Source organism: Thalassophryne amazonica, chromosome 17, assembly GCF_902500255.1.
Source record: "Thalassophryne amazonica chromosome 17, fThaAma1.1, whole genome shotgun sequence".
In the NCBI taxonomy this organism is placed as follows: Eukaryota; Metazoa; Chordata; class Actinopteri; order Batrachoidiformes; family Batrachoididae; genus Thalassophryne; species Thalassophryne amazonica.
In genome coordinates, this window is record NC_047119.1 from 45,258,336 (window position 1) to 45,402,514 (window position 144,179).

The window sequence follows — 144,179 nt, forward strand, 5'->3', positions numbered from 1 at the left end:
TTAAATAATAGTGCACAAAAAGTACACATCAGAAATGATGGATGTTGACCATCCTCATATCTTTTGGAAATGTCCAATACTCTTAGAATTTTTGAAAACTATTTGTAATGTCCCGTGCCAAGTTTTGGGATATACAATTCCACTGAAGCCTGAACTTCTTTATTTGAGTAATTTTGGGGATGGCACTGTTCATAAATGTGATGAATATTTGGTAAAGATTAATAGCAGCTAAGAAATGTATAACGTGGTGAAATGGATAGCTACAATAGAGGACATATTCTTAATGGAAATAACAGACTGACACTATGGGAACCAAAATTGGCCCAAAAAAATGGAAAAACTGACATTGTATAAGCAAAATAATAATTTGCTACCCAGACATGTTGATGTTGTTTTGTGTAATTGTATTACAAAGTTTAATAAAATAAATAAAAGTGAGCAAAAAATGAAGACTCAAGAATTCCGACATCTCACAAACACGTGAACGCATCATGACGTAAAGCTGAGCCCCCCCCCCTCTTAATGAATGAATACGTTCACGTGATCCTATCAGCCCATGAGCAGTCTACACCTGCGGCAACAAGAGGTTGTTGTTGCGCTGCGCGGACAGAAAGCGTCGCGGAAGGTTCGCGCTCTGCTATGACGCTCAAAAACGGCTCTGTGTCTCTGGAGAAACGCCTGGACCTGGCGTCGTTGTTCTGTATGATTAGCAGGCACGGCCCCGCCGTGGCGGTGGTTGTCATCGCCATGGTCTCCGTGGTGGCGGCTTTCCTCATCTACCGGAACGTCAGGAGCAAGCGGAGAAAGGCCAAAGCCGCGGACGGAGCGAGCTGCGCGGCGCAGGAATCCGCGGAGGAGCCGCTGAAGAGTGCGGAGACAGCGGGCAACTCTGCGCCCTCTACAGGTAGCACACATCACTGCAAGGCCGTGGCTGTGCTTCTGTTAGCACGCTGTTTATAGAAGTGCGTTTGAAACTTGAATTTCATTTGTACTTGTTTTAATATTTGTTCACAAACTACTAATACGTGGTTTTAAAGTAGTTTTAAGCGAAAGATTTATTTAATGCGTTTTCTCCTTGCTCCTTTTAGCGTGTAACTAGTTAAAAAAAGTCAAATAGTTTTTTTAGCACTGTGCATTTTTTTCAGTTGTCAATATTGTCTGCGTGTCTTATATTCCACTCGTTAATTTATCAACCATATGACTGAACTCTCAAATTTATGAAGCGTTTAAAATTTCATCATGAGTGAAAATGTATATCAGAATTGTTGACTACTAAGAATGTAGTATTACTAGTTTTTCCTGTGCATAATGTATATAAAATCATTTTTGGCCACATTATCTGATTAATAATAAACAGCTGATTGTAGCTGGCGGCTATAAAATAAGGGCTGTGGCTGTCGGTCTCCGTCATTGGTCACTGTAGATCACGTGATCATGAGGCTGTGCGCTTGCACATGTATTTGCTAAACTACATTAACCACAACCACTAATTCTAACCATAACAAGGTGGCGCTACGTACGAACGTTATTATGAATAGTCACTTCCTAAATTAAATTACTAATATAATTTTAACAATTGCTTACAGAATGATTATTAAATTCCTTCATAAAAAATCATGGGAAATTGCTGCTTAAATTTCAATTTTTCATTTATATAGCGCCAAATCACAACAGAGTTGCCTCAAAGCGCTTCACACAGGTAAGGTCTAACCTTACCAACCCCCAGAGCAACAGTGGTAAGGAAAAACTCCCTCTGAGGACGAAACCTCAAGCAGACCAGACTCAAAGGGGTGACCCTCTGCTTGGGCCATACTACAAAACATAAATTACAGAACAATTCACGGACGAATATACAAGAAATGCTATTGGCGCACAGGACAGGAGGATCGCCAACACGAACACGACTCCCATCTCTGGATGGAGCTGCACCTTAAACAGAGAGAAAAAACAGAATCAGGCATCACAAAGAGAAAAAAATACTGTATAATTTGTCAGCATTAAACAACAAGAAAAACAGAAATACTAAGGTGATCACCGGCCACTAGCCCTAAACTTCACTAAAAGACCCAGAATTTAGGTAAAGTTGAGGCCGCAGCCCGCTCCAATTACTAATAAAATGAACTAAGAGTAAAAAGCGTAAAACAAAACTGTACCACTATGCTAGCCATATGAAAGGGAAAATAAGTGCGTCTTAAGTCTGGACTTGAAAGTCTCCACAGAATCTGTTTTATTGACGCAGGGAGATCATTCCACAGAACAGGGGCATGATAAGAGAAAGCTCTGTGACCCACAGACTTCTTATTCACCTTAGGGACACAAAGTAGTCCTGCACCCTGAGAACGTAAAGCCCGGGCCGGTACGTAAGGTTTAATTAGGTCAGCTAGGTAGGAGGTTGCCAGTCCATGAATAATTATATAGGTTAGTAGCAGAACCTTAAAATCTGATCTCACTGGGACAGGAAGCCAGTGAAGGGATGCCAAAATGGGTGTAATGTGGTTGTACTTTCTGCTTCGTGTCAAAAGTCTGGCTGCAGCATTTTGAACCAATTGGAGACCCCTAATGCTAGACTGCGGTAAACCAGAAAATAGAACATTGCAGTAGTCCAATCTAGAAGAGATAAATGCATGGATCAGGGTCTCAGCATCAGCCATAGACAGGATGGGACGAATCTTCACTATATTTCACAGGTGGAAGAAAGCAGTCCTAGTAATATTTCTAATGTGGAGGCCAAAGGACAACGAAGGATCAAAAATTACCCCAAGGTTTCTCACTTTGTCAGTGTGATGTATGACACACGAGCCGAGGCTGAGCGTTAACTGGTCAAATTGATGCCGATGTCTCACTGGACCAAGAACCATCATTTCAGTCTTATCAGAGTTTAAAAGTAGGAAGTTTCTAGACATCCAACTTCTCACTGCTGCAGGGCAATCTAAGGATTTTATGTGAACGAGATTACCAGCAGTTATCGGCATGTATAACTGAGTATCATCTGCATAGCAGTGAAAGGTAATCCCAAAACACCTCAATATGTGGCCAAGGGGTGCTATATAAAGGGAGAAAAGCAGGGGGCCTAAGACAGACCCCTGTGGAACCCCAAATTTCATGTCACTAAGGTTAGAGGTAATGTTACTGTACAAAACACAGTGAGAACGACTGGTCAAGTATGATGTCAGCCATGCAAGGGCACTCCCAGTAATCCCAAAATGATTTTCCAGCCTATCAAGTAGAATATGATGATCCACTGTATCAAATGCAGCACTGAGATCTAACAGCAACAGAACCGTAGTGGTGTCCGAATCCATTGTAAGCAGAAGATCATTCACCACTTTAGTGAGAGCCGTCTCTGTGGAATATTTTCTAAAAGCAGACTGCAGTGGCTCAGAGATTATTCTCAGTAAGATAGTCTACGAGCTGCCGTGACACCACTTTTTCCAGAATTTTAGAGAAAAATGATAGATTTGATATCGGCCGATAGTTTGTCAATACACTAGGGTCAAGATTAGGTTTCTTAAGTAATGGTTTAATCACTGCAGATTTGAAACATTTAGGAACAGATCCAGAAGTTAAAGAAAGATTAATAATTTCCAGCACAGTCGGCCCAAGAGATCATTGTAAATCATTGCATTTACCAATGAATAGAAAAAGAAAAATGGTCTTAAAAGTCTAACTGCATCAAATAAGCTGCATATCAAGTGAAATCCACACAAATTATGAATTTCTTGTGAAATGTTAAATGTAAATAAGATGTGATGCGGTGGGAGTATGAAATGAGATGAAGCCACTTAAACCTGGGTCAACAGTTTATTAAAAAACAAATATTGCATTACTGTAATCAACTTTTACAGCCTCTTTCAAAATAAACCATGTTTTACAGTGAAAACAAGGGAGCAGCTGAACGGTCTTAGTTTTCTGCAGGAGAACTGCACAGTTGAAACTTGATGCTTTTTTTTCTCTCTCTCTTTTTACTGCCAGAAAATGGTAAAATAAAACTTAAACTTATAGAAAATGATCAAACTGACAATAACTAAAAAAATATCAAACCTCAGAAAGCTTTCCCACATCCTGTGCTTCTGTAAGACATTAATAATTCCAACTCTGTGCAACATATCCAGAAGCTGTTGTGATTAGAGTGTTAGGTATGGGAAGTTGAAACCTAGTGCTGTTGAAACTGCAGATAAAATCTGACTTCTAAGTTCTCCCACCCCCTCCAGTAAAAGGCTAATCCAAAAAAGAAACAAATAAGCCATTGAGTCATTTTGCCACAATGTGACAGATGTCAGTTTATAGCCTCATTCTGATTCCAAAAGTGGCGGCCAGTTTTAAAAGCACAAACTTCAGCTTTTTCTGTGAAGGTTATTGGTGAAAGTAATAAATTAGTCTGCTGTAAAGCCTCTGATTTGCCACATTGCAAGACTGGACTGGAATACTTTTCATAACATGGAAACAAAGGGAATTGCAAAAAACTTTCTTTGATTAACTATTATTATTATTTGGTCTTCATGTTTTAGCTGCATAAAAGAAAATTAGCTGAATGGTCAAAATCTTAAAAAGACAAACACCCAACAAGTCATTTCATCAGCAGATGAAAAATCTCATTTTGTTTTTGTGAAAGGTCACTGAAGGCAAAGTTAAGTTTAGTTTTCAACTTCACAAACTGCAAAATAATCAAATAAACAAGATTTGGCTTTCAAGGATACCGTTCTGGCTGCAACTACACAGATGAGGTCTGGAGCCAGACATGGACTTGGACGCTAAATGGGTTTAAGTTTAAACAAACAAAACAAACTCTTTCCTCACTGATAAAGATCAATACTGAACTCGGAGGACTTGCCAGAACACACAAAACTAAAGTCCAGCAAGCAGCAGAGTCACCGGGTTAATCTGAAACCAGGCCTGAACCCACTGAAGGTCTGACAGGAAACCAGCTTCAGACACAACGCTCAGTCTGTCCACGTCAGTCAACAGATCTGTCCCCATGGTTACCATGGCGTGCACTAGAAATGTTTAGTTTTCTAACGTATTGGGTAATTTTTCAAAGGTAAAACACATGGGCAGGGCCTGAGCATAAACCCTTAATTTTAAATTTGCATGAATGATTATTTTTATTACAGGTGTGATTGATGCTTCAGAAGACGTGGAGCTGAAAGTTAGACGGCGCCGTGCTGCTGCCTCCAAATGTCCATTGCCTCCTCAGGGCAACATCCAGGATCCAGACTTAAGCCCGTTGCAATCGCGTGAGCAGACAACTCTACCAGACACCGGTGAAGTGGTTGTGTCGCGTGTGGAGGATGTCGGGCAGCGTCACGCTTCAAGCAAGGAGGAAATTGACGGTGGCAACCAGGGTGTCAAAGATGTGACTGAGAACCAGGAGTCTGTCAGTGAGCGCCACCAAGAGGCAGATAAGGTAAGCTCCTGTTCACACAGCTGCAGGTGAGACTGGATGATTTATGCCACAATAGCAAATTCTTAGGCAGAGAGCTTGGTCATTAAATCTTAGCTAATGTGACTGACGTTACAAACTGGAATTCTTCCTCGAGTGGGCATCTGCACCCACTTTTTAAACTGCTGGTCTCAAACCTGCTTTGTTGCTATGGTGGCTTAGAGCAGCAAGCAGTTGACTCTGCAGCAAATGGACTTGTTCAACACATTTCACCACTTCACACAGTGAAGACTACACTTTGAGAAATTGAGCAACAAGAAGTCCACTTGCTGCATAGTGAACTTTTTAGATATCCGTAACCTTCAACACTGAGTATCCAAACAACCTTTAAATTCCGAGGTTATGGTGAGCTATTTTAGTCATGACTGTTGGGGTCATCACTGTTTTGTCTGTACGACGCCTGAAGCAGGTACTCGGTTAGTGGTTCAACTGTCCAGTTCCTGTGCCGTTTTTAAAGCTCTGTCACATCTACGTTCTTACTCGTCTTCCTGTAGGTGTTGGAAGCACCTGGATCATCTTTTGTCTTTGAGACAAACCTGCAGTGTGCTACGATCAGTGTGCTCAAGCAAACCCATTCACTAAACTATGATGGACAACAAGATGAAGCCACAATGGAGAGAAATTTAGACAAGCCTGTCCTTCATGTTGAAGACTTATCGATCTCTTATTCCCAGAGTGATTCTGTGGAGACAGATTACCTCCCAGAGAGTAAAGCTGACACTGGCTACTGCAGCCATGAAGGTTTCACTCCAGAAGCAGACGATGAGTTGGTAGACGACCAGCGTAACAAGGTTAAAATTGAAATATTGGAACCCTATCCAGTTGAAGATCTTACTGTTGAAATGCTACAACAGTATGAAGAGATTTGTGTTCTCTCTGTGGCTCAGCAGATAAATGCAAAATTCCTAATGACTGCGTGTGCGAACACTCCGGATCAGTGGAGCAATCAAAGTACACAAGGTGACAGCCTGGACGATGTCCTGGAAGATGCACATCTGGACGCTACTGATGATTATGAAACAGTTTCAGTGGCTGAATCCCATCACACTATCTTGGCTCCTTCTGTGCCTTTGGATGTGACTGATGTTGCTGCTGGTCATGATGCTGAACTGCTGGCAGAACAATCCTCTTCCCCTGACCTACTGTTCATCTGTGAAGATCAGCAAAGTGCTGACTTGCTACAAAAACAGCCTGTTGATGTGATGACTGTTACCTCAGTTTGTGCAATTGGTAGCTACCGTGATGGTCCACCTGAAGAAATGTCTCATCCTGATGCATCATCTGCAAATGCCTTTGATTTGAGTGTTGCCATAGTAGAATGTGATGATGCTGCACCAGTCATGGATAATGACTATGACGTGGGCCGGCAGGAGGAGGCTGAAGACGACTATGACGTGGGCCGGCAGGAGGAGGCTGAAGACGACTATGACGTGGGCCGGCAGGAGGAGGCTGAAGACGACTATGACGTGGGCCGGCAGGAGGAGGCTGAAGACGACTATGACGTGGGCCGGCAGGAGGAGGCTGAAGACGACTATGACGTGGGCCGGCAGGAGGAGGCTGAAGACGACTATGACGTGGGCCGGCAGGAGGAGGCTGAAGACGACTATGACGTGGGCCGGCAGGAGGATGTGGTTGTCATTTTATCACGTGGTTTTGACACTTCAGTTGTAACACCTGGCTCAGAATGGCAAGATGCCTCCTGTCCTCATTCACAACAAGTTAAGGCACAAAGCAGCCGTGCGGATGATTGGAGTAAATCAGATGTTCCGGTACAGTCACACTTCTACCAAGTTTCCCACTATGAGGATTTTGCCAAAAATGAGGATTTCTTTGGTCATGAGGTTGAGGACACTTACAACAGAGCACTTGACCAGTCAGAATGTGATGATGCTACACCAGTCATGGATGATGACTATGTAGGCCAACAGGAGCAGGTTGAGGATATGGTTGTCATTTTATCACGTGGTTTTGACACTTCAGTTGTAACACCTGGCTCAGAATGGCAAGATGCCTCCTGTCCTTGTTCACAACAAGCTGAGGCACAGAGCAGCTGTGTGGATGATTTGAGGAAATCGGACGTTCCGACACGATCACACTTCTACCAAGTTTCCCACTATGAGGATTTTGCCAAAAATGAAGATTTCTTTGGTCATGTGGTTGAGGACACTTACAACAGAGCACTTGACCAGTTTGCGCTGCACATCACCACAAATATCATGAGCTTAAATATGCCAAAACCATCAAGTGCTTGTGAGGCGGCGGAGGTGGTGAGTTACAAAAATACTGAGATCAGCATCATGGAGGCAACTATGGACACTAACGAGTGGATCACAGATGGTAGCAGCCAAATTCTACCCTGGATGAAAGTTTCTGTGACGGAGTCTCTCCGAAAAACTGAACACCAACACAAGTCACCTGAGACTCCAAAAAATGTTCCACCTTCATGCCAAGTCACACACGCCAGCACGTTCAGCTTGGGGAAAGTGCCGGCAGTCCGTCCTTTACACGGGTATGTCAATGTGACCTTCCGCATCCACTACATCACCTACTCACCGTTCCAGATGTTGGCCGTCACTGGGAACCAGCCGGAGCTGGGCAGCTGGCAGGATTCCATCCTGCTGGAGCCCATCGCTGATGGGTACTGGGTCGGCACCGTCAGCCTTCCTGCAGAGAAATGCGTGGAGTACAAATTTGTGGTGGTGGACAAAGGAGAGATCTGTCGCTGGGAGGAGTGCAGCAACAGGTTCTTGGACACAGCCTGTGGAGACAACCTGCTGGTACACAAGTGGTGGGGCTTCCTGTAAGAGGTGAGGAGGGAGCTTTAAGATAACTGATAGAGGGGAAAAATGTTTCGGAAGCACTGGTTGTGGTGTGAAGGATGTGGTTTTAAATGTCGGATTGTCGTTAAAGTGACACTAGTTGTCTTGTGAAATGTTGCCCTTCCCCCAATAATCTGAGCTTTCACCCCGTGCCTGTCTTTGAGGGACAATGTGGACTGATGGCTAAAATGGGGGCGCTGTTGCACTGAAATAATCAAAGAATTCTTCCTTAATTACCCATAATGCACTGTATTGCATGCGTGCAAAATGATTGTGGTTTTGCACTGCGCTCAATCGTCTGAGCAAAAATAAAGTTAATGAAACATTGACATTTGCAGAATTTTAGGCTCATCCTATTCCTGAAAGATCTCTTGAAAATGTGAATCCAAACACAAACCGTATCTCCTCCAGTAAATTTGTGTACATGCTGTGGAACATTGCACTACGGGTAATGACAAAACACCCCCCGAAAAGCTCATTCACGTTTTTAGCATGAAGCTTCATACTATTTTGTTCAGTGTTTGTCTTCAATCAAATGTCATTCTTTTTTTTTTTTTTCCCCAAGTTGTGATCCGTCTTAATTTACACACTAACTCTTTGTGGGCAAAAGCTCAAATCCATAAAACGATGCAATTCAGATAGTAAAATGCTGTAAAACAGTGTTTCTTGTAATATGCAATTTGCACTCTTTAAATATATATAAATATGTCCCTTGTGTTTTTGGACACTTAATTCTCTTCCTGTCTGGTCCTTAATGATCTTTATCATCTTTCATGCAGTTTGTTTTTACCGCAGCAATAAGTGTTGGTGGATTATCGGGTATCCTTGTTTAATCTGTGGGGACTCTGCATGCAGACTCTGTGCCTTTTCTGGATGTAATGTTCTGTTTCATCTTTGTAGGAAATTACTTTGCTGGCTTTTTTCATGTACAAATATTGTTTAAACACTAAAATTGATTAATCTTCAAAGTGATGCCGTAAATTTAAATTGTTTAATGCGGTGCAGGTTGTAAAATTTCATCATAATACAGATTATGTTTAAAAAAAAAAAAAAAAAAAAAAAAGCACTTCAGATGTCTTGTAATGTTTAGTGGATTTAATAAATAAAGGCTGATATATGGTGAAAATCTTCTTTAAATCTCTAGAAATGTTCATGGTAACATTTTTGACACAAAGATCACAAGAAGGGACATTAAATGGCAAATGTTTGAAGAATTCACACACACACCTGCTCCATTTTTAAAGAGAAGCCCCCACAAACCTCTTGTTCAAGGTGAATTTTTAAACAAAGTGCAACTAACTCATGCAGAACATGTCGGTTTGGGGTGTGTGTGTGAGAACAGGCACCAAGGGATTTGTAGTTCTGCGGACCACTTGATTGTTGTCCACTGAACCTCCAGACAGTAAAACCTTTGACATCTGGTCACACACCTCCAACTTACACGTTGGACTTGTCGCAACGTCAAAGTGACTCTACTTACCTCAGTAGTGACACTGATGTCTGCTTTTGAGATTGAGACGTGTGGAAATCAGTCATAATGTGGCTGGACTGAGGTGTTTTCCTGCAGCTATACCACTGCAGGAAAATGAAGGTCCAACTCCTTTGGGTCTTGGTGCTTCTCTTGGTTGCAGTATGGTTATGAGACTTGGACTCTAGTGACCTAAACTGATTGGCTGTCTTTGGTACCAGGTCTCTTTGGAAGATCCTTTAGTTTAACTGGAATGACTGGTCAAACTAGCAATTTCTTGGTGCTCCTGGGATGAGGAGGATCAGTTACTTTATGAGGGGAACGTCACCTACGACATGTCGGCCAGCAGGCGCTTTGATCTGGCCACGATCCAACACGCAGACACCTCGGTGTCGCTGCAGCAGGTCGATGGATCCTTTCAGGTTGGCTGATTGTCTTCCTGCTCAGGTGCTTACCATCCAGGGTGGTTCCACACAGCACCAACCGGACACTTACAGAATTTTAATCGTAAAGATCTGTGCTGTAATAAATATAGTTTTTGGTGTCCAGGGGGACTGATGGATTCTGATAATTCACTGAAGTACGAGGGGAAGACCTGGCACGGTTCTGTTCTGGGCAGAGACTGTGTAACTAGCAGTGGGGTTTTGTACCCAGGGGCGTCAGACTGGGGGGGTAAAGGGTACTATGTGCCCAGAGCATGGGGGGGGGGACCAAAAACTGGCATTAAATACATTTTTGTGTTGCATGTTAATGTCCATACAATTCATGTTGAATTGAAAAAGAATATAATGTAGAAATGTTGTAAACATAATTCTGCTCTAACAATAAAATTGAAAGATCTTTGGGGGCTCTTTCACCCCTGCAGTTGTACAATCGAAGCAGTGATTCACAGATCAAAGCAGTGCTGTAGGCATCTAAACCTGATGGAAATCTCTTTGTGGTGTGTCGGTGATGTATGTATGTGCAAAATAAAACAAAACACTACTCCAGGTATGTTTTTGATGAGAATATAACAACTGTTACAAGGTCAAATGATGTTGTGTGATAAAGGCCTTTTAATAACTCGCTTAAAGAAATAAAACTCACATTTAAGTAAAAAAACAAAACAAATTGAAAAAATAATCGTTAGTTGCAGCCCTAGTGTTTAGGCTGAAATAAAATGTCTTTCCTAAAAAAAAAAAAGTCCGTATTTCAAAAAAGAAGAGAAAAAAGGACAGGGAAAGAAAACTAAATGAGGGAAAGCACCTGCTAACCAAATTCTTTGAAAAGAGGGGTGAGCTTGAAAGCTAGCTATATTGAGTTGGGGGGTCTGGGGGACCAAATTGCAGGTGTAATTTGGTGCATTTCCTGTGCATTTTAAAAGGGTTCTGGCTCCCAGGTGTGATCTAAGGTATACATGATTTAGACCTGGTTTGACCATCCATCCATTTTCTTCCGCTTTATCTGGAGTCGGGTCGCGGGGGCAGCAGCTCAAGCAAAGCCGCCCAGACCTCCCGATCCACACACACCTCCCCCAGCTCCTCCGGGGGAACCCAAGGCGTTCCCAAGCCAGCCAAGAGATGTAATCCTTCCAGCGTGTCCTGGGTCTTCCCCGGGGCCTCCTCCCAATGGGACGTGCCCAGAACACCTCTCCAGCGAGGCGTCCAGGGGGCATCCGGAAAAGATGCCCGAGCCACCTCAACTGCCTCCTTTCAACGTGGAGGAGCAGCGGCTCGACTCTGAGCTCCTCCCGAGTGACCGAGCTCCTCACCCTATCTCTAAGGGAGCGCCGAGCCACCCTGCGGAGGAAACTCCTCTCGGCCGCTTGTACCCGCAATCTCGTTCTTTCGGACCATAGGTGAGGATCGGAACATAGATCGATCGGTAAAGAGAGCTTTGCCCCCCTACTCAGCTCTCTCTTCACCACGACGGTCCGATACAGCGACCGCATCACTGCAGACGCTGCAGCGATGCGTCTATCGATGTCACGCTCCATCCGTCCCTCACTCGTGAACACGACCCCGAGATACTTAAACTCCTCCACTTGAGGCAAGGACACTCCACCGACCTGAAGAGGGCAAAGCACCTTTTTTCCGGTCGAGAACCATGGCCTCGGATTTGGAGGTGCTGATTTTCATCCCGGATGCCTCACACTCGGCTGCAAAACCGCCCAGTGCACGCTGAAGGTCCTGATTGACTACGCATTAGAATTTGGTGTTTGCATTAATAAAAAAAGAACAGTGGTGGTGTGTGTGTGGGGTGGGGGGGGGGGGGGTGTCTTCAATATGGCTAGTACCTAGGGCCCAGAATTTGATGCTACGCCCCTGTTTGTACCAGCTCATCGTCAGCTGAAGGAGATTTTGGTTTATTGGGGGAATGCTGCTCTACCGGGACGTGCTCACACCTGCTGTGTGTGTGTACAGATATGCCTGAAAATGACTGAGCAGCTCGTTCTTTAGAGTCAGAAGAATCCAGAATGAGTTGACTGGATTTGATCCTTGTGAGGAATGAGCAAGTCTGTGGAACGCTAACAACTGACAAACTGAGCATGACTCGCTCACTATCTGTGACGTTACAGCTGCAAAACCCGCCCCCACAATGCAACTGAAAATCTCAATCTTCACCGGATAAGCAAAGGAAAACCAGGCTTCAGGGACCGATGTGACCTGGTTTAAATGTCCCATTGACCCAGAGGACTCAGCCCAGCTGCTGGTTGCGTGATTTCTGGACTCTTGTGTGTCTGCGTCAGAGAATGTTAGCGGACATGCCCGGTGCACGTGATGTGTCAAACAAAACACTGTCTGATGTTGACATCAAAAACAAACAGTGGTGCGTGCAAAGGTTCCTGGCCCAGGCTGATCTGATAATCACAAAGATTAAGAATAACGATACTTATGTCTGCCCATCTGAGCTCGAATTTCTGACCTGGATCCATTATTGCAGATCGAAGATGTTTTTTAATACTAAATTGTGTGATGTTTTCCAGATTGAGTGCACAGTTGTGCTGACATCTAGATGTTTGTAGTGAGTGGACAACTTATCTTCACTTGACACAAATAGACCTGCAGATAAAACAGGCATGGACGCTGAAATCCTGGGCCTATGTGCTGTAAGGCAGAGGCTCATGGCCCAAGCAGGTTTTTCAGTAGCATTTTAAGGGGACTAGATGAGACCTATGATCCAGTCTCTTTGTACAATAGCAAACACACACCCAAAAAATGTATGGTGGCCATCCCACGTTTGTGGCTGTAGCCAGGTAGGGGTCAAACTTGAAAAATGCCCCAAACATGTTGAGAGGTGTACCACATTTGTCTGATCATAAAGATTCCAAAAAGGTATACTTTGCTACCTATGACTGAATGTTATGGGGTATAAAAGAAAAAAAATGGTGACCAGACAGTTTCAGTTTGTACAGGGGTCAAAAGTCAAAGTTGCTCCAATTTTGGTTGAAAAACTGATTCCGTTTTGTTCATCTGGGCCCGTCCGCCAGCAGCAGACACCCCCCTCCAGAATGGAGTGAATTTTGCGGTCTTAAACATAATATCATACTGATTTACTACAGAGTGAGCGGCTACAGTAATAATAGTTAAATAAGTGAACTCTCTACTTTCAGCAGCTTAACTTAATGGAGTTTATTTCATCTTTTTCTATATTCTAGTTCAGTTGGATTTGTAACTTGTGATATGTCTATAAGTCTGTGAGTTATAGTTTTGACTTCTGGTTGTCATTTGTTTTAGATTTGATTTTCATTTAATTTTTGAATTATACAGAATAGAGGATCATGGGTTGGGGAGGAGGGAGGGTGTTACGGGTAATTATGAGATTGTTTGTTCTTTTTATAAAAATATAAACTATTTTTGTACCTTAAGTCTGTGACCTACATTTGAAAATAAAAATTGTAAAATTGATTCCATCAATTGGTTTACAGAATAAAAAAAAAAAAACCAACAACAACAAAAAAACACCATCCGTCATGCTTAAGTTATGTTGCGGCGTAACGCCTCATAGCATCGAATGAATGTTCACCTTTTACTTTGGAGACCAAGATTACAACACGGTGAAAACCTTTCCATTTCGCAATCATATTAGCTCAAACAGTAATTTGCATCAGTTTTTACCGCAATTGCAGCAACTTTAACTTTTGACCCTTGTACAAACTGAAACTGAGCTTCATAACCATTTTTGCTGTTTTCTCCTTAACTCCAGAACATTCAGTTTATAGACGGTCCAAACTACACCTTGTTTGGACTCTGCATTTAGAAAGTCTTCAAAGTCCATCATATTTTCCACTTTTTAGGTTGAAGCCTTACTCCAAAATAGAGTAAATTAATTTCTTTTTCCTCTCAAAATTCTACTCCCAGCACCCCACAATAGGCACTGTGATTCACATCATCACAGAAATTCAACATTTTTTGCAAATTACATAAAAATAAACTAAGAAATTACACGTGCATAAGTATTCATAGCCTTTGCTTTACACTTCGTTGATGCGCCTTTGGCAGCAATTACAGCCTCAAGTCTTCTTGGATATGATGCCACAAGCTTGGTGCACTCATCTTTGGGCAGTTTTGCTCATTCCTCTTTGCAGCACCTCTCAAGCTCTACCAGGTTGGATGGGGAGTGTCAGTGCACAGCCATTTTCAGATCTCTCCAGAGATGTTCAATCAGATTCAGGTCTGGGCTCTGGCTGGGCCACTCAAGGACATTCAGAGTTGTCCTGAAGCCACCCCTTTGATATTTTGGCTGTGTGTTTAGGGTCATTGTCCTGCTAAAAAACAAACTGTTGCCCCAGTCTGAGGTCAAGAGTGCATAGAGCAGGTTTTCATCCAGGATGTCTCTGTACATTGCTGCATTCATCTTTCCCTCAATCCTGACTAGTCTCCCAGTTCCTGCTGCTGTAAAACCCCACAGCATGATGCTGCCGCCACCACCAGGCTTCACTGTAGGGATTAGAGCCCGACCGATATTGATTTTTTTGAGGCCGATGCCGATAATATTTGGATGAAAAAAATGCAGATAATCTTTAAATCGCTGGTTTGCCGATAGCTGATAAATCAGCCCATATTATTATTATTTTTATGAATAAAATGTTCTTTTTTGGACCCTTAACAAAAAAGGTATGAGCTAAAAGCTGAAGCTTTGTCCTCATATTGATTATATAACAGAAAAGAATTTTCAAGTTCAAAAAATGCAAAATGCAATTGGAGCAGTTAGGGGGCTATTCAAACAGGCCAACTAGTAAGATATCACTCCTGAAAACGATCTTTGCCATATCACATGAGATAAGTCTGCCCTCCAATTGGATTTTGGAAAACCATGTGACGGAGAACCAATTCCGATTGGACACTCACATTGCACACGTCATCACACATCTTCTGTGAGGATTACCAAGATGGGCGACGGTGGATCAAAAGTCCGGAGTTAACTTTTCAGCAAAAAAAAAAGTCAGTTTCTATCTCATATCATTAGAAAGTTATTTACCAATTAGTAAAGCTTGGTCCCAGCCGTCGTATACGACGGCGTTGGCCCCAGAGGGTTAATGGCGAACGGCAGTAATTCCCAGAACCCTACCGGACGACCAGTGAATCTGAATGTTTCAACCTCTTAGCAGTAAATGAAAGTTTTTCATGCTAGAAATAAGGTCTACACAACGTGGGGTTAATAAAAAGCATGACCGACACAGTGAAACACATTTGACACATTACTACATAAACTGAGTTAATCAAACTGAGTTGAACTGAAACGGGAGAAATGTGGGGTGAATGTAATCGCAAAGTTATTACAAACAACATGCTTATAAACTTACTTGTATGCTTTTGTCAGCTGATCAGTGCAGTGTGACGGCGAACTACGGGGGCCGGTGATGAACGGGTGATTCTTTAACTACGTGCACTATTGGCCTTGTAAATGTAATTTCCACCACACCATTGCCTTACAATATAAAGCACCTTGGGGCAACTGTTTGTTGTGATTTGGCGCTATATACATGTGCTCTAATGTCACTGTTTATCTCCATAGAAACTACCCAAACAATCTTTCATACAAACTGTTTAGGGACATTACAGTGTTGTGGTGGAAATTATGGCAATAGTGTGGGACAACTACATTTTGTTTAAAAAAAAATCACAACAGTTGTATGACACTGAATACCCCAATTATGTTTGATTATTTTACTGATATTTATTCAGAGATATTTTAAAACATTAGAAAAAACGTTTCTTTACCATTCATTTTTATCATTGAAGATCAAAAGTCTGGGTGTGGGACAAGCACAAAACGGCAATATTTGCATATAATGATGCTGAAAAAAGGTGAAAAAGTCATAGACTACTAGAACAAATTTCTTAACACACTTTCATTGTAAAGATAACTATAAAAGTGTGAAATTTCCCCTTTTTTTCTGTTTTTCATACAATATGATCAAAGGACATAAGCGCCCGTAGTCTAAGAATCACCCGAACACGTTTAAGCAGGGGTGTAAGCATCTCTGAGTTGAATGAAGTCAGAGCTCCATCTACTGGACAAATGGTGCAAGGACATATTACATTGCAGACAAACATTTCGGTAACTGTTCTGTTTGAGAAATTATCGGCGTTTTATCGGCAAAATTCGGCTGATAGTGAGTACTTTGAAAAGGGCTTATATCGGGCCGATAATATTGGCCGGTCGATATATCGGTCGGGATCTAGTAGGATGAAGCCTGACGGTTTCCTCCAAACATGACACCTGACATTCACACCAAAGAGTTCAATCTTCGTCTCATCAGACAATTTTATTTCTCATGGTCTGAGAGTACTTCAGGTGTCTTTGGCAAACTCAGGTGGGCTGCCATGTCCCTTTTACTCCAGGAGTGGCTTCCGTCGGACACTTTACCATACAGGTCTGATTGTTGGGTTGCTGCAGAGATGGTTGTCCTTCTGGAGGGTTCTTCTCTCTCCACAGAAGAATGCCGGAGCTCTGATAGAGTGCCCATCGGGTTCTTAATCACCTCCCTGACTAAAGCCCTTCTCTCCAATCACTCAGTTTAGACAGGCAGGCAACACTATGAAGAGTCCTGGTGGATCCAGATGTCTTCCTTTTACGGATGATGGAGGCCACTGTATTCATTGGGACCTTCAAAGCAGCAGAAATTTTTCTGTACGCTTCCCCAGATTTGTGCCTTGAGACAATCCTGTCACATCTCTGCAGACAGTTCCTTTGACTTCATGTTTGGTTTGTGCTCCAACATACACTGTCAACTGTGGGACCTTATATGTAGACAGGTGTGTCTTTACAAATCATGTCCAATCAACTGAATTTACTCCAGGTGGGCTCCAACTAAGCTGTAAAAACATCTCAAGGATGATCAGTGGAAACAGGATGCACCTGAGCTCAGTCTTATGTGCTTATATACTTATGTGCATACATAAGTATGTACAAAAAAAAAAAAGATTTTTTTGTTGTTAATAAGTTTAAACACATTGTCATTATGGGGTACTGGGTGTAGAATTTTGAGGAAAAATGAATTCATCCATTTTTGGAATAAGGCTGTAACATAAAAAAATGGAAAAAATTGTAGTGCTGTGAATACTTTCTAGATGCAGCATGTTTTGTACTTTTTTCAATATGATAGAGCAGTCCTCAATTTTGACCCCTACATGGTTAAGATGCCAACCCGGGGATGGCCACCATACAACTGAGGCGTGATGATAATTGTTGTGGCAACCTTTTAAATGGTACAGATTAGGTTCATGATTAGCTAGTGTTCTTTAGTTTATTCGTGAACCATCTCCTGTGACTGACTCTGAGCCACAGGAGATCCATCTGAGTGACCAGTGGCGTTCGTTCTTCAGGGGCACGCTTCCACAGGAACTTCCTGGAGGTCCCAGGTCCCCCCGCAGATCCCGAACCCACTCCAGATGAAGAAATCATCACCATCCAGGAATCACACATCACACTTCAAATGGTTGAACCATTGTCCAGCCATCTGACTTGTTTTTTAAGAAGTCACATGTTGGATCACTATGTGTGTTGTGTTGCCACACTTGTTAAATTGCATCATTCTGTTTTCTGTGCAGTTTTTGAAATTGGACATGAAGCTTTGTGCACCTAATGTACAACATGACTTTATTAGACGAGAAACTTTAACCAGGACCAGTGCAGCCTACAGAACCTGAACTGAGGACGAGCTCCGGGTCTGACGTGCAAGTTTGCTGCTTACATCGAGACCTTCTGAGTAGTGGTCAGACAAACTGCACACACAGAGCTAGAGCTGAGGTTGCGTGCTCATCACTCAGACGGGTTTGGTGTCTCCTGCTCTTCCAGTTTTAGCTCCATCCTTTTATCTGCATCTCTTCCACACTTTTATTTACCTTAGTGAAACTTTTTACGTGTCTCAGGACTGTTCTGTTGGCGTGTTTGGGCGTGGTTGGGGTAAAGTGTGTGCGTGTGTGTGCATGCGCGCTTTAAGGTTGAAGGTAATTCTTTATTTAGACTCATCTGACACCGCTTACAGACTGTACAGCGCTCACAGCATGTCAGTCCAAACGGTTAAGCTCCCATTTAATTGGCGGTGATACTAAAGTCTTAATGCTGAGTTCAGCAGCCTCACTCGGGTCTCTCTCACACACACAAGTTCAAACTGACATCTGGAATGTTGGAAATCCTGTGCAGATCTGAGTCTTTGAATGGGTCAGAAAACGCGTCCCAGTCGGACGGCCGTGTGTGAAATAGTTCCTACTAAAGCCTGTCGTCTCGTCTTACTGAAACTGAGCTGTCGGATCTCTGCCTGACCTTTGACTTGAAGCGTCTGTAATGATATGTGTGTGTGTATTTCTCTTCATATCCTCACACTGCAGTGAATGTGCCAGTTGTGTAAGTGAACAGACACACAGAAGACAAATGTGGACTATATTTATCGGAAAAGCTCCAAAAAAAAGAAGTCACCTTATAGAATGACAAAATGCAGCTTGTGCCCCCCCCCAATTGAAAGGGGTTTCAGCTGTCGAGGAATCAGACTCCTGCAGGAGTTCAGGCTGTTCTTTTACTTATTTTTTTTCTCAGCCACTTCAAATCTTTTGTTGTTCAGGAAATAATGATCTGCATAATAAGCTTTTTTGGGGAGGGGTGGGGGGGTGGCACACCTTTAAAAACAAACATTTCTCTTCATACTTCACGGGTGAAGTACGGTCACATCAACCACTGTAACGTCACCAGTCATCAAACAAAATGTGAAACTCTTAAAGAGTTGGAGTTTAATCGAATAAACAATCTAATCCAGATCTCAAAACCAAGTTTTTAAAAAGTCAAATAATCAATGAATTTGGATTTCAAGAGGTGCGGCTTTTTGTAGATGTCTGAGTTTGTAATCTTTGTAGTTGGGTTAAAAGTCATTTAAAAGGTTAAGTGGGAACACTGCCCCCTGCTGGTCTGATAGTAAAACAAAATGACTCAGTTTAACAATTTATTTTCTGTTTAAGAACATCAAACTAATTAATTACAAACAAAATAAACCATGAAATGGCTTTGTAAACAAAGCGTGTAAATCAAAGACTTTGAACTGGTTTCTCTTTAGTCCAAGTGACAAAATATCTGAATAAAAATAATTAAGGACACAACTACATTCTCAAGTAAGTCCCTCTGGGTTTGGATCAGGTGCAGGCACTTGACAAAAACAGGAAAAGTGGAGTGTTGACAGACAGAGAGAAACATACGTGTCCTGTTAGAAATGACATTCTTTGTTTTCCTTCTTGATGAGTGCAAGAACATGTAAAAGTCACATTAGAGGTGAGCCCCGCTAACTCGTGCACGAGCAAGTCGCAGTTTGGCTTTATTCACGGTCAAGTTGTGGACCCCAAAAATTTAGACTACCTATAAAAGTCCATTTTGATTTGACCCTTTTGGGAGGGCAGACGAGTCAAAGCTTTTGGATGTGACTCTTTAGATCCTTACTGCTGGTTCAGATTGGGTCAGAATTTATACACGCACCCGCCTCACGTAGATCCCGAACCCACTCCAGATGAAGAAATCATCACCATCCAGGAACGAATGGCACTTCAAATTTTTTTTTTTTGTCAACTTCAGATAACTCTGTTTCAGATAACTCGCGGTGCGATTTTGTGGACCCCAACTAGCGCAAGTTAACGAGCCTCACCTGTATTCATGAAGGAAAGGCTGATGTTCAGACTCCACGCTGCTGTTTGAAAAACTCAACATCAAACATCTTTCAGCCATAAACGTCAGTCAGTCAACATTTAGGAACTTTTTTGTTTTACGTTCCCCCATTTTTAAATGTTGGGGAGTGTCAGAATAAAGGACTGCATACATATAGGCCCGTTATTAGATAAAAGAGAGAATCATCACTTTTACAGCCAGTGTCGTGGGAGGATGTGTTTCAAGTCTCTGTGCTTCAGTTGAGATTTTTTTTTCTTTCTAAAATGAAATCCGTTGTTCGGGGTGTTTTGGTGGCTCACCTCACTTATGCACAGCAGTGACTATTTATGCAGTCCTTTTTTTGTTTTGTCACATTAATAAACATCTAAAAGTCTAGGGCTGAATACTTATTACCCCCCCCAATCTTGAAACTAAGTGTAATGAACTTTCATAAGACTGTCAAATGTTTACATTGTGTGTGTTTTTTATTTATTTATTTTAAATTGTTGAAAATTAACATCTGCAGACTGAGACATTTTTCCTACTGGCAGTGTGCACGTGAGTGTATTTGTCCGGATCAAGTAACGGTTGCACCCCCCCGCAGAGCTTCACCTTCTGTCTAGGGGTTCTGTTGGATCTCGGGCTCCTCGGTAATGGTTCTGAAGACCTGCGGCTGACTCTGAGCCACAGGAGAGTCCGTATGAGTGAACAGCGGCGTTCGGTTCTTCAGGGGCCGCTTCCGCAGGAAGTTCCTGGAGGTCACCAGGTCACCGTAGCCCTGGCTGTGAGAGAAGGCGTAGCCCGAACGCCGGGTGCTGATGCGCCTGACGGTGGGGCGGCGTGGCACCGCGGCAGGCAAAGCCTCCATCCGCATTTTATAACGCACCTAGAAAAAAGAGAGACGTGTTCTGATTTAACGACGTGTCAATCATTAAACAATGTAGAGATTTTTTTTTCTGCCTCTGTGCCGAATAAAAACCTGTACGGCCAGTTTAATAGGCACCTCACACAAAAATGATTGTCATCTTTCTGACAATCTGCAGGAACAATAAATTAAAATTTAATCTCAATTTTCTTTTATATTGTTTATTATAAAGTTTGCACAAGAACTAAAAGCAAATAAATCATCACTTTTCCAGCCAGCTCTGTAAGATTCATCTTAAAATAATTACGACCGCCAAAGACATAATAAAATCATCTGCGTTTATTTATATGTCCGTCTGTCTGTTAGCAAAAAAAAAACTACTGCATGAATTTTGACACAATTTTCACCACAGATAGATATTAGGCCATGGAAGACTCCATTAAATTCGGAGGAGATTCGGATCAGGATCCGGATTCTGGATCAAGTTTCACTTTATATAGGCTCTGAAGGATTACATCAAAACTGCTTCACAGATTCTCACCACCTTTGTACCACAGATAGATATTCGGGCATGGAAGACTCCACTGGATTTTGGAGGTGATCTGGATCCAACTTGGCACACATCAGAAATCTGTGGTTGCTCTTGTTACGTATAATTTGGGTGTGATTTCAGCTCCTCCTTTATTGTTGGTGGTTCACGTGATGTTTTTAATTTGGTGTCTTTAACATTGTTTTTATTTTTCTATTGAGATGTTTTCAAGTTTTCTGACTGAAAGTACTCTATAAATAGATTTTGTTGTTATAAATGTATAAAGTTGTCACAAACCGAGCGTGTCTAAAGCAGATCGGTGACGGGTGTGATCCAATACGCCCCTGTTTGCTGAGAACAGTTTGAAGGTTGTCCTCAGTCAAAACCCAAATCAGTTCTGCTGCTCCAGCGCTCTCTAACTAGACCAGAGCTGAACCTCCCTGCAGCAGACTGGCTGGTTTCACGGTGCGTGTGGCGTGCTGTCTCACCTTGTCGTTGACGGTGGGGCGGAGCAGAATTAAAACGAAGCGACAAGCCACCACAGGCAGGAGACAGAGGATGGACGTCAGGATAATAGTCAGCCACAGGTTCGGCTGGTTCAGAGAGTTTCTTGCAGTACCTGGTGAATTAATTTATATTTTAAAAATAAAAGTGATATTTCATGAAAATCACTTCTTTTTTAGTTTTGTTTTTGGCAAAAAATAAGCCCTTTTTATTTTTTTCAAAAACTATATGGATTTGATTCATATGTTTTTACGTCAGCCAAGCTTGAACCTTCGTGCGCATGCGTGAGTTTTTACACGCCTGTCGGTTGCGTCATTCGCCTGTGAGCAGGCTTTGAGTGAGCACTGGTCCACCCCTTCTCATCGTTGTTTCATTGCGAGGAAATGGCAGAATGATTTGGGCTTTGTTTCCATCAGAATTTTTTCAGAAACTGTTAGAGACAGGCAGCTGGAAATCATTTGAAAAATTTATCTGGCTTTCTGTGAAACTTTTACGGGCTTCACAGAGAATAAGGAGTGTTACTACAGCTTTAGGACAAGTTGGGACATGCCTATCTCGGCTTTCAATGCTTACCAGCCCAGTGAGTATAAGAGAAATTGTGGAGAGCTGGGCATGTCCCAACTTGTCCCCTGGCACTCCGAAACGGAGGTGTTCCTTTGTCTCGCTCGATCAGCGAATCGGTTGTGACGCGCGAAGCCTCCGCGCGGCTTTCCATGACAAAATCTCTTGTTAAAAGTGAAGTCTGCCGGAAAATGGCTGATGTCCAGCTCTTGTGATAACCAGAGAAATTGCACACGACAGTCCCGGCTCCACACAGCCATCCGTTTAGAAATGATGTGGTGGTTTCTGCCTCTCGATGGCGGCTCGGAGCACGGCGCGCCGTGCGCCATTGTGGGGCGTCCTTAAAGCTGTAGCAACACTCCTTATTCTCTGTGAAGCCCGTAAAATTTTCACCGAAAGCCAGATAAATTTTTCGAATGGTTTCCAGCTGCTTGTCTCTAACAGTTTCTGAAAAAATTCTGATGGAAAAAAAAGCCCAAATCATTCCGCCATTTCCTCGCAATGAAACGACGAGAAGGGTGGACCACTCCTCCCACAAGGCGTGCTCACAGGCGAATGACGCAACCGACAGGCGTGAAAAAACTCATGCATGTGCACGAAGGTTCAAGCTTGGCTGACGTAAAAACATATGAATCAAATCCATATAGTTTTTGAAAAAAATAAAAAGGTACGATACTTTTCTCACAGACCTCGTACATACATATATATATACGAGGTCTATTAGAAAAGTATCCGACCTTATTATTTTTTTCAAAAACCATATGGATTTGAATCACGTGTGATTACATCTGACATGCCTTAACCCTCGTGGGCATGTGAGAGTTTTTTCACACCTGTCGGTTACGTCATTCGCCTGTGGGCAGTCTTTGAGTGAGGAGTCGCCCACCTTCTCGTCGATTTTTTCATTGTTTAGGAATGGCTCAGAGACTGCTGCTTTGTTTGATCAAAATTTTTTCAAAACTGTAAGGCACAACTGAGTGGACACCATTCGATAAATTCAGCTGGTTTTCGGTAAAAATTTTAACGGCTGATGAGAGATTTTGGTCTGGTACTGTCGCCGTAAGGATGGCCCACGGCGCCTGACGGCGATCTGCACTTCGAGGTGGCAGCGTCTCGCCATTTCAAGTTGAAAACTTCCACATTTCAGGCTCTGTTGACCCAGTAAGTCGTCAGAGAACAGAGAACTTTCAGAAGTCGGCATGAGGAGTTTATTCGGACATTCCACTGTTAACGGACATTTTGTAATGAAAGAACATGTGGGCAAAGTCGCATGTTGGGCCGGACCCGACCGCGGGGGGTCGCGACAGGAAAAACACCTCCGTTGGAAACCTTAACGGGCAAGTTGGAACATGCCCAAGCTGTTAAACAATTTCTCAGTTACTCACTTGTTGAAAGCCATCAAAAGCCGCCTGAATTTTACAAATGGTTTTCAACACGGAGGTGTTTTTCCTGTCGCGGCGCACACGTCTTTCATTAAAAAATGTCCTTAAACAGTGGAATGTCCGCATAAAGTCCTCATGCCGGCCTCTTCTGAATCTTCTCTGTTCTCTCATGACGTCCTGGGTGAATTAAGCCTTAAATTAGGATGTTTTCAGCTCGAAACAGGCCGACGACGGCGCCTGGAAGCGCTGCATGACGTCCCGCTCCGTGGGAAGTCCTTACAGCGACAGAAACACCGCATAATCTCTCATCAGCCGTTAAACTTTTCACCGAAAACCAGCTAAATTTCTCGAATAGTGTCCACTCGGATATTCCTCACAGGTCCAGAAAATTTTTTTTGATAAAGCAACGCGCGCCGTCTCAAGCAGCGTGTGAAACAAAGGAATTCAGACGAGAGGGCGAGACCACATCTCACTCAAGGCCTGCCCACAGGGAAATGACGTCACCGACACGCGTGAAAAAACTCACGCATGCGCACGAGGGTTCAAGCATGATTGGTGTAATCGCACGTCATTGAAATCCATATAGTTAAAAAAAAAAAAAAGGGTCGGTTTATTATCTAATAGACCTCGTATATATATATATATATATACATACATATGTGTGTGTGTGTGTGTGTGTGAGAGAGACACTTGAGGCCACTTGGAAACATTTTATATGTATAGATTCCATTTTTGTAATTTTTTTTCCAAAATGTTATCAAAGATATACAGCTTCTTTGTTGTTTTATAATTTGCAACAGAACTGTTATACTGCACAAAATACATTTTTGAGTTCTACCCAAGTGTGACCAGGATTGTGTTGTTTCCATAGAGGGTGCAGCACTTGTAGGTGCAGTGACAACTGAGGTCCAGTGATGAAGGTTTTCCAGAAATTCACAGAAATCCGGGCTTTTACTTACTTTGTGTTTTGCTGGTGAGATTTTTTTTTAAACGGAGAATATGTCTACCTTTATATACATTTCTCAGCCAAATGGAAAGTCAGAAGTCCTTAATGCATAAAGAATGCATAAAGGTGTGGCGCGCGCGTGGTTCTATGTGTGACGAAAGACGCCTGAACACGCCTCTCTATGAAGGCCAAACCACCTAATGGGTGAAGCTACTGACAGCTGCTAAAAGGGCTAATGCTGTTATCATACAACATTAAATCCGATGAGAGTTTCACTCATAGTGCAGCAGATAACTGACACAATCATGCAAATGGTGATACAAGCACCAAAGTTGGCACAAATACTCCTGAGACATTACTCTTTGAAAAAAAAAAAACGACTGGCTACTTGAGTTTTCAATAGGCGGCCAGGTAGGGGTCAATTGAAGAATTACACAGGGGTCAAAATTAAAAATGCTCAAATCATTTTGAAAACTAAACCACATTATTTGTCTGATAGTAAAGATTCCAAAAATGTATAGTTTGGACTATCTAGTATCTATGACTGAATGATCAGGAGTTATGGGGTAAAAACAGAAAACAAAAATTTTGACAAAGGTCATTTTCAGTTTGTACAGGGATCAAAAGTTAAAGTTCCTTCAATTTTGGTAAAAAGCGATGCAAATTATTGGCTGAGCTAATAGGATTAATAAATGGAATAGTTTTGATTGTGTTGAATGTTTGGTCTCCAAAGTAAAGGTCAAACAAGGTCAACGTCCATTGGATTCTATGACATGTGACATATGTTACCCCGTCACATGATAACTAAGCATGATACATGGTCCAAACTATTCCTTTTTAAAACCCTGTTAACTCAACTAATAATATGCATCATTTTTTACCAGACTTGGAGCAACTTTAACTTTTGACCCCTGTAGAAACTGACACTGACCTTTGTCACCATTTTTTCTGTTTTTACCCCATAACTCCTGATCATTCAGTCATAGATATTCCAAACTATACCTTTTTGGAATCTTTATGATCAGACACATAATGTGGTGTAGTTTTCAAAATGATTTGAGCATCTTTAATTTTGACCCCTGCGTAATTCTTCAACTGACCTCTACCTGGGCGTCTATTGAAAATTCAAGTGGCCATTCGGTTTTTTCAAAAGAGTAATGTCTAAGGAGTATTTGTGCCAACTCTAGTGCTTGTATCACCATTTGCATGATTTTGCTTGAAATATTCTCTTAGCTGCTGCACTATCATCGTGTCAACTGCAACAGAGGTGTCTAATCCTTTAGGACATTTGCGCTCTACGAGCACGGTGCTCTAGTTTGGAGTATTTTATGACAAACACCTGGAATAACCTGGTTTGTTGTGCGTTGAAACCAAGATTCAAGGGTTAATGTCATGTGCCGCCACATGTCCACACAGCAGCCAATGAGAGACGCCGTTACAGATTTTACCATGAACTGCGTGCCATGCTGAAACTACTAAACAAATCGAAACATTGTTCTGCTGTGGGAGATAATTTCATCAGAAAATGGGGCTGGGTTGAGCAAAAGGACAAGAATGGCGACCCGACTTTTAAATCATTGTTTATACAAAAAAAGCGAAGACTCCGGGAAGTCTTTGATCTTGTTTCAAAATATGTCTGGGAAGAATTTACTTCAAATTGTCTCCATGCAAACTCTAGCCTGCTAAATCTGCATTTTATGGTTCTTCTGGATGTAGACTTTCTGATGTTTTGGGGTGAAAAAAAAATCAGAAACATAATGGCAGATTTCACAATTGTGAAAAGCGGGCACAGCCTGTCTTGTGATGACGGTGTGAAGAACAGGTTTAGATGGCAGTGGTTAGAGGAAAAAGACAAGAATGGTGATTTTTTTTTTTTTTTTTTTTTTGTCTTCCTATGTCAGGAAAACAAACCAGGGAGGTAAGAAGATATATTTTTTTTTTTTTATTTGATTATCACTTGCATTATGCATAAGACAACAAATGTTGGCAATAATGTACTTTTTACAATATTTGTTACATTAGGGTCTAGCCAGATAAGCAATGATTTTCCTGGAGCCCTCACCTCTATTTTTAAATGAAAAGGTGAATAAATGAATTTGGTACCTTTTAATATAAGCAATATTTGGATTTTAAAAAAGAAATGGGCAAAAGCCAAGGAAAAGAAAGATGAACGCAGACTGGAACAGGGATTGTCCCAGAAAAAACAACTGAAAACACAGACATCTAGGTGGCCAAGAATTTGAAAAGAAAGATTATCAACAGCTCCAAAGCTCCTGACAAAACAAGGAAAACTCAGAAGTAAGTGAAGGTTTAACAAGCTGATGCATTAATGTGCCAAAAATACTTCCATTTGATTTGATACTGAGAATTATTATTTTTGAGTTCTTTGAATTGTCATTTCCTTTACTGTGTACTTTTCTGAGCCACAATGTATGTTTTTGGGATTAAAGAGAGGCAGCACAATACCAGTTGTGTGAAAAGATGGGTGGAAAAATTTACCTGACCCAACAAAAAAGTTTTCTTTTTTTGTTTTTTTTTTGGGTGGGTAAATGGACTTGAAAATGCATCAGAATGCATCTGAGATTTTACATTTTTCTGAGAGAGAACCCTCAGACTCCCCGCCAGGAGTGTTGGCACTTCCAAAAAATTTTCAGGATTTTTTTTTTCTCATTTTTTCCCATGGCCCACTTTCATCACTGGAGGTCACAGTGAGTAAAAATATGATGGAAAAGCACAAAAAAAAAAAAAAGCCCCAAACCTTTTGGGGTTCAGAGTGTTAAAAAGTGGACCATAGAAATAAATTCCAGAGTGGCATTAATACAGTTGTATGTAAAATTTTGGGCACCCCTGATGATTTCCATGATTTTCCTTTATAAATCATTGGTTGTTTGTGTTGTGAAAGTGTAGTGACACGGACCACAACAGGGGGCGCAAATGAACGGTCAATAGAGGAGCCAAAAAATAACAATTTAATGTTGTGAAGCTGCACAACGAATACACAGACAATCTCAGAATATGATTACAGTCAATCCACAAAGGTGACGTGTGGGCAGGCTCGAGGATAGAAGACGTCTGTCCTGAGAAGAGCCGGAACCACACGATTTCCCCCGCCACCGAACCTGGTGAATACTGGAGCCGCCAAGTCCCGAATTCCCAGGTGATCACCGTCCCCGACTGTCGGATCTGGTACTGCTGGCGAAGAACAAAGACAGTCAAGTGTGGGTGTGTGTACACCCAGTAACAATAACGGTGGGAATGCCACCTCCACCTCTCACTCAATATGCTGATGAATTTACAGTGATCCCTCAGAGGAAAAGAGTGCCGTCCTGCACTCACTCAGCCTCCACAGGAAGAGGGACCGGTACTCCTGCAAACACTCACAATATACAGCTTATAAGTAAACACAAATGGCTGAGGATATTACCTCCATTGAAGTACGATATCTCGGCGATGAGGTGGAGATGACGTCTGGGTTTTATGGAGTGGGATGATGAAGAATGAGTGACAGCTGTCAGGACATAATGAGTAACAGCTGTCACTCCCGGCTGTGTCCGTGGCGGCAGCGCCCTCTCCTGCCTGAAGCCCGCACTTCAGGCAGGGCGCCCTCTGGTGGTGGGCCAGCAGTACCTCCTCTTCTGGCGGCCCACACAACAGTTTGGATCAGCAATTTCAGTTAAATATATCATATAGCAGACAAACAGTGATATTTGAAAAGTAAAATGAAGTTTATAGGATTTACAGAAAGTGCGAAATAATTATTTAAACAAAATTAGGCAGGTGCATAAATTTGGGCACCCCAATAGAAAAAATACATCAATATTTAGTAGATCCTCCTTTTGCAGAAATAACAGCCTCAAAATGCTTCCTATAGCTTCCAGTGAGAGTCTGGATTCTGGTTGAAGGTATTTTGGACCATTCTTCTTTACAAAACATCTCAGGTTTGTTGGTTTCCGAGCATGGACAGCCCGTTGAATATCACACCACAGATTTTCAATAATATTCAGGTCTGGGGACTGAGATGGCCATTCCAGAATGTTGTACTTGTTACTCTGCATGAATGCCTTAGTAGATTTTGAGCAGTGTTTAGGGTCATTGTCTTGTTGAAAGATCCAGCCCCGGCGCAACTTCAGCTTTGTCACTGATTCTTGAACATTGTTCTCAAGAATCTGCTGATATCAACTGGAATCCATGTGACCCTCAACTTTAACAAGATTCCCAGTACCTGCACTGGCCACACAGCCACACAGCATGATGGAACCACCTCCAAATTTTACTGTAGGTAGAATGCTGTGTTCTTTTTCCGCCATGCATTCCGCCCCTTGTTATGTCCAAATAACTCAATTTTAGTTTCATCAGTCCACAGCAATGAAGCTGGCTTGTCCAATTGTGCTTTAGCATACCTCAAACGATTCTGTTCGTGGCGTGTACGCAGAAAAGGCTTCCTCTGCATTACAGCGTCATACAGCATCTCCTTGTGCAAAGTGCGTTGTATAAGTTGAACAATCCAGAGAGACTATCTGCAGCAAGATCACACTGTAGGTCTTTGGAGCAGGTCTGTGGGCTGACTATGACTGTTCTCATCATCCTTCGCTTCAGCTCATCTGAGATATTTCTTGGCCTGTCACTCCAGGACTTAACTAGTACTGGGCCTGCGATCTTCCTTTTCCTCACTATGTTCCTCACAGTGGAAACTGACAGATGAAATCTCTGAGATAGCTTTTTGTATCCTTCCCCTAAACCATGATGTTGAACAATCTTTGTTTTCAGGTCATTTGAGAGTTGTTTAGAGGCTCCCATGTTGCCACTCATTAGAAGAGATGCAAAGAAGGGAAACGTTAGTAAATGGCCACCTTAAATACCCTTTCTCATGACTGGATTCACCTGTGTAAGGTCGTCACGGGTCAATGAGCTTACCAAACCAATTTTGTGTTACAATAATTAGTGCTAAATGTATTCAAATCAAAATGACAAGGGTGCCCAAATTTATGCACCTGCCCAATTTTGTTTAAATAATTATTGCACACTTTCTGTAAATACTAGAAACTTAATTTAACTTCTCAAATATCAGTGTGTTTGTCTGCTATATGACATATTTAACTGAAATTTCTGATCCAGACAACCAATGATTTATAAAAAAAAATCATAAAAATTATAGTCAAGCAGTGGTCGGGCCTTAGCCCATGGGGCCCGGCCGGGCTCAGCCCGAAAGAGCGACGTGGGCCCGCCCTCCTGTGGGTTCACCACCTGCACAGGGGGCCATGGGGGTCAGGTGCAGAGAGGATTGGGTGGCGGTCGAGGGCGGGTGGCCCGGCGGCCCGGTCCATGCTCACAGCCCCTGACTGTTGGGACGTGGACCTGGACGCCTCGCTGGAGAGGTGTTCTGGGCACGTCCCATTGGGAGGAGGCCCTGGGGAAGACCCAGGACACGCTGGACAGACTATATCTCTCGGGTGGCTTGGGAACGCCTTGGGGTTCCCCCGGAGGAGCTGGGGGAGGTGTGTGTGGATCGGGAGGTCTGGGCGGCTTTGCTTGAGCTGCTGCCCCCGCGACCCGTCTCCGGATAAAGCAGAAGAAAATGGATGGATGGATGAAAATGATCAGGGGTGCCCAAACGTTTGCATACAACTGTATGTAGAAGGTGCACGGGCTTCTTTAGCTAGCAGTGATGGGGGCCACGCCCAGCTTTTAACAAATCCTAAAACATTAAGATATGACCGGGAGGCTTGATGTCACAGAACCGTTTCGCACACCGCATACTCACCGATGAAGGGGAACGCTTGGGTGAAGATCAGGAACATGCCGTTGCTGTAAATGGTGAAGGTGATGGCGAAGTAGGCAGCCAGACTGCCCCAAATAAAAAACTGGTTCACGGCTGTCCAGTAATGAGTGTCCAGGCAGAGCTGCGAGTGACACACAAACACTTCACACTGACATCACGCAGCACTGCACGAGGTCATGTGAGTTCTACTTCATACGTACAAGCAGAGGACTCGGTGTGCAAAGACACAGCACCGGCTACTCGAAATACACACTAACGTATCGTTAACCTCAACGCAAACACAAGTTAAATGAATCTACAGATTGACATGATTTACAATAAGAGAGGAAATCAATTTAATGAAAAAAAACAACAAAATATAAATAAATTGGTGTTTTTGCTCAATCCTGCCTTTGTGAAATAGATTTAATGAATACACAGTAAAAATGACATACAACCACCAATTTGGGACATTGTGTGAAATGTAAATAAAAGCAGAATATAACGATTTGCAAATCCTCTTATATGAACCAATATTCAATTGAACACACCACAAAGACAAGATATTTAATGTTCAAACTAATAGACTTTTTTGTTTTTGTGCAAATATTTGCTCATTTTGAAATGGATGCCTGCAACGCATTTCAAAAAAGCTGGGACGGGGCAACAAAAACTGGGAAAGTTGATGAATGCTCAAAGGACACCTGTTTGGAACATTCCACAGGTGAACAGGTTAATTGGAAACAGGTGAGTGTCATGACTGGGTATAAAAGGAGCATCCCCAAAAGGCTCAGTTCACAAGCACAGATGGGGCGAGGATCACCAATTTCTGAACAAATGCGTGAAAAAAATAGTCCAACAGGTTAAGAACAATGTTTCTCAACGTTCAATTGCAAGGAATTTAGGGATTTCATCATCCACAGTCCATAATATAATCAGAAGATTCAGAGAATCTGGAGAACTTTCTACACATAAGAGGCAAGGCTGAAAACCAACATTGAACGCCCGTGACCTTTGATCCCTCAGGCGGCACTGCATTAAAAACTGACATCATTGTGTCACTACATCTAGAAGTGCAAGTTAAAACTCTTTCATGCAAAGCAAAAGCCATACAACAACAACATCCAGAAACGCCGCCGCCTTCTCTGGGCCCAAGCTCATTTGAAATGGACAGACACAAATTGGAAAAGTGTGTTATGGTCTGATGAGTCCACATTTCAAATTGTTTTTGGAAATCATGGATGTCGTGTCCTTTGGACAAAAGAGGAATAAGACCATCCAGACTGTTACCAGTGCAAAGTTCAAAAGCCAGCATTTGTGATGGTATGGGGGTGTGTTAGTGCCCATGGCATGGGCAACTTACACATCTGTGATGGCACCATCAATGCTGAAAGGTACATTCAGGTTTTGGAGCAACACATGCTCCAATCCAAGCAATGTCTTTTTCACGGACGTCCCTGCTTATTTCAGCAAGACAATGCCAAGCCACATTCTGCACGTGTTACAACAGCGTGGCTTTGTAGTAAACGAGTGCAGGTACTAGACTGGCCTGCCTGCAGTCCAGACCTGTCGCCCATTGAAAATGTGTGGCACATTATGAAGTGCAAAATACGACAATGGAGATCCCGGACTGTTGAACTGAAGTCGAACATCAAGCAAGAATGGGAAAGAATTCCACCTACAAAGCTTCAACAATTAGTGTCCTCAGTTCTCAAACGCTTATTGAGTGTTGTTTGAAGGAAAGGTGATGTAACACAGTGGTAAACATACCACTGTCCCAGCTTTTTTGAAATGTGCTGCAGGCATCACATTTCAAAAAAGCTTCAAAATGAGCAAATATTTGCACAAAAACAATTAAGTTTATCAGTTTGAACATTAAATATCTTGTCTTTGTGGTGTATTCAAATTAATATAGGTTGAAGAGGATTTGCAAATCATTGTATTCTGTTTTTATTTACATTTTACACAATGTCCCAACTTCAATGGGGTAAATCCAGTAACTCTGTCTCCTTATCTTAAATGTGTTGTAAATCTGTATTTTATAATCTCTGGTTTTCAGATTATCGCCTGCCTGTTGCTCTTTGTCGCAACTGTAAACTGTGCTTGTCAGGAGAAACAGGGCAGCGCAGTCTCGTGTGAACCCTGCGCGATACTGCGGGATTTGACCACTTATGGGAACAGCCGCTCCTATTGTACAATACATACACAGCATAACTTCACATGGAAAAATAGGGTCCTGTTTTGTTTTTGGCTGCAATCACCAAAGCAATTGTGAAAAGTGTTTTTTTTTTTCCCGGTTCCCAGTGGAAAAGGGAAGACGAAGCAAATGGTAGACACTGTTTCGGTAAGTGTTAGCCTAGCTAACCAGAGTAGCTACGCTCTATCGCCTGCAAAACCGTCTCAACATGTTTGTGCTCCAGGTGACAAACAAACCGCAACACATGTCCACTTTCCCACCGCATCATCATTTTTCTTTGTATTTCCACTTTGTTTGCGTGTAATTTACCCCAAAGTCAGAGAAAATGCCGCGTTTTTGTCCCTAGAAGCAAAAAAATTATGTCATATGCGTCATATTTTGCCCCTTTGGCGCCCACCCTCAAACGAGAATGCGCTACCCAATTCTGTCCTTCCATACACCCTTCTGGCAAACTTGTATCTTAAAACTCAAAAACTGTAAAACTCTCACAATCAGAATTTTTATACATGAATATTGGGAGGTGAAAGCTCTGTGTGCCAAAAAAAAAGTACATTTCTGACATTTATACATGCCTTTTTTTGTTTAACTATTTGGGTTTCAAGTAGGAAATAGACCAAAAGCCCTGAAATGTTCACATCACCCACTAGATGGTGACAAAAGATGCTCAAATTTACGGCAAAGTCTCAACTGTTTATTCAGTTGAGAAGTTAACTTATGGTGAAAATAAGATGGACTGACAGCCAAAAATCAACTTACAGTTGTGTCCCGGCCCTTATGGACAATTTTTGTGTATTAAATATGTGCAATTAAAATAATTAAAGTGAGTCAAGCTGTTTTTGTGACTTGTTCACTCACCTGAATACTGACGACCGCCAGGAGACACGTCTGCGCCAGCAGAGCAAAGGACTGGTAGTCAGCAATGTCTTTGCCGTCGTCACGCACGGTGTCGTGCACGGTGGCCCAGGGAATGAAGAAGAGGATGAGGGAGCTGTAGCAGCTGTGCATTATACACAGCACGAAGGCCTTCTTGTTGAAGTAGCGGTTGAGCTGGCCGGGCCTATAGAGCTGAGGATGGCGAATGCTCCAGCGGTCATTCACATCCTGCAGAAACACACAACAAGCAGAGGATGCTGGGAAATTATCCCAATTTATGAATACTTTTGTGATTTTTATCAAACTTGAGTGCAGGGAAGACTACTAATAAGACAACATGCAAGTTTGCTTGAGTGCAAATATGAAGTGAGCAGAATTTAGTATCAGAATTTCGGTGCATTATTGACTGCACTCAGGTTTAAAATCTCATGCTGGCCACCTAGTGGTAGACAGCAACCTTACTGTCATGTAATCTTAGGTTTAAAATGATCAACCAAAATGTACAAACTCGAATCAACAAATATGACCTATCACAGCACATTATGGTTAGAACACAATCCTCTGCTGGTGATAAAACCTGCATGTGTTTTATTTGTTTGTCATGAACTCAGCATATCTTGATTTAAAAACTGGAGGCCGTACGTACACGACAGGTTATCTGCCACTGATTTGGAACACAATGCCAGTAAATAAATGTTTTTTTTAATGTGACTGCGACGCTACGCACGCTCTGATTGGCTGATTTCCGGTCTGATATTTTCCCATATCAGACCAGTTACCATGACAATCGGTCTGGAATGCGCATTACATTTGCTAAGATGAGATGAGAAGGTGAGGATGAAGTCTGAAGCCAGGTGGCAGCCCACGGAGCTGACGAGGTGTGCGATCTTTGGAGGTGAGGACTGAGTTTTGAGTGTAGAAAAAACAAAACAAACAAAAAGAGTTTCTCGTGAAGGCGGAAGTGTAGAACCTGGGTTGATATACTGCAGGTGATGATGAGTGACAGCTGTGATGATCAGCTCAGAGGCAGGACCCAGCAGGAACCAAGGTGACACAACATTTCACAACATTATTGGTTTATTTGCTGCCCTGACCTACCGGAGAATTGGCAAGAAGGCTGCTACCATAACCACGACCCCTCACCTGTCTGTCATGATTAATGAGGTGAGCAAGGTGATACAGTCTTAGACTGCGTTAACCCTTGAACTCAGATGTAAGTTGGATAACATCTTGAAGTAAATGTACGTCTTGCAAAGGAAGATGTCGGAGACCAGAGAATACTCATAAAATGGATTTGGTTGGTCAGAGGAGCTGCAAATGTGTTTCTCTGCTCAACCCTAACCATGGCAGGCTTATCAGCCTCTGAAGGTCAAACGCCCCACTGTTTTCATCCAGAAGAATTTCTACGGCTTTGGTAACCATTCGGCTGCCCTCTTATCTTCTGCCATTCCCTACAGACTGATGCTGTCAAGGCAACTCCAGACATTATGCACACACTGGCAGAAAATGAAACAAACTCATCTGACTGATACAAACTCATCTCAACTGCACACATGACGCACGTCCCAAAGGCCCTGTCGCTTCCCCCGAGCTCACTGCAGCACAGGATACTGCTGTGGCCCCCACACTCACAATGCCTCAATTCGGATGACGGACTGTCTTGAAGTTTAGCGTACATAAACAATCAAATGTATATGTATGGTTGTTTTAATTCTGATGTGTGCCATTATTAAGTTCAACTTGTAATAACTGTGGATTAATTGTATTTTTGTCTGAGGTGATTGGGTGTGAAGAAATTTTGTTTCACTTGTTGTAATGACAATAAATTATCTATCTATCTATCTATCTATCTATCTATAGATATATATTTATCTATAGATATATATCTAGATCTAGATATAGATATATATCTAGATATAGATCTAGATATAGATCTAGATATAGATCTAGATATAGATATAGATATAGATCTAGATATATAGATATATAGATATATATAGATATATAGATATAGATATATATATAGATATATAGATATAGATATAGATATATAGATATATATAGATATATATATAGCAGCTGGCTAGGGTGCACTTTAATTACAATCCAAACGGGCCAGCGCGTGCTGCGTGCGAGCTAAGCTGTGCGTTTTTTCAATTAAAATGTGCCTGCTGTGTACGACATGCCAGAGCATTGCATCGCCTTTTTTCTCATCATTCATTTGAGTCTCATGAATGTCACAAATTAATGAAGACAACATACACACGATGCAATGCAACTTACTACACCTTAACTAAAGTGACATGAAATATGCAATGACATGGCTAAAATTCTTCTCTATTACCCGTGCATAGCGTGGGTAACTCAGCTTGTCCTTTAATATTTCAGAGAGAAACTGGAGCTAACCATGAAATGAAGCCATTAATAAAACTACAGCACCACGCTCATAGAGGTGCAGCCGTTCTGCTCTGTGTCAGCCTGATCCTGTCAGATCTCAGAAGCTAAGCAGAGCAGGATCTGGTTAGCAGTTGGATGGGAGACCTCTTTGGAACACCAGCAGCTGTGTGTGTTTCTCCAGGTAAAACTGGAGTTGCGTCAGGAAGGGCATCCGGCGTAGAACTTGTGGCACTTACCAATGCAGATCTGGCTGTATCCGCTGTGGCGACCCCGGACAAAAAACCGGAAGCGGTTGAATGAACAACAATGACCACACTCATAGAGGTAAACCTCCGGTAACACTAGTTTCCAATTCCACAAATTTTTTACCTTGGACAAAATTTTCAAGGTCAAAGTTCTGTTAGAAGTGGCTTTTCATAAGCTAAAATATAATACAAAATATAGATCAAAAGGGCTTTTCAATGTTAAAATCAAATATCTGCTAAATCTGCAGTACGGATCAGATGCGCATCAAACGTAGTCTATTCGGGTGCTAGTCTGCACCTCATTGTCACAAATGAGGGTGATTGAGGCACTTCTGACTGAGATATAATGCAAAATGTACACCAAATGGGCTTTTCAATATTAAATTCAAATGTTCACAAAATCCCCAATCTGGATCAGATCCAGATCAAACTTTGTCAGGTGATAGTGAGTGCCAGTCTGCACCTCATGTTCAAATATGAGAGTGATTGGGGCACGTTTGATTAAGATATAATGTAAAATATACATTAAATGGGGTTTTCAATGTTAAATTTAAATGGCCACAAAATACCCAATCCAGATCAGATCCAGATCAAACTTTGTCAGTCAATAAAGGATACAACACTCTAAAAATGGAACTGCTGTCTCAGCTAGAAAAATGGATGTAACAATTTGCATAGATTTTTTTTAAAGTTAGTTCAACTCAGCCATTACTGAGTTAATGCCACGTTAAAAAAAAAAAATCAATGTAAATTGTTACATCAATGTTTCTAGTTGAGACAGCAGTTCCTTTTTTAGAGTGCATCCTATACAATGCTGTCAAATATGAAAGAAATATGAAAGAGTTATGAATTTTTGAAAATTCATTCAATGTTAAAGGTAGGGATTTTTCCAGTTTTCCAAGTTTTTCCTGATTTTCATCTTTGAGCTATGACCTTGAAAATTGAATCAGTTATCTATCAGGATATGAATCTTCAGTAAAAAATTCATAACAATATATGAAAAATTGTGTGCTCAAAAACAAACAAACAGGGACAAAAACTTAACCTCCAACTTCATTGGTGGAGGTTATAACAGTAACCAAGATGACCAAAAAAAGGTTTTCTGCCCACAAGTCATGAGATTAACACTCCTGAGAGGGTTTAAAATATTATCTAGTGATGTTTCGTCACAGAATATCTACGTATGTGGTAAGTTATTTACTCACCTGGTCAAAGATGCTCAAACCGAGGATGGGCAGAGCCGTGTAAACCAGGTTGTACAGGGTGATGAACCACTCGTCGTAAACAGTCTGCCAACAACAAACAGCGTGCGTGTTTACACAGATGTTAGTCGCTACGTGTGCCAAATATTTATGAGGCACAGACTATAATATTTAAATTCAGGCGCTGCATTCCCAACCATTAAATCTAAGTTATTAATATTTCAAAAGCTGCTAAAAATTTGTTTGCATCAGTAGTAAACAAAGCCATCAAAGGCAAATGCTTAAAAAAATACCAGTCCGCAAAAACAAAACTGCAGACAAATTTCAAACAATTTATGAAGTGAAACATTTTTTTAAAATCAGTCTTTTAAGGTTATTTTCCCTCAGTAAAGGAAGTTAAGATATTTGGTGTGACTATGGTATAAAACATTATGAAGAGATGGAACTTTTTAAAAATATACATTTTAAAAAACATCTTCTTAACATTACTGCCATTTTTAGAGGATCCACTTAAAAGAGTTAAAACCATAAAAATCAAAAAATGTTTCCCATCACCACCCCAAAAAGAAACTATCAGTCCACCCTGATGGAGTTTCCATTTTCCACTCCTGAGTCTAAAGCGCCACCTAATGGTCAATCTGACCATCACTCATTAATCTTTGGTTGGAATTGTGGGTAACTGCAGGCACGAATATGACTCTGCAGTCAAGATGCTTAAACCTGATCTATCATAACTGATGATACTTTAAAGTCCAAACTTGTCCCTCAGTGTGTTCCTCACCTGAGCAGAGAAGCCACAGAAGAAGGCGTACCAGAAATGCACAAAGGTGAACGTGAAGTTCTTGTAAAAAAAATAACTCAGGAATTTGCACATGCGCAGATATGACCAGCGACCGTGCACCAGCAGGAGGCGCTGAAGGTAACGGAACTGAGCGAAGGAGAAGTCGCTGGAGAGGACAGCCTGCATGCCCTCCTGACCGCTGATACCAACACCGATATGAGCAGCTGGGAACACAAAAGACATGAAAGTAGCTGTTGCAAGTGCAGCTCTGTGATTGGTTTATTTCCTATTGGGGCTTGGATGCTGAATGACCATCACCTTTGATCATGCTGACGTCGTTGGCGCCGTCGCCGATGGCCAGTGTGACTGCCTGCTTGTACTTCTTGACCAGCTGAACCACCTGAGCCTTCTGCAGAGGAGTGACCCTGCAGCAAATCACCGTCTGACACATGCACGCTGTCCTCAGCAGCTCCAGCTGCAGGTTCTTCTCCAGAGCAAAGGCCTGAGAACAAGATCCAAAAGATCCAACACGACAGGAAAATGGATCAGTGTTGAGAGAGACTGTTCAGTCCTGGTCCTTGGGTCATGGTGGGTGGTAAAGTAATGAACTGCACTCTCAGAAATGCAACTTTGGTTGCTACATGAATAAATTTAGTGCACCAATAAGTAAAAATATGGAATTTAACATGCAAATGAATAATGGAAAAAAAAAAGATCCACTCGTTTCAGTGCAAATGATGTTCTTTCAATTTGTATATGTGCAGAAATGTCAGCGTGCAGTAAGGTTCATTTATGTACGGTATTCTCATGTGTCATGTATATCGTTTTTTTTGGCCGGGGGGGCACCATGTGTTTGTTAATAATAATAATAATAATAATAATAATATATTTATACAGGGCTTTCCCAGGAATCAAAGCACTGAATAAACTCCAATAATAAAGTACACAACAACAATGCACAAAAATCCAAAATTGAAGAACTGGGGGAAAAAAATTGAATTAGATTAAAAAATGTCTTTTAGTGTTTCCAACACTGTTGGCTGGCAAAATTTATTTGTCCATCTTACTTACTTTAGGAATTTAACAATCCTTATGTTAAGAAACAGCACAAGCTGTGGTGTGCACATGTGCTATAATGAATTCCTGTCCCTTTCTACATAGAGAGAAAAGGTGCAACACTTCATAATGCATTTGTTGACAGATACAACGTATACACTGGAAAATATGATATAAAAATAAACAACAATGCACAGGCAGGGGGTGCAATCACTAAAGTTGGCAAAAGCTAAGGTTTACCCATAGGATAGACATATGCACCTGGAGACATTTGATCGATTCTGCACAAAACGGAATCAGATTAGTTCGACCTCTCATGATCACCCAAAGTCAAAGGTCATGTGATCAACAGAAAAGTGATACATGACTTCATATCAGTGTTCCTTGGAACAATGTTTTGACCTTGAGCTGTGACCTTGAATTGTAACTGATTTTTCTCAACCTCGAATCATTTCGCCCTTGACTGATCCTCAATCCTGACACCAGGTTTGGTCCAGCTCAAATTAAAACTGAGTTATTTTGTTCAAAGATACCCTTCTTACCAGACTGTGTCCATTTATAATGAGGCCGTATTCTCCGTCCACCTCTTCATCGTGCACGGTCTGGGACTTTTTAAGCCAGAACAGGCCTGCACGAACTGTCCTCACCAACGGCTCCTGCGTGGCTCCTGGACACATCTTCTGTCTTGCGTTCCTGTTCACAGAAGGACAATAGAGATGGTTGGGTGGGACTAAAGTGAAAAATTTCACCAACTAATCACATTCACATCCTGAAATGATTTCACTTTAGGCAAGTTTTTTCTTAAAGATGAAGCAGCAGCAATCAGCTGTTTTCACATGATTCTGATGCACATCCTTTATATTAAGGGATTATTGTGTTTACGGCTGCAAAAATCCAAGCTTTTAAAAGTCTGAATTTAACTCACTCGAGCTCCTGTTTGACTCCTTCGGCTGTATGAGCTGCCATGATAAAAACCTCGTTCATCTCCTCTCTCAGCATGTTGCAGGAGTAGCCGATGTTCTCTGCCGTCTCTGTTGGAAAACATCATGAAGATCAGTGAAAATCATCTCGTCCAGTGACCGCTAGGATACACTCCAGCCCCGAGTGACCCTTAACGGGAATAAACGAGTTCAGGAAATGGATGTATGAATGGATTATGTCTCCATAAAGAGAAATATTGTCTTTAGTTGATCTGAAGTGGAACAATATTATGAACATGGTCCTGAAACACAACAGAGTCATTTGAATGGGGTCAAAGGTTAAACCAGGAATTTATGATTATTTAATAAAAACAAAATAAAATAATTTGGCCAAAGTGAAATCTGGGCTGTCATTTTCTGAGTCATCAACAGATTTTGCTGTTTTTAGACATGAACATATTTTGCTTTCTGGCACTTAGAAAGTTGCATTTCAGAAATAATTCAAAACAACCATGAAACCAGGAGCTCATGCAATATGGTGTAAAAACTAAGGGTGCTGACAATTTGGATTAGTAACAGTGTGATACTAGCCAAAATTACTGAATTGGATATCAGAAATAAAAAACAAACAAATAAACAAACATTGCATTTCTGAGTCATGTTGTGGTCTGTACAGTCCAGTCTCACACTTGTTTTCGTGATACCGTTACAAAGTGCGTCACATTTTTTTTTTGACACGGTCAAGTTTAGTTCACTATTTTTAACCCTACCTGTAACTATTTACTCATGCATTAGCTGTTTTAAGACAGTAGCAACTGTATCGCACCGTTATCAGTATCAGCAGATATTGAAGGTTCCAGTATCGGTATCATATCGGACATTAAAAACGTGGTATTGTGCCATCCCACAGAAGCACAAATAGACAGGAAGAATATGTTGCATGATGCATCTCTTTTATTTTGTCTGCTGAGGTTTTTAGGTCCATTTTGTCAGGGTGGACAATATGTTCCTCCACCAGGTAAACCAGTGCATTATGGGAGTCACTTTGGTGACACGCTGCTCTGTGAACCAACTTTTACTTTTAATTTATTGAATTAATTTAATTTGAGCAGAAATGTGACACGCACCCTGTTTGTCTCCAGTCAACACCCAGATTTTGATGTCAGCTTTTGTGAGTTGCTCGATGGTTTGTGGAACGCCGTCCTGCAGCTTGTCCTCCACGGCTGTTGCTCCTAACAGCTACAAAACCAACAGCGAAGAGTAGGCATCGTTGATGTGTACAATTAAAAACAGTTCAAACATGTGCATCAGAAGGTGTACTCACCATGAGGTCTTTCTCAATCTCCTCATAAAGTTGGTCAAGTCTCTCCTCTCGTCCCTCCATGGCCATGGTGGCCTCATAGTGGCGCTGTTTCCAATCCTGCATGTAAGTCTCATCCAAGTCCTTGTAGGCCAGAACTAACGTGCGGAGGCCGTCGCCAGCATACTCCTGTTAGGGTTCAGAGTCTCAAACGACAGAACGTGACAATAAAAAGGTAAATAAACAAAAATACAGCCGTCACTCACGTTGAGGTGTCTTGTGGTAACGTCCATCAGTTTGCTGCAAGACGGGTGTAATCGCTCGTAGATGATCGTGTCAGCTCCTTTGCAGTAAAGAATCAACTTGCCCTCTGGGCTGGACACTGAAAGTCACAGTGACTTAATAATTAATGTAGAATGTCATGCATCACTTCTGCCACCATTTAAACACCATGTGAACCCAAATGCTGGACATAAGAACATCCTTGAGCTTTAACCAGATGAATGCTTGGAGCTTTAAAAATGACTTAAAAATATATAAAGTGGAGCTAAAATGTTTTACGCTGTGTTGTCTCTCACCGATGACCGACATTCTCTTGCGAACATTGTTGAAGTCCAGGACGGCGAGAAGTTCGTAGGTGATTTGTTTGCCCATCTCCACCACTGCAATGGTCTCAGATGTGCGTGAGCGGAACACAAAGCCAAAGTTTCTGGCTGCAGTCACCAGAGCGCCCTCATCAGGTGACTGAGCCTGATAGTAAAGTTCTCCTTCAAACAAAGTACACACAGCATGACGGTTAATTCTAATAAGCTTTTTAATTTCTGCTGATTATCCAGTAAGTGCGCTGTTATGAGTTTATGCAACGTGCACTGCTGAACAGACAAAACCTCGTGACCCCCCTGTGATTTTTTGGTGAACCCCCTGGGGTGTCTCAGGTTCCAGGTTGGTGGATACCAGGACAGTAGATGGTACTCACCCTCCTTCTTTTCCTCAGGCATGACAGTGTGGCACAGCGCCAGCAAGCGAAAGAAGTTCTGAGCTTCTGGGTTTCCTTCCTTCACCGTCTCCACCAGGCTGTAATCGTGGAACACAAACTTTGGATCGGCCAGCTGGTTCCAGGAGAAGTCCACTCTCTGTGTCTTCTGCAGAAAGAGGACACAAACAGGACCTTTGGAATATGGCATTCCGGAATCACAGTTTTTCAAAAAAATTCAACACACCTTTTCCCGCTCACCTCTGTTATTTCCACCCTTTGTCCAGAAATGTCAAATAGCTCTCCTGTAGAACAAACAATGAAAGAGTCAGACGCTCACTTCTGAGCATCTGAGACATACACAGTGAAAACCTATAAAAACATTCATTCAAATTCATTCATGTCCCCTGTGTGTGTCACCGTAAGATTTCCCGTTGATGGAGCACTTGTTGAAAGTCATGACATTCTGCGTCAGCGTTCCCGTCTTATCACTGAAGATGTATTTGATTTGGCCAAGCTCTTCGTTGAGTGTGGTGGTCCTCGCCTGAGCTGGTGTGTCGCTCTTGGTGTAATACATTTTTCTGTCCCAGTCTATGAAGAAACTGTTCCCCAGCCGGATGATCTCCACGCTGATGTTGACATGAAATATAGAGATAAGCAGATATCCCGAGACATAAAGGATGAACTTTTGCTATTTGACTTAATTAATTGTTCTGTTTGTTACTATAAACCGGTCTCTCATTACCAGTTTTTGATACTTGATTGTCTGCGATTTCAGCAAAAACTTTTTTTACAAACGTGACACCTGCAATTTCATATGAATTTTGATGACAATTTTTTTGTGCATTGGAACTGAGTGGCATATTTAGGAGCCTGTTACATTTTGCTGTCAGTGTGAGTTGAGTTTAGACAAAACCTGAACAAATTAGGATCTGTCATTTTCTCAAGAAAAAGCCTGGCGCTGGCCAACAGACTCAGGCTTTGGAAACAAACTCATCTCATACTGCATAGATATGGTATAAAACTGCACCACACCTGCTCCTAATTTTCATCATCCATCCTATTCTACCAGCCATTCAGCAGCTGGCAAACATGTTTGTGGTATATATAACATAAGCAAAAAAAAGGTTGGTTTTTTTTTTTACTGAACTGGTGCATCAAAGTTAACCAGTATTTAATCGGTTTATCCTTATTACATGTCCTTTTAATTTCATGAGTTATTTATTGTTTTGCTGACATCAACTGCCATGGACCCATCTACTTTCTGCTCCCCAACTTCAGTCATGCAATCAAACATATAACAGAATTAGGGCTGGGCAAGTTAACGCGTTAACGCATTAATTAATTAATGTCAACAATTTTTTCATCGCACGTTAATGCCGTTTGTTTTGGGTTTTTTTGCATGTCTGTTGCTGACTGCTGCCGCGGACATGGAGAAGGGCATGGAACTTTTACATGGCCATTTTAATTTTAAAGTGCTTCCAGACAGTGTAGTCGAAAGAACCGAAGACGCTAAAGTTCTCCTTGCAGCAAACTGCGCACTGAGCGGTGGGGGATAAGGGAGAGCGGGGCTAGCTTCCCCTGGAAGATTTTTAAATTTATATCCCTCTGAAACATTATTGCCTGCATTTTGAGCACCAAATTGTCTGAAGGAAAGCCATAGTTTTTTTTAATTAATCTTTGTTGCAGCCTTACTCTAAAGCCAAACGAAACAAGGCATCAGGCCAAAACACAGAATAGTGTAGATGTGTGTCAGTAACATTAGAACTGCTAATTTATACCCAGCAGTTTATTCAAGAAAATCCTCACTGTTTTATTTCTTACATTAAACAACTTGTAATTAAAATAGTTTTAAGTAAAAAAATAATTGATTCTTTAGAAATCTTTGATGTTTGTCTGTAAATTAAATCCATAACGCATCTGTTGTTTCAGGTGAGATGATTTTTTGATTAACATAATGACCCTTGGACATTTATTTTTAGCCAAAATAGCATGAAAAGTAATTTGTACATTTTTAAGTCTGGTAGATTCATTCATTCACATCTGAATTTCAACCAGGAAAAAAGACACCATAAATAAATCTAAATATTTATTATCAACACAACAGAAGATGATGTAACAATGACAGCAGTGTGTTTGTTCATTAGGATTTTTCATGATTAAATAATTTTTTAATTGAGTCATTTCAACATTAAATCACACCCTCGCTGACTATGTGATTGCTTTTAATGTTGTAATCAGGACAGAGTAATTACTAAAATATGAATTTCACTATTCTAGTGGTTGTAAATGTTTTAAAATTATGCACAATAGGGACAGGGCTTCGTCTACCTGTGCAAATGTCTTTTTGACTTAACTTTGCCTTCATGGACATGTTTAATAATTCATTCATTTAATGTTAAAATAAGGAAAAGTTTTTCTTCAAATAATAGTTACTTTTTAAAGAGCCCTTGTTTTATTTATAATCGTAGCAGCAGGTGTGAGTCTGCAGAGATGACAGGTGAGCTGAAGCATCACTGAACCCCAGGCTTTTTAAGGTGATTTTTCCATCCCATTACAATAAAAAATGCTGCTGAGAACCCTGTTACCTGCAACTGCATAAACTAAATGCTGTTGTTAAGTGTTTGCAGAACAAACATTATGGCACTTTTGTTCATATGGCAGAACATTGAAAATAAAATTGTGCTATATACTACTTTTGAATTCATTTTTGGATTTTGTGTATAACAATGTGATTAATCGCGATTAATCATGGAAATCATGCACTCTAAACATAATATAACAGAATATTCAGACAGAATATACCTGACATAAAGAGAAATGGGCACCACAGTGTTGAGGACAATGATATATGACCAGAAGGACAGGAAGGAGGACAAGGCAGTGTTAATCCTTGGTGGACGGGGGAGAAAAGCTGTGAACACAGAGCCCTCCCTCACTTCCCACACAGCATTACCAATGGCCAGGATGGTGCACATGCATGCCAGAAAACCAAAGATCTGAGGAAAAATGTGAGAAAAATGTCAGAGATCATTAAGATACAGAAGAATACTACATATGTGTGTAAGAAAAAAACAGAAAAACACTGCAAGCATAAAACATTAATGCTCAAATGTGTATGAATGTTTGTGTGGGACTCCACTCACACACAGCACCAGAATATTCATGAGGTGATCAATACTCGTCCGTTTGAAGATGGTCTTTCCGCTGTTCTGCATTAGTTTAGTGTCAGGACCTGGTTCAGTTATTGGTTTATTCACTCATGTGCAGCAGCATAATTAATATACACCACCCAAATCAGACTTTTACCAGCTTCTACCTCCAAAGATGACCAGACCAAAGCACCACTCGGTGTTCCTCAAAGTGCAGCCACGCAGCAGCATCTTCTCATTGTCCAAAGAGTAGGTTTGTCCGTTTATCATCAGTTTGCCTTTGAACTTATCCAGACGGTTGTTGGGAGGCTCACACTGCACCTCACCTGTCAAATCCACAGACATCATCAGAACAGTCCATAAGCTGAAGATAAACAGGCCTGAGCGAAGACAAGGAATCATTTGAAACAAACACAAACTTGGCTTTCACAAAGCTTTCAGCTCTTATTTACATTTTTGGTCACACTCACTAGCTTATCATTCATTCACTTTGTGCCACGAATCCAAGTCTGGGTTCATGGTGACAGTATATAAAGCAGCTCATCCCACACTTTCGTATCCTCCGCCAAGTCCTCTAACTCTTCCTGGCAGATCCAGAAGAATTGTTTTAATTTTTGTAAATTTATCGAAAATAAAAGACTGAAACTTCGCACTGACACAAGTATGCACGTTCTTCACCATGACACTTACAGTAGTGTTCAGAATAATAGTAGTGCTATGTGACTAAAAAGTTTAAGCCAGGTTTTGAGTATATTTTTTATTGTTATATGGGAAACAAGGTACCAGTAGATTCAGTAGATTCTCACAAATCCAACAAGACCAAGCATTCATGATATGCACACTCTTACGGCTATGAAACTGGGCATTAGTAAAAAAAAATTGGAAAAGGGGGTGTTCAGAATAATAGTAGTGTGGCATTCAGTCAGTGAGTTTGTCAATTTTGTGGATCAAACAGGTGTGAATCAGGTGTCCCCTATTTAAGGATGAAGCCAGCACCTGTTGAACATGCTTTTCTCTTTGAAAGCCTGAGGAAAATGGGATGTTCAAGACATTGTTCAGAAGAACAGCGTAGTTTGATTAAAAAGTTGATTGGAGAGGGGAAAACTTATACGCAGGTGCAAAAATTATAGGCTGTTCATCTACAATGATCTCCAATGCTTTAAAATGGACAAAAAAAAAAAAAAAACAGAGACGCGTGGAAGAAAATGGAAAACAACCATCAAAATGGATAGAAGAATAACCAGAATGGCAAAGCCTCACCCATTGATCAGCTCCAGGATGATCAAAGACAGTCTGGAGTTACCTGTAAGTACTGTGACAGTTAGAAGACGCCTGTGTGAAGCTAATTTATTTGCAAGAATCCCCCGCAAAGTCCCTCTGTTAAATAAAAGACGTGCAGAAGAGGTTACAATTTGCCAAAGAACACATCAACTGGCCTAAAGAGAAATGGAGGAATATTTTGTGGACTGATGAGAGAAAAATTGTTCTTTTGGGGTCCAAGGGCCACAAACAGTTTGTGAGACGACCCCCAAACTCTGAATTCAAGCCACAGTTCACAGTGAAGACAGTGAAGCATGGTGGTGCAAGCTTCATGATGTGGGCATGTTTCTCCTACTATGGCGTTGGGCCTATATATCGCATACCAGGTATCATGGATCAGTTTGGATATGTCAAAATACTTGAAGAGGTCATGTTGCCTTATGCTGAAGAGGACATGCCCTTGAAATGGGTGTTTCAACAAGACAATGACCCAAGCACACCAGTAAACGAGCAAAATCTTGGTTCCAAACCAACAAAATTAATGTTTTGGAGTGGCCTGCCAAATCCCCGGACCTAAATCCAATTGAGAACTTGTGGGGTGACATCAAAAAAGCTGTTTCTGAAGCAAAACCAAGAAATGTGAATGAATTGTGGAATGTTGTTAAAGAATCTTGGAGTGGAATAACAGCTGAAAGGTGCCACAAGTTAGTTGACTCCATGCCTTGCAGATGTGAAGAAATCATGAAAAACTGTGGTTATACAACTAAATACTAGTTTAGTGATCCACAGGATTGCTAAAAAAGCAGTTTGAACATAATAGTTTTGAGTTTGTAGCGTCAACAGCAGATGCTACTATTATTGTGAACACCCCCTTTTCTACTTTTTTTTACTAATAGCCCAATTTCATAGCCTTAAGAGTGTGCATATCATGAATGCTTGGTCTTGTTGGATTTGTGAGAATCTACTGAATCTACTGGTACCTTGTTTCCCATATAACAATAAAAAATATACTCAAAACCTGGATTAATCTTTTTAGTCACATAGCACTACTATTATTCTGAACACTACTGTATCTGTTTCCAGAACATTCAAGGAAATGTCATTTCAGTTATCTCAGGGTCTTATTTTGAGTGCATATGCTTGAACAATTAAATGAACACACTTCAGTATAACCCTCACCCTCTGCCTGTCCCTCACCCCCACCTACACCCCCGTGCTGAGGCAAACAAAGCCACAACGAAAGACAATCCAAACATGGCCTGAGGGAGCACTCTCCCAGCTACAGGACTGCTTCTCATGGACTGTATGGGATTTATTTTCCAGCCACAACCTGCAGGAGTACACCGACACCGTACTCTCTTATATTAAGAACTGTGTTGACACAGTCACCGTCAACAAAAGGGTCAGGGTTTTTCCAAACCAGAAGCCCTGGATGAACAGCGCAGTCCAGTCCCTATTAAAAAGCCGCAACACCGCCTTTAAATCAGGGGACAGGGCCCTGTACAGCGCAGCCAGGTCCGATCTGACAGGAGGCATCAGAGAAGCCAAGGCTGCCTACAAGGAAAAGATAGTGTTGTATGGCTGGGGGGCCTGGCTGCCTTTTTGTTTCTGTCTTTTGTTTTTCCTTCCAGGTGGCTTGCATTTGGGACTGAGTGGCTGTGTTGCTGAGGTTATCAGGACCTCACCCTGATCACCTGCGGCTCGTCAGGACTCACAGCTGAGGTGCATCTATATGGATTGGAACATGGTGGCATTTAAGACTGGAGTATACAGTGTGTATTTGCCAGAGACTCGACCTTGTGACCAGACGGGTGAGATCGTCGTCTCGGGAGCCATCTCATCATCAGTGGATGCAGAGAACGTCCAGGGTTTGATGCACGGTCTGTGAAAGAGGAGGGGGTGAGGTCTCACGCTCGTCAGCACACTTCCTGAGGTACGTTAGATTTTGTGACTAACATTTATACAGTCAGTAAATGTGGTGTCCCTCACACCTTTTTATATTGAGCTGTATGTTAGTCATGTATCGGCTTCCACTGCAGTGGAGTTTTGTGAACTGGATGTTCCATGCCTGCAGGGTGGGAAGCTGATCAGTAATCAAGCCAGGAAGTGTTTGCTGTTTGTACACCTTTAAGTGTTCTCTCTGTGTGTAGAGTGTGGACTCACATAATGGTTCCTTCTTTCACAGACTCGGTTTGTTGCGGCCACCTGGGGGGTGTCGGCGGGGTCCTTGGGTCCGAACAGCTTCTGGCTCCGGACCGTTAGCGCTGCTGGGAGCGCACCACGCCAGACCGCACTTTCTTTTGTTATTTTTTGTATCACTGTTATGTATTAAATTCAGTTAGCCTTTGTACCATGCTCTGCTTATTTCATACTGGGTCCTTCAAACGCTGGTCGGTTCTCCGAGCTGCGTCCGACACATAACAGTAGTCTCTGGCCAAACATCACGGACCCAGCGGTAGCAGAGACGGTAACGCGCCGGGAAGGCGGCAGCAGACGTTCAGTAGTTATCCGGATCAGTTGCGGGTGCTCTCCGCCCGGATGGTGCGTGTTTGAGACCCATTGCTGAATACTGATTTGTGCTCTCTTGCAGCCGTGTTCCTGTGTTTGTGCCTTATCCGAGGGTCGTGGTGGAGTGTGACTGGCGACGGCTTTGCGTCACGCTCCGACCGGATAAGAGGTTTAAACGGGAGCTGCAAGAGTGAGTCTGTAATGGGTGAACGCGCACGGCGGAGCTCTGTGGCACGGGTCGCTGAGCTTCCTGTGTTACAGTTGTAGCCCCGTTTCCCCGGATAAAGATAACTACTGCGTCTGTTGTATCAGCTCCGGCGTTATTTAGTTGAGCACATTTTTGGTTGTGTGTTGCTCACAGCTGCGCACAGAAAAGCAGCTCGTTTGTTTTCTCTGTCACCAAAGGGTTTTTTTTATTTTTAGCACTCTGGCTCCCTCTCTTGGTGACTGAGTCACATTACCGTCAAGCTCTTAAGTTGGAACAGGTGTGTTCCATTTGTTTGAGCTTGACGGTATAAATCACTTATTTGTTTTGTGTTAGTTCATTTTGTGTGGGTGTTTTTTGAGTTGGTTTTTGTGTGGGGTTTTATTTTTTGTTTTACACTATTTAGTGTCTGGGGGCGTGACCTTGCAGTTCTGCCAAAAAAAAAACAAACAAAAAAAACAAAAAAGGACCCGAGCAACCTTATGTCAGTCTGTTAGTCTTTCTTTTATTTTTTTTTCAGTTTCACCTCCCAGGGTTTGATGGGACGGTCCCCTGGGGGGTCATGGGGGGGGTATTTGGGTTGTTGTTTTTTCTTTCTTTTTTTTTGTTTTGTTTTTTGTTATGCCCTCTCTTCTCCTCTGACTCCAGCCGTGTGAGCCGTAGTGTCGGCGTTGCTGGAGTGGTGCAGTTAGGTTGTGCTGGGCGTTTCCCAGGTAACCTCTGCACCCGGGAGGGGAGGGGGGGGTTTGGGGTATTTTATTTTTGTTCCCTCTCTTCTCCTCTGGCTCCAGCCGTGTGAGCCGTAGTGTCGGCGTTGCTGGAGTGGTGCAGTGTGGTTATGCTGGCCGTTTCCCAGGTAACCTCTGCACCTGGGGGGGGGGGGGTGTTTCCCCCCCAGTTTCCGCCCTCAGGGTTTGACTGTGGTGTCCTCTGGGGGGGAAAGGGCTGTGGGTCCATCTAGCCATAGACGGCCGGGGCTGGGTCCGTTGGTCGTGAGGGGAGGCGTCTCCTGGGGTTGACGAGTGGTCCTCTGGGAGGCGCTGGGAGTCCCCGTGGGTGACGTTGGATCCCAGAGGGACCTCGGCTGTGGTTATTACTCCTGGAGCTGGCGGGAAGTCCTCTGGGGGGTGTTGGTCCCTACATGTCGTTTGGGGGGGGGGGGGGGTGTTTTAGCGCTTTTATTTGTAAGCTTAAGTTTGGGGTTTTTCTTTTCTCCTCTTCCCGGGGTTTGATAGGACGGTCCCCTGGGGAGGGGGGGGTGGTTTGGTTGTTTGTGTTTGTCTTTTTTGTTTTATGACTAATGACCGAACATGGTTGGATAAAGGCTGACCGCACAGGTTTAAGAACTCCTGGCCACACCTGTGCTAAGTGACTGACTGAAACAAAGGCAAGGATGCAGCCAGAGGAGAGGACATCAACCATTCTGTTGGAAGACGAATGCAGATGCGGTTTCCAGCCATGGTCCCTGGAGGGGGGGTGTTTCTCCTGGGCCAGGTTTGTGTGGTCGCCGGGAGGCTTCCCGTGAGGGTGGGGTACTGTTGTATGGCTGGGGGGCCTGGCTGCCTTTTTGTTTCTGTCTTGTTTTTCCTTCCAGGTGGCTTGCATTTGGGACTGAGTGGCTGTGTTGCTGAGGTTATCAGGACCTCACCCTGATCACCTGCGGCTCGTCAGGACTCACAGCTGAGGTGCATCTGTATGGATTGGAACATGGTGGCATTTAAGACTGGAGTATACAGTGTGTATTTGCCAGAGACTCGACCTTGTGACCAGACGGGTGAGATCGTTGTCTCGGGAGCCATCTCATCATCAGTGGATGCAGAGAACGTCCAGGGTTTGATGCACGGTCTGTGAAAGAGGAGGGGGTGAGGTCTCACGCTCGTCAGCACACTTCCTGAGGTACGTTAGATTTTGTGACTAACATTTATACAGTCAGTAAATGTGGTGTCCCTCACACCTTTTTATATTGAGCTGTATGTTAGTCATGTATCGGCTTCCACTGCAGTGGAGTTTTGTGAACTGGATGTTCCATGCCTGCAGGGTGGGAAGCTGATCAGTAATCAAGCCAGGAAGTGTTTGCTGTTTGTACACCTTTAAGTGTTCTCTCTGTGTGTAGAGTGTGGACTCACATAATGGTTCCTTCTTTCACAGACTCGGTTTGTTGCGGCCACCTGGGGGGTGTCGGCGGGGTCCTTGGGTCCGAACAGCTTCTGGCTCCGGACCGTTAGCGCTGCTGGGAGCGCACCACGCCAGACCACACTTTCTTTTGTTATTTTTTGTATCACTGTTATGTATTAAATTCAGTTAGCCTTTGTACCGTGCTCTGCTTATTTCATACTAGGTCCTTCAAACGCTGGTCGGTTCTCCGAGCTGCGTCCGACACATAACAGATAGAGGACCACTTCGCTGTAAATGACCCCAGAAGGATGTGGCAGGGAATAAATCATATAACCAACTACAGAAGCAGCAACCCACGAAATGCTAGGTCTGACGCCTCGCTGGCAGAGGAGCTGAACCACTTCTTTGCCCGCTTCGAAGCAGACAGACCAGAAGCAACTCCACACCCACCACCCTCCAGCACTAGCACGCTAACACTTCAGGAACACGAAGTGAGACGTGTGCTGAAGGCGATGAACCCCAGGAAGGCGGTCGGCCCCAATGGTGTACCTGGAAAGGTACTCAAAGCGTGTGCTGACCAACTGGCTGGAGTTTTCACCTGCATCTTCAATCTGTCCCTGTCGCAGGCCATCATTCCACTCTGCCTCAAATCCTCCACCATCATTCCAGTCCCAAAGAAGTCAGCAGTGGAGAACATAAATGACTACAGGTCTGTTGCACTTACGCCTGTGGTCATGAGGTGCTTTGAAACACTGGACTCCCACCAGTTTGCCTACAGGGCAAACCGCTCCACAGAGGACACTATCACCACAGCTCTCCACACCGCGCTGAGCCACCTAGAGCACCAGGGGAGCTATGTGAGGATGCTCTTCCTGGACTTCAGCTCAGCCTTCAACCACATCATCCCGGAGATCCTGGTCCAGAAACTGACACCTCAGGGCATCTCCACCCCCATCTGCCAGTGGGTCAAGGACTTCCTCACAAACCGCCCCTGTCTGTGAAACGTGGCCCCCACCTTACCTCCACCATCACAATCAGCACCGGTTCCCCTCAAGGCTGTGTACTGAGCCCCCTCCTGTTCACCCTTTACACGCACGACTGCTCTCTGACCCAACCCACAAACACCATCATAAAGTTTGCGGATGACACCATCATGATTGGGCTCATCTCAGGGGGGGATGAGTCTGATTACAGAGACGAGGTAAATCGACTGTCAGCGTGGTGTTCAGCTAACAACCTGGCGCTGAACACCACAAAAACAAAAGAAATAATCCTGGACTTCAGGAAGAGCAGGGCTGACCCAGCATCGCTCTACATCCAAGGGGACTGTGTGGAAAGGGTCAGCTCCATCAGGTTCCTGGGAGTGCAGCTCTCTGACAGCCTCTCCTGGACTGCCAACACCACAGTGGTGGTGAAGAAAGCCCAGCAGTGACTCCACTTCCTGAGGGTGCTCAGGAGAAACAATCTGGAGGAGAAGCTGCTGGTGTTGTTCTACAGAGCCACCATCGAGAGCATCCTGACGTACTGCATCAAAGCGTGGTACGGGGGATGCTCAGCAGCACACAGGAGAGCGCTGCAGAGGGTGATCAACGCGGCCCAGGGGATCACTGGCTGCTCTCTGCCCAGCCTGGAAGACATTGCCAGCTCTCACTACCTCAGCAGAGCTGTCAGCATCAGCAAAGACATATCTCACCCCAGCAACCACCTGTTTGACCTACTACCCTCCGGCCGACGGTATAGGTCAATCAAAACTAGGACAAACAGACTCAGGGACAGCTTTCTCCCCAGAGCGATCACTGCACTGAACAATAACAAATCACTCTAATCCGCACCTTCAAGTTTCTTGTGCAATATCTGTAAATCATGTCCAATTTTCCCGTGCAATATGATTCCACAGTTGTATATAATTCTCGTTTTACATTTTACTTGGTCCACATTTTATTTTATTTTATCTTATGTCTATATTAGTTGTACATATACTCTGAATAATTTACTGTTAAATTTCACTATCTTTTATTTGGCTAAAAATTACTCGCACCACAGAAAGCACCTTTTTGGAGCTGCACTTAAATCTCGTAATGCAAATTACAATGACAATAAAGGCGATTCTGATTCTGATAAAAGAAACAAAATGTTTGCAGAGGAAAGAGACTGGATTACGTTGCAGTGAGATATTTCATTAAGTTGGAACTCAAAAACTCCAAGTCGAATAAAATGACGTGTGGTTCAGAATCTTGGATGGAAATTCATTTATTCATTAATTTTCTATACCTGCTTATTCCAATGAAGGGTTAAGCGGGAGTTGGAGCCAATCCTAGAGGTCACTGGGCAAGAGGCAGGGCACAGGATGCCAGTCTAAAGTACCAGTGCCCCGGTTTACCCAAATACTGCAAAGCTGTAGTAGCAATAAGAGCTGAGGGTATCCAAAAACTCTGTTTTTTTGGGATAATGCTTATAAACTAGAAAGTATTCACAGGTTAAAGTCAAAGCCACTGCACACTGTCTATCCACTGGTCATAAAGGCAGAAACAGAAAGATGAAAAAACAAAAATTCAAAACCAACAAGAAGAATGAGTTACCACAAGTACATTAGTGAGTACTACTGCAACAATACTGTAATAACACTGGGATCACGTGTGTTACATATAAAGAGCTACAGCACGTTGTCGTTTGCTGCACGTGTTTAAAATACTGGTTCCCTCTCTCAATCGCATTGGTTCACTCTCTCACTGTCGCACGGGTTCACTCCCTCACTGTCGCACTGGTTCACTCTCTCAATGTCGCACTGGTTCACTCTCTCACTGGTTCACTCCCTCACTGTCGCACTGGTTCACTCTCTCACTGTCACACTGGTTCACTCCCTCACTGGTTCACTCGCTCACTGTCGCACTCCCTCACTCTCTCACTGGTTCACTCTCTCACTGTCGCACTGGTTCCCTCTCTCAATCGCATTGGTTCACTCCCTCACTATCGCACTGGTTCACTCTCTCACTGTCACACTGGTTCACTCTCTCACTATCACACTGGTTCACTCTCTCTCAGTCCCACTGGTTCACTCCCTCACTGTCGCACTGGTTCACTCTCTCATTTGTACTGGATCAACTCACCCTTCTCCTCCTTCTTCTGTTTCACTGGTCTAAATACCATTTTCAAGCCGGGTCCTTCTTCTGAATCCTGGGTTCTTCTTTCTCTCACAGTCGCAGGGGTTTACATTCTGTCTCACCGGGTCAAATATCCTCTCCATTGATTTCTTGGTCAGTTGGGCTTTCCAGGCCAGTGCTTGTTTATTGTGGCTTGTCTGAATTGTGATGATTGCTACAAGTCTAAACAGTACCTGTGTAATAGAACCGTCTGTGCATGTCCATAATTTGTCATCTTCTCTCAACCCAAACTGGTCTTTTTTAAAGCCCATAGATTCCAGGTTGTGGCATTTAGTACAGATCTGCAGGGCTCATGTAAAGTTTTGCTCAGTGTTCAACTGCCCTCATGGTCAATACCACTGCAGTTGTGTCATCAAGACAAATTTCAGTACATTTGCTGAACGATGTAATTACAGTGATCTGACTAATGGGGTGTCCAGTCCTAATGATGGATGTACTTTTCCTCTAAAATGTTTATCCATGTTTGAAGTCTTTGGCTTCCTCCCGGCCTCCTTTAATCTTGTGTGCTGTCCCCACTGCTATTAACGACTGTACCTTGAGTGATCAATCTGTCAAACTCCTCAGGTTTATGGACGACACAACGGTCATCAACCTCATGTGAGACGGTGACGAGTCTGCAGACAGGTCAGAGGTGGAACAAGTGGTCCTCTGGTGTGGTCTGAACAATCTGGAGCTCTAAAAACTGTGGAGATAGCAGTGGACTTCAGGAGGAGGAGCCCAGCCCCTCACTCCCCCCCCCCAATCACCATCCACAACAGCACTGTGTCTATGGTGCACTCATTCAGGTTTCTGAGCACCACCATCTCCCAGGACATGAAATGGACAGCCAACATAGACATAGTGGTGAAGAAGGCCCAGCAAAAGATATACCTCAGGAAGTTCAACCTGCCACAGGAGCTGCTGGTGGCCATAAGACAATCTGTCTTCTGCCAGTCCATCACCATCTGGTTTGGTTCAGCAACCAAAGTAGACAGGAACAGACTGCAGAGAACAATCAGGTCCGTGAAGAAGATCACTCGTGCCAACCTGCCCTCCATCCAGGACCTGTACTCCTTCAAAGTGAGGACATGGGTGGCAAGTGGCATCAACAGTGACTCCTTTCACCCAGGATTCACCCTCTTCTCACCCTTCCCCTTTGGTTGATGCTACAGATCACTGTACACCAAAACCACCAGACTAAGAAACAGTTTCTTTCCAGAAAGCCATCAGTATGTTGAACAAACATGCAGCACTCATAATGGTCAAACTTCTACACAATTACACAAACATGTAAATATTATCTGTATACCTGTGTATATAGGCTTTCTCTTCTTTATTTCAAATTTATTGTTCATTGTTATCTGTGGTGCATGTTTATGCATGTCTATTTATGTTTAAATTATGTCTATTTTTGTTTTAATTTAGTCTATTCATGTTTTAATTATGTCTATTTGTATTTTAATTATGTTGATTTATGTTTTTATGGGGCAGCAGGGTGGATTAGTGGTTGGCACTGTTGCCTCACAAAAAAGGTCATGGGATTGATTCCCACCTGTGGAGTTTGCATGTTCTCCCCGTGTTTGTGTGGGTTCCCTCCAGGTGGTCTGGCTTCATCCCACATCCAAAGACATGCAGGTTATGTGGATTGGAAATTTTAAATTGTCCGTAGGTGTGAACATGTTTCTGTTCCAGTGATAGTTTCTAAGCAAAGCGCCAATTTCCGAAATTAGGGTGAAAAGCGACAGCCGCAGTATTCACCTATGTTGGAAATGAATGGTGTGTGTGTGTGTGCGTGTGTATCGAATGAATGTCATTTTTGATGGAGTGAGATGTTGGTGTCAGGAGGACGAGACCAAGCTGGCTAGAAATGAAAGCCAACGTTAAAGGTTTTGTCACTATGACAAGTCTCACAGGTGACATCAAAATCTATTGGAATCCATGTTGAAACCAGAAGGGAGCTGAGACAGCACACAACTCTGCTGAGGCTGAACACTTCTTGAAATCTGCGTCAAGGTTAACAGTGTTGTAATGTAACAAAGTAGAAATACTTTGTTACTGTACTTAAGTAGAATTTTGACGTATCTGTACTTTACTTCCTTATTTACTTTTCTATTTACTCCGATACATTTCCCTTAAACATCTTCGTTACTTGTTACTACAATGTAAAAGTAGAAGAAATGTGATTGGGCAATGCCTGTTTGCTGAGGTGAAAGTAAGCTGGAGCGCAGCTGTACACCAGGAAGAGATACAGTACTCTTCAGCCGGAGCGCTGCGCCTTCTGCCCCTGCTGCATCAAGTGTCGTGTTTGACATAAAACAATTTTAAAAGACAAAAAAATATCAAAGATGACAGGTTGAATCTGCGCCCCCGCTGAAAAGGAGGAAGACTCTGGAGGGTGAAAACCATCTGCGCTTTGGACTCCAAATGCGCACACACTGACGCACACACATATGGGTGATTCTTTAACTACGGGCACTATTGGCCTTGTAAGGGTGATTCTTTAACTACGGGTACTATTGGCCTTGTAAATGTAATTTCCACCACACCATTGCCTTACAATATAAAGCGCCTTGGGGCAACTGTTTGTTGTGATTTGGCGCTATATACATGTGCTCTGATGTCACTGTTTATCTCTATAGAAACTACCCAAACAATCTTTCATACAAACTGTTTAAAGTGTTGTGGTGGAAATTACGGCAATAGTGTGGGACAACTACATTTTGTTTAAAAAAATCACAACAGTTGTATGACATTGAATACCCCAATTATGTTTTGATTATTTTACTGATATTTTATTCAGAGATATTTTAAAACATTTGAAAAAAACGTTTCTTTACCATTCATTTTTATCATTGAAGATCAAACGTCTGGGTGTGGGACAAGCACAAAACAGCAATATTTGCATATAATGATGCTGACAAAAGGTGAAAAAGTCATCACAGACTACTAGAACAAATTTCTTAACACACTTTCATTGTAAAGATAACTATAAAAGTGTGAAATTTCCCCTTTTTTCTGTTTTTCATACAATATGATCAAAGGACATAATAAGTGCCCGTAGTCTAAGAATCACCCGTAAATGTAATTTTCACCACACCATTGCCTTACAATATAAAGTGCCTTGGGGCAACTGTTTGTTGTGATTTGGCACTATATACATGTGCTCTGATGTCACTGTTTATCTCCATAGAAACTACCCAAACAATCTTTCATATAAACTGTTTAAAGGGACATTAGTGTTGTGGTGGAAATTACGGCAATAGTGTGGGACAACTACATTTTGTTTAAAAAATTCACAACAGTTGTACGACATTGAATACCCCAATTATGTTTTGATTATTTTACTGATATTTTATTCAGAGATATTTTAAAACATTAGAAAAAACGTTTCTTTACCATTCATTTTTATCATTGAAGATCAAAAGTCTGGGTGTGGGACAAGCACAAAACAGCAATATTTGCATATAATGATGCTGAAAAAAGGTGAAAAAGTCATCATAGACTACTAGAACAAATTTCTTAACACACTTTCATTGTAAAGATAACTATAAAAGTGTGAAATTTTCCCTTTTTTCTGTTTTTCATACAATATGATCAAAGGACATAATAAGTGCCCATAGTCTAAGAATCACCCATATACAGATGGATCGGTTCCTGCTGGAATCCAGCACACGATCAGAGTTAAGGGGAAAACTTCAGTACCAACAAAATTGCCCGGCATGGCTGCTTTGAACGGAAAAATTATCATTTCTTTACACTGATTGTGGACTCACTGGTTCAGATTTAGAAGCAACGTGTCCACAATTTATTCATCAACCTCTCTCAAAGCCATTTAAAGATTGTTGCAGTCAAGAAAGGAGAATCATCTGGTGTTTAATTCACACAGTGTTTTTTTTTCTCCGTTCCTCATAACGTGTCATTTCCGCACAAAGGTTCTCTGGTGTGTCGGAGAACTTTTCCCATAGCTGCTTTCTCCTCCTGCAGAAGAACCTTTCCTGCCACGTTCTTCTCCTGTAGCGTGCCGCACAGCGAGTGCTGCAGGTGTGAGTTTTGTAGGGGAGACCGGGGCGATTTCCCCCTGAAATGTTTTAATTTCTAACTGAAACAATATTGCCTGCATTTTGAGGGCCAAATTTTCTGAAGTAGTATTAATATGTTGCATAACTAGACAATCAGGGACAACTCAAAAAACGGTTTTAATAACACAAACCCCAGTCGATAATGGATCAAATTGGAATAATCGATTCTGAATCTTAAGAATTGGAATCAAATCAATTCTTGAAATTTGAATCGATACCCACCCCTGTTTGCAGTGGTTGGTGGTGGTGATGCTTGCATTGTTTGTTTGTTTTTTTTTACTTTTCCTTAAATTTGGCACACCTGTGTAACTATAAATGACTGTTCTGTTTCACAAAAGCCTGGCTGTTGTGTTTAACAGAAAAGTGTGTGTGGATCATCCAGGAAAAAGGCTGCATGGTCTTCAGAAGAAGACCAGCAACTTTACTTGCAACTATATACATCCACCGGTTGCTCACTCATCCCGTCACCAACACCAAATGCTCCGCCAGAGGCAGATCCAGCCTTTTATAGGGGCTGAGGCCCTTCCTGGTTTCTCCAGACACCACACTGGCTTTCTTTTAGTGTCACTGTTTCAATATCCACTCATTTTGGATTTTACTTTTACTCAATACTTTTACTTAAAGTACATTTTATATGAGAAATTTTCTTTTGATACTTAAGAAAAGTAAATATCAGATACTTTTAAGACTTTTACTCAAAAAGGAGATTTTAACTTTTACCAAAGTAATTTTATGGTAAGATACTTGTACTTTCACTAAAGTATCATTTTGAGGTACTTTATACAAGACTGGTAAACAACATTATTTATTCTCAAAATATCCATGTCACTGGAGCAGTGGGGCCTCCTCTGAGGTGCTTGGGCCAGTTTCCACTCCACTTGTTGTGTGCATGTAGGTTGATCTCGCAAGGGGTTTGTTTTGTTTATTAGGGTCAAGACATTTCAGTCTTTTCGTTCTTTGGCTGATATCCACCCAACTTGATATGTGGTGGACAATCAACCTCACAAAACACTTTTAAAATACTTTTTTGTTTGTTTGTTTGGCAAAGAGCAAGGTAATATGGGTCAAAGGTGAAAAATTCTAATTTCCACCAAACTTTGCACACATATGGACCTGGATTCTGGAATTGCTCAGGCAAAATCCAGTATCAAGGTCGATCCAGTCGAAGGTCAAAACGGAAGTTATCCCTTGGATTTATGCCAAATGTGGCACATCTATGAAGATGGGCTCTGGAATTGCCCTGGTAATGTCAAATTTGCCAAAGGTCAATCATCATGGTAAAGGTCATAGAGGACAAAGGACAAAACTTACGCTTTCCTGACGATTTGCATCGACCTGGGCACACATATGTGGGCGAGTTCTGGAATTGGTCTTTTGCTGAGTTCAACCTAACAAGGTACATCAGCTCAATTTGGATCAAATGTGACACAAATGTAGGTAAATCCTAGAATTGTCCTGGCAAGGTCAGCTGTAGGTTAATCATTTGGGTGACAATCAAGGTCACTAAGGTAACATGTTAGCTTGCAATACTATCTTCATGCCAGTGGGTACTGTTACCTAGTTTTTGCGTAATTCTACTTGATGGCACACAGGTATAACCCTGATGATCGCACAACATCAATGGAGGAAAAAAGCCAAATGGACCAAAGCATATCTTTGGTGCCAGTCGGCAGTGAAGGCATTGTGTTCTGCATAAACTTCTCTCCGGCATTTTCACCGTTTGAAACATTGACATCTCCTGCTGGAGAGGATTTCCTTGTTCAAGGTGTCTAGCAACCAGTGGATCATATTCAGAGAAAATTTCTTAATTACCTATAAAAATGACTACAAGAGAGCAAGTTGATCCCACAAACTTTCTTTGGGTTATGCCTTGATTCTGCATGAGGCCTTTCAGCTGAAAGGATCAAAATTCTGTTTTTCTATCAGTTTGTTTCTTTGTGGCACAAACAGTTTCATGAACATTGCATCATGTTTGTGTACGATCTCCCACTCAGACACCTGTAGAGTGGTGTCTATTCGTCTGTCCTGACAAGAAGCCTTCTCTGCAAAGTTAAATTACACCACAAAAGGTCAAACACTGATGGAGCAAAATTAATCCCTTGCTCGCTGTCAATAATATGCATGGCAGTGTAGCAAGCGTGCCGTGTTCTTCCCGCCCGTAGACGCTCACCTTTCTAAAACTAGAACCTCTGCCAAACAAATTGAAATGCAAATTTGGCCCAGAAAACACCACGCCATTGACAGAAGAGGACCTTTATAAAAGTCAGTTCACTAAAAGTCAGATTTTCAATGCTCAGACTTCACCCAACCGACTGACTGATGACAAGGTTTTCCACCCATCTGACATGACTCTGCGGTATAAACAGGTGGCACGTGTTGAATTCCTAAAGCACCACAGCACCGTCTGAAATACCAACACTGCCAATGTTACTCTCAGACATGGTTTTGCATAAATGCAGATGTGAACTCTCGTGGCCCAGAATGACTCTACAAATAGTGCAGCAGATAAGAGAATATTTAGAGTGGAATCCTGCAAATGGTGACACAAGCATTAAATTTGACACAAATACTCCTTAGACATTCCTCTTTTGAAAAACCGACTGGCTACTTGAATTTCCAATAGGCAGTCAGGTAGGGGACAACTGAAGATATACATAGGGGTAAAAATTAAAAGATGCTCCAATCATATTGAAAACTACACCACATTTTTTTTTTTTTTTTACCTGATCATAAAGCTTACAAAAAGGTATAGTTTGGACTATCTATGACTGAATTCTATGTAGTTATGGGATAAAAACAGCAAGAATGGTGACAAAGATCAGTTTCAGTTTGTACAGGGGTCAAATTTAAAGTTGCTCCAATTTTGTTAAAACATGATGCAAATTATTGGTGAACAGGGTTTTAAAAAGGAACAGTTTGCACTATGTGTCATGCTTAGTTATCATGTTACGGCGTAACATATATCACGTCATAGAATCCAATGGACGTTGACGTTGTTTGACCTTTACTTTGGAGACCAAACATTCAACACTGTCAAAACGATTCCATTTATTAATCCTATTAGCTAAACCAATAATTTGCATCACTTTTTACCAAAACTGGAGCAACGTTAACTTTTGACCTCTGTACAAACTGAAACTGACCTTTCTCACAATTCTTGCTGTTTTACCCCATAACGCCATAACATTCAGTCATAGATAGTCCAAGCTATACCCTTTTGGAATCTTTATGATCAGAAAAGTAATGTGGTGTAGTTTCAATGTGATTTAAGCATTTTAAAATTTTGACCCCTGTGTAATTCTTCAATTGACCCTTACCTGGCTGCCTATTGAAAATTTAAGTGGCAGTCGTTTTTTTTTTTTAAATGAGTAATGTCTAAGGAGTATTTATGCCGAATTTGGTGCTTGTATCACAATTTGAAAGACTGTTTCAGTTATCAGCTGCACTAAAAGACGGGGAGATGAAAAGACCGTGTCCATGTGAAGCCGCTACATCTCAGGGATGATTGACGCCTTTCCAACAACACAGCTCAGATGGATTATTTAACATTCTTATCCAATTACATTTTTTCCGCAAATCTGATTGGTTAATCATGCGAGATTTCACACCATAAAATATCGTGTAAATGATATTTAATGTGTTACTCTGCGCCCTGTCTGCACGTGTTGCTATGCAGATGTCAATATGGCGCTGTCAGCTGAGAGCAAGAGGTTGCCAACTGCCATTAAACACAAAGAAGTAGAAGAAGAACAAAAAACAACTGGCGGAGCAACGACACCGAAATGGATTAAATTTTAGCTACCATACGGAAGTAGTGATGTGGATTCTGCTCACAGAATTTCCAGTTTGGCATGAAGATGCTCTTGCCAGGGTAAGCTTTGATGAGCCGACTACACCCTTTGTCTACGTAACATTTTTACCAAACTATATTATTATGCGGATTAAGATGTAGCCTTCAGTGGTGGACTCGGATCCCTGCAAACGTTGGAATTGGATTAGAATGGGAATAACCCCCTTGTGTCTGATGATTTGCGAATGGTAATGCTGGATTATGGTCGTGGCCAAGTAGTTAAGGCGCTTGGTTTCAGTACAGAAGGCTCCGGGTTTGGAACAGTCAGATCGTCTCACTTCAATGCGTCAGAAAGGGCATCTGGCATAAAACCTGTGCCAATTCAACATGCAGATCCACCTTGGATTTGCTGTGGCGACCCCGAGTGCGAACAAGGGAGCAGCCGAAGGGACTTACTAATGCTGGATTATGGTCGTAAATAGCTGTTTACGCATCATCGGTAAAACACAATTTGCGACCGTAAAGTCCAGCATTAACATCCGCAAATCATCAGACACAACAGGGTTATTCCCTAATCGCATTCACCTCATGAGGCGCTGGCAAAGATGATGGCAGCCACACAGGAACTCTGTTATTCAGCTGCATTCAGTCACAATTGGACCCTGGTAGCTGGACGTCCGATACCGATGAAGGTCTTGTTGTATCTGAAGGAACTAAGTTTGAGAACATGGATGCTTGGTGCTGTATGTAGGAGTATTGTGTTCAGTCCCGCGAGTCCAATCCTGACAGTTTGGAGCAGCTTGGGTCCTTTGGAGTGCTGGACATGGGTTTTAGGCCAACATAAGGCTGCACAGAGGGAAGACTGTCTGTCTTCGACAAAGACATAGTGGTCTAATTAAGACCAGCAGCAACCAGGCAGAGAGGAATCCTGCAGATGTCCGAGTGGCAGGTCGGACGGAGGGTTTACATTAGAGATGGACACACACGGAGGCAATCTCAACTTCTGTCTGGTTGCGCACTCTGCTCTCGTTCTTGCCACGTGTCTTAATGAGGCCAATATAGATCTCTGTCCAGGTCTGTAGCCAAGGTGCCGCAGCTTCTGGCTGCATGTGGAGTCGCTCCTGCTTGGCGGTCAGACCACATCTGTCAAAGCCACTTTGACACGTTTTGAAAAATACTGGAGCACACCGAGAACCCATTTACACCATTCTCAGCAACATCTTCCATCTCTGTGAGGATCACTCGTCTCATGTGGTGAAGAAACCAGATTATAATTCTCATTAATGCTGCGAAAGTGAACTTTTTTTTGTTTCTCACCGTTGAAAGAAGCCAGTGCCTGGATGCTGTCGCCCATCTTTCCAGTCACAGTCAGCGCTTGTTTCACCTTTAGGTTGGTTTCACTGAGGAAAATTCAAGATAGTTGAAGATTTTCTCAACCGCACAGAAGCAAACAATGCTCTAACCTTCAATTTAGTAAAGTGAATTTACTAACCCGTCCAACTCGGCTGTTTCTATGTAGACCAGATTAAGAGGTTCACTGCTGCTCAGCAACAGAAGGTCAGCCTGAGAAATCAAACCGTCACTTTAAACAGCTTTCACGTCTGGTCTGAAACATCACAAACATCATTAACATCAGAAGTAGAGCCTGGCTGATATTTCGGGTAGCCGAGAATATCAACTGACATAAGCCTTTCAGGAACATATTGGTATCACTGTTATTTTTGCTGACGTGGCAACTTTTATTTTACCAAATAAACAAGTTAGAAAAACACTTTGACTGTTGATATCATTACATAGTTTGTCCATCAAAGGGTGTTCCTCCAGCATTGTTTACAATGCTGTCAAGCATGACTGCGACCCCATCACCCCTTGGTCACATTAGCTACAAGAGAGCTGTCATTCATATCCAATCAGAGTTGGTGTTTTAGGCGGAGCTAAAATAGATGAGAAGTCAATTTTATGCAAATGCTGAGCAATGCCATTACTTGGTTGTTTTTCCCAAGGCCATCAAATGTGGCCATAGGATATTGCAAAGAATATGCATCTGTCCGTCCGTCTGTCTGTGCTTAGCAAGTCCAGTCCTGTTACTGCCAGAGTCTTCAAATGCACAGGGAACATTCTTGGGACACAGACCTTGGACAAGTTCAGAGATGGCTAATTATTTTAAGAGGTTAAAAAGTTACATTCTGTTTCATTCAATTCTGTTTTTGTTTTTTTTTTGAGGGGCGGGGGTGAAAGCCAATCAGAGTAGAGTGGCGCCGTGATGTCAGTCGCTGGTCTAGCCAGCTGGAAACTGTTTCATTTGTGTGTGTAAATATAACCTCTTTGTCATATATTATATAAAAGCTAGCGAGAAATACACACTTCTAAAACTGAAAATGCTGCTTTTGGAACGTGAAAACACCTCTGAAGTTATTTACAAGACATTTCGGCCGTTAGTGTGGTGACATCACAGGCTGGTCTAGCTAGCTGCAAAATCTGTTTCGTTTGTGTGTAAATATAATCTGTTTGTCATATATTATGTAAAAGGGAGGAAGAAATAAACACTTGTACAACTGAAAATGGTGTTTTTGTAAGTTACCTGTTAACACCCCTGGAGTGATTTACAAGACATTTCGGGGACATCAACGTGCACACTAACCTCCACTAACTTTTGCTCTTTGTGTTTAGATGTCACAGTTCAGCACGGGTTCACTGTGCACAAAATACAAATGTAAGCTTTCTTTTTTCATTAAACATTTATGGATTGGATTACATCTCTTGTCAGTCTCGTTGGGATAAATTTACTGTGCAGCGCGTTAAGTGTTTTGTATTTTTATGTCTGTTTACATCTCGCGACGTGTGGAGACAGACTCTCTTCAATATATTGTCCATTTTAAGTTTGTTTTACTTTTGCACAAATGACAGCATCTCATAAAACCTCACTCTGTGAAGATTTGAAATCATTGTACACAGTATTGCTATTCGGCAGCCATCTCATCTGTGAAATTTTACACTAATTCATATAAAACATCAGTTTATAAGTTGGTGGCATTTGGAAACAAATAACCACGTCTCTATAATCATACTGTGCAGAGCTGTACCGTGTATTCTGCGTGCAGTTCTTAGTCTACGAGCCAGTCATCAATTTTGACCTAAACAGTACCACGGAAGGTGACGAAATCACACTCAGAATCCAGCCTCAGTGTATCATGGCCTATGTTGTGTGGGCCGCTGAAGAGGAGGTACTGCTGGCCCACCACCACCAGAGGGCACCCTGCCTGGAGTGCGGGCTCCAGGCACCAGAGGGCGCTGCCGCCTCACAGGAGCAGCCGGGGTGACAGCTGACACTCATCACCTGTGACAGCTGTCACCACTCATCTGATCTGCATCGGTATATCAGCAAGACGTCATCTCCACCTCTTTGCCGAGATATCGTTCTACCTGAAAGGTAATATCCTCAGCCTGACTGCTTGATAGAAAGCCTTTTTTTGTGATTTTTGTGAGTGATAACAGACTTTTTCTCCAACGAGAGGTGGAGGTAGCTTCCCTGCCGTGCAGATTGCTGGGTGCAGACGCACCCACGTTTAATTGTGTTTTTGTTCCTCGCCAGCAGTACCAGGTCCGACACGCAGAGGCAGTGGCCACCTGGGAGTTCGGGACTTGGCGGCTCCAGTATTCTCGGGGTCTGGTGGTGGAGGAAATCGTGTGGTTCCGGTTCTGCTTTGGACAGGCGTCTCCTATCTTCGAGCCTGCCCACACGACACCTTGTAATTTGACCTTTGATCTATTGTGTAATCTGTTGTGTTTGTTGTGCACGTTCGCAACAGTAAAGTGTTGTTATTTGACCTATTCCATTGTCCGCTCATTTGCGCCCCCTGTTGTGGGTCCATGTACTTACACTTTCCCAACAGCCTACATAAAAATGTATGATAACCATCCCAGTTATGGTTGCTGTGGTGGTGGTAGCTGGTAGAGAAGGTGGTAGCTGTAGCCAGCTAGTGGTCAATGAAGAATTACACAGAGGTCAAAATGTAAAAATGCTTCAATCATTTTGAAAACTAAACTGCATTATTGGTCTGATCATAGTGATTCCAAAAAGGTATAGTTTAGACTATCTGTGTCTGAATGTTCTGGAGTTCTGTGGTAAAAACAGCAAAAATGGTGACAAAGGTCAGTTTCAGTTTGCATAATTTTTTTTTTACTGAAACTGGAGCAGCTTTAACTTTGACCCCTGTACAAACTAAATCAGTATCATAATTTTTTTAAGCTCCCTTATATCAGTATTATATTGGCCCACAAAAAATCCATATCAGTTGGGCTCTAATTCGAAAATACTGTTTTTGGTATTACCGGGTCTGTTCATTATTTTTATGGACAGAATTTCTAGGCGCAGCCAGGGTGTAGAGGGGGTCTGGTTTGGGAACCACAGAATCTCGTCTCTGCTGTTTGCGGACGATGTGGTTCTGTTGGCTTCGTCAAATCAGGACCTTCAGCGTGCACTGGGGCGGTTTGCAGCCGAGTGTGAGGCGTCCGGGATGAAAATCAGCACCTCCAAATCCGAGGCCATGGTTCTCGACCGGAAAAAGGTGCTTTGCCCTCTTCAGGTCGGTGGAGTGTCCTTGCCTCAAGTGGAGGAGTTTAAGTATCTCGGGGTCTTGTTCACGAGTGAGGGACGGATGGAGTGTGAGATCGATAGACGGATCGGTGCAGCGTCTACAGTGATGCGGTCGCTGTATCGGACCGTCATGGTGAAGAGAGAGCTGAGTAGGGGGGCAAAACTCTCGATTTACCGATCGATCTACGTTCCGATCCTCACCTATGGTCATGAGATTTGGCTCATGACTGAAAGAACGAGATCGCGGGTACAAGCGGCCGAGATGAGTTTCCTCCGCAGGGTGGTTGGGCGCTCCCTTAGAGACAGGGTGAGGAGCTCGGTCACTCGGGAGGAGCTCGGAGTCGAGCCGCTGCTCCTCCACGTCGAAAGAGTCAGTTGAGGTGGCTCGGGCATCTTTTCCGGATGCCCCCTGGACGCCTCGCTGGAGAGGTGTTCCGGGCACGTCCCATTGGGAGGAGGCCCCGGGGAAAACCCAGGACACGCTGGAAGGATTACATCTCTCGGCTGGCTTGGGAACGCCTTGGGGTTCCCCCGGAGGAGCTGGGGGAGGTGTGTGTGGATCGGGAGGTCTGGGCGGCTTTGCTTGAGCTGTTGCCCCCGCGACCCGACTCCGGATAAAGCGGAAGAAAATGGATGGATGGATGGATGGATGTTTTTGGTATTCACAAACTGTAATTAATGGACAATTTTTTCATAGAAATAAATAAATAAATTATTATTATTATAATTTAAAGAGAGTTCATGAAAAAAAAAAAAAAACCCAATATCATCCGGTGTTGCCGACTGAACAGTCCCCCCTAAAAATTGGTCCGCCCTGCCTTAATAATAACAATAATAATTCCAAATCTGAAAGTGCCTTCACTGCACATGCGTCATTTTGGAGCATCAGCAGCGTCATTTCAAAGCGTCGACAGCGTTTCACCTATCACCTCGTTTCTGCTTGAAACTGCACTCCAGTCATCATCTATCTCAGCTACAGATATCTGAAGCTTTTGTACAACAATCATTTCCACATGTAGCATGTAGCATTATTTCATAATAAAAGATGGGGGAGCGATCAGAGTGCAATGGCAGGAGCGTCAGTAGCGAAATGAGGCAATTATTGCCTCGTTTCTGCTTAAAACAAACTTTAGAATGATTTAAGAAGTTTTAATTTGTCATCTGATGGTTAATAATCACATTATTCCCTTTGCTCACTTTGGGTGTAGAGTGTCAGACTCAGAGTCAAAGGCAGGGCGGACCAATTTTTAGAGCAGAATGTTCACCGGTATGTTCACTGGTTCACCGGTGACACCGGTAATGATTAATATTTCTGTACTTACTGTTACAAAGTGATTACTCTCCAGTTTGATGATATCTCCAACTTGAACATTCATCCATTTTTCACTTCTCAGCCTGGAAGAAGAAGAAGAAATCACATTAAACAAATAATTCAACAGAGGGAATTCTTCAATGTGTATTTTAAATTTCCTCATGTACAAATGTGGAATTTGTAGGTTAAATGACTCACTCGCCATCGATGAGGACATTTGCTAACCGGTTATTCACTTGTTTGTCACTTTTGTGTCTGTTCTACTCAGATAAGAGAAAACATGGTGTTAGTTTTTAACATTACCACTCAACTAAATATTTTATTTATGGCATATTTTCTACTTAAATATTTAAGGCAGATTTATGAATGATATATATAAAAAACTGCTTTTTATTTATTTCACAGATCTAATAATTCTGGTCTAAATCTGACTTACAAAGTCATCAGTGGCGTCTTTGACTGCGGTTATAGACAGCACCAAAACCAGAGGGACCGCAGTGGTGAACCACGAGAGAGATGAGATTGCTGGGATTAGCTGTCGACAAAACACACACATGCACGTGTTCAATTGATAAATAAGACACAACTGACACAAGAATCCAGCCAGGTTTATCTTAGCCCCACTATCCAAGCCTTTCTGGCTTGTTAGCCAATTAATTATCGGCTCTGTGCCTAGCGTGAGTAGGTCGCACATGTAAAACATTAAACAACACGTTGTTGGGTTATCTGTAGTTGGTTCATCTGTTATGATATCAGGAAACTCTAGCTGAGGTCTTCCACTGAAAATCTTTCAAACTGAAACAAAACTGATTAGCTGAAGCACTCACTCACTCACTCTCATCACTCAGCTTCAACCGCTTATCCGGGATCGGGTCACGGGGGCAACAGCTCTAGCAGGGGACCCCAGACTTCCCTTTTTCGTGCCACATTAACCACCTCTGACTGGGGGATCCTGAGGCGTTCCCAGGCCAGCGTGGAGATATAATCTCTCCACCTAGTCCTGGGTCTTCCCTGGGGTCTCCTCCCAGATGGACATGCCTGGAACACCTCCCTAGAAAGGCGCCTTGGAGGCATCCTTACCAGATGCCCAAACCACCTCAGCTGGCTCCTTCAATGCAAAGGAGCAGCGGCTCTACTCAGAGCTCTCCACGGATGACTGAAATTCTCACCTTATCTCTAAGGGAGACACCAGGCACTCTCCTAAGGAAGCCCATTTCGGCTGGTTGTACCTGCGACCTAGTTCTTTCGGTCATGACCCAACCCTAGGTCATAACCATAGGTGACAGTGGGAACGAAGATTGATCAGTAGATCCGAGAGCTATGCCTTTTGGCTCAGCTCCCTTTTTATCACAACAGTACAGTAGAGTGAACGCAGCAACACTCCCACTCCAGCCAATCTCACGCTCCATTGTCCCCTCACTCGTGAACATGACTTGAACTCCTTCACTTGGGGCAAGACCATATTCCCTATCTGCAGTAGGCGATCCATCGGTTTCCTGCTGAGAACCATGGGCTCAGATTTAGAGGTGCTGATCCTCATCCCAGCTGCTTCACACTCGGCTGTGAACCGATCCAGTGAGTGTTGGAGGTCACAGACCAATGAAGTCAAGAGGACCACATCATCTCCAAAAAGCAGTGATGACACTCTGAGCCTACCAAACTGGAAACCCTCCTTCCCCCGACTACGCCTCAATATCCTGTCCATGAATATCAGAAACAGGATTGGTGACAAGGCGCAGCCCTGGTGGAGGCCAACCCCCACCGGAAACGAGTCCGACTTACTGCCCAGCACCCAAACACAGCTCTCGCTTTGTGAGTACAGAGATTGGATGGCCCTGAGAAGGGACCCCCTCACTCCATATTCCCGCAGCACCTCCCACAGTATCTCCCGGGGTGCCCAATCATATACCTTCTCCAAAGTCCACAAAACACACGTAGACTGGATGGACATACTCCCAGGCACCCTCCAGGATCCTTGTAAGAGTGAAGAGCTGGTTGGTTGTTCCACGACCAGGACAGAACCTGCATTGTTCCTCTTCAATCTGAGATTCAACTATCAGATGAACCCTCCTTTCCAGCACCCTGGAATAGACTTTGTCAGGAAGGCTGAGTAGTGTGATGCCCCTGTAGTTGGCACACACTCTCTGGTCCCCTTTTTTAAATATGGGGACCTTCACCCCAGTTTGCCACTCCTTAGGCACTGTCCCAGACCTCAACACAATGTTGAAGAGACGTCTCATCCAAAACAGTTCGTCCACACCCAGAGCCTTCAGCATTTCTGGACGGATCTCATCAACCCCCGGGGCCTTGCCACTGCAGAGTTGTATGACTACCTCAGTGACTTCCACCAGAAAAATTGATGAAAATCCTCCATCAGCTTCCAGCTCTGCCCCTGCTATAGTGGTTGCTCCGGTCTGATGCAGGAGTTCCTCAAAGTGTTCCTTCCAGCGCCGGATTACATCCTCAGTTGAGGGCAACAGAGTCCTATCCTTACTGTAGACAGCTTGGATGATTCCCCGTTTTCTCCTCCTGAGGTGCCTCACGGTCCACCAGAAGCACTTTGGTGCTGACCAAAAGTCCTTCTCCATGGTTGCTCCGAACTCCTTCCACACCTACTGTTTTGGCTCCCCCACAGCAGAGGCTGCTGCCCTTCGTGCCTGTCAGTACCTTGCAACTGCCTCCAGAAACAAAACTGACAGATACGTAATAAAAAGTCTATTCAAATTTGTACTTCTCCAGAAACTACAAAACATCAATCAAGCTTCTCCAGTATTTGGAAAAAATAATTAGCAGAAGACATAATTCTGAATTCTGCATAAAATTCTAAACCATTTATGGGTAAAACTGACAAATACTCAATTTGCAAAGTATCCACTCTCTGAGTCAGTTGTGGAAGAAATATTCAAATCATTTGTAAAAAAAGGAAAGCCAATATATAAAGATTCTTACAAGTAATACCCTTCTGCTCAATATCACAGTATTTGCATTATGAATAATAATGAAACTGATTAAATTCATTTTGCTTGTTGTTGCACTAAGCAGTAGCATCCAGGGGTAGAGAAATCCACTGGTCCAAGGACATGGACCAGTAACTTTTTACCTATGTCTAGCAGATATTTTCCCCTGCTAGACTGATGTCTAGTAAAAAATCTTGTCGGTCTTGTGATTAAAGGTGTTGGACAAGTCCGATGACTTTTTTAAACTTGCACCTTATTTAACTGAGCCACTGTTTGGAGATTACAGCAGTTTTGTGCAGCGAGCCATCCAGCCTTCATTTGGACGATCAATTTTCAAAAAAGACGGCCGATAAAACAGTGGATGGCTTGCTGAAAGCCATCTAAAATGCAGAATTTTCTGAAGGAAGGAGCTGTCTGTGTTTGTGCGGAGACAACTGGCTGACACACATATAGAAAGAGTGCGGGCGTGGAGGGTGCTGAATGAAGGGAGGCACAAGCTGCTGCAGTGATGTTGGCAGAAATCACATTAAGCAAGTGAGAACTCTGAAGTTTAATAGACTGCTATTTCTTTAAGATATTTATTTTAGATCTTGAGCTTAATGTAGTTGTTTTATGTTCAAGCACAAAACATGATTGAGGAGAGAAAAACATGATGGCTTCATCACACTAAAATGTACTCCAATCAGAATAAAAACACAAGCTGCTAATTTTTATGTTATTTTTCAAAGTTATTAGGCTACAGTTATAGGTTTTATTTATTTCAAAGTAAGTTAACTCTTATTTTATTCTTATTTAAAAAAACAAAAACATGGGGAGTCAAAGCAGCCTGCATTGTTCTGTTCAATTTATATCAAAGTTTGCCTGCACGTTTGTGTATTTTTTCCTTCTTTATGAGAGTTTGGTGTTTACATTCCTTCTACAAAGTTTAAAAAAAACAATAAAATGCTAACACTTGTCTTTATAGCAGTTCTGCAATTTCAGAAATGCAACAGAAACAACTACAAATCAGAAAAAGTTGGGACTATATGTAAAATGACGATAAAATAAAAATGTTGCAGTATTCCCAGTTTCTCCACTCACAACCACAGAAGCCAAAAATTCTTTCTGAGTTGCATCTTGGTGGCTTCCTTTACTTCTCTTCTTCCAGCACGGACATTTAGTTTTTGAGAACTGTCTACCTGACACAGATTTACCATAAAGTACCACACTGTTAGTATTTCTGAATGCCCAATGTAAATAAAGTAAAATAAAAAATAGTCAGTGAGTTGGAATGTTCATGTATTCATCCGCTGACATTTCTCAAGAAAACTGGCTGTAAAAATGATTTAAATTAATTCTTACATTTAGAATAAACTGCCCTGTCCCCAACCATTTTTTTCTTGGAAAATGCTGCAGGCCTTAAAATGTAGGAATGAATATATATTAACAAATAAATAGAGCTGACCACACAAAACATGAAATATGTTGGTTCATACAGTCTGCAGTAAACAGAAGTCAAAGTAAATGTCCCGATCATTATGGGTCTCCCACCACATTTTTCATATCCAAACCTTTTCTGACTTGGGGTTGTATAAAAACAAAACAAAAAGAACAATTAAAAAATATATCATTGAACTGTATATAAAAAACTTTATAAGCTGTATAATCTTTATTCATTCATTTTAAAGGTCAAATATTTTTTACGGCTCCAGAAGAATTATATTTGTGGAAGACAGGACAAAAATGGCTCTTTTGACAGTAAAGGTCGCAGACCTCTAACAAATTCATAAAATTTTGATCATACTTCTCTGAGAAGCAATAGATATAATTGTTCCCCCCCCCCCAAAAAAAACAGAGATATTACACACCAAGAATAGACAAGTGGATTAAATAACAAGAGTAAAGGCTATGTTTGGGCTGCATAAGACAAGCACAAGGCCAGAATTACAGAAAAGTGAAGTATAAGGTGCACAGTACATTCACATGAATGCAGAGGATCATGTAAGAAAATGTTTAGTATATACATTCAACACAAAATGAAAAAGTTCCATCAGGTGCTAGATTTACAAATGCAATATTGATTGAATACAAGTGCATGATGATTAATGCTATGCTGAGGCTCACCGGCTCACCAGTGGACGCTCTGAGCTTCCTAATACCTGGGGCCACTACCTTGGACCAGGAGGACCAGTAACAAAATTGGTGCTACTGGTTCTGACCAATAGGCTCAAAAAATATTTCTGTAACACTGGCACTATATCTTTAAATAAATGTGACTTACAAACCAATGCGACACATATATTTTTGTAACTTCCTTCTCAATGTGAAAACAAAGATCTCCATCCTCTTGACACTTACTGTATATGCACGAGGTAAAGAAAAAGGGGAATATCTACCTGAAGAATGAAAAGGAAGAAGAAGTAAGCATTTGCAAGTCTCCTCATCTGTTCAAAGAGGTTGAGGGGCAGGAAGGTGAAGATGTTGTATTTGGAGGTCTTGATGGCATTATTCTGAAATAGATGAGAATGACAGATGATTGTGATATCAATATGACTAAACTAAAATTCAGGTTTTTCAGCACTGTTACACGTAGAGAAACGTCTTGGCCAAATCTAACTAAATGTGCTGAAGAATTACGAGGAAAAATGCTAATTGCAGAATGGATATGGGGTCATTTTTGTGAATACTTACAGCGTAATGGTAAGACAGATTGAACGCTCTGTCATTAGCTCGCAAGTGTCGCTGCTCCTCTGTTGATGAAGAATGAGATTTTTCAGTATAACATATTTGCATTGTGACAAAGAGCTTTTGCCACAGTATGTAACAGATATTTCACCGTTTTAAAATACTACTAAAGCTCTTTAAGATCTCACCTTTTGTGTTCTGTGTCCCGCACAACTGCCCAATGTAGGAAATTACAGACCCCATCCTAAACACATTCCTTCATATTTGACACCTGAAGGGGGAAAAAAGTCTGTATAACAACCAGTGTGAGTTACTGTTACCGAGGCAGATGGTAATCTGGTTGGAGGTTGTAGAAACAAATCATCCACAGAATTTTTCCTTTGATTTCTTTCTTCAAATATTTCCCCTTATGACATCATAAAGATTCGGTTAAAAGTCACAGTGCTTATACTGAGCTTAAACTGTTGGTGTACAGCCTGGAGTCAAAACTACGGACTGATGTAAACTGAGGATTTTTAAACAGATTAATCAACTGCGATATTGTCATCTCTTCAAAGACACTTTTAAACAGATTTCTCTGACAGAAAATGAAATGGGAAACTGGAAAAAGTGAGAGGGAACTAGTTCATTTATGCATGTTTATGTTCCTGAAAATGTAGCGCAGATATTCAGAAGACCAGCTGAAAGACAGGAGAGACATAAGGTAGTCCATCAACACTGAACAACTACACGGCACTCAGACAGTGCATACGTCCGCCAAGGGCCAAGAGTTTATAGGCCTGATTATCAGCAAGGTATCGCAAAAAGTAAAAAAAATAATAATAATGATAATCATAATTATTAAGAACAATAATAATTCTAATGCATTTTTGTCAACAAACTTGGAATTCAGAAGGCAATGTAATGCTTAAAACATTGTTTTTAAATTATTCCTATAAAAATGTTTCCTGCCTAGAGTCATTCATTTACTTCATCAGGTCAATCAGAATTTCTGTAATTAATAGAGGTATAGTGGGTTAGACTCCAGCCACCCTGGGACCTTTAACTGGAGTAAGTGGGTACAGAAGATGGATGGATGAATGGACAGTATTTCTTAAATATAGCCTCTGGTGTCTGGTCATATCTCAATCAATCAATCAACCAATCAATCTTTATTCATGAAAAAATAAAATGTTTCCATGAATCAAATCAAATCAAATCAATTTTATTTATATAGCGCCAAATCACAACAAACAGTTGCCCCAAGGCGCTTTATATTGTAAGGCAAAGCCATACAATAATTACAGAAAAACCCCAACGGTCAAAACGACCCCCTGTGAGCAAGCACTTGGCGACAGTGGGAAGGAAAAACTCCCTTTTAACAGGAAGAAACCTCCAACAGAACCAGGCTCAGGGAGGGGCAGTCTTCTGCTGGGACTGGTTGGGGCTGAGGGAGAGAACCAGGAAAAAGACATGCTGTGGAAGGGAGCAGAGATCAATCACTAATGATTAAATGCAGAGTGGTGCATACAGAGCAAAAAGAAAGAAACACTCAGTGCATCATGGGAACCCCCAGCAGTCTAAGTCTATAGCAGCATAACTAAGGGATGGTTCAGGGTCACCTGATCCAGCCCTAACTATAAGCTTTAGCAAAAAGGAAAGTTTTAAGCCTAATCTTAAAAGTAGAGAGGGTGTCTGTCTCCCTGATCCGAATTGGGAGCTGGTTCCAGAGGAGAGGAGCCTGAAAGCTGAAGGCTCTGCCTCCCATTCTACTCTTACAAACCCTAGGAACTACAAGTAAGCCTGCAGTCTGAGAGCGAAGCGCTCTATTGGGGTGATATGGTTCTATGAGGTCCCTAAGATAAGATGGGACCTGATTATTCAAAACCTTATAAGTAAGAAGAAGAATTTTAAATTCTATTCTAGAATTAACAGGAAGCCAATGAAGAGAGGCCAATATGGATGAAATATGTTCTCTCCTTCTAGTCCCTGTCAGTACTCTAGCTGCAGCATTTTGAATTAACTGAAGGCTTTTCAGGGAACTTTTAGGACAACCTGATAATAATAAATTACAATAGTCCAACCTAGAGGAAATAAATGCATGAATTAGTTTTTCAGCATCACTCTGAGACAAGACCCTTCTAATTTTAGAGATATTGCGCAAATGCAAAAAAGCAGTCCTACATATATGTTTAATATGCGCAATGAATGACATATCCTGATCAAAAATGACTCCAAGATTTCTCACAGTATTACTAGAGGTCAGGGTAATGCCATCCAGAGTAAGGATCTGGTTAGACACCATGTTTCTAAGATTTGTGGGGCCAAGTACAATAACTTCAGTTTTATCTGAGTTTAAAAGCAGGAAATTAGAGGTCATCCATGTCTTTATGTCTGTAAGACAATCCTGCAGTTTAGCTAATTGGTGTGTGTCCTCTGGCTTCATGGATAGATAAAGCTGGGTATCATCTGCGTAACAATGAAAATTTAAGCAATCATGAACAAAGAACAAAATATAAATCTTGTAACAGTCCCTTATAACATATATTCCATCATTTCATCTACAACACCATCACCTCATCAGTCACTAAACATCAATCAACAATGACCTGAATGTCATTTAAACTCTTCTATTCACTTTACTTCCAGTTTACTGTATTCCCTCATAATTTTATCCTTATACGAGGTCTATCCGTAAAGTATCGTACCTTTTTATTTTTTTCAAAAACTATATGGATTTCATTCATATGTTTTTACGTCAGACATGCTTGAACCCTCGTGCGCATGCGCGAGTTTTTCCACGCCTGTCAGTGACATCATTCGCCTGTGAGCACGCCTTGTGGAAGGAGTGGTCCCGCCCCCTCGTCGGATTTTCATTGTCTGGAAATGGCGGCATGAAAAGGACTTTTTTTCCATCAGAATTTTTTCAGAAGCTGTTAGAGACTGGCACCTGGAAACCATTCGAAAAATTGATCTGGCTTTCAGTGAAAAATTTACGGGCTTCACAGAGAATAAGGACTTTAACTACAGGTTAAGGACCCCTTTAAAGGACGGTCGGTGCGCCGCGCTGCGAGCTGCGACGATGCGGCACAAACCACTGGATCATTTCTAAGCTGATGGCTCTGTGGATACGAGACCGTCGTGTGCTCTTTCTCTGGTTATCACAAGACCTGGACATCAGCCATTTTCCGGCAGATTTTACTTTTAACAAGAGATTTTGTCATGGAAAGCCGCGCGGAGGCTTCGCGCGTCACGACCGATTCGCTGATGAAGCGAGACAAAGGAACACCTCCGTTTCGGAGTGTTAGAGGACAAGTTGGGACATGTCCAGCTCTCCACAAGTTGTTTTATACTCACTGGGCTGGTAAGCACTGAAAGCCGAGATAGACATGTCCCAGCTTGTCCTCTAACACTCCGAAACAGAGGTGTTCCTTTGTCTCGCTTCATCAGCGAATCGGTCGTGACGCGCGAAGCCTCCGCGCGGCTTTCCATGACAAAATCTCTTGTTAAAAGTAAAATCTGCCGGAAAATGGCTGATGTCCAGGTCTTGTGATAACCAGAGAAAGAGCACACGACGGTCTCGTATCCACAGAGCCATCAGCTTAGAAATGATCCAGTGGTTTGTGCCGCATCGTCGCAGCTCGCAGCGCGGCGCACCGACCGTCCTTTAAAGGGGTCCTTAAACCTGTAGTTAAAGTCCTTATTCTCTGTGAAGCCCGTAAATTTTTCACTGAAAGCCAGATCAATTTTTCGAATGGTTTCCAGGTGCCAGTCTCTAACAGCTTCTGAAAAAATTCTGATGGAAAAAAAGTCCTTTTCATGCCGCCATTTCCAGACAATGAAAATCCGACGAGGGGGCGGGACCACTCCTTCCACAAGGCGTGCTCACAGGCGAATGATGTCACTGACAGGCGTGGAAAAACTCGCGCATGCGCACGAGGGTTCAAGCATGTCTGACGTAAAAACATATGAATGAAATCCATATAGTTTTTGAAAAAAATAAAAAGGTACGATACTTTACGGACAGACCTCGTACATCTTTTTGAACTTATAAACTTTTGTACAACACTTGATTTCATCATTCAGAGCATTCCAAATATTAACTCTGTAAACAGGATACTTCTGTTTCGTAGTTGTCCGTGTAAACTTGGTCCAAAAATTATGTTTTCTTCTGTGGCCTGTGTAATAAGACTAAATAAAATAATTTTCGACAGCATCTGGTAAAATACCAAGCTTAGCTTTCCACACATTAAAAGAAATTTTTGAGTCAACAAAATCCTTAAGTTTTAGTTGATTGGTTTTGCTAAACAGGTTATTAGTAGGCTCTCTATACCTTTTTTTTGTTGACATTGTAATGACCCAGACTTCAGTGCAATAACTCAAGTATGGGAGAATCATTTAGCAATACAGCATACATGAGTTACATTCAAATAGATCATTTACTTTGAATAAAATTCCTATGCTTTTACTTTCTTTTTAATGTAATCTATATGGGCTTTCCAAGTTAATTTCTCATCCAACACAACCCCAAGAAACTTAACTTCATTAACTCTTTCAATAATAACACCATCAATGGTCATTTTTGCATTGTTGTTCTTCCTCAGATTGCCAAAAATCATATAGTTTGTTTTGTCCCAGTTTAAAGCCAGCTTATTATCATTAAACCAATTTCTCACGTTTATCATTTCTTCTCCAATTCTTTCTGTTGTTTCCAACAGATTACTTCCTGAGTAGTATATACTAGCATCATCAGCAAACATTAAAAATGTAACATTTTTGAAGATTCACACATATCATTAATAAACAAAAGAAAAAGCAAAGGCCCTAAGACCGATCCTTGTGGAACTCCACATTTATCCTCTCTGCAATCAGAATTTAGCCCATTCAGATGTAGCTACATACTGCTAACGATTTGTGCTATAACTTTGAAGCCACTGGTGTGCTGTGCCCCTGATCCCATACTTGTATAATTTTAGTAATAACAATTCATGATTTAAGGTAACAAAAGCTTTGCGTAAGTCAATAAATACTCCCACAGTGTACTCTTTTCTTTCAACTGCAGCTGTAATTGCTTCTACCAATTCAATGAGTGCTAAGCTTGTTGATCATTGAGATCTAAACCCATATTGTTTCTTGCTAATTAATTTATGCTTATCTTTTGTGTGAACCATTTCTCAAGAACTTTAGAGAACTATGAAAGCAGCGACACTGGTCACTGGTCATATCTAAAAATTATTTATTAACATTTAAAATTTACCAAGACGTCAAACACTATATGTGGCAATAATAATTTTTTTTAATATTTTTTCTTCTATCCAGATAAACAAATTTATTGACTTCTATTTCAGTTTACTCCAATACTTCAATAGTCCTGTTAACAATCCAACCACCGGATAAATGCAGAAAAAAAGAACGGGTTATACACGGCAGACAAATAAAAATGCATTGTATTACAAAGGTAAAACTGGTGTTTGAGGTGATATCAGACCTGTGTAAACGCCTCTGCACTTTTATCTGTTGTGCAGAGCTGTTACGAGGTTCAGCCACTCCCTTCTTGGCCCTTTGTCCTGGAGCTACATGTCCACAGCAGATAATTCATAACCAGCAAGATCATGATGACGATAACATCATCATCACTTGACTGTCATTGATTTATGCTCACACCCTCTTGGCTCAGACTAATCCCTGCAAACACAAAGAATATTCACTCGCTGACCACTTCATGTGGTATGCCCTGCCAGGTGTTTGGGACCCTGTTTTGCCTTCAGAACTGGTTTATTTTGATTCAACAAGCTGCTAGAAACATTCCTCTCATATCGACATGATTGCATCACACCGTCTCCTCATTGTTACACCACTGCCACCGCCGCTGTCAGTGGGATTCGAGGCAGGACATACTTTCACATTCTAGCCCGACCACCTGGTAGCATAAATCCAGACTCAGGTTCCTGATGTTAACAGACCCGGTGTGGTCTTCTGCTGCGTTAAGGTTCCAGAGATCTGGTTAACACTTTAAAATCACAGCACACTAATTCACATTAATTAATACACTAGTAAGCATTAACTAACAGATAATTAAGAGTTAACAAATGTGTGTAGTACCATTTATTAATGGTATTCATGCTAACTAAAGTATTAATATACATTATTTAATAAGCTGCAAAGGTATTGAATTCCATTAATAATAAATGTTTAGACACATCTTAATTTGCTTTTAATTAATGCTTATTACTGTGTTAATGAATGTACCCTTATTGTAATGTTATTAGTGCAATATTTTAAAAATTTATTTTTGGTTATTTGAGTTCCTAGTGACTTTCTGTCTGCTTGAACCAGTCTGGAAGGGAGGTGTTTTCACCCCGAGAACCGCAGCTCACTGGATGCGCCTGGAAATTGTGAAATACTCAAACCGCCAACAATGACACCACAATCAAAGTCACTTAAATTATGTTTCCTCCACATTATGTTACTCAGTTTGAACTTCAGCAAATCCTCTTCACAATGTCTGCAACTCAAAAAGCACCCAGCTGGTTCTGAGACGTGGCTGGCTGATGATGAGACACCTGCTTTTTAAGGAGCAGTTTAAACAGGGGTACCCGGGACTGAAGTGGCCAGTGTGTGTACAACAGAAACACAAGAGGTTTCAGCCTCATCTCTGCGCGGTGTAAAGTGTGTAAAATGAAATCGATAACACGTAGAAAGCTCTCAGTGAGTGCAGAGTCCACCAACGATGCACCAGGAAATGGTTCCACTCTTCATAGAGTACAGAAACACAACCAAAGACAGCTGCTAACTCCAGCACATTTGGTCCTAAGTTTAAAATAATAACAATAAAATAAATAATTGTTGGAGACGTACAGAAGACTTTGGGAATTCATATGAAGATGAAGACGAGAAGATACAAGCTGCTAGAGATGAAAAGACAAAGCATGACGCTAAGCTAATTGTTAGCTTCCTAAGTAGCTTGTAAATAATTAATAACTGCAGGCTGTCGCTATTAACTATTAAAATTGTGGCTGTCAAAATAAAGCGTTAATTTAGATTAATTACAATACCTATCAGGCCTTCAGTCACACTTTGCTCCATTTTGTTTTGACGTCAGTGACTTGGTCTGTAAATAAAGACCGTTTTCTGAGCAATAAACGTGTTAATGTCCATACTTTTGTTTTTGTTTTTTTACCAAAGTAACTTGCTTTGATAACTTATTGTTAAATCTCAAATGTGGGAGTTTGTGCATTTACTGACGTTCACGCACAAAATGTTGATTCGGTTTTAATGACCATTAATTAACGTCGTCACTGAACGCGAACAGGCTTAAAACACATTAAAAACATTTGTTTTTCATCCGGATTTTAATGTTCAATGGACAAATTTAAAATATGAAATCTAATAAGATAATTATTAAAGGAGTCATATTGTGCAGAAAGAATCAGCCTCCAAACTCCCACAATTGTTTTTATAGACATTCTTTATAATATATCCTTTTATTGTCATTGTACACATAAATACAATGAAATCTGCATGCATTTAATCCATCCAAATTACACTTAGACAGTAATTCTCCCAATTTAAGACCAATTTACAGCTTGTTTAATACCTCCCTGATATGTAACAAAAATAACCCTGATCCTTTTTTACCTGATTATTAAATGCCCCAAACACACACAGATCTGAGTTTTTTTAAATATACCTGCAATTAAATGATTCAGATTAATCACAAACCCTGTAATCACATTATTTTTTAATAACCTGACAGCACTAATTAAAATATGTATGCTGTGTGTGTGTGTGTGTGTTTCAGATGGTTTTCTCAGAGTCACCGCTGCAGAGGTTCATGCCACGGAATGGGACACCTTTGTCATCATCATGTTATACACCAGTTATGTTTCACTGTGAATTTTGAATAAATTTTTGTACTTTTTGCTAAAATGTCTCCACTTTTGTGTAACATCATTTTGATTTGTAAAAGTTACCAAGGTTTACTGATTTAAAGGCTAACAGTTTGAAAAGCTGTTTAAGCATAATCCAGTAGTAAAATAAGCTTTACATTTAATGGGGTCATAAATGTAAATGTAACAGACAGTAAAACGGGTTGTTCAAAATTCCTTGATGTAATGGTGCCTTCACTGAAGTGACTAAACCTTTTTGTTTATGTTAAATACCATTTGGTAAAATCTCAGTTTAGACATGATTATTCCAGCATCTGTGTAAAGATTCAGCCAGGTGTAGTGTGCAGTGTCTTCTGGAGCGGCAAAACCCAAATTAAAAATTCTTAGAAATGAACCAAAATGTTTTTTTTACTGTTGACTCAGAATGAAATGACAAATTATGATACAGTCACATGAGTCAAATTGTTTACTGCAACAAAAAAGAGCAAATACACACACACACACACACAAAAAGCAACACAAACTATACGTATAAGTTTCATGTGTCTGTAGTCTGGGGTGGGGGCGCAGGTCACATGCCCCAGTCATGCATCGCGTGCACAAGGTCACCCAGCATGCCAAGATATGCCTGATTAAATGCAGCTTCCACCACCGTTGCTTCCTCAAGGATCAGTCGGATGTGTCGATCACACTGAACCCAGTTCAGCTTCAGCCTCAAGATCACTCAAGATGGTGAGATTCTCCTGCTGGAACAGGCTCCCTTTATCTCTTGCCTGGACAATAATGAAGGTAGAAATGGGAAAGAAAGTTTAAAAAACTTAAAAAAAAAAATTTGCTGGACCTTTGTGGGATTTATGACAATATTTATGGCTTCTGGATTTTTTTTTTTTTGGTGGGGGGGTGTCACCCTGTCATATTTGGGAAAGTTAAGGTGATGTGAGACACGTTATTCTTACCTGTGATGACACGTTGCTGTGTGGTGCTGGACGTTGATACAGATGTTGAAGCTGGTGTTCGAACCCTCCTCGCTTATGGAACTGGATTCTCAACAAAAACACAAAATGGCGACATGTCCAAAAAAAAAAAAAACATCACCGTAACGGCACTAAATGAGTCAAATGTACACGTTTGTCGTCTTGCTGACTTCAGGTGTTTTTCTGTCAGAAGTTAATACTTTAAAGCAGAGCATGGGGTTAGCTAGCTCGCTAGTTAGCAGTCAGCTAGCTCACTGTGTCCGCGTACATGAGACAACGATGTTACTTTAACACAAGTTTGTTAAAGTGTGCTTCCCACCAATAGGATAAGTAACGTTAAACGGTGCTTTCAAGCAGACTACAGTCACAAAAACACTTACCATCCGTCGCTTCCAACAAAGCCGTGGCCCAGTCGCGGCCATCCTGCCTCCGGGTGCTCGTCAGTCGGTGTCCGTAAACAGCGTTCCTGCGGTCGAACCGTTTCCAGCCCTTACGGTCCGACCTACTCCGGTCATTGTGGTCCTTTAATCACTTTTAAGCTTTTTCAGCTGTTCTCTGAGTTGCTGTAATGTCCGGTGAGCCGAATGGGGCCTCTTTTCGGATCACTTCATCCACCTCTCTGTATTCTCTCCTCCGCCACCAAACATAAACGTCCGCAGCTCATCCACAGACCACGATGTGGTTTTGTGCACGTAAAAAAAAAAAAAAACTCGCCGTGAAACGAAAGAAAACGACGGTCGCTGTAACGCCGCTGTGACTATTTAAAAATGGCGGGTTTTGATTTTCCTCTCAGACGGCGCACTCATGACTCGTCCAGTGACGACGTTCTCTGACCAATCAGTGGCCAGCAGCCTGTTGACGTCACATTTTAGTATCGGCTCGGCTCGCTTGGAACCTCTCCCGAGCAGGTACTAAAAATAAGGACCCGGTACCAGATACCACCGTAATGGAAAAGCAAAAAAAACGAGTAGAGTCGAGCCGAGTAGTGCTACTTTTGTGAAAAGCGCCTTTAGAGTGAGCACTGGTCCACCCCCCTTGTCGGATTTTTATTGTCAGTGAAATGGCTGAGAGGCTGCCGCTTTGCTCCATGAATTTTTTTTCAGAAACTGTTAGAGACAGCCAGTTGGAAACCATTCGAAAGATTCAGATGGATTTCGGTGAAGATTCTGTCGGTATCACACAGATTAAGGACCATTAAAACTGGATTAAAAAAAACGGCCCACGGCGGCGGAGGGCGCACCACGCCCCGAGTGGCCATCGACAGGCTGGAACGAGCAGATCACTTCCAAATTTAAGGCTCTGTTGATGCAGGACGTCGTGTGACTAGCAGAGAAGTTTCAGAAGAGGTCGGGATCAGCACTTTATCGGCACATTCCACTGTTAAAGTAGATTTTGTAATGAAAGACGTGCGGAGGATTTTACGCGTCGGCACGCAGCCGCTCATTGCGCGCAACAAAAAAAAACACCTCCGTGTTGGAAACCATTCAGAAGATTCAGACGGCTTTTGATGGCTTTTCAGTCGAGTGAGTATCCGAGAAATTGTTTAACAGCTGGGCATGTTCCAACTTGTCCTGCGAGACTTCCAACACGGAGGTGTTGTTTGTCCAGCGGTTGTGAGGGGCTGCGTCCCGACACGCGAATCCGTCCGCACGTCTTTCATTACAAAATCTCCTTTAACAGTGGAATGTGCTGATAAAGTGCTGATCCCGACCTCTTCTGAAACTTCTCTGCTAGTCACACGACGTCCTGCATCAACAGAGCCTTAAATTTGGAAGTGATCTGCTCGTTCCAGCCTGTCGATGGCCACTCGGGGCGCGGTGCACCCTCCGCCGCCATGGTTTTAATCCAGTTTTAATGGTCCTTAATCCGTATGATACCGACAGAATCTTCACCGACATCCATCTGAATCTTTCGAATGGTTTCCAACTGGCTGTCTCTAACAGTTTCTGAAAAAAAATTCATGGAGCAAAGCGGCAGCCTCTCAGCCATTTCACTGACAATAAAAATCTGACTCAAAGCCTGCCCACAGGTGAATGACGCAACCGACAGGCGTGAAAAAACTCACGCATGCGCACAAAGGTTCAAGCTTGTCTGATGCAAGCGCACATGATTCAAATCCATATAGTTTTTGAAAAAATAAAAAGGTCAGATACTTTTCTAACAGGCCTCGTATGATGTTTTTATGTCATGGAAATTAAAAAAAAAAAAAACTTTCTGCAATGTCAAAAATCCTCCTCATTATTACAGTGCACTCCATAGTAATAATCTGATTATTACCTCAGTGTTTGTTGCAGAATAACACTTGAATTTTTATAAAATTTGGTTGAAATTTGAATGGGTGCAACCTGAAAGAGTAAATGATACACATTATTTTCCTTCTAGTTTTTGGTTTGGCTTGGCTAAACCAAATCCAAATACACCAGCAGGTATTTCAAAAATACACGTCTGGTATCAAATACGGTAAAATTTCAAAACTGTTGTCGTCTCGGTTGTGAAACATGAAAAACAACAACATACCTCAAACCAAAATGTGATTTCCTGAGTCCTCGAGGGCTCGTGCACACAGAAATGCAAAAAACTCTCAAACTTTGTAGCCTCAATTTGCTGCTTTGAAGGTAAAATAAATCCAATCGGCTGAACTCTCTGTTCGGACTAACAGTGCCAGCAGAAGGCGGGGATTCACCTGAGGCCTCCTGCAGACTGCAAGTAGTTTAGAGAGTGGGGATCCCCGTTGAGTGTAACTGCACAGGGCTTGAGCAAACAACATGGTGACCTTTGGACCTGGATGTGAGACAGGCAGTAAAACAACAGCGCAGGTGCACAGCTTCAGCCAATCACAGCAGCACACAAACGGTCAGGTATGTAACACACCCTGAGATCACTCTGCAGAATATAGATTCTACCAATTATAGATGTGTGAAACAAGTCCACCGTAAAGAACAAACATTTAATGGGTTGAGTTCATAATACTTTGAGTCACACAATGTTTTTAGAATCAGAGTGATCTGCAAACGTAGCAGCTCAGCGTCAAAACAACGTACAACTTATTGATTGAAGCTTTTTAACAAACACTGACGCAGCATCATCATCAGTGGACTGACAAATATATTTTATTTAGGCTGCTTCAGTTTTACTCGGGGTCACCACAACAAGTTGACTTGGCTGACGTTTGACGCTGGGTTCCCTTCTTGATGCAGAGGTGCAAGAAGAATCCAGGGACCTTCTGTTTCGGTTACCCGCTTTAACTTAACCATCATGTTGTTTGGCCACTAGGCAATCACACTATCTTTGAATTTGGTTAGCCGAGTACTAGACATTTGCCTTTGACTTTAGTCCCACTAATCCTTTGACCTTAGGTCCTAAATTATTTCTTTGACCTTAGTTAGCCGCTAAATTATGTCTTTGACCTTAATTAGCCGCTAAATTATTCTTTTGACCTTAGTTAGCCGCAAAATTAATCCTTTGACCTTAGTTGAACACTAAATTATTCCACTGGCCTTAGTTAGCCTCTAAATTATTCCTTTGACCTGAGTTAGCCGCTAAATTATTCCTTTGACCTGAGTTAGCCGCTAAATTATTCCTTTGAAGTTAGTTAGCTGCCAAATTATTCCTTTGGCCTTAGTTAGCCACTAAATTATTCCTTTGGTCTTAGTTAGATGCCAAATTATTCCTTTGACCTTAGCCGCTAAATTATTCATTTGAAGTCAGTTAGCTCCCCCTCTAGCTGCCACCTTATCGTGGTGGGGGAGTTTGCGTACCCGGATGATCCTAGGAGCTATGCTGTCGGGGGCTTTGTGCTCCCTGTAGGGTCTCCCAAGGCAAACAGGTCCTAGGTGACGGGTCAGACTAAGGGCAGTTCAGAACCTCCATGACCAGTAAAAGATCAAGGACCGAGACATCGCCCGGTATGGCGGAGTTTCACCCTTTAGCCAGGCCTGGGGTTGGGGCTCGTACGCGAGCGCCTGGTGGTCGGGCCTTAGCCCATGGGGCCCGGCCGGGCTCAGCCCGAAAGAGTGATGTGGGCCCGCCCTCCTGTGGGTTCACCACCTGCAGAGGGGGCCATGGGGGTCGGGTGCAGAGAGGATTGGGTGGCGGTCGAGGGAGGGTGGCCCTGGCGGCCCGGTCCATGCTCACAGCCCCTGGCTGTTGGGACGTGGAATGTCACCTCGCTAGGGGGGAAGGAGCCTGAGCTTGTGCGGGAGGTTGAGAGATACCGACTAGAGATAGTCGGGCTCACCTCCACGCACAGCTTGGGCTCTGGTACCCAACTCCTGGAGAGGGGCTGGACGCTTCATTTTTCTGGCGTCGCCCACAGGGAGAGGCGGAGAGCTGGGGTCGCATTGCTTATTGCTCCCCAGCTCAGTCGCCAAGTGTTGGAGTTCACTCCGGTGAACGAGAGGGTCGCGTCCCTACGCCTTCAGGTCGGGGACAGGTCTCTCACCGTTGTCTCGGCCTACGGGCCGAGCAGCAGTGCAGAGTACCCGACCTTCCTGGAGTCCTTGGGAGGGGCACTAGATAGCGCTCCGACTGGGGACTCCATTGTTCTCCTGGGGGATTTCAACGCCCACGTGTATGGCGACAGTGAGACCTGGAGGGGGGTGATCGGGAATCACGGCCTCCCCGATCTGAACCCGAGTGGTGTTCAGTTGTTGGACTTCTGTGCTAGTCACAGTTTGTCCATCACGAACACCATGTTCGAGCACAAGGGTGTCCATAAGTGCATGTGGCACCAGGACACCCTGAGCCGGAGGTCGATGATCGACTTTGTAGTCATCTCATCTGACCTTCGGCCACGTGTCTCGGACACTCGAGTGAAGAGAGGGGCAGAGCTGTTGACTGATCACCACCTGGTGGTGAGTTGGATCCGCTGGGAGGGTAGGAAGCCGGTCAGACCTGGCAGGCCCAAACGTATCGTGAGGGTCTGCTGGGAATGACTGGCGGAACCCTCTGTCAGCGAGGTCTTCAACTCCCACCTCCGGGAGAGCTTCTCCCAGATCCCGGGGGAGGTTGGAGACACAGAGTCCGAGTGGACCATGTTCTCCACCTCCATTGTCGATGCGGCTGCTCGTAGCTGTGGTCGCAAGGTCTCTGGTGCTGTCACGGCGGCAATCCCCGAACCCGGTGGTGGACACCGGAAGTAAGGGATGCCGTCAAGCTGAAGAAGGAGTCCTACTTATCTTTGTTGGTAGGTGGGACCCCAGAGGCAGCTGACAGGTACCGGCAGGCCAAGCGTGCCGCAGCCCGTGCGGTCGCAGAGGCAAAAACTCGGGTCTGGGAGGAGTTCGAGGAGGCTATGGAGGAGGACTATCAGTCGGCCTCGAAGAGATTCTGGCAAACCGTCCGACGCCTCAGGAGGCGGAAGCAGCTCTGCACCAGCACTGTTTACGGTGCGGGTGGGGAGCTGTTGACCCTGACTGGGGATGTTGTCGGGCAGTGGAAGGAGTACTTCGAGGATCTCCTCAATCCCATCGTCACGTCTTCCGAAGAGGAAGCAGAGACTGGGGACTCAGAGGCGGACTCATCCATTACCCAGGCCAAAGTCACCGAGGTGGTTAGAAAGCTCCTCGGTGGCAAGGCTCCTGGGGTGGATGAAATCCGTCCTGAGTACCTTAAGTCTCTGGATGTTGTGGGGCTGTCTTGGCTGACATGCCTCTGCAACATCGCATGGCGATCGGGGACAGTGCCTCTGGATTGGCAGACCGGGGTGGTGGTCCCTCTGTTTAAGAAGGGGGGCCGCAGGGTGTGTTCCAACTATAGGGGGATCACACTTCTCAGCTGCCCCGGTAAGGTCTATTCCAGAGAACTGGAGAGGAGAATTCGACCGATGGTCGAACCTCGGATTCAGGAGAAGCAGTGTGGTTTTCGTCCTGGTCGCGGCACACTGGACCAGCTCTACACGCTCCATCGGGTGCTCGAGGGTTCATGGGAGTTTGCCCAACCAGTCCACATGTGTTTTGTGGATCTGGAGAAGGCGTTCGACCGTGTCCCTCGGGGCACCCTGTGGGGAGTGCTTCGGGAGTACGGGGTCCAGGGTCCTTTGCTAAGGGCTATCCGGTCCCTGTAAGACCGCAGCAGGAGCTTGGTTCGCATTGCCGGTAGTAAGTCCAACCTGTTTCCAGTGCACGTTGGCCTCCGCCAGGCCTGCCCTTTGTCACCGGTTCTGTTCATTATTTTTATGGACAGAATTTCTAGGCGCAGCCAGGGTGTAGAGGGGGTCTGGTTTGGGAACCACAGAATCTCGTCTCTGCTGTTTGCGGACGATGTGGTTCTGTTGGCTTCGTCAAATCAGGACCTTCAGCGTGCACTGGGGCGGTTTGCAGCCGAGTGTGAAGCGTCCAGGATGAAAATCAGCACCTCCAAACGAAGCCATGGTTCTCGACCGGAAAAAGGTGCTTTGCCCTCTTCAGGTCGGTGGAGTGTCCTTGCCTCAAGTGGAGGAGTTTAAGTATCTCGGGGTCTTGTTCACGAGTGAGGGACGGATGGAGTGTGAGATCGATAGACGGATCGGTGCAGCATCTGCAGTGATGCGGCCGCTGTATCGGACCGTCGTGGTGAAGAGAGCGCTGAGTAGGGGGGCAAAGCTCTCGATTTACCGATCGATCTACGTTCCGATCCTCACCTATGGTCATGAGATTTGGCTCATGACCGAAAGAACGAGATCGCGAGTACAAGCGGCCGAGATGAGTTTCCTCCGCAGGGTGGCTGGGCGCTCCCTTAGAGATAGGGTGAGGAGCTCGGTCACTCGGGAGGAGCTCGGAGTCGAGCCGCTGCTCCTCCACGTTGAAAGGAGTCAGTTGAGGTGGCTCGGGCATCTTTTCCGGATGCCCCCTGGACGTCTCGCTGGAGAGGTGTTCCGGGCACGTCCCACTGGGAGGAGGCCCCAGGGAAGACCCAGGACACGCTGGAGGGACTACATCTCTCAGCTGGCTTGGGAACGCCTTGGGGTTCCCCCGGAGGAGCTGGGGGAGGTATGTTTGGATCGGGAGGTCTGGGCGGCTTTGCTTGAGCTGCTGCCCCCGCAAACAGACTCCGGATAAAGCGGAAGAAAATAGATGGATGGATGGATGGAAGTTAGTTAGCTGCCAAATTATTCCTTTGGCCTTAGTTAGTCACTAAATTATTCCTTTGGTCTGAGTTAGGTGCCAAATTATTCCTTTGACCTTAGTTAGCCGCTAAATTATTCCTTTGGTCTTAGTTAGGCGCCAAATTATTCCTTTGACCTTAGCCGCAAAATTATTCCTTTGGACTTAGTTAGCCGCTATATTATTCCTTTGACCATAGTTAGCTGCCAAATTATTCCTTTGACCTTAGTTAGCCGCTAAATTATTCCTTTGACCTTAGTTAGCCTCCAAATTATTCCTTTGACCTTAGTTAGCTGCTAAATTATTCTTTTGACCTTAGTTAGCCGCAAAATTAATCCTTTGACCTTAGTTGAACGCTAAATTATTCCATTGGGCTTAGTCAGACCCGGCACCACGAGGGGGCGTTTGTGGGCGACGCCCCCTCATGTCATCAACCCCGCCCCCTCGGATGTGAGAGTTATCAAAAATAAAAATTAAAATACTGGAAAATATAGCAAAATATTAGTTATTCAATAATATCACGTATTTAACAAATAAACCAAATTAATTAACTAAAGTAATTTATTTTAAAACAAACGGATATGGTGTGTTGTGTTCAAGCGATTTGATAGGTTGAGGGTTGCGCTTGTCAGTGCGGCAGAGGGCAAGGATCCCGAGTCCAGCGAGTATGACAAGGTGGACAAAGCATGCTCGATTTATTCAAGCAGTGTCAGAGCTGGAGTTCCTGGGATTCGTCAAGTCCACCAAGCAAAAGGCAGATCATGCAGCACGACTCACTTGGGGAGGGTGTTAATGCTGCGTTTACACATAACGATGACAAGTCACGAATGTCATTTTTCTGTCATTCATAACACATTCCTGACATTCTTAATGTGACTTAACGCATCTGAATAGGTTTCTTAATAGTGCGTGTTGGTGCATGATATTCTTGATATTTGTGGAGCACGTTTTTGCCTGTCAAAAAAATCTTCCACGAATGTCACACACCACCCTCATTTCGTCTCACGTCGTGGAGGTCGCAACTGAGCGTATTTATCCGTCTTGATGAGTATTGATCCTTAATAGAACGTGACAACATTCGTAGTGGTTCCTGTGATGGTTCTTGGAGCCCAAACTATCACGCGTTATTACGAAGTGACACGGAAACTGTCAAGTTTTGACACGACTTGTAACGCGGCGTCACATTTCACTGCGCGCCACGACGAATCAGTTTTCTGTCACGTGCGCACAATTAAACTCGGCTCCAAGTGTCGTTCCACAGTTCCTGCTGAAGCTCCTCAGGATGCTCCTGCAGGTGTTCCACCTGCTGTTGTAACCAATGAGCGGGAGAACGAGTCTGAGCCAGAGGAGCGAGAGGAGACTCACGTGCAACCAGACATCTCTGCACCTCCTCCAGTCCGGCGGAGGAAGAAGCGCGTGCACAATTAAACCCTGCTGCATCGCATTCAGTTTGACTGCTGACACCAAGTCGGCTAAAAGTCTAATTTCTGTGCTCTTCAGCGCGCTCCTGCAGGTGTTCCACCTGCTGCATGTGCCTGATGTTTGGGAAAATGCGCGAGACGAGACCCGCATGAAGCCACACATCTGGCTCTGTCCTCCTCCTCCTCTCTGCACCACAACATGGCACAGAGCCCAACTATGCAGGCAGTCACAAAGTTCTTCAGAAAAAATGGAGCGATCTGAATTCGGTTGGATGAATATGGGTGTGTGTGTGGAGACAATTCACCTCGTTCACAACGTGACAGAACTTAACGATGCGCTGTTATGCGCAATAGTGCGCAACAATACAATTCTCAGGTGTCAGGTGTCCTCAGGAACTGCTGCAACCTGTTACCACACGTTACGATTAATGGCACATGTTGCTGGAGAATTATCAGGAACCATTACGCACAGTCAAGAATAGTGTTCCGTGTTGTTGCGCGCTATTGCGCGTAACAGCGCATCAAGTTCTGTCACGTTGTGAACGAGGTGAATTGTCTCCACACACACACCCATTCATCCAACCGAATTCAGATCGCTACAGTTTTTCAGAAGAACTTTGTGACTGCATGCGTAGTTGGGCTCTGTGCCATGGAGTGGTGCACATGCCCAGTTACGCTGTGTTTGCGCTTGTGATGGAGGGCTGTATGTGGGGTTAATCTACTGTCTCGTGTCGTTTCTCAGATCAGTTGTTGGTTTGGTTTTGTGGTATGCAGATCACTTGACCGAGGGTCTATACGTTCAAATAATAATTAAAAAAATACTGTCATCACGCTTTAATCTTACTCAGTCTCTTACAACGTCGTAGCCTAAATACATGAGCTTTCCAGGAGCGCACCCAATTCATTACGCACGCTCAGAGGCATGGCTCCTCCGGTGCGCTTTTTTTTTGGGGGGGGGGGGGGCAACCCCCCCCCCTGTGATAAACCATCACCCCCTTAATATTTGTTTTCTGGCGCCGGGCTTGGGCTTAGTTAGCCTCTAAATTATTCCTTTGATCTGAGTTAGCCACTAAATTATTCCTTTGGTCTTAGTTAGCTGCCAAATTATTCCATTGGCCTTAGTTAACCGCTAAATTATTCCTTTGGTCTTAGACGCCAAATTATTCCTGTGACCTTAGTTAGCTGCTAAATTATTCTTTTGACCGTAGTTAACTGCCAAATTATTGCTTTGACCTTAGCCTCCAAATTATTCCCTTGACCTTAGTTAGCTGCCAAATTATTCCTTTGACCGTAGTTAGCCACTATATTATTCCTTTGTCCTTAGCTAGCCTCCAAATTATTCCTTTGACCGTAGTTAGCTGCCAAATTATTCCTTTGACCTTAGTTAGCCGGTAAATTATTCCTTTGACCTTAGTTAGCCGCTAAATTATTCTTTTGACCTTAGTTAGCCGCAAAATTAATCCTTTGACCTTAGTTGAACGCTAAATTATTCCAATGGGCTTAGTTAGCCTCTAAATTATTCCTTTGACTGTAGTTAGCTGCCAAATTATTCCTTTGACCGTAGTTAAAAGCCAAATTATTCCTTTGACCTTAGTTAGCCTCCAAATTATTCCCTTGACCTTAGTTAGCTGCTAAATTATTCCTTTGACCTTAGTTAGCCTCCAAATTATTCCTCTGGCCTAAGTTAGCTGTCAAATTATTCATTTGACCGTAGTTAGCCTCTAAATTATTCCTTTGGCCTAAGTTAGCTGTCAAATTATTCATTTGACCTTAGTTAGCCTCCAAATTATTCCTTTGGCCTAAGTTAGCTGTCAAATTATTCCTTTGACCTTAGTTAGCCTCCAAATTATTCCTTTGGCCTAAGTTAGCTGTCAAATTATTCATTTGACCTTAGTTAGCGGCTAAATTATTCTTTTGACCGTAGTTAGCCGCTAAAGTATTGGTTTGACCTTAGTTAGCCTCCAAATTATTCCCTTGACCTTAGTTAGCTGCCAAATTATTCCTTTGACCGTAGTTAGCCGCCAAATTATTCCTTTGACCGTAGCCACTAAATTATTCCTTTGGTCTTAGTTAGGTGTCAAATTATTCCTTTGACCTTAGTTAGCTGCTAAATTATTCCTTTGGTCTTAGTCAGGTGCCAAATTATTCCTTTGACCTTAGCCGCTAAATTATTCCTTTGGACTTAGTTAGCCCCTATATTATTCCTTTGACCGTAGTTAGCTGCCAAATTATTCCTTTGACCTTAGTTAGCCTCCAAATTATTCCCTTGACCTTAGTTAGCTGCCAAATTATTCCTTTGACCGTAGTTAGCCGCCAAATTATTCCTTTGACTGTAGCCACTAAATTATTCCTTTGGTCTTAGTTAGATGCCAAATTATTCCTTTGACCTTAGTTAGCTGCTAAATTATTCCTTTGGTCTTAGTTAGGTGCCAAATTATTCCTTTGACCTTAGCCGCTAAATTATTCCTTTGGACTTAGTTAGCCGCTATATTATTCCTTTGACCGTAGAGCTGCCAAATTATTCCGTTGACCTTAGTTAGCCTCCAAATGATTCCTTTGACCTTAGTTAGCCTCCAAAATGATTCCTTTGACCTTAGTTAGCGTCCAAATTATTCCTTTGGTCTAAGTTAGCTGTCAAATGATTCCTTTGACCTTAGTTAGCCGCTAAATTATTCCTTTGACCTTAGTTAGCTACTAAATTATTCTTTTGACCGTAGTTAGCTGCCAAATTATTCCTTTGACCTTAGTTAGCCTCCAAATTATTCCCTTGACCTTAGTTAGCTGCCAAATTATTCCTTTGACCGTAGTTAGCCGCCAAATTATTCCTTTGACCGTAGCCACTAAATTATTCCTTTGGTCTTAGGTAGGTGCCAAATTATTCCTTTGACCTTAGTTAGCTGCTAAATTATTCCTTTGGTCTTAGTCAGGTGCCAAATTATTCCTTTGACCTTAGCCGCTAAATTATTCCTTTGGACTTAGTTAGCCGCTACATTATTCCTTTGACCGTAGCGCTGCCAAATTATTCCATTGACCTTAGTTAGCCTCCAAATGATTCCTTTGACCTTAGTTAGCCTCCAAAATGATTCCTTTGACCTTAGTTAGCGTCCAAATTATTCCTTTGGTCTAAGTTAGCTGTCAAATGATTCCTTTGACCTTAGTTAGCCGCTAAATTATTCCTTTGACCTTAGTTAGCTACTAAATTATTCTTTTGACTGTAGTTAGCTGCCAAATTATTCCTTTGACCTTAGTTAGCCTCCAAATTATTCCCTTGACCTTAGTTAGCTGCCAAATTATTCCTTTGACCGTAGTTAGCCGCCAAATTATTCCTTTGACCGTAGCCACTAAATTATTCCTTTGGTCTTAGGTAGGTGCCAAATTATTCCTTTGACCTTAGTTAGCTGCTAAATTATTCCTTTGGTCTTAGTCAGGTGCCAAATTATTCCTTTGACCTTAGCCGCTAAATTATTCCTTTGGACTTAGTTAGCCGCTATATTATTCCTTTGACCGTAGAGCTGCCAAATTATTCCATTGACCTTAGTTTGCCTCCAAATGATTCCTATGACCTTAGTTAGCCTCCAAAATGATTCCTTTGACCTTAGTTAGCGTCCAAATTAGTCCTTTGGTCTAAGTTAGCTGTCAAATGATTCCTTTGACCTTAGTTAGCCGCTAAATTATTCCTTTGACCTTAGTTAGCTACTAAATTATTCTTTTGACCGTAGTTAGCTGCCAAATGATTGCTTTGACCTTAGCCTCCAAATTATTCCCTTGACCTTAGTTAGCTGCCAAATTATTCCTTTGACCGTAGTTAGCTTCCAAATTATTCCTTTGACCGTACAGCAGCCAAATGATTCCTTTGACCTTAGCCTCCAAATTATTCCCTTGACCTTAGTTAGCTGCCAAATTATTCCTTTGACCGTAGTTAGCCTCCAAATTATTCCTTTGACCTTAGTTAGCCTCCAAATGATTCCTTTGACCTTAGCCTCCAAATTATTCCTTTGACCGTAGTTAGCCTCCAAATGATTCCTTTGACCTTAGTTATCCTCTAAATTATTCCTTTGACTGTATAGCTGCCAAATTATTCCTTTGACCTTAGTTAGCCTCTAAATTATTCCTTTGACCGTAGTTAGCCTCCAAATTATTCCTTTGACCTTAGTTAGCCTCCAAATGATTCCTTTGACCTTAGCCTCCAAATTATTCCTTTGACCGTAGTTAGCCTCCAAATGATTCCTTTGACCTTAGTTATCCTCTAAATTATTCCTTTGACCGTATAGCTGCCAAATTATTCTTTTGACCGTAGTTAGCCTCTAAATTAGGGGTGGGCATCAAGGGCCGAGACACTGCAGGTTTTCCATGTAACCAATCACCTCAGCAGGTGGGTTGCTGATGAGCTTCTGCTCTGAACATAAACACCTGGTTGTCAATGAAATCACCTGCTGAGACACCTGATCATTAATGAAATCACCTGCTGAGGCGATTGGTTGCAAGGAAAACCTGCAGTGTCTCGGCCCTTTATGGCACATGATTGCCCACCCCTGCTCTAAATTATTCCTTTGACCGTATAACTGCCAAATTATTCCTTTGACATTATTTAGCTTCCAAATTATTCCTTTGGCCTAAGTTAGCTGTCAAATTATTCATTTGACTGTAGTTAGCCTCTAAATTATTCCTTTGACCTTATGTAGCTGCTAAATTATGCCTTTGATCTTAGTTAGCTGCTAACATGTATATTTATGGTTAAAATTCAGACCTGTTCCCTTTTAACATCTTACCTGGAACAACAGATGAAAATCAGCCTTTTAGGCAAACTTATTTACATGAACAAGACTGTAAACGTCAAACCCAAACCTCAGAACATGTAACCGTTACTTACCGCGTTAAAAGCTGCTTCTAAAATTCGAAATTTCATTTCAAGCCATTCTAACCTCGACATGTGAAAGTGAGAAAATAATAACAATATAAAGCCTCCCCCCCCGCCAAAAAAACAACAAAACCCTCAGCGAACCAACTCTGTAGAACAGCGCCCTCTGTGGACCAACATAAATTATGAAATCAAATTCTTTCAGGTCTTTTTTTATGTCATACAAATGTCATACATTTATTGATTAATTACATTTAAAAAGTATTCAATTGAGAATGAAAAGTCATCGTTTCAAGCAGTTTTGTGATTCCTGTTTGAAATTAAAGCTGTGGTTTGTAAAAATAGACTAACTATTTATTACTTTATTTAATCAAAATTTAATTAACTTGGCACTGCCACAAAAGTAAAAAAGAAAAATAATTAAAACCACTCACCCTTAAGTCTGCAGACTCATAAATAAAGTGGACATATTTACAGACACTTCATAAAAAATTTAATTAGTAAGGGAAATATTTCCATGGTAACATTTCAAATTAGTGGCAGTACACAGAAAAAACAATGCAGTAAATGTGACTCATCAGAAACAGTGTCCTTGTTAACTATTGCAGTGATCCAGTGATGGTGCAACGATTTAGAAAAAGATGCAATAAAAATAAAAAGGTCAAAAGTGAATATTTTAAACTTGGCACAAGACAAATATTTTACAGAACAAAATGGCAACTTATTCACTCTAGTTCATTTTGCCAAACAAACTGAAATTTTAATTGCTGTGATCAGATTAAAAATGTGCACATTGCTTTCATTTTTCTTTATAAAGATTAAAGCTAAATTCATGACCTCATTAAGTAACATCAACATTTCTCTATCGTCACACTGAGTGACACACATTGTTACAGTACACAACTCCAAAACACGCCGCATGACACCATCAACATATGATCAAAGAGGGAAGCAGAGCATAACACAAAATGTAACAGGCTGAAGAAATACAGAAAAACACACAATAACAGCAGAAAAATAATTTGCATCATCCTTAGAGCTGAAAATCAAGGGTTCAAAAGAGTCACAAACTGTTTTTCTTACCAAACGTAAGGCTGCTTATAGGACAAAAATCAAAACTCAAGATTCCGCTAAAACTGAGATCCTTCAGTGAAACCTGGTGAGAACATTTGGTCTATCATAGAACATGTCAGGTTAAACATTGGGCTAAAAAGGCAGAACCAGAACTTTTCCCAATACTGTGACATATAGTGCAGCAGATAACAGAATATTTAGAGCGGAATCCTGCAAATGGTAATAAAAGCATCAAATCCAGCAGAAATACTCCTCAGACAATCTTCTTTTTAAAAAAAACGATTGGCCACTTGAATTTTCAGTTGGTGTTCAGGTAGGGGTCAATTGAAGAATTACACAGGAGTCAAAATTAAAAGATGCTCCAATCATATTGAAACCTATGTCACATTATTTGCCTGATCATAAAGATTCCAAAAAGGTATGGTTTGGACAGTCTGTAACTGAATTCTATGGAGTTATGGGATAAAAACTGCAAGAATGGTGACAAAGGTCAGTGTCGGTTTGTACAGGGGTCAAAAGTTAAAGTTGCTCCAGTTTTGGTAAAAAGTGATGCAAATTACTAGTTGAGTTAACATGGTTTTAAAAAGGAATAGTTTGGACCATGTATCATCCTTACTTATCACGTTACGGGGTAACATATGTCACATGTCTTAGAATCCAATAGACGTAGACCTTGTTTGATCTTTACTTTGGAGACCAAGCATTCAACACTGTCAACACTATTCCATTTATTAATCGTATTAGCTCAACCAATAATTTGCATCACGTTTTACCAAAATTGTAGCAACTTTAACTTTTGATCCCTGTACAAAATGAAACCGAGCTGTCACCATTCTTGCTGTTTTTATCCCGTAACTCCATAGAATTCAGTCACAGATAGTCCAAACTATACCTTTTTGGAATCTGTATGATAAGGCAAATAATGTGGAATATTTTTCAATATGATTGGAGCATCTTTTAATTTTGACCTCTGTGTAATTCTTCAATTGACCCCTACCTGACCACTGATTGAAAAGTTAATTGGCCAATCGTTTTTTTCAAAAGAGGAATGTCTAAGGAGTATTTCTGCCGAATTTGATGCTTTTATCACCATATGCATGATTATTTTAGTTATCCGCTGCATTAATAGATAGTTTTAATAAAAAAAACACTTTCCAGACTTTGCCACTGTGTTGGGCCTACAACAGGACAAATAACAGAACACAGATTTATACAAAAAGGGTGGAGCCAGAAAATATGCACTTTTAATTTAGAAAGATGGAGTGCTACTGGAATCTTGTTTTTTAAATTATCATTATTGATTGGGTAAAAGGTGCAGCCGGCAAATATAAACTACTGATTACAGATTTCAGGCTTTGATTAAAATGACTGCAAATGCTACAATGAAGGTTACTCAAACAAACATCCACACAAATGTTTAATTAGTAGTAATATTTAAAAACAAAAGAAGCATTTTTGATCCCCATTCATAAAATGTAAGTTTCTGAATTTTTGGCACTTTTGAGCCCAATGATTTAAAATAATTTTATTTTAAAAAGGTGCCACCTGAACATGTGTATTTCTAAGCAAAAATGTAAACTTATAAAAACTGACACACTAACTTCCAACATGTACGTATTGTTTGTCAATGTGAGAAGAATCTTAATTTGAGCTGCAGACGACTCACGTGAATGTAACCGCCACACAAATTCTCAAAGGTACCGCTGGGGTCTGTTTCCAAATGGAAATATCTCCTCAAATCACAGACAGACAGAATAAATAAGTGTAAAAATAAAAAGGGTTCAGACAGAATTCTTACTGGCTGAATACAGCAAAGACATTACATCATTAGCAACCACACTCTGGCTGTCAACCACCACGACTCGAGGTGCTCTCTCTCAAACCACCAGAGGAATTCGGCAAAAATGTCCATAGTGATGTCACTGCTTATCCTCGGTGTGATAAACCGCGGCTCTGCTTCAGAACAGGAGATTTAAAAGTTTGCACATTCACATTTTACAGAGTATAAAGCGCCAAATGCAGCTGCAATGCACACGAGTCATCAGGGGTTATTGCACACAAAAAAAAGGCATGGGGATATGGCATCATATGGTTACGGTGTGCCCACTGCACCGCTACGTGATAAAACTGGGATTTTAAGGAACATGATGGGAGAATGTGCACACCTGTACAGAAACACAGATGTTCTGGGGAAGGTGAAGTTATAAAATTAAATTATAATATTCAGGCAGCATTTTAAGTTAAACATCCAGGTAAAAGTAGGTTGAAATGATAAATATTTATATGACAATAGATTTTTAACAAAACAGAATGACCCTTTAAAGAGATTAACACTAACTGGCATCAAGAATTTCATTTCCAGGTTTGGATTAAATCATATTCACCACACCATGGCAGGATTAAGGCATGGTCTGTTTAGGGGAACAGACTCCAAGTGCCGCCATGCAGTAACCATTTCATCCAGGTTGATATTTCATTATTGTTACAATTCACAGTTAGCAGTGGTGCCCCCTTCAGGCGCTGCTCCTCACACCGCACATACACTGTCAACAAAGAGATGCCATTACGGTGCATTATGGGAGGACTGAAGGCTGTCCACTTGCACACACTTCCAAGTTGACTACAATTTTAAAAGAGGTACTGCGTGAGATTTCAGGTTGTTTTTTGTTTTTTTGCTGCACGCAGGTTTTGCATTCAAACGTGTTCTGGGTACGATTTCTTAAAACAGGACCCCGATGTGCAGGAAGTCCACTAGCGCTGATGTACGTGGATGCTCAGTGATGTGGATTTTTGTGTATGTGAACAGCTTCTACACCTCTGTCCATAGGCTGAAGCCGCCTGAAACTGATTTGTACTCCAGCAACACGTGTGGTCACATGGCTGATCCATTTTCAGTATTTGTCGCATAAACTATGCTTTTGTTGAATGTTTTAGAGTACCTGTTTGTACAAGTACCTTATAATCAAAACTACGAACCAGCATGACCAACAAATTGGATTCTTACTCTTAGACCTAAGCGAACAGAACTGATTTCATGACAGAAAGCAGCCGTCTGTCTTTCCACACCACTAGGTGGCACATATGAGTCAAAGTGGGTGGAGATAAATCTGGAAGCGTAGATTCTTCTTGACTTGCGAGGAACTGAATCAGAAGGATGAAGACTAGACAATTTGGCGTTTGTCCTTCAGAGTGATTTAAGGAGAAGAAAGAGGTCAAAAGAAACAAAAGCTGAAAGGCAACATGTAAAAACGCATCACAGGAAGAAGTGATGGAAAAAACAAAAACTTTCTCATGTATTTCTGAGATGTTTAAATTGGCCATTCTGTCTGTGAGCCCAAATTCACTACAGCTTAGCTTGTTTACAACCTTCAGTCTCCTCCTCTCCCAGCACCTCCTCATCTGCCCTCCTCGGCCGAACGCACTTCTGACTTCAGTTTGACGAACTCCTTGGCCACATCGTCATTAGAGCGCTGAGAGAGGATTCGCATGGCAGTCACTCCAGTCTCATCCATGTAGATGCGTTCGCCCAGTGGGCACCAGCAGGCACAGTTGCCCTTTTCCATGATGTCTCTTAACTGAATCACGGCCAAGCCCACCACTCGGTTAGCACGACCAAAGCAGTAGTCTTTGACGCAGACTTGCACCTCGTAGCACTCAAAGCCGTCCTGATTGCCCAACATGCTGTAAACACAAGAAAATGAGATCCTGAAATTCAGTTTTAGGTTGTAATCCAAATTCAAACAGAAGCTAAGGCTGGGCAATTTTGTTTGTTTTTTATTGAATTAAAATACATCTGCTGGGTCGGTATCTAAATTTTGACTGGTTCTCTATTCCACATAAAAACTGCAATAAAATATTTCCAGAGACCGTTTAATGAATGGAAAAGAGTGTTTCTGTTGAAGTGCTTACAAATGAAAAGTTTCGTTGTATTTGGGAGACCAGCTGTTGTTCTTGGATTTGGTCTGGAACCTGCGTTTCTTGTCGCTGAGGTGAGGTCCGATCATGGTGATCTCCACAAAGGGTCGGAACATCCCTGAGGTCTGCCATTTGAGGTCATTTGCTCCCATGACTACAGCAACACACACATGAACATAACCAGGAGAGGAATAACCAATCTTCAAATGGAGAAGACAACCTGGTCAAAATGTCAAAAACACAAGACTCAAACGCACCTTTGACAGTCACTTTGCGTTCTCCTTTACCAGGATGAGTGTAGAGTTCAATCTGGACTGACACATCACCTATTGGCTTGGCCACACCTGATCCTAGTGTAATGCACAACCAAACCGAGATTTAATTAGTCCCAGTGAAGACAAAGATGTGAAAGATGCTTTGACTGATAAAGCAGAGCCTCTGTGAGAAGAAGACACAACTAGAGAGGTTGAGCTACCACAGTGGTTCCTGAGACTGCATTTGGAGAGCTCCACTACTGCATGGGATTATTCCAGTGCTTTTATTTGAAGAATCAGTCAAAAATGCTGTATTAGTGTTTGAGTTCCAGGAGCAGGACTGGAAACCACTGGCTCATGGTGACCTACTGTCCTCGATGCACAGAATGACAAAACCAAACTGTAAATGGAGAGAGTGTGAGTTGGGAAGGAGAGAATGGCTGGCAGATTATTGCAATGAAACCTACCCCTGGTGGGCTGTATTTTTTCATTGGGAGTTAACCTAATACCCTTTCCTTTGTGCACTGGCACAGCAGCAGCACAGGAAAAAAAGAAGACAGCAGTGACTCGTCAACAAATTCCAGCGTCAACATACTGAGAAACCAAAACACTGAAAGGAGAAAATACTCTGGCTCATGTATCAAACACAGTGTGTTCAGTGAGCACCTACCTTGTGCATGTTGTGTGGTCACAAAGGTCTTGATGAGGGTGTCTGTGGTCTGAGTATAGAGGGACAGAGTGTGGCGGAGAGAGGACAGCTCAGGACTCTTATCAAGGAACGTTTTCTTCAGCCCACTGCCTCCTGCGTGGAAGTATTGCTGCAAAGTGAACAGAGTTTCACATATTTGTACCCCAAGGTACATGGTATATCCGCCTGACTACCAGGAAGGTAGTCAGGCGGATATACCTGTTAGTCAGGAGGATATGGGTGTCAAAATCCAATTCCTCATCCGTGTCATGACACCTGGATAACGGATCAAGTAGAGGATTGCTTGCTGGGGTGAAAGACATCCCATGGCCTCTCAGTAACCATGAAAGCCCAAACAGGAACTCTGAACATAAGACGGCTAATGGGGCTCTGGTTGAAACAAGAAGTACTCAACAGAATGAAGGCTGCAGCAGGTCCTCAGACCCCAATCGTCTGGGATTTCCCAGCCCCCAGACCAGGCTAAGAATCTGTCAAAGGCTGTGTCTGTTGGCGTGCAATGACATTCTCACGTAAAACAAATCCACGCAGAGGCATCTCTAGATCGACCCTGGATGTAGATTTTCTCTGCCATCAATCACCTGTCGGGTATTGATTAAGAAACAATCTCCTTGCCACCAGGGATTTCCAAGACGATGATCCCAAGTTACAAAAGGACTGTGTTTAACATTCTAGGATGGCATCCAAGTCCACTGTGGACCACAGTAAGTTTTCAGAATTTTCTGTACAGTAAGTCTTGATGCTAGTTAAGGTACCTTGACACTTGCATGAATTTGATCCCCACACTGGCAACGCAATCTGGCATGCCAGTGAGTAAATTCTTCTTAACCGTTGGAAGCTTTGTGTGCCGGTGCACAAAGAAGATTTTTAAATGTTCAAAAGTTTCTGGCACACATTAAATTTCGGTGAACTAGTCCTAGACATTTCGCAACCTATTTGGAAACACTGCGTGTCAGTACGAGGTCAATGCGTATCATTGCACACAGGGCATCTGAACGATTATGACGAGATGCTACATGTATAATAAACAATTTTACAGATACATTATCTAACTCATAAGAAGGTTTGAAATGCAACTGTTTTACCAATCCATTACAATAACATATTATAAATAATTACCTTCGAGAAAAGATTACAAACACGTTCTCCGCTGCACGATGTGCACGAGACAACCTGCAGCTGTAGATAATTTCTTTATGGTTCTGGGGAGCGATGAGAGATGGTTTCATCAGCCAAGTTCTGAGAGCAAATGCAACACTGGCTACAAAATGATTATTTTATATAGCGTGGCGTCAAGTGAGACAACGTGTGGCGTTCAGCAGGACAAAGTGTGGCATCAAGCGGGACAAAGCAGGATGCATTGGCATGACGATTTGTGCAGCAGTGCACGGATCAAATTCGTGCAAGTGTCAAGATGCCTTTAGACCTTGACCAACCATCCCCCATCCCCAATTTAGACCACCAATGTAGCTTTCTTGGGTGCCAAAAATCCAGAGATCTCCTTCATCTCAACTCTATAATCATTTCTAGCTGCACAGGGTCGATCCAGGTGACAGTCATTGTCATGAGAGGAATCTCAACATGCCGAAGTCCATATAAACATTTACTATTTATAAAGCAGTGAATTTTCTGTGTACTAAAAGTTGACTTTGCAGGTTTTCTATGTCAACAAGATTTTATTGAGTCTTAAAGTAAATAAATATGAAATTGGTGACTGGATCCCTGATTTCTGGACATAAATAAAAAAAATAAAATCTGTACACGGTTACTGGATCCTTGATCTCTGGACATAAATAAAAAATAAAATCTGTACATGGTCACTGGATCCCTGATCTCTGGACATAAATTAAAATAAATACAATCTGTACATGGTCACTGGATCCTTGATCTGTGGACATAAATAAAAAAAATAAAATCTGTACACGGTTACTGGATCCTTGATCTCTGGACATAAATAAAAAATAAAATCTGTACATGGTCACTGGATCCCTGATCTGTGGACATAAATAAAAAAAATAAAATCTGTACACGGTTACTGGATCCTTGATCTCTGGACATAAATAAAAATAAAATCTGTACATGGTCACTGGATCCTGATCTCTGGACATAAATTAAAATAAATACAATCTGTACATGGTCATGGATCCTTGATCTCTGGACATAAAGAAAATAAAAATAAATCTGTACATGGTCACTGGATCCCTGATCTCTGCACATAAATTAAAATAAATACAATCTGTACATGGTCACTGATCCTTGATCTCTGGACATAAATAAAAATTTAAAATAACATCTTACATGGTCACTGGATCCCTGATCTCTGGACATAAATAAAAAAATAAAATCTGGACATAAATAAAAAATAAAATCTGTACATGGTCACTGGATCCTTGATCTCTCGACATAATAAAAATAATAATAATAAAATTTGTACATGGTCACTGGATTCTTGATCTCTGGACATAAATTAAAATAAATAAAATCTGTACATGGTCACTGGATCCTTGATCTCTGGACATAAACAAAAAAGAAAAAAGAAAATCTGTACATGGTCACTGGATCCCTGATCTCTGGACATAAATAAAAATAAACAAAATCTGTAGTTTTTGTCAAAAGCATTTCCTTTCAGGTATTAATGAGACAAATGTAACTCCGTAATCCCTAAGATGAGTTCTTGTTGCCAGCTGCTCTGCATGTCAATCAATGTAATTCATAAAGAATGGAGGATGTCTCATTTTTTGGGGGAAAAAAGGTAGTTTGCCTGTATTACAATGTTTGGAAAGAGTTGTCATTTGATTTAAAACGGTGATTTGCTTTGAAGTTATTCATTCTGACTGAAATCTATCTTTCCAACTTTACTCAGCAGAGAGCCGCGCAGCGTTTGGAGCTGTGCAGTTAGTACCACAAAACAGATGATATCATTATCCATCCATCCATCCATCCATTTTCTTCCGCTTTATCCGGAGTCGGGTCGCGGAGGCAGCAGCTCAAGCAAAGCCGCCCAGACCTCCCGAGGTCTGGAGGTCGGGAGGTCTGATAATTATTATTATTAATATTATTTTTTCCTTTACCTGAAGGACAGCAACTTCAGTTTATGAACCGGTGAAGCAGGTCCAGCGCACATCAGGGAAACATCGCATGCGCTGCCCCACGAAAATTTACAGAGGACGATTCTCCTTTTTTGCCCGCAACAAGACAATCCCAGTTACTGACTGTAATTCACACAAAGGTGACTCATGAATGACATCTTTAAATGGCTTTTGGGAGGGATTAATAAAGAAATTGCGGGACCTGCTTGCGCTGAGACCAGGTGCTTCACTTCACAGCTTCTCAGAAACAGCGGGCCCACAATCAACATAGAGAAATGATCACTTTCCCGACACACACCCTCAAAAACGATGGCCACTTTAGCGTAATATGAACTTAACAACCGACAAGGGAATCATTAAGCAAAATGGCTATTGATGTCGGTGGATTGAATTTCTTCTCGATTCTTAACAGGAAACGGTTTTCGATACTCATCCCTACTCATCTCCCTCATGAAATCCTCTGGCCTACTATTCCAACAAACCCACCATCATCAGTCCGCTTGCAGAATCTCTGAAGATAACAACTTAATGGGTCAGTATTTGATTTAGCTGTTCTGACCCTTATAACCTGAACCCTAATGCAATCAAATCCATGGTATGAACTGACCTTGATAGTGTCCAAGCCACGTCCATGACAGCACACTGTCTTGGAGACAGACTTTTAGCCTCTCCTGCCATGTGATCCTAAGGGTGAGATTGGAGGGGGGGGGGGGGTTGCAAAACAGATGTACAATTTCAGATTTTCACCATTTATGTGCTTCATCATGTGGACTTTTCCAACACTGAACATAAACACATATAAATGATGTGAATGAAGTTTATTTGGTACCTTGAGTTTGGACAGCTGACCCAACTCTTTTGCAGCCAAGAGGATCTGCGCCCCCTAGAGGGGAAAAACAAAATATGCACAATGCTTCAATCATTCATTTTACAAAAGCTACTGGTGCAATGTTTACTTTCCTTATTATTTTTAAACTGTCAATTTATGATCATCATTTTGTCTAGAAAACACTAGAAAGACTTAAAAAACAAAAACAAAAAACTTTCACCTCCTATAGCTGTAGGGGACAAGACACAAAAATAAAACCTTTGCAATTTGCTCAAAAGTATAAATAAATAACAGTATTTTGATTTTTGCTAAACTACCATAAGGGGTAATACTCACCTCACCAAATTTATAGGTTGTAAGGGGGAAGGGGTGCAAAAACAATTCCCCATGTAATTAGCTGAATAAGTCCAATTTTACATCACTACAGTATTGCAGAATATTTTTTTTCACTTTATTCCATTTAAAGTCTACACTCGCCAAAATGTGTTTATTATAAAGTGTCAACAAACTAGCTATCATATCGCTTCCAAGTAGACTGAGATACGTCAAGTGGACCAGTTCTTTGACGATTCGTTGCTTTTCATCTGGATGAAGGAACTACACAAGTTTCATTGATGTGACTCAGTCCACTTGGAAACCATGACCTGGACAACTAAGAATCTCGACAGAATCACATGGCTGATCTTACAAAGGTGTCATTGCCCTGAGGCAGGACAATTGTTTTCTCCAAGCTGGTCATCACAATCCTCCACAGCTCCTTGAGGACACGTTTCAACACAGTCTTCTCACATATGGAAGCAAACAGTGTCAACCTATAAAACATGCAATACAACAACATCAAGTCCAGTGCAAATATTGTAGACAAAGGTTTTACACATAATGAAAAACTGCTAAATATATTTGTGGCAAGATTCTCCATCAGTCAGAGCAAACAGATAAAAACTTGACCATACGACCCCAGCCTTAAATCTTGGCTAGTCCACTCACTTTCCATCGAGGAAGTCCATGAGTGGTCGCAGCATGTTGTCGGAGTCGGCATCAACCTCATTTTTGGTGTTGGCATTGAGCGGCCCCTTGATCTGGTTGAGCAGAGACGCCATCTGATGCATACAATCACTGATACAACTTTGGAAACTGTAAAATTAAGAAACAAACAGAAAGAAACACAGAACTGTAGTTTTTGCTGGTCCAAACCAATGTGAAATTCTCTGTCACACCAATATAACAGACTAGGCAATCCAAAAAATGTATAAACATAAATGAAGGCGTATAAAGAGATTATTAAACAAAGAGGTGACAGAGGTTTTGCGGTTGCTGGTCCTCAGCTGTGGAACCAACCTTACATTAGAAATGCCCCCTCACTCACAGTTTTTAAATCCAGGCTCAAAACACATCTATTTACTCTGGCTTTCCTCACATTTTAATTCTTACCTTGTTATATCTGTAATTAATTTTCTCTTCACGTCAGTTGAGTTCAGACTGTTGATTTGTAAGTTTACTTTTTTATTATTATTTTCGTACTTAATGGACTGTGTGCAGCACTTTGGTCAGTGTGAGCTGTGTTTAAAGTGGAGATGACACCTCAAAAAAATAGGGAAAACTGATATAAGTAGCAAAATATACTATTTTATAGTAAGTTGAAAGTAATTATACTCATTATCACTGAAAAATAAAGTTTGTACAGCTTCTCAAAAGTATGTTAATTGGACAGCGGTCACATGATGCCGTGACGACACAGGCTGGAGAGTCCCGTCTTTGTCTGTTCGATCGACAACAGGAACAGATGGACCTCAGACTGTGACGAGATCAAGAACTTTTCTGACTCCTCTTCAAGTGTGGATTATTTCTGACTCGGTTCCTGAGGATATTGCAACAGTGATTAGACCCTACAGACTGAGCCGTATCTTTCGGACGAACATTCAAACCAGGAGTATTTCTGGCAGCGAAAATAATGCTGACGGTGTTTATGGTGGAGCCGAAAGCAGAGGCAAGAGACGTGCCAATTCCGATAGATTTGATAAGGCTGCAGAATATGGAATGGTTAAGGGAGGCTTTGATTTTTGTTGCTGGCATTTATAATACTCTAATTATGTCATGTTTACATGCCGCCGCCGTGTTTTCATGCCGCCGTCGTGTTTACCTCCGCCGCGTGTTTACGCCGCCGTGTTTTTCATGCCGCTGCCGTGTTTACGCCGCCGTGTTTTCATGCCGCTGCCGTGTTTACGCCGCCGTGTTTTCATGCCGCTGCAGTGTTTACGCCGCCGTGTTTTCATGCCGCCGTCGTGTTGCCGCCGTTTGTGTTTACATGCTGCAAGATTATTGTGAACATATTCTTTGGGGTTGACATTTTATGTGTTCCTGTGAGCAGTCAGAACATGGAGATGGTAGAGGAAGTGTCTGGCTGTCTGGAGCAAATGGGGTGTGCGAGCGGAGGGAGCGGCAGCCGGACATTTCGTGCATCACACAACACCGCAGCTTGTCGATCAATCTGCCTGGACTTGAAAAGGCTAAAACCTTTCGCCCTTGTGTTTGTGCAATATGCTGCTACACACTGGTCAGACATATCGACAAACAAGCCCTGAGAGCTGTGTTTAATCAAAGTTTCTGCCGCTAAAAAAAAGTGTAAACAATGGCCGCCAGGCGCGCAAGCCGATACGGTCTACAGCCTGTGATGTATTTTCAGCTTGGTGCTCAGCGGGAAGCTGTTCAAGGGGCGTGCACATTTTTCAGTGGCGGGACGTTCAAATGTATATATAACGTGAAAACTGCGTCCATTTTCCCAAAATGCTTAGGTTGACCGAATTATATAACCTTGTTACATGTAATAAGACTATGTTGTCTTTAAGTGTCATATCCACTTTAAATGTGCTATAGAAATAAAGTTTAGCTAATTTACGCACTAGGAAAAACCAGCACCTGGTCATAGAATGTGTGTTGAAATGCGTTTAAATAGATGAATGTGTTATCCTACATTTGGCTTTTATGGGATATACCTGGTCATAGGCATGAAATTTAAACTATGTCCAGCATTGCACATGGTCCTATAGCTGGCACATGACTCCTTGTTGGGGATTGGTGGCACAATTGGCTCTGCAGCCCTCTTTGCAAAGCTCAACACTGAAAATAACACGTCCTGATTCTGCATGTCGGGGGAGGTAAACCCATTTTTAAAGGTATGGGGAAAAACTGGAGGCAGCTGAACATTCTGTCTCTCAGCTTGGGTGGTCCACTGAATCAAAAGCTGCATTGCAGTGCACAAGTGCCTCAGTGTTGAGGACCCTATCAACTGCATAAGGCCAAGGACACACACATCTATCACATGGATACTTTGGGAGGTGTGGATGCTGGCAGTCTGTCTGAGTAGTTGACAATCAGAACCCAGGGCAGTTTTGCAGTGTGGTGAATGCAGCAATGCTTGGCACCGGCACATGTTCTCAGACTGGACCTGATTATTCTTATATGGTGTATAATGGGAAAAGTGGACAAGAGTTCCTACTATTACACTTTGCAAACATAAAAACTAACTTTTTAATGACACCATAGTGTAAATGTGCTGAGAGACAGAGTGTGCTTTTGGTGTGTATGAGAATCACAATGAAGCTACCTGTTGCCAAAAGTACTGCTGAGTTCATCCAGGACGTTGTTCAACTTCACCTGCAGGTTGTTCAGCAAGTTACTGGCCTCTTTGTCCATCTGCAGAAACACACAGGTCCAGGAAAGTTTGAGCAACGGCAACGCCCTATGATTATACATGCAGTTGGTTGTCTCCAAATTTTTGAAGAACTAGTTCAACTTGTTTTTTTTCCTGGGACGGGGAGATCATGACATGTATGAGGGTCACTGTCGGTAAAAAGAAAAAGAAAACAAAACAAGAAGAAACAACGAACAAACAAAATAACCCCTCCCCCCAAACGTTGGTTCCACAACTAACCTCCCATTTTCTATTTTTTTCTCTCATAAATTTAAGACTTTAACCTCAGAACGACTCACAAATTTATGACTGATGTCATAGAATATCAGCATTTTTTCCCCCCACGGAAATTTATTAATTATTTTTGCAAATGTATAACTTTTTTCCTCACAAATGTATGACTTTATAATCTCACAGAATCTGTGGGTTTTTCCTTGCAAATCTTAGAAGTTTTTTATTGCAATTTACAAATTTTACAAGTTTTTACTGCAAATTTACAACTTTATAATCTCACAGAATCTGTTTTTTTTTCCTTGCAAATTTTTACAATTTTTTATTGACACTTTATGACTTAGGCAATATTGAGGTTTTTTTTCTTGCAAACTGATGAGTTTAAACTTGAAATTTGTGAGTTTTACCTCAAACTACCCCCCCCCCCCCAAAAAAAAAAAACAAAACAAAAAAAAACACATTTTTAAACCTATGATGGCCCAAATACACTGCTGTAGGCATTGGATAGAAGCCATAACATTTTGAAATGAACCATCAGAACAAAATAAAATGGCACTTCTTTTCACTTTTCCTTATTGTGCAAATAACTTGTCAAAACAATGTAGTGGGTGTTATATGCACAATGTCAGCAAGAAGCTGTCCTCTATGGACCTGTTCAGAAACAGAAAATTTGAAAAGTATAATGCAAAAATAGGTGTGCGCTCAACAACTCTAAACAAGAGCTGCAATGTGTATTAGTTTAGCTTTTTTGTGGGCCTTTAAGGCAAAAATTATAATTAGCAGGAATAAAAGTAACAGATGAAACAAGTGTAATCTGGATCAACAGACATTGTGATTATAATCTGGAAAATGAGTGGTGGTGGTCCTGAAAATTAATTAGATGAACCCACCTTTTTAATGGAAGTTTCCACCTTTCATGAGAGCACATTGAAAAAGAAAAATTTAATATTGGAAAATATGTCTCCCTAAGAACAGGGAGACTGTAATGTCATCTAATTACCTACAGGGGGTCTGGATAGATGAAACATGAAGGAGACCGACCGTTTGTTGCAGCATTACTGGCAGATTCTACAGCACAGGACAAAGGGAAGATTTCCAGGAAAGGAAGAAGCTTGAAACAGAGGGACTCTGCCATTTTACTGCATGCAAATTAATGTACAGGACTTTACACATGCACTCACATTTTTATCCCTGACATTGTTTTCAGTCTAAGAAAGTACACGGGGGGGTATAACCAGTGGTGGGCACAGCTAACCAAAAACTTAGCTTTGATTACTGGTAATCAGCTAACTGAAAAGTTATCTTTTTAACGCTAAACCGATAAACTGCCGAAAAACGTATCGGAAGCTACAGATAACAGAACTTTAAATTTTGCCTCCTATACGTTCTCAACTACTAAGAAGCTGATTTTGAGTTTAAACACCCCCAAAGCTTCTAATAGAATCAAAGGCGATCACAAACCCAAACAGCCAATGAGCCAGCACTTATCTTTGTGCGCTCTGGTCCCACAATGAGGCAGGGGTCTTGAAACGGAAAGCAGGTTTGAATTATGGTTTTGCTTTAAAAATTAAATTATTCCAGATAGAATAACTACATTAATGTAAACTCTTAAAATGTACAAAGTGATATATAACACCATATCTGTTAATTTTAAAATAATGCACTAATTCTGAAGATTTGAACATTAATACACAGATGCCCAAAGGGGATTATGGGTAACTAAGCCTCCGCTCATACTGGTTGATTCATTCATTCCATGTAAAAACCAACACAAGTGAATCAATGTAATGTGTTGGTGTTTACAAATAAATGTGCTTTTGTAAAATATGTCATTTATTTCATTTGTATAAAAAAAGAAAGAAATTTCAAGATCCCGCTAGACAGTGCCTAAGCGCATGCGTGATGACATCACAACTCTATCCAGTTAGGGAGACAAGGTTTCTTTCAATAACAAGAACTGTCAAAACTTTCTCATGTGTGGTTGGAGTTGTGTGGCGACAGGAATCGCCGTTTGAATGCTTGAATAATGATGTCAGTTGCACAAAGAAATCAAATAATAGTGAAATGTTCGGTGCGGTGTTATAACAGATAAATCAGTCGCTCCGTGAACCATCTGGAACCAGCTCTTCTCTGTTTGTGCTTGTAGAGGATAGAACTGCACATCTACTACAAAAAGCTACGCCTGCAAAAATGTTAGCGGTCTAAAAATTGTTGGACCAAAACTTATCGGAAGATAATTGGTCCGATGATGGTTTTCAAAGTTATCTGAAAAGCTAATCCGATAATGAAAACATTATTTTCGATAATTAACGGTTAGTGGATTAGTGGAACTGTGCCCACTACTGGGTATAACATGGAACAATCTTAACTAATGTCTATTTGAGACTAATCGATTTTAATTACTTCCACCAAGGAGGATGTTTTCACCTGCAACTGTTTGTTGGACAGTTGGCAGAATTCCTCAAAAGATATTTGATAACATTTTTGCAGAAGTGACTGAAAAAGTCAGGCCAGGTCTGAAATAGATACTATTGAGGTTTTTGTGCAAAGAAACATTGAACTTGGTGGAGGTGTGTACAAAATGAACAGAAAGATTTTATAAATTGACATGACTAACTAATGTGACAGCTGCCTCGACGGTGCAGCACATTTTGCTTCAGAGGTCAGCAGAATCGCGACTGTTGGTAAATGCTGAACTCAACACATACATCAAAAATGGCATGACTGCTCATTGTATTCCTGTATTTTCCAGCCTATATGAAGCATTTCTTTTTACTTGTTTTGCTGGCCCTTCGACTTCTATTATGAAGCAATTTATATATAAAAAAAATACTGCATTATATGTGGCCACAAGACTCCATCATCTACATGGATGATAAGATGATCCTGTATACAGATTTGAAACAGGTACTGTCTGATATATAATCTGGTACAGAAGGTTCCAGTAATGCAGCATTAAGCTGGATGCCAGCTGCCATAAAACAAGAAGATCTGAATGTCAGGGACATGTTGGGTTCCCCCTGTGGGTTCACCACCCACAGGGGGAACCGCTGGGGTCGGGTGCCCTGTCCCATGGGAGGCAGTGAAATTCGAGGGCCTTGACGGACTAGACCCAGGTGGCAGATGCTAGCTCTGTAATTGTGAACGTGACCTCTTTGTGGGGGAAGGACCCGCAGCTTGTGCGGGAGGTAGAGCACTACCAGTTAGATCTGGTGGGCCTCGCCTCCACACAAAGCCTCAGCTCTGGAACCCCCATCCTTGATAGAAGTTGGACCTTATTCTTCTCTGGAGTTGCCCAGGATGTGAGGCGCCGGGCGGGTGTGGGGGTACACATGAGCCCCTACCTGTGCGCTGCTGCATTGGAGTTTACTCCTGTTGACAACAGGGTCACCTCCCTGCACCTTCGGGTTGCTGACTGCTGTTGCGCATATGCACCAAACAGCAGTTCAGAGTATTCAGCCCTCTTGGAGTCCTGTATGGGGCTCCTGTGGCAGAATCCATTGTTCTGCTGAACATTGTTCAACACACATGTAAGCAAGGACAGAGACACCTGGAGAGGTGTGATTGGGAGGATCAGCCTCCCTGATCTAAACCTGAGCAGTTGTTTGTTGTTGGACTTGTGCTAGTTATGAACTGTCCATAACAGACACCATGTTCGAACATGAGGATGCTCATAAGTGTACATGGTACCAGAGCACCCTAGGGCAAAGGCCAATGATCGATTTTGTCATATCATCTGATCTGAGGCCACATGTTCTGGACACTTGGGTGAAGAGAAGGACAGAGCTGTTAACTGATCACCATCTGGTGGTGAGTTGGATCAGTGGATGGGGAGGACTTTGGATAGACCTGGTAAGCCCAAATGGATAGTGCAGGTGAGCTGGAAACATCTGGAGGAGCCCATTGTCTGAAAGATATTTAATTCACACCTCTGGCGGAGCTTTTCTGGCATCCCCGTGGAGGTTGGGGGTATTGAACAAGAATGGGCAATGTTCAAAGCTTCTATTGCTGAAGCTGCAGCAGGGAGCTGTGGAGTGAAGGTCTTAGGTGCCTCAAGGGGCAGTAACGTTCAAACACCGTGGTGGACACTGGTGGCCAGGGAATCCATCCAACTGTAGAAGGAGTCTTTTCAGACTCTGTTGACTTCAACTGAGGAGGTAATCGGTCACTGGAAGGAACACTTCGAGGAATTTCTGCATCATACTGGATCACCCTCTGTTATAGAGGCAGAGCTGGAAGCTGATGGAGGATCATCATGAATTTCCCTGGTGGAAGTCACTGAGCAGTCAAACAACCCACAGTGGTAAAGCCTCAGGGGCTGATGGATGACATCCGTCCAGAAATGATGAAGGCTCTTGGTGTGTAGGGACTGTTTTGGATGAAACATCTCTTCAACATTGCACGGAGGTCTGGGACAGTGCCAAAGGAGTGGCAAACTGGGGTGGTGGTCTCCATATTTAAAAAAGGGGACCAGAGAGTGTGTGCCACTACATGGGCGTTACACTACTCAGCCTCCCTGGTAAAGTCTACTCCAGGGAGCTGGAAAGGAGGATTGGCCGATAGTTGAACCTCACTCTCCCAAGGATTCTGGAGGTGGCCTGGGAGTATGCCCATCCAGTCTACATGCATTTTGTGGACTTTTGTGGATGCCCTGGGAAGGCGTATGATCTGATACCCCGGGAGATGCTGCGGGGAGTATGGAGTGAGGGGGTCCCTTCTCAGGGCCATTCAACCTCTGTACTCACAAAGCAAGAGCTGTGTTCAGATCCTCAACAGTAAGTCAGACTGGTTTCTGGTGGAGGTTGGCCTCTGCCAGGGCTACACTTTGTCAGGAATCCTGCTTGTGATATTCATGTACAGGATATCAAGGCGTAGTCGGGGTGAGGAGGGTCTTCAGTTCTCATCACTGCTTTTTGCAGATGATGTGGTCCTGTTAGCATCATCAACCTGTGATCTCCAGCACTCACTAGGTTGGTTCGCAGTTGAGTGTGGAGCAGCTGGGATGAGGATCAGCACCTCTAAATCTGAGGCCATGGTGCTCAGCAGGAAACTGATGGACTACCTACTCTGGGCAGAGAATGAGGTCTTGCCCCAAGTGAAGGAGTTCAAGTACGTTGGGGTGTTGTTCACGAGTGAGGGGACAATTCATGTTGCTTTTCTGGGACAGATGAGACTAACACTTCCTATGGTATGTGGATAATATGTGACTGTGCTTATCTCCAGATTCCGTCGCGTCAGGTGGATGCGAGTCTATGATTCCCCCTTGATGGGACGCCAGTCTGATGCAGGTTTCCTCCCCAGCCAAGGCCAGCACCCATTTACAGTTTGGTGCTAGTGTCTTGTCTATATTTCTGACTTAATTCAGAAATATAGAAAGCAAATAAGAAATATTCTGCAACACATGTTTCTCTGCATCAAAATGAGATACTAAGTTCAGTTACTGCATATTTTGTTAAGCAAAATGTTGGACATGTGTGTAAAAAGTCCAGGTCCAATTGTGTACACATTTTTAGACTTTTGAAAACCAAAGAAAATAGCAACATAAAATGGTTTGACAGAAACACAAGTTGTTTGAAGAACACAGAGTCACTGGTTTTAGGGAATTCCTGTGAGGTTTCACTGAGGAAAGGTTAAAGGTCAGGCTGAAAGTCACCACAGGGGACCAGAACAATTGGGACACAATAGAACACACAAGTATGTGCTGTTCTAGCACACAAGGACACAGATGACCACTGTGGTGTCGTAGGGAGGAGTGAACAAAGGACAGTGAAACAATGAATGACTCACGACCTTTACAGGCTGATAACAAATCAGCTCACAACAGACCTCAACCACTGATTCATCCTCCTCCTCACTCTCACAGAGCTGGGAGTGGCAGCGGAAAGACACGATACAAAGAAAAAAAAAAAGAATCAAGCCTAACAGCTGGAAATAAAATCCCGTACTCACAGATGATTCATGGTGATCAGTGAAACACGTGTTATTTCGACACAGGATTTCCAGCTTTATTTCAAAAACGTATCAGAAACAGTGACGTCTCAAAAAGACACCCCCCCCACCCCCGCCAATTCACATCCAAGTCATCTCATATCGATTATCTATCAGTATCAAATCCTGATCCATCACTTCTATTTTCATAGATGCTGCATTTTCACAGGACACAGTGCAAGTATATTACACTGAAGGAAATATATATCCACGTATCTCATGTGACAGGTGCAAGACCAGACTGACCCCAGTTTGGGCTGGAATCAGGTTTGACTACTTCTTCCCATGTTTAAAGTGTTCTTGAGTAAGAAGAAAAAGTAAGTCCTACATAGGCCCTGAGACCCGCTGGTGCCAGTGCTTGTCCTCGGATTCCGTAACCTGGATAGAAAGCCAGTCCATGGCAGATTACTTACCTGTCTAAGCCTGGTACCCATTACAGCTGTGTGGACTGGGACAAAGCTGATAAAATCTTTTGTCCAAGGACACCAATAGGCAGTGTGACTGGGAATTGAACCCAGGTCTACATACAATGCATCCGGAAGGTATTCACAGCGCTTCACTTTTTTCATATTTTGTTATGTTGCAGCCTTATTCTGTATCAGTAGCACAACTTCTTATCTCATTGAGCTACCTGCTCCATCTCCAGTAAAACACCAAACCATAAAACTAAATAAATAAAAATTGTTTGTGGTCTACAGGTTAGCATGTTGGGTGCAGGTTCTTGACATTAGTGTGCAAATGGAATTCCAAGAAAGTCGTCCATAGGGGCAAAGGGACACAAGTGTAAGTTGATTTTTGGCTGTCAGCCCATCTTAGCATTTCAGGGCTTCAGGTACATTTCCTCCTTGAAATGCAAAATTCAGTTAAAAAAAAGGCATTTATAAATGTTATAATTAATGTCATAATTAAGAGACCTGAATTGTTTAGCAGCAGTGATGGATGGCAACTAAATAAAAATTAAAACGGTCTCTGTCACTAAATCACAACATTGTTTCATTGTTGGGAAATTTTTGTTCAATTAATTTTTCAGTTAATTGTTTTTAACACATGCACCAATTTAGCAAACAATAATCTACTTATTCAACACTAATGAAAACCTACCTTCTCCACAGGCTCCTCCTCCTCGTCAACCAGCTCATCATTCTTTAATTGCAAAGTGAACACACTAAGTTTGAATGTCTGACTAAACTATCAGCCAAACACATTGAAAACTAAAATCTACAAACAAGCCACTACACCTACAAGAAATATGACAAAGCACGACATGGAAATGTCCCAATAAGCCAGCAGGGAATTAAATCGGAGAGCAAAAAACTATACATAAATTAATTCATGCGTCAATGTTACTTTTTACCCCCCCAAAATAAAAATAAAAAAATAAATAATAAAGGTGGGAACTACTATTAGAGAGCAGCAGGATTAAAATGACGACGTGTCAATTTTATTGACATCAATCACATGAGGGTTCCATGAAGACACTTGCTGCACAGCCTGACCAGAACATCTAAGTTCTACTGTGGTTCTGCAGAGACTAAATCCTAAACCAGCACTTAGGAATCTACATGAAATGGTCAGTATTAGACATACCGCTGCATCCAGTGTGGCAACCTGATATATACACAAGACAGAAACAACCATTATTGGAATACTGCCTCGTAAACAAAGACTAGGGGAAATTAGTCTTAGTAACTGCTTCCATCTTACTCTTGAGGCTGATAAGAACACATATTAATAGCTGCTAACGAAACATAAAACTGGACATTTACTGGTATAATTTGGAGATAAGAGTTGCCCCTTTCGGGGCTGGCATCCACAGCCCATCGCAGAACCACTTGAGTGTACGATTCAACACTTCCCAAAATTAAAGTTCTCTCAGACACATTTTCAGAAATTTAAAAAAGGCATTTATAAAAATATTTCCACGTGGAATCAAACCTGGGATCTTGCTCAATAGACTCTCAGCATACAGTGGGGCAAAAAAGTATTTAGTCAGTCCCTGACTGTGCAAGTTCTCCTACTTAGAACAATGAGAGGTCTGTAATTTTCATCATAGGTACACTTCAACTTAGACAAATGAGAAAAAAAAATCCAGGCAATCACATTGCAGGATTTTTAAAGAATTTATTTGTAAATTATGGTGGAAAATAAGTATTTGGTCAATAACAAAAGTTCAACTCAATACTTTATAACATAATCTTTGTTGGCAATGACAGAGGTCAAATGTTTCCTTTAAGTCTTTACCGGGTTTGCACACACTGTAGTTGGTATTTTGGCCCATTCCTCCACGCAGATCTCCTCTAGAGCAGTGATGTTTTTGGGGCTGTCGTTGGGCAACATGGACTTTCAACTCCCTCAACAATATGGGATTGAGGTCTAGAGACTGGCTTGGTCACTCCAGGACCTTGAAATGCTTTTTATGGAGCCACTGCTTTGTTGCCCGAGCGATGTGTTTGGGATCACTGTCATGCTGGAAGACCCAGCCACGTTGCATCTTCAATGTTCTCACTGATGGAAGGAGGTTTTAGCTTAAAATCTCATGATACATGGCCACGTCCATTCTTCCCTTAACATGGATTAGTCGTCCTGTCCCCTTTGCAGAAAAACAGCCCCAAAGCATGATGTTTCCACCCCCATGCTTCACAGTAGGTATGGTGTTCTTGGGATGCAACTCAGCATTCGTCTTCCTCCAAACACGACGAGTTCAGTTTTTACCAAAATGTCCTATTTTGGTTTCATCTGACCCCATGATATTCTCCCAGTCCTCTTCTGGATCATCCATATGCTCTCTGGCAAACTTCAGATGGGCCTGGACATGAACTGGCTTAAGCAGGGGACACGCCTGACACTGCAGGATTTGAGTCCCTCTCTGCGTAGTGTGTAGCCTTTGTTACTTTGGTCCCAGCTCTCTGCAGGTCATTCATCAGGTCCCTCCGTGTAATTCTGGGATTTCTGTTCACCGTTCTCATGATCATTTTGACCCCATGGGATGACATCTGCGTGGAGCCCCACATTGAGGGAGATTATCAATGGTCTTGTATGTCTTCCATTTTCTTACAATTGCTCCTACAGTTGATTTATTCACACCAAGCTGCTTGACTATTGTAGATTCACTCTTCCCAGCCTGGTGCACATCTACAATTTTCTTCCTGGTGTCCTTCAACAGCTCTTTGGTCTTGGCTATGGTTGAGTTTGGAGTCTGACTGTTTGAGGCTGTTGATTGGTGTCTTTTATACAGATAACAAGTTCCAACAGGTGCCATTAATACAGGTAACAGGTGGAGGACAGAAAATCTTCTTAAAGAAGAAATTACAGGTCTGTGAGAGCCAGAAATCTTGCTTGTTTGTGGGTGACCAAATACTTATTTTCCACCATAATTTACAAATAAATTCTTTAAAAATCCTACAATGTGATTTTCTGGATTTTTTCTTCTCATTTTGTCTCTCATAATTGAAGTGTACCTATGTTGAAAATTACAGACACCTCTCATCTTTCTAAGTAGGAGAACTTGCACAATCCGAGGCTGACTAAATACTTTTTGGCCCCACTGTAACCATTAGATTATAGACTTTTGGATCTTGTAGCTTTAACACACGGAGGTCCAAGCTTTTCTCTTCTACCTGTAAAGCTCACGGAGAGTCAAATGACCCTGGCTAGCTGACTTGGCTAGCCACATTCTTGTGTTTGCATAAAGCCCATGGAGAGTCAAATGATCCTGGCTAGCTGACTTGGCTAGGCACATTCTTGTGTTTGCATATTTGCTGTCTGTGTGTTCTGAGACTTCCTTGTTTACATAACAGAAGTAGCTCTCCACAGAGGATCTGGGAGTCACTTGCCTGCTTAGCTGAAAGGGCTGCGTATGAAGCAGGAGTTGTGTGCAAAACGTGTAAAATTACAGCTGCCTAGTACACCTATTGCTACAACTATTTGTGCACCACAGCGGCTGAAAGATCTGTCGTTCTGGATGTCCCAGCTGGACAACATGTACTGTGTTTGGATAGACATGGACTAACAACTGCCCACTGTGACGCATGTGTGTCTGCTTGCTGTCATCATGTGGACATAATGACATAATAACAGTGTGGGGACTGTTAGTCATTGTGAGTGACTGTAACCTGTACCTACTGTATATATTTTGGTTTTCTGGTGTGTTTTTTTGGTACATTTTGGTACATTTCAATAAATCCAGAAAACAAAATTTCATTTCTCCCCAGGAAGTTTTCTTTTGGTGTGTTTTTTGGTACATTTAAATACAATTCAGAAAACAAATTTCATCTCTCCCCCAGGGTAAAGGTTATTTATCCACCTAAGCACAAATCAGCAGCCCTTTCAGCTAAGCAGGCACACAGACAGCAAATATGCAAACACAAGAATGTGGCTAGCCAAGTCAGCCCGTCCTCTGAGGTGTTCTGAGACGTCCTTGTTTACATAACAGAAGTAGCTCTCCACAGGGGATCTTGGAGTCATTTGACTATCCGTGGACTTTAGAGGTAGACTGGTCATTGACCAGACCTTGGCCTTCTGAGTGTTAAGTAGACAAGCCTACACTGCTAACTAAAGAAAAAGTGATGTCTTTCATGGTAGCCTTTTTTTTTAAACAGTGACTGGCCGATTACCATAGCTACTCCTCTTTTGTTATTCGTTTTAATGGTCTTTTAATTTGAATACAAGCTATTAGTGGCATCTAGCATGACACCATTGGACCATGGGGTGCCAAAATCCAACCCCTCATCCTTGTCATGACAACTGGGTAACGGATCAAGTGGGGGATTGCCTGTTGGCAATTGCCTGTTGACTTTAAACAAACCCACATACAGGTATCTCCAGAAGAGACCATCTTCCTTGCCACATGGCATTGCCAAGATAAAGGTTGGACCCTGTCCCCTTTTGGAACCAAAAACATAATGTGATAGTGTTTCACCCAAAGCTCCAGCAGCGAACATGAATCATGATAGATTTAGTGTATCTTCAACCCTGATCACAAGACAGCTGTGCAACTGACAGTTTATAGGCTTCTGAATAATTACAGCTATACAACAGCATATGTATGCAGTACATAAATTCAGTTCAACAAACACCATCCATCCATCCATCCATCCCTTTTCTTCCGCTTTATCTGGAGTCGGGTCGCGGGGGCAGCAGCTCAAGCAAAGCCGCCCAGACCTCCCGACCCACACACACCTCCCCCAGCTCCTCTGGGGGAACCCCAAGGCGTTCCCAAGCCAGCCGAGAGATGTAGTCCCTCCAGCGTGTCCTGGGTCTTCCCCGGGGCCTCCTCCCAGTGGGACGTGCCTGGAACACCTCTCCAGCGAGGCGTCCAGGGGGCATCCGGAAAAGATGCCCGAGCCACCTCAACTGACTCCTTTCGACGTGGAGGAGCAGCGGCTCGACTCCGAGCTCCTCCCGAGTGACCGAGCTCCTCATCCTATCTCTAAGGGAGCGCCCAGCCACCCTACGGAGGAAACTCATCTCGGCCGCTTGTACTCGCGATCTCGTTCTTTCGGTCATGAGCCAAATCTCACTGCAGATGCTGCACCGATCCGTCTATCGATCTCACGCTCCATCCGTCCCTCACTCGTGAACAAGACCCTGAGATACTTAAACTCCTCCACTTGAAGCAAGGACACTCCACCGACCTGAAGAGGGCAAAGCACCTTTTTCCGGTCGAGAACCATGGCCTCGGATTTGGAGGTGCTGATTTTCATCCCGGACACTTCACACTCGGCTGCAAACCGACCCAGTGCACGCTGAAGGTCCTGATTTGGCAAAGCCAACAGAACCACATCGTCCACAAACAGCAGAGACGAGATTCTGTGGTTCCCAAACGAGACCCCCTCTACACCCTGGCTGCGCCTAGAAATTCTGTCCATAAAAATAATGAACAGAACCGGTGACAAAGGGCAGCCCTGGCGGAGGCCAACGTGCACTGGAAACAGGTTTGACTTACTACCGGCAATGCGAACCAAGCTCCTGCTGCGGTCGTACAGGGACCGGATAGCCCTTAACAAAGGACCCCGGACCCCGTACTCCCGGAGCACTCCCCACAGGGTGCCCCGAGGGACACGGTCGAACGCCTTCTCCAGATCCACAAAACACATGTGGACTGGTTGGGCAAACTCCCATGAACCCTCGAGCACCCGATGGAGCATGTAGAGCTGGTCCAGTGTGCCGCGACCAGGACGGAAAACCACACTGCTCCTCCTGAATCCGAGGTTCGACCATCGGTCGAATTCTCCTCTCCTGTACTCTGGAATAGACCTTACCGGGGAGGCTGAGGAGTGTGATCCTTCTATAGTTGGAACACACCCTCCAGTCCCCCTTCTTAAACAGAGGGACCACCACCCCGGTCTGTCAATCCAGAGGCACTGTCCCCGATCGCCACGCGATGTTGCAGAGGCACTGTCCCCGATCGCCACGCGATGTTGCAGAGGCGTGTCAGCCAAGACAGCCCCACAACATCCAGAGACTTAAGGTACTCAGGACGGATTTATCCACCCCAGGAGCCTTGCCACCGAGGAGCTTTCTAACCACCTCGGTGACTTCGGCCTGGGTAATGGATGAGTCTGCCTCTGAGTCCCCAGTCTCTGCTTCCTCTTCGGAAGACGTGACGATGGGATTGAGGAGATCCTCGAAGTACTCCTTCCACTGCCCGACAACATCCCCAGTCAGGGTCAACAGCTCCCCACCCGCACCGTAAACAGTGCTGGTTGAGAGCTGCTTCCGCCTCCTGACGCGTCGGACGGTTTGCCAGAATCTCTTCGAGGCCAACCGATAGTCCTCCTCCATAGCCTCCCCAAACTCCTCCCAGACCTGAGTTTTTGCCTCTGTGACCGCAGGGCTGTGGCACGCTTGGCCTGCCGGTACCTGTCAGCTGCCTCTGGGGTCCCACCTACCAAGAAAGATAAGTAGGACTCCTTCAGCTTGACAGCATCCCTTACTTCCGGTGTCCACCACCGGGTTTGGGGATTGCCGCTGCAACAGGCACCAGAGACCTTGCGACCACAGCTACGAGTAGCCGCATCAACAATGGAGGTGGAGAACATGGTCCACTCGGACTCCATGTCTCCAACCTCCCCCGGGATCTGGGAGAAGCTCTCCCGGAGGTGGGAGTTGAAGACCTCGCTGACAGAGGGTTCCGCCAGTCGTTCCCAGCAGACCCTCACGATACGTTTGGGTCTGCCAGGTCTGACCGGTTTCCTACCCTCCCAGCGGATCCAACTCACCACCAGGTAGTGATCAGTCGACAGCTCTGCCCCTCTCTTCACTCGAGTGTCCGAGACACGTGGCCGAAGGTCAGATGATACGACTACAAAGTCGATCATCGACCTCCGGCTCAGGGTGTCCTGGTGCCACGTGCACTTATGGACACCCTTGTGCTCGAACATGGTGTTCGTGATGGACAAACTGTGACTAGCACAGAAGTCCAACAACTGAACACCACTCGGGTTCAGATCGGGGAGGCCGTGCTTCCTGATCACCCCCCTCCAGGTCTCACTGTCGCCGCCCACGTGGGCATTGAAGTCCCAGTCGGAGTGCTATCTAGTACCCCTCCCAGGGACTCCACGAAGGTCGGGTACTCTGCACTGCTGCTCGGCCTGTAGGCCGAGACAACGGTGAGAGACCTGTCCCCGACCCGAAGGCGTAGGGACACGACCCTCTCTTTCACCGGAGTGAACTCCAACACTTGGTGACTGAGCTGGGGAGCAATAAGCAATGCGACCCCAGCTCTCTGCCTCTCCCCGTGGGCGACGCCAGAAAAATGAAGCATCCAGCTCCTCTCCAGGAGTTGGGTACCAGAGCCCAAGCTGTGCGTGGAGGTGAGCCCGACTATCTCTAGTCGGTATCTCTCAACCTCTCGCACAAGCTCAGGCTCCTTCCCCCATAGCGAGGTGACATTCCACGTCCCAACAGCCAGGGGCTGTGAGCATGGACCGGGCCACCGGGCCACCCGCCCTCGACCACCACCCAATCCTCTCTGCACCCGACCCCCATGGCCCCCTCTGCAGGTGGTGAACCCACAGGAGGGCTTCAACAAACACAATCCCTGATTTTTACAGGATGATGTTACGGCTAGCTAACATTATGAACGCAGTTTCATACTTCTCAGAATTAAGCAGGTATAAGAATGACTTATAAACAAGTGCTGCTACAACTTTGTGGACCACAGTTTAGAAAATTTAAAACCCTGACATATCCATGTGGGTTACCTGTGCAGATATTTTGGCTTCTATCATAACCTTCATATAAATCTGTTTCACTTGTGCAGACTGCAGCTACACTGGAATTGAGTGAGTTAATCTGGAAATTTCAAGGGGTTGTTGTTGACTAACCCCTTTATCGAACATGGAGGTGAAACACCATTTTCTGTCTCAATCTTATGATCCTGATTCAGCTGCTTCACTTATTTTTTTTCCTCTCAACCAGTCCTGTGACTGCTCACCCATTAGGTACCCCATAAAAGTTTCAAAATGTCCAACTTGGGTCATATTACACAACTGACTCAACTATGTGACACAAAGGGCGACACTCTGTGGGTGTTTGTTCCAACCAAACCCCTCAGTAGGTGACTTCACCATGAACTCCACCCATTTACTGTGTTGGAGCTGATCAACAAGCTCACATGACCAAGTCTTCCCTCCAAGGAACTTAATTTTAGACATACCTGTGGGCACCCATCGACTCGAACATCTTCTCCAGCTGGATTCTTAGCTGCTGTACGTTATTCATCAGGACACACGGCTGAACGCAACAGAGATGATGGAATGTTAGGGAAACAAAAAAAAAAAAACTACAGTCTGACATGTTTTAAGGCAGCCGTGACTTACTATCTTCTCCTTGTCAATATACGAAGGAAAACTTTTGGTCAGAATGGCACTGTACTGCAGGAGAACTTTGGCAATAGTCTGTGAAGACAAAAAAGATTAAAACAAAAACTGACTACACATTTGGGAGTTATTCTGTACATAGATAAAAGTAATCATCCATTTAAATTATATTTCATTGGTTAGGTCATTTTTAAATTAAAGATGCCAAAGCCTGAGTACATCCAGTTTGTTTTATAATATAACCCCAATTCCAATGAATTTGGGACATTGTGTAAAATGTAAATAAAAACAGAATACGATAATCTGAAAACCAGAGATTATAAAATACAGATTACAACACATTTAAGATAAGGAGACAGAGTTACTGGATTACCCCATTGAAGTTGGGACATTGGTAAAATGTAAATAAAAACAGAATACAATGATTTGCAAATCCTCTTCAACCTATATTAATTTGAATACACCACAAAGACAAGATATTTAATGTTCAAACTGATAAACATTATTGTTTTTGTTCAAATATTTGCTCATTTAAAAATGGATGCCTCTAACACGTTTCAAAAAAGCTGGGACAGTGGTATGTTTACCACTGTGTTACATCACCTTTCCTTCTAACAACACTCAATAAGCGTTTGGGAACTGACACTAATTGTTGAAGCTTTGTAGGTGGAATTCTTTCCCATTCTTGCTTGATGTACGACCTCAGTTGTTCAACAGTTCGGGGTCTCCGTTGTCATATTTTGCACTTCATAATGCACCACACATTTTCAATGGGCAACAGGTCTGGACTGCAGGCAGGCCAGTCTAGTACCCACACTCTTACTACAAAGCCACGCTGTTGTAACACGTGCAGAATGTGGCTTGGCATTGTCTCACTGAAATAAGCAGGGACGTCCCTGAAAAAGACATTGCTTGGATGGTAGCATGTGTTGCTCCAAAACCTGGATGTACCTTTCAGCATTGATGGTGCCATCACAGATGTGTAAGTTGCCCAGGCCATGGGCACTAACACACCCCCATACCATCACAGATGCTGGCTTTTGAACTTTGCGCTGGTAACAATCTAGATGGTCTTTTTCCTCTTTTGTCCAGAGGACACGACATCCACGACGTCCACGATTTCCAAAAACGATTTGAAATGTGGATTCATAAGACCACGGCACACTTTTCCACTTTGCGTCGGGCCCAGAGAAGGCTGCGGTGTTTCTGGATGTTGTTGATGTATGGCTTTCGCTTTGCATGGTAGAGTTTTAACTTGCACTTGTAGACGTAGCGACGAACTGTGTTAACTGACGGTGGTTTTCTGAAGTGTTCCTGAGCCCACGTGGTAAGATCCTTACACAATGATGTCGGTTTTTAATGCCGTGCCGCCTGAGGAATCGAAGGTCACGGGCATTCAATGTTGGTTTTCGGCCTTGTCGCTTATGTGTAGAAAGTTCTCCAGATTCTCTGAATCTTCTGATTATATTATGGACTGTAGATGACGGAATCCCTAAATTCCTTGCAACTGAACATTGAGAAACATTGTTCTTAAACTGTTGGACTATTTTTTCACGCAGTTGTTCACAAAGTGGTGATCCTCGCCCCATCTTTGCTTGTGAACGGCTGAGCCTTTTGGGGATGCTCCTTTTATACCCAATCATAACACTCACCCGTTTCCAACTGACCTGTTTACCTGTGGAATGTTCCAAACAGGTGTTCTTTGAGCATTCATCAACGTTCCCAGTCTTTTGTTTCCCCTGTCCCAGCTTTTTTGAAATGCGTTGCAGACATCCATTTTAAAATGAGCAAATATTTGCACAAAAACAAAAAATGTCTATCCACTTTAACATTAAATATCTTGTCTTTGTGGTGTATTCAATTGAATATAGGTTGAAGAGGATATGCAAATCATTGTATTCTGTTTTTAATTTACATCTCACACAACATCCCAACTTCATTGGAATTTGGGTTGTATTTAAAACCCAATACACACACACACACACACACAGATATATATATGTATATGTATATATGTGTGTGTGTTGGGTTTTAAATACAACCCCAATTCCAATGAAGTTGGGATGTTGTGTGAGATGTAAATTAAAATCAGAATACAATGATTTGCAAACACTCTTCAACCTATATTGAGTTGAATACACCACAAAGACAAGATATTTAATGTTAAAGTGATAGACATTTTTTGTTTTTGTGCAAATATTTGCTCATTTTAAAATGGATGTCTGCAACACATTTCAAAAAAGCTGGGACAGGGGAAACAAAAGACTTCCGAATGGTGTCCACCTGGAGGTCTCTCACAGTTTCTGGAAAAAATTGATGCAGCAAAGCTCCAAATCGTTCAGACATTTATTCACAATAAAAATCCGACGAGAGGGGTGGACCACTGCTCACACAAAGCGTGCTCACAGGCGAATGACGCAACAGACAGGCGTGAAAAAACTCATGCATGCGCATGAAGGTTCAAGCTTGGCTGATGCAATCACACGTGATTCAAATCCATATGGTTTTTGAAAAAAATTAAAAGGTCCGATACTTTTCTAACAGACCTCATATATACATATATATACATACGAGGTCTATCAGAAAAGTATCCTACCTTTTTATTTTTTTAAAAAACTATATGGATTTGAATGACATGCGATTACACCAATCATGCTTGACGCATGATTGACGCGTGTCGGTGACGTCATTTCCCTGTGGGCAGGCCTTGAGTGAGATGTGGTCCCGCCCTCTCGGCTAAATTCCTTTGTTTCACACGCTGCTTCGAGACGGCGCGCGTTGCTTTATCAAAATTTTTTCTTGACCTGTGTGGAATATCCGAGTGGACACTATTCGAGAAATTAAGCTGGTTTTTGGTGAAAAGTTTAACGGCTGATGAGAGATTATGGGGTGTTTCTGTTGGTGTAAGGACTTCCCACGGAGCGGGACGTCGCGCAGCGCTTCCAGGCGCCGTCGTCGGCCTGTTTCGACCTGAAACATCCTAATTTAAGGCTTAATTCAACCAGGACGTTGTGATAGAACAGAGAAGATTCAGAAGAGGCCGGCATGAGGACTTTATACTGACATTCCACTGTTTAAGGACATTTTGTAATGAAAGACGTGCGCGCAAATTGCCTGCGGCTTTTGATGGCTTTCAACAAGTGAGTAACTGAGAAATTGTTTAACAGCTTGGGCATGTTCCAACTTGCCCGTTAAGGTTTCCAACGGAGGTGTTTTTCCTGTCGCGACCCCCCGCGGTCGGGTCTGGCCCGACATGCGACTCTGCCCGCACGTTCTTTCATTACAAAATGTCCATTAACAATGGAATGTCCGAATAAACTCCTCATGCCGACTTCTTCTGAAAGTTCTCTGTTCTCTGACGACTTCCTGGGACAACAGAGCCTGAAATGTGGAGGTTTTCAGCTTGAAACAGGCTGACGACGGTGCCTGAGAGCGCTGCGCGACGTCTCGCACAGTGGGAAGTCCTTAAAGCGACAGTATCACCTCAAAATCTCTCATCAGCTGTTAAAATTTTCACCGAAAACCAGCTTAATTTTTCGAACCATGTCCACTTCGATGTGTCTCACAGGTTTAGAAAAAATTTTGATCAAACAAAGCGCCAGTCTCTCAGCAACTTCTCAGACAAAGGAATTCCGATGAGGGGCTGGACGACTCCTCCCACAAGGAGTGCTCACAGGCGAATGACGTCACCGACAGGCGTGGAAAAACTCACGCATGCGCACGAGGGCTCAAGCATGTCTGAACGTAAACAATATGAATGAAATCCATATAGTTTTTGAAAAAAAATAAAAAGGACCTATACTTTATGGACAGCCCTCGTATATACGGTTTTTCCTTTTCAAGCGGCATTTTTTAACAGGTGTGACTTATACTCTGAAAAATGTGGTAATTATTCTGAATGTTCACCTAAGAAACTTTTGAATAAACTTCATAAAACATTCCCAGATGCCCCTTTAGAGAACTCAGACATGCAGAAAAAATGCTTTGTGTACAATTTTCCCCTTGAGGAAACCTATGATTCATGTTTATTTTGTTACTTCGATTGTATTTGGACATCCAGTATCCTTTGCCCCTACAAAGCAGAGACAGCAATGTTGATGGAGAGTTCAAAGAGCTACCATCCCCCAACCTTCAGATACATCTGGAGCATCCGTTTTGAAACCTTGTTCAAATCTACACGTGGATCCATACCGATCCACTGTGACAACGCTGAGCAAAAACGGGAGACACAAAGAGAAATGACTGATGCCAATTAAGGTCCTACGGTGCCAAGGTCTTTATTCCTGGATGTCCACGGTTGTCAATATATAATTAGACATTTCAAAAACAGGTAACAAATTTTCGAGAGTACCTCTCACAATCACAACAGCAAATTATAGAGCAAAACTTGAAACGTCTCAATCAGCCACATCCTGTTCTTTTAGTCAAATGTTCTCATGTGGGGACAAAGTCACTCTGAAGTCTTGGTGATGGACATCCCAAATCAGCTTCCATTTCATCAGGGGAAGGTGATTTAGGACTCCAGCAGCAAGACTTGAAAGTGACGTCCTACTGTGTAAATATTTGATAATCACAGGAGCTAACTGGGACTTGTCTTTGAGATCTGCAGTGCCAGGACTTGAGAGTGACTTTGTCCCGCCTCTGGTTATTAATATACACTATGTCGGGAAGCAGGTTTTACAGATCTTTACTTTGGAGAAGCGGCGGCTGTACTGAGCCATGACTTCAGGATCAGGACATTCCAATTTCTTGATGATCTCAAAACTCTGGTTGAGCTGGGTGAAGATGTCTACCACAGAGCAGGAGAAGAGCGCATGTTCAGACGTCTGCTGGAACTGAGATGACGGAAGAGAAAACATAAGTTAGCAGTTATGCAGTTGCTTCAAGCTTTAATGTCCCACAGGGAAAAAAATTTCAAATTATAAAAACAAAATTAAAAATTCAGCTCACTCCATCTTTTTGTCTCTCTCAAGGGCTCCGTGCATAAACTCCATGGATACGTCCTCATTCTGATCCAACCACTGCAGCACGAATGGCAGGAACCAGCTGCAATGGGAACAAATATATCCCTTTTTTAGCTCATAAACTGGAGAGTAAGTAAAATGGCAAATTGTGAGCATAAAAAAAATCTAAACATCTCAGCAACCTAATAATACGCTAATGCTAGCATGCAAACATGCATAGGTTTGTTTTAGCATTTTGGCATTACTTTTGAAATGTGAACTCCACATTCCCCCTTACCATGTTATGACTTATAATCATTACATGAAGTGAAGCTTTTTTTTCAATTAGAAAATATTTTGAGAAGCTTAGCATTAGCACACACTGTTTCATAAAGACACTAAAACAGACAAAGCTTGAAAAGTGCAGGTTTAGTTTGTTCTTTCCATATTCACAGGATTTTCACAAGGAACAGCATTAAGGTCAGCATTGCCTGTGACCTTTGACATGATCAAAATCCCCCTCCACCACCCCAATGGACCCAAGCCTGCATAACATTTTCTAATATATATATATATATATATATATATAATATATATATATATATATACACAGTTTGTGCACATATTATTCGAGTGGTGCATGTAATTTTATACTGCACTTGCACTGGTGCAAGTTACTTTATCCAAGTTTTATCAACTATAAGCACCAGTAGAATGAACCAATAAAGGAATAAATAAGGAAAAAAAACTATTTCCAGTGTGTTGTCTTCGTCTTCCCTGCGTTTTATGACTCTCACACACGGAGCGAGTTGCTGTGATGATTCATTTGCGCGTGCACGTGAAAAAAAAAAAAGTCTGGCTGCAGGCTGTTAGTTCCTTGCTCTCCGCTCAAACTCTCTCATCACTATGTTAAAAAAGGACATAAGTCCTGCTCACAGAGTGATTGCCAGAGACAGGACATGTCCACATGAAGTATAACTCCAGACATCTCCACATTTACTCACGGACGGTTCGTTCGCAGCGCATCTTGTGGTCACAGGAAGAAAACAAACTATAACAGAACTCAGAGCGCAGACCTGCAGCTCAGCACAAGAACAATATAAACTAGAAGAGAAATAATAGTGCAGTCTGGCTACAGCCAAACTGAGCACTTTGATTTCTCTGTGCAGAGAAGCTGCAGGCTGCGCTCTCACCTCCTCTCTGCCCCCTGCTGCACACACCTGACGCAGAAATTCCTGCATCGTCATGACGCCACAGGAAGAAGCAATTCAAAGTGGGCCCGGTGTGAAAGTGACTAAAAGGACTTTTGGTTGTGCAAGTAATTTTTTTGTTACTAGCACCAGTGCAAGTAGGTTAAAAAATGTATTTCAACCCCCGATTTTATAATATATATATATATATATATATATAATATATATATACACACACACAGTTGTATGTAAAGGTTTGGGCACCACTGATGATTTTCATGATTTTTCCTTTATAAATCATTGGTTGTTGGATCAGCAATTTCAGTTAAATATATCATATAGCAGACAAACAGAGTAATATTTGAGAAGTGAAATGAAGTTTATAGGATTTACAGAAAGCATGAAATAATTTGAACAAAATTAGGTAGGTGTATAAATTTGGGCACCCCAACAGAAAAAAATACATCATATTTAGTCGATCCTCCCTTTGCAGAAATAACAGCCTCCAATGCTTCCTATAGCTTCCAATGAGAGTCTGGATTCTGGTGAAGGTATTTTGGACCATTCTTCTTTACAAAACTCTCCAGTTCAGTCAGACTTGTTGGTTTCTGAGCATGGACAGCCCGCTTAAATCAAACCACAGATTTTCAATAATATTCAGGTCTGGGGACTGAGATGGCCATTCCAGAACATTGTAATGGTCCTCTGCATGAATGCCTTAGTAGATTTTGAGCAGTGTTTAAGGTCATTGTCTTGTTGAAAGATCCAGCCCTGGCACAGCGTTAACTTTGTCACTGATTCATGAACATTGTTCTCAAGAATCTGCTGATATTAACTGGAATCCATGTGACCCTCAACTTTAACAAGATTCCCAGTACCTACACTGGCCACACAGCCCCACAGCATGACAGAACCACCTCCAAATTTACTGTAGGTAGCAAGTGTTTTTCTTGGAATGTTGTGTTCTTTTTTTAGCCATGCATATCGCTCCTTGTATGTCCAAATAACGCAATTTTACTTTCATCAGTCCACAGCACCTTATTCCAAAATGAAGCTGGCTTGTCCAATGTGCTTTAGCATACATCAAGCGACTGTTTGTGGTGTGTACGTAGAAAAGACCTCTGCATTACAGCATCCCTTTGTGCATAGTGTGCTGTATAGTTGAACGATGCACAGAGACACTATCTGCAGCAAGATCATGTTGTAGGTCTTTGGAGCAAGTCTGTGGGTTGACTATGACTGTTCTCACCATCCTTCGCTTCAGCTCATCTGAGATATTTCTTGGCCTGCCACATCGGGCCTTAACTAGTTCTGCGCCTGCAGTCTTCCATTTCCTCACTATGTTCCTCACAGTGGAAAATGACAGCTGAAATCTCTGAGATAGCTTTTGTATCCTTCCCCTAAACCATGATGCTGAACAATCTTTGTTTTCAGGTCATTTGACAGTTGTTTAGAGGCTCACAAGTTGCCACTCATTAGAAGAGATGCAAAGAGGAGAAACATTTGCAAATGGCCACCTTAAATACCCTTTCTCACGATTGGATTCAACTGTGTAAGGAGATCAAGGATTAATGAGCTTACCAAACCAATTCTGTGTTTCCAATAATTAGTGCTGAATGTATTTAAATCAATAAAATGACAGGGGTGCCCAAATTATGCACCTGACAAATTTTGTTTAAATAATTATTGCACACTTTCTGGAAATACTAGAAACTTCATTTCACTTCTCAAATGTCCAGTGTGTTCATCTGCTATATCAGTAATTCTCAACCGGGGTGCCGCTGCACCCTAGGGTGCCGTGATCGATCGTCAGGGGTGCCGTGGGCAATTATCAAATATCACCATTATCGGGTGTATGTGCTGTAATAGTGTGGCAGATGATGTAATGCTCTTTTATTCCAGTAGATGGCAGCAAAGCGCTGTACTACAGTATAATAGACATACTTGCGCACATAGCGTTGTGCATCTCCATGGTTATGGGTTGCTGACTACAGCGTGAATCTCAGCTGCTCACGGAGCATGACTCCTCTGGGGAAGGAGGTGTGCAGGGAAGGTGGCCTGACCTCCGTTGATGTCACCGTGGTCAGACTTGGGCCTTCTCGCTCACAACTGGGTTCGCTGAAGGCAGCCTCTGCGCTCCGTGAATATTAGAGAGGCAGATTATTGTGAATAAAAGTGTTGACACGTCTAAAAAAAACACTTGAGATTAGGGCTGTCACAATTATTACAATATTCGTCAATCGCGATTATTTTTCATATTCGCGATTACCGTGAATTATTTATTTATCCACAAAGCATAAAACGACTCCGAATCTGATGTCATTGTGCTGCAGCCTCGCTCTCGTCTTAAGGCGGGACAATAACATGGAGGCTGAAGAGCGATCCGTCCTGCCATTTGGATAAGACGGCCGATTAAAACAGTGACCGTCTTCTTCAAAAGCTGTCTAAAATACGGAGCTGTCGGTGTGTGTGTGTGTCTGTGTGTGTGCACGCGCGCAGAGTCAACAGGCTGCAGACTGGGAGGGAGGGGGTGTGTGAGGGAGATTCCTGAATGCAGGCCGCGACACGTTACAGTCTGAGAAGCATCAGTGCGCAGCGAGCGCGGAGCAGAGAGAGGATTTAACCCGAGTGAACATGTTTAAAAAAAAAAAAAAACGTGAAGCTGCTTTTACTTCTCTCTGAACTTTCTCTAAAGGTGTGATTCTGCCGTTACCGTCCTGTTCACACCATGTGCGCGTCATATGCTGAATTTATAAGATCATGAGATGAAATAAACGGTCAAATAGCTTTAAAAACATATTTAAAAAATGAGAATATATGAATGAACTGAGCCACACAAAAAAAAAAACCCTGACATGGAGAAGCTGTGGTGATGTTCAGATGCACAGATCACAAAAAGCAGGTGAGAACTCTGAACTTTAACAGCTGTTACTTTCCAAAGGTATTTATTTGTTCAATCTTGAGCTTAATGTAGTGTTTAAGCACAAACGTGACTGATGAGGAGAAACAATTTCAGAAATGCAACAGAAACAACCACAAATCAGAAAAGTTGGGACTGTATGTAAAATGAAGATAAAAATAAAAATGTTGCACCATTCCCAGTTTCTCCACTCACAGAAGCCAAACAATCTTCCAGAGTTGTGTAATTATACTACAATAGTAGAATATAAAATCTGTATCGATTTTCTATTGCGATAATTGGGTTTTGCGCAAAACCAGAGGTAATATAATTATAATATTATTTGGTTGGTGGTGTGCCGCAGGATTTTGTAAATATAAAAAGGGTGCCACGGCTCAAAAAAGGTTGAAAATCACTGTGCTATATAATATATTTAACTAAAATTTCTGATCCAGACAACCATGATTTATAAAGGAAAATCCTGAAAAATGATCAGGGATACCCAAACTTTTGCATACAAGTGTATATTAGTGAATAGGCAGATCCCAGATGAAATCCAGGCTTTCTTAGTGAAAAAACATTTGCAGATTAATTTCTTGTTTAATGTTACAAATTTTAAAATCTTAGAGATCTCATTATTCAGATGTTAATCTAGTTTAGATTGTTTAATTGTTGATGAGAATTCCTTTATGTCAGCCACTGTTGATTATTCTACAGATTTCTGAAAGCTTTAATGAACTCCTTTTTATTTTCAAATTAAACATGAAGGAATATTTTTATAACCACTTACTACCCGGTTTCTTTGCTTTCACAATCTGAACATTTTTGAAGACAAAAATAAATAAATACACATTTTTGTTTGTGTTTTTTTTAAACTTGATATAAGTGGGTGTCGGAGACTTACGAGGGGTAATCTGGAACAACACCATCAAACTGTGACAGCTCCTTCACATATTCGTTAAACAGCCACTTGACCTTGAAGTGCAGGTTCATGTAGTCGGTGATTTTACACTGTCGGTGCTTCTCATGCTCTGCAGACCCCAAAAATTAATAAATAAATAACAATAAAATTAAGCCTTGTGATGTGTTGTGATGAGTTTTACAAATGTTTCAAAACAAGGGACAGAAATGACAAGTAAAGGAAATTCTTTGATTAAAACAAGCAAAAGGGTCATCTGGGACAGATTTCTTTTTTCACGTCAAAAATAAAGACACAGTGGAAAGTAAATGGGCTGTATTTCTGCATTGCTTTTTTAATCTGATGTCTCACATTCACCCGATGACAGTTTCATTTGAGTAAGTCACTAAGAATTAGTTTCACTGCCTCAGCAAAAAAAAAAACAACAACAACACAAACAAAAAACAAAAAACCCTCAGGATTTGATCCATCATCTCTGAAAAAAGGTGATTTTCAGAGATTTTCTGTGAAGGGGATTCATTATGAGGACATCAGCTGAGATAAAAACACACACACAAAATTAAACAACAAAACAGACAAGCTCCTTGCACACATAAGCAGCTTTCAAACCAGTCCTGCAGATTCATTTGTTCATCACCTTTGAGCCTTCAGATTTTATCCTCAAGTGATGTAAGCACAGAACAAAAGTTGGATAAATGGTACAATGCCATTTATTCAACAGACATTTTTCTCAGCCAAAATCTCATTTGATATGTTTTCATATCTAAAACAATCCCATCACCTTCTCCATTACAATATATCTTGGATTACCAAATCATGGCAGTAAACATAAGAGCAATCAGAGATTTCTGACACTGCTAATCCGAATCCGGATCAACTCCCAAAATTCAGTGGAGACTTCCATGGCCTAATATCTATCTGTGGTGCAAATTTGGTTAGATTTGTGCAGTAGTTTTGATGTAATCCTTCAAGCCTATATAAAGTGAAATCTTGATCCAGAAATCTGGTCTGATCACCTCCAAAATCCGTGCAGTAGTTTTGATGTAATCTGCTAACGGACAGACAGACAAATAAATAAATAAACTCAGATGATTTTATTACATCCTTAGTGGACCGTAACTATTCATGTTATTTGCTGCCCCCTCCTGGTTGTACAAACCATAAATTTAACAACCCTTTCAGTTGACAACAGTGTTCATTTTCACGGAGACAGCTCTTGTGTTTTGTTTCTATTAGTTAATTTAGTAAACGGATCTTCAATTGGCAAAGAGTTTTGTTTTTGTTTTGTTTTTGTATTTCTACGAAATTCAACCAGTAATTCAGTATTTTATGGATACAGCAAAGCTAATATCCGCTCACCTTCCATAGCATACTCATGTCTGTGCAACACAACGTCCACATGACCTCAGCGACACTCTCCCCACATTTAGTTCTTGAGGAAACCTGAGAGGAAAGTGACAGTTTGAGAAAGTTACACAACAGATGTCTAAAAGTGAGCAGCTATCGGGGTTCAACAACCTATCTAATAAAACAAATCAATACAGCTTCTAATTGTGGTGAATCAAAATGAAGATCATTATGATTTACAAATCTATAATCAGTGTTTGGAAGCATTTTCATACTTTCTGAGTGAAAACAAAGATTCTATTCACAAAAGTGGCAGACATGGTGTGTAGATCTTCACTTACTGGTTGAGCACAGGCGTGTAGGAGTCACTGTCCTCTTCAATAATGGAGACAATGAGCCATGATGAGTTTCGGCCAAAATTCAAATTTTTGATGCTGGGACCTGCTCCTCCAGAGGGCTTCTTCCTTGTTCTGGAACTATTCAATCACAGAGGAGGACTCGTTAGAGGTAGAGAATTAGGAATGAATAGAAACTATTCCAGTGCTTTGCAGTTCCACGTTCAGTGCGGTGACTTACGGCTTCCACGGGCGGGTACTGCCTGTTGTAACAGTCATAGCAGTTATTGAGATGTAGTCGTACGTCGAGTTGAGACAGGCCCTTGACACAATCCCGCACCACCTGACTTGCTCGGGGGGAGGACGGCAACTCCTGGACCTAGAGAACAGATAGAACAATCAACCCTGCTTTGGTTTGAATAATTAACTATGATCCAGATCAGCATTCCTCATCTTGGGAATTGGGACACAAATGTGACTTGGACATTCTGACAATCACAAAGTGTTAAATATTGTTTCTTTTTCATGATGTGATTAAGCTGTGACAAAATAGGATTTAGAAGAACTTTAGAAGAAACATGACAGACATGAACGGGCACTCAAGAGTTACACCCACGCTTCACATACAACCCCAATTCCAATGAAGTTGGGACGTTGTGTAAAATGTAATTAAAAACAGAATACAATGATTTGTAAGATGGGCACTAACACACCCCCATACCATCACAGATGCTGGCTTTTGAACATTGCGCTGGTAACAATCTGGTTGTTCTTTTTCCTCTTGTCCAGAGGACACAACATCCATGATTTCCAAAAACAATTTGAAATGTGGTCTCATCAGACCACAGCACACTTTTCCACTTTGCGTCTGTCCATTTCAAATGAGCTCGGGCCCAGAGAAGGCGGCGGTGTTTCTTGATGTTGTTGATGTATGGCTTTCGCTGTGCATGGTAGAGTTTTAACTTGCACTTGTAGATGTAGCGATGAACTGTGTTAACTGACAATGGTTTTCTGAAGTGTTCCTGAGCCCACACGGTAAGATCCTTTACACAATGTTGGTTTTTAATGCAGTGCAGCCTGAGGGATCGAAGGTCACGGGCATTCAATGTTGGTTTTCAGCCTTGCCACTTACGTGTAGAAAGGTCTCCAGATTCTCTAAATCTTCTGATTATATTATGGTCTGTAGATGATGGAATCCCTACATTCCTTGCAATTGAACATTGAGAAACATTGTTCTTAACCTGTTGGACTATTTTTTCACGCAGTTGTTCACAAAGTGGTGATCCTCACCCCATCTTTGCTTGTGAATGGCTGAGCCTTTTGGGGATGCTCCTTTTAGACCCAATCATGACATTCACCTGTTTCCAATTAACCTGTTCACCTGTGGAATGTTCCAAACAGGTGTTCTTTGAGCATTCATCAACTTTCCCAGTCTTTTGTTGCCCTGTCCCAGCTTTTTTGAAATGTGTGGCAGGCATCCATTTCAAAATGAGCAAATATTTGCACAAAAACAAAAACGTTTATGAGTTTGAACATTAAATATCTTGTCTTTGTGGTGTATTCAACTGAATATAGGTTGAAGAGGATTTGCAAATCATTGCATTCTGTTTTATTTATATTTCACACAATGTTCCAACTTCATTGGAATTGTGGTTGTATTTGACCCCAATTCAAGCAAATTTATTCTGTGATTCAGTGAAGCTGTAACATTTGGCTCTATGAGACATTTGACCAAAATTGAAACAGCTTCATCCTCGACTAAAACACGACCCTGCCACTGTGTTTAATCAAGATTAGCACTGAACAGTTTGAGTTAAGGGGCTATGACTTTGTGTTTGACCTTTCAAGATTAAGAAAGGTCAAAGGTCATGTGACCAACCAAAACGATGACATATGGTGGCATATTAGTGTATATTAGAATAGCCTTTATAGACTTTAAAAGTAGTAAGCCAAAATTTTGCTCTATGTCTTTGACCTTGACTTTTAACAACCTCCTCCCCCCACTTTTTTTTAATCCTCAAAATCAAAACACGTTGTACGATTGACCCTCAATCATTCCACACAGTTTGGTTCAAACTGGAGCAAACATCTGACTATTTTGTTCACAACAGACAGATGGACAGAGACACATGACTGAAAACGGTGCCACCACACACTACAGCTATGCTCAAGTGTTGGGGGGGCGGATAACCTCTAAAACAAGACACTTCCATCCATGCAGAATCTGCAGCTACCTTCATCCTGAAGAAGGTGATGCTGGTTAACAGATCCACAGTGGATTTGAGATCCTGCAGGCGCTCCTTACTGCTGGCGGGGAAGTGATTCTACAAGAGGAGGGGAAGAACATTTTGAAGCCGTTAATAAAATGTGAGGTCTCCACCAGTGTTGCCACAGTTACTTTTAAAAAGTAATCCAATTACTGATTACTGATTACTCCTTGAAAAAGTAACTTAGTTACTTTACTGATTACTCAATTGTAAAAGTAACTAAGTTAGATTACTAGTTACTTTTTTAGTTACTTTCCCCAGCTGCCGACAACAACCCACGTCAACATGACAATGATACCTGTTTTGCCAAAACTCACTTTAGTCACCCTTCTTGACTTCAATGAAAACATATACTTAAAATAAAGACCTCTTTCTTGACCTCATATTTAACTGTTGACAGCACTGTAACAGTAAAACTTGCAATTTCAAACCTACATTGTTTATAAATGTAACTATTAAATTCTAACATTTTTCTAACATTTAAATTCTCTAAACATTTTACTTGTCGAAATTATTATTATTTGAAGCAGTAGTTTTCACATCATGTGGTCCTCAGAAAGAGAGTTTAGGTGCATTTGAGTGGAAAACGGTGTTAGTTGTTGACGTGTCGCGGAGGATCAGCTGTTTTTAACGAGACGATACAGAGCGGCTCAGCTCAGAATTCTAAATAAAGGAGGAAAAAGTATAAAAATGTCTTTGTAAAGCTCAGTGCAGGTGTGCTGATCACTGCGCTTTAAGAGGTGAGAACGAGTCGAGCAGCTGCAAAAAACGCGGATGAAAAGCTCACAGCTCGCTTAAAGTGGGCAGTTCAGTCGAACCCCGACCTCCTGCCCACGGACCAAGTTTAATGCTGCTATCGACCCACAATGAAAAATAATAGTAACGCACAGTGACATGGAGAAGTAACTTTAATCTGATTACTGATTTGGAAAGATTAACGCGTTAGATTACTCGTTACTAAAAAAAGTGGTCAGATTAGAGTAACGCGTTACTAAGTAACGCGTTACCGGCATCACTGGTCTCCACCAATCAGGATTACACAAAAACTAAACAACTGATTTCCACAAAACTGTAAAAGGTTTGAGCTGGGGCAGAAGAGAAACCGCTATACTCTGTGGCAGCTTAGACAAAAGGGGACAAGCTAAAAAATATTCAAGGTACTGTGAGCAGGACTACTCAATAATTAACACCTCAACGGACAATTTTTCAGAGTTTTCTAGATCAGGCTGAGGAGGCAGAGCGAGCCCATTTCTTAGTTTTGTAATCACTGAGTTACTATTAAAGAGATTATTAAACAAAGAGGTGACAGAGGTTTTGCGGTTGCTGGTCCTCAGCTGTGGAACCAACCTTACATTAGAAATGCCCCCTCACTCACAGTTTTTAAATCCAGGCTCAAAACACATCTATTTACTCTGGCTTTCCTCACATTTTAATTCTTACCTTGTTATATCTGTAATTAATTTTCTCTTCACGTCAGTTGAGTTCAGACTGTTGATTTGTAAGTTTACTTTTTTATTATTATTTTCGTACTTAATGGACTGTGTGCAGCACTTTGGTCAGTGTGAGCTGTGTTTAAAGTGGAGATGACACCTCAAAAAAATAGGGAAAACTGATATAAGTAGCAAAATATACATATTTTATAGTAAGTTGAAAGTAATTATACTCATTATCACTGAAAAATAAAGTTTGTACAGCTTCTCAAAAGTATGTTAATTGGACAGCGGTCACATGATGCCGTGACGACACAGGCTGGAGAGTCCCGTCTTTGTCTGTTCGATCGACAACAGGAACAGATGGACCTCAGACTGTGACGAGATCAAGAACTTTTCTGACTCCTCTTCAAGTGTGGATTATTTCTGACTCGGTTCCTGAGGATATTGCAACAGTGATTAGACCCTACAGACTGGAGCCGTATCTTTCGGACGAACATTCAAACCAGGAGTATTCTGGCAGCGAAAATAATGCTGACGGTGTTTATGGTGGAGCCGAAGCAGAGGCAAGAGACGTGCCAATTCCGATAGATTTTGAAAGGCTGCAGAATATGGAATGGTAAGGGAGGCTTTGATTTTTGTTGCTGCATTTATAATACTCTAATTATGTCATGTTTACATGCCGCCGCCGTGTTTTCATGCCGCCGTCGTGTTTACCCTCCGCCGCCGTGTTTACGCCGCCGTGTTTTCATGCCGCTGCCGTGTTTACGCCGCCGTGTTTTCATGCCGCTGCCGTGTTTACGCCGCCGTGTTTTCATGCCGCTGCCGTGTTTACGCCGCCGTGTTTTCATGCCGCCGTCGTGTTGCCGCCGTTGTGTTTACATGCTGCAAGATTATTGTGAACATATTATTTGGGGTTGACATTTTATGTGTTCCTGTGAGCAGTCAGAACATGGAGATGGTAGAGGAAAGTGTCTGCTGTCTGGAGCAAATGTGGGTGTGCGAGCGGAGGGAGCGGCAGCCGGACATTTCGTGCATCACACAACACCGCAGCTTTCGATCAATCTGCCTGGACTTGAAAAGGCTAAAACCTTTCGCCCTTGTGTTTGTGCAATATGCTGCTACACACTGGTCAGACATATCGACAAACAAGTCCCTGAGAGCTGTGTTTAATCAAAGTTTCTGCCGCTAAAAAAAAAGTGTAAACAATGGCCGCCAGGCGCGCAAGCCGATACGGTCTACAGCCTGTGATGTATTTTCAGCTTGGTGCTCAGCGGGAAGCTGTTCAAGGGGCGTGCACATTTTTCAGTGGCGGGACGTTCAAATGTTATATATAACGTGAAAACTGCGTCCATTTTCCCAAAATGCTTAGGTTGACCGAATTATATAACCTTTGTTACATGTAATAAGACTATGTTGTCTTTAAGTGTCATATCCACTTTAAATGTGCTATAGAAATAAAGTTTAGCTATTACGCACTAGGAAAAACCAGCACCTGGTCATAGAATGTGTGTTGAAATGCGTTTAAATAGATGAATGTGTTATCCTACATTTGGCTTTATGTGGATATACCTGGTCATAGGCATGAAATTTAACTATGTCCAGCATTGCACATGGTCCTATAGCTGGCACATGACTCCTTGTTGGGGATTGGTGGCACAATTGGCTCTGCAGCCTCTTTGCAAAGCTCAACACTGAAAAATAACACGTCCTGATTCTGCATGTCGGGGGAGTAAACCCATTTTTAAAGGTATGGGGAAAAACTGGAGGCAGCTGAACATTCTGTCTCTCAGCTTGGGTGTCCACTGAATCAAAAGCTGCATTGCAGTGCACAAGTGCCTCAGTGTTGAGGACCCTATCAACTGCATAAGGCCAAGGACACACACATCTATCACATGGATACTTTTGGGAGGTGTGGATGCTGGCAGTCTGTCTGAGTAGTTGACAATCAGAACCCAGGGCAGTTTTGCAGTGTGGTGAATGCAGCAATGCTTGGCACCGGCACATGTTCTCAGACTGGACCTGATTATTCTTATATGGTGTATAATGGGAAAAGTGGACAAGAGTTCCTACTATTACACTTTGCAAACATAAAAACTAACTTTTTAATGACACCATAGTGTAAATGTGCTGAGAGACAGAGTGTGCTTTTGGTGTGTATGAGAATCACAATGAAGCTACCTGTTGCCAAAAGTACTGCTGAGTTCATCCAGGACGTTGTTCAACTTCACCTGCAGGTTGTTCAGCAAGTTACTGGCCTCTTTGTCCATCTGCAGAAACACACAGGTCCAGGAAAGTTTGAGCAACGGCAACGCCCTATGATTATACATGCAGTTGGTTGTCTCCAAATTTTTGAAGAACTAGTTCAACTTGTTTTTTTTCCTGGGACGGGGAGATCATGACATGTATGAGGGTCACTGTCGGTAAAAAGAAAAAGAAAACAAAACAAGAAGAAACAACGAACAAACAAAATAACCCCTCCCCCCAAAACGTTGGTTCCACAACTAACCTCCCATTTTCTATTTTTTTCTCTCATAAATTTAAGACTTTAACCTCAGAACGACTCACAAATTTATGACTGATGTCATAGAATATCAGCATTTTTTCCCCCCACGGAAATTTATTAATTATTTTTGCAAATGTATAACTTTTTTCCTCACAAATGTATGACTTTATAATCTCACAGAATCTGTGGGTTTTTCCTTGCAAATCTTAGAAGTTTTTTATTGCAAATTTACAAATTTTACAAGTTTTTACTGCAAATTTACAACTTTATAATCTCACAGAATCTGTTTTTTTTTCCTTGCAAATTTTACAATTTTTTATTGAAACTTTATGACTTAGGCAATATTGAGGTTTTTTTTCTTGCAAACTGATGAGTTTAAACTTGAAATTTGTGAGTTTTACCTCAAACTACCCCCCCCCCCCCAAAAAAAAAACAAAACAAAAAAAAACACATTTTTAAACCTATGATGGCCCAAATACACTGCTGTAGGCATTGGATAGAAGCCATAACATTTTGAAATGAACCATCAGAACAAAATAAAATGGCACTTCTTTTCACTTTTCCTTATTGTGCAAATAACTTGTCAAAACAATGTAGTGGGTGTTATATGCACAATGTCAGCAAGAAGCTGTCCTCTATGGACCTGTTCAGAAACAGAAAATTTGAAAAGTATAATGCAAAATAGGTGTGCGCTCAACAACTCTAAACAAGAGCTGCAATGTGTATTAGTTTAGCTTTTTTGTGGGCCTTTAAGGCAAAAATTATAATTAGCAGGAATAAAAGTAACAGATGAAACAAGTGTAATCTGGATCAACAGACATTGTGATTATAATCTGGAAAATGAGTGGTGGTGGTCCTGAAAATTAATTAGATGAACCCACCTTTTTAATGGAAGTTTCCACCTTTCATGAGAGCACATTGAAAAAGAAAAATTTAATATTGGAAAATATGTCTCCCTAAGAACAGGGAGACTGTAATGTCATCTAATTACCTACAGGGGGTCTGGATAGATGAAACATGAAGGAGACCGACCGTTTGTTGCAGCATTACTGGCAGATTCTACAGCACAGGACAAAGGGAAGATTTCCAGGAAAGGAAGGAAGCTTGAAACAGAGGGACTCTGCCATTTTACTGCATGCAAATTAATGTACAGGACTTTACACATGCACTCACATTTTTATCCCTGACATTGTTTTCAGTCTAAGAAAGTACACGGGGGGGTATAACCAGTGGTGGGCACAGCTAACCAAAAACTTAGCTTTGATTACTGGTAATCAGCTAACTGAAAAGTTATCTTTTTTAACGCTAAACCGATAAACTGCCGAAAAACGTATCGGAAGCTACAGATAACAGAACTTTAAATTTTGCCTCCTATACGTTCTCAACTACTAAGAAGCTGATTTTGAGTTTAAACACCCCCAAAGCTTCTAATAGAA

General features: G+C 42.3%; 4 protein-coding genes across 5 annotated transcripts in view; 1 reads left to right on the forward strand and 3 right to left on the reverse strand.

Moving 5' to 3' along the window:
- The first annotated feature begins 550 nt into the window (after nucleotides 1–550).
- stbd1 (starch binding domain 1) lies at nucleotides 551–9,366 on the forward strand. 2 transcript variants are annotated; one of them, XM_034191937.1, is made up of 4 exons: nucleotides 552–904; nucleotides 5,112–5,404; nucleotides 5,935–7,891; nucleotides 7,940–9,366. In XM_034191937.1, exons 1-4 carry the CDS (start codon nucleotides 640–642, stop codon nucleotides 8,242–8,244), a joined length of 2,820 nt encoding a protein of 939 aa, XP_034047828.1. In that variant the 5' UTR covers nucleotides 552–639; the 3' UTR covers nucleotides 8,245–9,366. The 2 variants fall into 2 exon arrangements, with proteins under 2 accessions (XP_034047827.1, XP_034047828.1); XM_034191936.1 differs by having other exon boundaries at nucleotides 551–904; nucleotides 5,935–9,366.
- An 11,047-nt stretch (nucleotides 9,367–20,413) lies between these two features.
- Nucleotides 20,414–85,569, reverse strand: LOC117529215 (phospholipid-transporting ATPase ID-like). The gene is made up of 28 exons (XM_034191935.1): nucleotides 85,465–85,569; nucleotides 74,294–74,376; nucleotides 74,112–74,170; nucleotides 73,817–73,930; nucleotides 68,921–69,019; nucleotides 68,683–68,744; nucleotides 68,495–68,567; nucleotides 64,068–64,138; nucleotides 63,893–63,975; nucleotides 45,646–45,804; nucleotides 45,473–45,561; nucleotides 45,132–45,325; nucleotides 42,747–42,955; nucleotides 42,588–42,631; nucleotides 42,330–42,495; nucleotides 41,932–42,120; nucleotides 41,620–41,735; nucleotides 41,378–41,542; nucleotides 41,181–41,292; nucleotides 40,059–40,164; nucleotides 39,676–39,826; nucleotides 38,396–38,579; nucleotides 38,078–38,301; nucleotides 37,300–37,383; nucleotides 33,435–33,680; nucleotides 30,386–30,524; nucleotides 21,720–21,850; nucleotides 20,414–20,723 (listed from the first exon to the last, which is right to left on the reverse strand). The coding sequence occupies exons 2-28, from the start codon at nucleotides 74,346–74,348 to the stop codon at nucleotides 20,457–20,459; spliced, it is 3,591 nt and encodes a 1,196-aa protein (XP_034047826.1). The 5' UTR covers nucleotides 74,349–74,376; nucleotides 85,465–85,569; the 3' UTR covers nucleotides 20,414–20,456.
- A 14,824-nt stretch (nucleotides 85,570–100,393) lies between these two features.
- LOC117529092 (protein unc-13 homolog B-like) overlaps nucleotides 100,394–144,179 on the reverse strand; it is a 174,724-nt gene continuing 130,938 nt past the window's right edge. Inside the window, 10 exon segments of the mRNA XM_034191794.1 lie at nucleotides 100,394–101,063; nucleotides 101,292–101,451; nucleotides 101,555–101,647; nucleotides 102,222–102,369; nucleotides 105,954–105,959; nucleotides 105,962–106,030; nucleotides 106,176–106,229; nucleotides 106,864–106,987; nucleotides 107,163–107,309; nucleotides 142,419–142,507. Of these exon segments, the coding sequence (XP_034047685.1) occupies nucleotides 100,778–101,063; nucleotides 101,292–101,451; nucleotides 101,555–101,647; nucleotides 102,222–102,369; nucleotides 105,954–105,959; nucleotides 105,962–106,030; nucleotides 106,176–106,229; nucleotides 106,864–106,987; nucleotides 107,163–107,309; nucleotides 142,419–142,507 (1,176 nt within the window). The 3' untranslated portion in view covers nucleotides 100,394–100,777.
- Nucleotides 124,747–136,226, reverse strand: LOC117529225 (protein unc-13 homolog A). Its single transcript, XM_034191955.1, has 6 exons — nucleotides 136,218–136,226; nucleotides 134,844–134,970; nucleotides 129,858–129,953; nucleotides 129,599–129,742; nucleotides 124,908–124,985; nucleotides 124,747–124,821 (listed from the first exon to the last, which is right to left on the reverse strand). The coding sequence occupies exons 1-4, from the start codon at nucleotides 136,222–136,224 to the stop codon at nucleotides 129,697–129,699; spliced, it is 276 nt and encodes a 91-aa protein (XP_034047846.1). The 5' UTR covers nucleotides 136,225–136,226; the 3' UTR covers nucleotides 124,747–124,821; nucleotides 124,908–124,985; nucleotides 129,599–129,696.

What these genes read in the sequence shown, in the direction of transcription:
- stbd1 (XM_034191936.1), top strand. Translation starts at nt 640, where the DNA reads ATGACGCTCAAAAACGGCTCTGTGTCTCTGGAGAAACGCCTGGACCTG. An exon ending in CAACTCTGCGCCCTCTACAG is followed by an intron (nt 905 to 5,111) that starts GTAGCACACATC and finishes TTTTTATTACAG; the next exon opens with GTGTGATTGATGCTTCAGAA. An exon ending in GCCACCAAGAGGCAGATAAG is followed by an intron (nt 5,405 to 5,934) that starts GTAAGCTCCTGT and finishes GTCTTCCTGTAG; the next exon opens with GTGTTGGAAGCACCTGGATC.
- LOC117529215 (XM_034191935.1), bottom strand. Translation starts at nt 74,348, where the DNA reads ATGGGGTCTGTAATTTCCTACATTGGGCAGTTGTGCGGGACACAGAAC. An exon ending in GAAACAGCCGAGTTGGACGG is followed by an intron (nt 63,976 to 64,067) that starts GTTAGTAAATTC and finishes AATTTTCCTCAG; the next exon opens with TGAAACCAACCTAAAGGTGA. An exon ending in TCTGTGGCTTCTCTGCTCAG is followed by an intron (nt 37,384 to 38,077) that starts GTGAGGAACACA and finishes TGTTGTTGGCAG; the next exon opens with ACTGTTTACGACGAGTGGTT.
- LOC117529225 (XM_034191955.1), bottom strand. An exon ending in GTTGTTCCAGATTACCCCTC is followed by an intron (nt 129,954 to 134,843) that starts GTAAGTCTCCGA and finishes TTCCCATTGCAG; the next exon opens with CTGGTTCCTGCCATTCGTGC. An exon ending in GAGAGAGACAAAAAGATGGA is followed by an intron (nt 129,743 to 129,857) that starts GTGAGCTGAATT and finishes CCGTCATCTCAG; the next exon opens with TTCCAGCAGACGTCTGAACA.